The sequence below is a fragment of the Metopolophium dirhodum genome, chromosome 8, assembly GCF_019925205.1.
Source record: "Metopolophium dirhodum isolate CAU chromosome 8, ASM1992520v1, whole genome shotgun sequence".
Classification (NCBI taxonomy): domain Eukaryota; kingdom Metazoa; phylum Arthropoda; class Insecta; order Hemiptera; family Aphididae; genus Metopolophium; species Metopolophium dirhodum.
The window spans coordinates 25,123,600-25,267,778 of NC_083567.1; the positions used below are offsets into that span (position 1 = coordinate 25,123,600).

The 144,179-nt window shown below is 29.5% G+C and overlaps 4 protein-coding genes across 9 annotated transcripts; 1 reads left to right on the forward strand and 3 right to left on the reverse strand.

Annotated features, from left to right (window-relative positions):
* Window positions 1-1,040: 1,040 nt before the first annotated feature.
* Window positions 1,041-57,154, reverse strand: LOC132951244 (insulin-like growth factor 2 mRNA-binding protein 1). 4 transcript variants are annotated; one of them, XM_061023031.1, is made up of 12 exons: window positions 56,862-57,154; window positions 56,723-56,798; window positions 24,527-24,676; window positions 6,927-7,094; window positions 6,475-6,720; window positions 6,206-6,343; window positions 5,986-6,102; window positions 5,779-5,896; window positions 5,517-5,693; window positions 5,207-5,428; window positions 4,487-4,735; window positions 1,041-4,406 (listed from the first exon to the last, which is right to left on the reverse strand). In XM_061023031.1, the coding sequence occupies exons 1-12, from the start codon at window positions 57,037-57,039 to the stop codon at window positions 4,305-4,307; spliced, it is 1,941 nt and encodes a 646-aa protein (XP_060879014.1). In that variant the 5' UTR covers window positions 57,040-57,154; the 3' UTR covers window positions 1,041-4,304. The 4 variants fall into 4 exon arrangements, with proteins under 4 accessions (XP_060879014.1, XP_060879013.1, XP_060879015.1 ...); XM_061023030.1 differs by having other exon boundaries at window positions 5,779-5,914; window positions 56,862-57,152; XM_061023032.1 differs by lacking the exons at window positions 56,723-56,798; window positions 56,862-57,154 and adding an exon at window positions 26,228-26,684 and having other exon boundaries at window positions 5,779-5,914.
* A 193-nt stretch (window positions 57,155-57,347) lies between these two features.
* Window positions 57,348-61,091, forward strand: LOC132951245 (uncharacterized). Of its 2 annotated transcripts, none has more exons than XM_061023034.1 (8): window positions 57,348-57,688; window positions 57,755-57,865; window positions 58,326-58,512; window positions 58,580-58,743; window positions 58,860-59,055; window positions 59,134-59,270; window positions 59,342-59,584; window positions 60,702-61,091. In XM_061023034.1, exons 1-8 carry the CDS (start codon window positions 57,631-57,633, stop codon window positions 60,761-60,763), a joined length of 1,158 nt encoding a protein of 385 aa, XP_060879017.1. In that variant the 5' UTR covers window positions 57,348-57,630; the 3' UTR covers window positions 60,764-61,091. The 2 variants fall into 2 exon arrangements, with proteins under 2 accessions (XP_060879017.1, XP_060879018.1); XM_061023035.1 differs by having other exon boundaries at window positions 57,350-57,688; window positions 57,755-57,859; window positions 60,702-61,078.
* LOC132951246 (omega-amidase NIT2-like) lies at window positions 61,079-65,340 on the reverse strand. Its single transcript, XM_061023036.1, has 6 exons — window positions 65,012-65,340; window positions 64,790-64,936; window positions 63,097-63,281; window positions 62,442-62,610; window positions 62,139-62,372; window positions 61,079-62,079 (listed from the first exon to the last, which is right to left on the reverse strand). The coding sequence occupies exons 1-6, from the start codon at window positions 65,031-65,033 to the stop codon at window positions 61,994-61,996; spliced, it is 843 nt and encodes a 280-aa protein (XP_060879019.1). The 5' UTR covers window positions 65,034-65,340; the 3' UTR covers window positions 61,079-61,993.
* A 5,229-nt stretch (window positions 65,341-70,569) lies between these two features.
* LOC132950501 (ubiquitin-conjugating enzyme E2 Q2) lies at window positions 70,570-77,802 on the reverse strand. 2 transcript variants are annotated; one of them, XM_061022000.1, is made up of 8 exons: window positions 77,522-77,802; window positions 76,633-77,216; window positions 76,407-76,511; window positions 73,924-74,160; window positions 73,688-73,847; window positions 71,298-71,689; window positions 71,129-71,195; window positions 70,570-71,060 (listed from the first exon to the last, which is right to left on the reverse strand). In XM_061022000.1, exons 2-8 carry the CDS (start codon window positions 76,801-76,803, stop codon window positions 71,029-71,031), a joined length of 1,164 nt encoding a protein of 387 aa, XP_060877983.1. In that variant the 5' UTR covers window positions 76,804-77,216; window positions 77,522-77,802; the 3' UTR covers window positions 70,570-71,028. The 2 variants fall into 2 exon arrangements, with proteins under 2 accessions (XP_060877983.1, XP_060877984.1); XM_061022001.1 differs by having other exon boundaries at window positions 71,322-71,689; window positions 77,522-77,798.
* Window positions 77,803-144,179: the final 66,377 nt, after the last annotated feature.

Below are 144,179 nucleotides of genomic sequence, written 5' to 3' on the forward strand. Positions count from 1 at the left end.
AGCGTATTTAATCATTTTTAACGATATTAAAATATTTATGCCGGGTTGGAATAACAATCAATTACAAATCAATAATGAGCTGATGGTCCCGTAACTATGATTTAGTGGCCTATGATTCGTCCACTAAATTATATTGAACCATTAAACTATTTTATTTTTCATGCAACCCGGCATTAGGATTAATATATTAACCTTGTGTTTAAATACAATATAAAATAACATAACATAGATGTTTTATACAATAGAAATAGATTTAGAGCACGGTAATATATTTACAATAAGGTTGGTTTTTTGTACAACATAATAATAATGGTGATGATAATATGTTAATTGATCTAAATCATTTATTAATAAATAATTCTATGTTGATATTTATTGTAGAATTAAACGGCTTGATGAATTTTTTTAATATTTCATTCATTGGTTAGATCTGGATTTAAACTTTCGGCAATATATATATTTTATATATTATATGCAGTGATAATGGCCCAGTTGTCGAAGCCGAATTTATATTCATGATAATTAAAAAAAATTTAATAAATGTAATAATATAGATTTAAAAAAAAATTGAATATATTCAAATTGTCATTAAATTATCGAAATATGATTAATGGTTAGTTTTATTTAACAATTTTAGCATTTCCGACCACTAAAACACTGGTAAAACACTAATAAATACAATGAAAAATATTATTATCATCAAAGCATCACATGAAAATATGATCTTATTATAATCTTATTCATTAGTCAATTTTTTTCTTTACAAATGTGGCTACAGGGAAGGGTTATGTCACCCCTCCCACTAGGCTTATTTTTATCATATACAATATAGTATAATATAGCAAAAAAAGTATATCTCTATAAACTGTAATCTGTGCGACTGTGCCCCTCTTTTTAAAAAAGCTAAGCACGCCGATGAACAATCTATACGTAGGAACCATAAACATTAGAGAATGATAGGAACACAGTGAGAGAGAGAGAGAGAGAAATGGATCTAGGAACTTTGGAGAGCAAAAAGGTATAATAATTAGACAAACAAATATATATAATATATATATTATACATATACATACATACATATATACGATTATTTTATTTTTTAAATTTTTTATAACTAGAATAATTTAATTTTTTTCCCATGGTAGAAAAAGGAGACTGTAACACAGCGTTCACAAACACTGGACACTTATACACATATTAATAAAATGCACGTTTGTATACAAAACTAATTAACAGCGCGCGGAACGTCGTCAAAATTAAACAAGAACAAGATAACCGAATACATAATAATATCTCCGACACATATATATATAATAATAATAATTCATACAAAATGCAACGTACGTAAATAATTATCTTAGTCCTGACTGCATGCATACACAGATATTATAATTCTATTACAAACGATACATTGGATTCATTGGAAAAAAATGCACTCAACGGCTGATGGACAGATTGTAGAAAAAAAAACTGCATATCTTATCGCCTAACATCCCCCCCCAAAAATAAAAATATCAAAATAATATATACTCCTGTTGTGTCCGGGTGAGGCTGTCGTGGTTTTTTTCCCTGCGTTTTACTTAGCTCTTTCTCGGTCTTAATTTATTTTTTACTTTTAATTATATATATTTGTTATTTTTATTTAAATTTTTTTACAGTCGGCTTACCTACCAGTGGTGTTATGGAAATATAGTTTATAAATCATTATTTATATTTTAATTATTATTATTCGTTTATTTAATTTTTTTACTAACCCTTTCACCAAACTATTCTATGATAAGTTTTGAAATAAAAAATTTAATTTTTTTTAAGAAAAAAAATATAAAGCGTACAATAATTCTATAAATATTATAATGCTAATTTTTGTGTTATTTTATTTACGGCTTACGGGTGATCTAAATACATACATAAACATATCATATTTTTTATTTAAGTTTTGATTTTATCTAATGACTTGAACGCCTGAAAATGTGTTAGATATGAAGTTTATTCAGAACTTTATGCAACAACCGATTCCACATAAATCAACAAGTGTAATTTAAATTATACACTTTTTTGTTTTAAAGAGAAATAATTATGGTATTATTTTGTGTAAAAAGTACTACTTCTTCTATAAATTTAAATGAAAATCGACAAGTAAATAGGTAAATTATTATTAACCAATTGGGTATTCTTGTCATAAGCTTGTACTGTTTTTTTAAATATATATAATTCTAATAAAACAACAATTACAAGCTTTAAAATATAAATAGTAGACATAAATAAAAAAAATTTATATGCGTTCATGTCATAAATACAGTGATTATTTTGTCCAAGAAAAAAAAATTAAAGCCCAAAAATGAGATTAACTATAAAAATGAAGCACTCAAAGATATAATAATAAGAATAAATAATAAGAATAAAAACTAAAGACGAGCACAATAAAGTTATTTCATTATTATCTTGTAATATTGATTTTTGGTTAAATGTAAAATAAATGACGTTATTTTACCAATTTCAAATTGAAAAAAAATTAAATAATAAATGGTTTATAATATAGTTCTAAAATACACATAAATATTGAATAATCCAATTTTTTTTTTGTTTTTTGTTTTTTCTTCAAGTTGTAAAACATGTATAATTATTGTAAACAGGGATTGGTGGATATCCAGCAGTAGTAAATAAAAACCCCATTTACGTTATTTGTACAATTAATATAAAATGTATTATCATATCAATCAGCCGTTTTAATTTCAACTATAACTAATATAAATTTGTTGATATTATAAAATATAACAACATCGGTAATGGTTCAAGATACAAACGGCCGTCTGTACAGATTTAACTACTATTTCAAGTACAAAATGAATGTATAATTATAAATTTAAAACAAAAAAAATAGATACGGGAGGAAATGTGCCCACGAATCTACTAATACCTATCCTATAATAGTAATAATAATAATTAATTAACTTTCAATTATTCTGTATATTTAATATTTTTTTTGTTACATATTCAAATGCCCATGAAGTTGCGTTAATAATAATAATAATAATTAGTGTTTCACGACATTTTTATAACCGAAAAAAATGTTAAGTCAATAATTGTTTATAATTCCCCCAGTAACCGAGCTATGTTTAATGAATCTTTGGTTAAGCGCTTCGTAAAGCTTGGGGTTGCTTGGTCAGAGCGTTCTTGTTCTAAATATATATTATTAAATTTAAATATAACAATAAAACTGTATATTATAAACTATTGTGTAGTGTATAAATTACAAAAAAATATTCTATTGATGTGAATCACAATGTTTTAAGTCACAGACAGTTATTTTGAATTATAATTTTATAATTATATAATGCCCATAATAAATTGAGTATGTGTTGATTATTCAGTATGTAAGTCTAGAACAAGATGCTGGAGACAAAAATGTTAAATGTCAACAATATATATTTTTATATTATTATTTATAATTAAATATAGTATAACAATTATTTTATGGACTAGACCTCCTACTAGTCCATTTAGAAATGCTACTGTGGCATTGATTAATTTTTGTAAGTGGGGGATGGATGGATTATCGCTAAATTTGTAGCCAGGTCAATGTGTTAACCTAGTAAAAGAGCAAAAAAAAAAGTAATAATAGATTGCGTTTTATTTAAGTTGTTTTTATGGGAGAAGATGTTAATTAGAAATATCAAAAAAAAAAATGTTTAACTTTAGTTTTTAATTTTGAGGGGTGTTGTAGTTTGAAATTTTGTATCTCCATTTTCTATGCAACCCTCCTGGGAAGGGAGAGCTACATCCTACCATAGTTATTTTTTTTTTTTTATAAAATTTTTATAAATATATAAATATATATATAATATATACTTTTTAAATATAAAAAAAAATTAACAAAAAAAAATTAATAAATTAAAAATTAAATAACTTTTAACAATTTATCAAAAATAAATTTAAGGAAAAAAAAGGTATTTTTTTCAAAATTTTGTCTCCCTCTTTTTTTAATTAAAAAAAAAAAATCCCTAACTTAAATCATGTATAAAAAGAGCCGATTGTCAAAGGTAGATAGAGGCAAAAATCGTCTCCGTCTATACCCTAACAATCGTTTGTACTCTTGGTCACGCAATCAGTCACATCCCCTCCTTTGACCTATAAGGTCAACAGTAGCTCTTAATTTGTTGTGAGGAAAGACAGCCATTAGTTCCTGTAGCAAATAAACCGACAACAATAATGTATCATGCAAATATCATTATTTGTAATGTAGAAATCTTAAACGTCGGTGGAGGAGATATATTTGCCAGGAACTAATGGTAACTGTCATCAACTCACTGTTGTGGTGTTTCTGTGGGTCTGCTGTTGCGTTGTTGTGGACGTGGCACTGGATTTGCTCCAGATGCAACCATCGAACGGATTCTTCTTTGAGCCGACTAAGAATTCAAACATAAGCATATTAATTTTAATCATTTTTATTAAAAAAGCATTCAACATATAATTTTAAGTGACTTACTTGCGTAGCCAAAAAGTGACCAATAATGTGTACTGTGGTAGTATCTTCAGTGCCATCAGTTGATCCTTGTGTTGGCAGTTTAATTATGGATCCAGTTACTCTTTGCAATTCTCTAACATTAGATCCACCGCGACCAATTATGCGACCAACTTGGCTACTAGGCACCAATATTTCTACCGTCAATCTAACTTCTTCATTGTTTGGGACAAAACCTTCATCCCGTAACTTGTCAAATATCATACCTTGAGCCTGTATAAGAGCAACAATTAATTATTTAAATTTAAACGTAATAACTAAGGCATGGAAATTGATGACCCAAAATTAATTTAATTATGACATCATTAATAAAACAAATATAACCTCAAAATAAGTTTTATAAATGAAATGTTTACATTCAAAAATAAAATATGACAATAAAATAGTATGTACCTATAATATTATTTTTATAAAAAATTGTATAAATGTATAATTTTTAAGTTTAAAAAATACAAATATTATGTTAATTGAATAGTTTTTATATTTAGGTAATTAAAATTAATTTTATTTATAAAACTTGACATAACATAAATAATAAACAATAGAAAAAGTTGTGATTCTAAAAGATAAAGTTAGTTAAATGACCCACAATTACAAAAAAAGACTTAAAAATGTCTTAAAATGAATGAAAAAACATCAACTTTGAAGATATAGTAATTATGATAAAATCAATTTGTATTATACCTTCCACTGGGAATCAGCTGTACCAATAATTGTCACTTTTCGGCTAGCTTGTTGTGCGTTGTTCGCGTCACCTGCGTTACCTACTACTCCTTGTTTTTCATTTTCTGTAGATGCAACTTTAACTGATGCACCACTAAATCTTATCATACTACGGATATTAGAACCCTTAGTACCAATTATAGCACCAACGGCACTATTTGGTATGAACAAAAATGCTGTTTCCTAAAATTAAATAATATTTACATGAGTTAAACAAAGATAAATCAAGTGTTATACAATTTAATGTATTTATATAAATTTGTGTGTGTACCTGTACATCTGCAGCTAGAGCTGGGTTAATTGGCGGAATGGTAGAAGGGTACATGGGAGGATATGGTGCTGGTGCAAATTGTTGATAACTAGTTGGACCACCGCGGCCTGGATAAGTTATACCTGTTGCTGACATCATGGCCATTGGATGAAGTCCAGGGAACATAACAGTTTGAGGCTAAACAAAAGTACACAAATGTAAGGTCAGTAAATTCAACTATATTAGGTTCCATTTAAATAATAATTGTAGAGTAAATACTTACAGCCATCGATTGTAGATCATTTTCAAAACTCTGTCTGAGCTTTGCGCTAATTTGAGCCTCTGCTTTAGACATATTCTCTATTGAGCCTTTGACAGTAATTATCCTTTCGTAGTTGAAGCTGTTGATGTCATTTATGCTATAATTATTTTGAATTATTGATTACTATCTAATTTTTACAAACATGTTCATGTTTGTATTTTTACTTACCTAGATACAGTAATTTTCGTTTCAGTCTCAGACATAATTCTCTTGATCGTATTACCCTCCTTTCCGATTATTCTACCGATCAGATTATTATGAGCTAAGATCTTCAGTATCACATCGCTAAAAATATATAATTAAGAAATCCATACAGTAATTTTATGTAACACGTTATTTCTCAGATTTAATACAATGAATTAGTTAAATTTAATTTTAAAATTATTACCTTTTATTAGTGTTCGTAGCTTCTTGTTGCATGACTTCCAAAATTTTGCGACATGCGTTAGTGCAATTTTCTGGATTACCATAGATTGTTATAGCTTTTTCCAAGGACCCAACATTATCTTTTCTATGAACATCAACCCTATAACATAATTTATTATTTAGTATTGCAATTACCTAATTGAAAACAATAACAGATTAACTTAAGCAAAACTTTCTTTTTTTAATTGATAAAATAATAGGTACTATTAATAATAAAATAAATTATTTTACCTGGCTCTGGTCTGTTGTGTTATTTGTCTGATTGTAGAACCACCTCGGCCAATAATTGCGCCAACCATATCGCTGTGTACTAGTATACGTAACGGGAACTCTGTTTGTCTGTTTCCAATAGTAGGAGTAGCGCCAGGAGCTCCATAGGTTCTTTGTCTTATAGCACTACGATTTCTCCTTTCCATAGCTGGTTCAACTTTTATCTGGCAACCCTCAAGCTCTAAGCCTGGCAAATTGGCTAATGCACTATAAAATAAGATACATTTAATTAGTAAATGGCAAATGTACGTTTACGCATTGTACCAGATATGCATTTTACATTAGAAATTAGAATACCTAGTGATTAATTGTGCTATTCTATACAATTCCACAACCATCTCATAACGATTATGACATTGTATGGATCAATATATCATCAATACCAATATCAAAAATATAATTTATATGCTCACTTGTGTGCTTGTTCGGTGGATTCGAACGTAATCTGTATGACCTGTGTCGGTCCATCGCGTTGACTGAGCTTCTCGATGTCTTTGACTTGGCCAAACTGCAACAGTATCTGATCCAACTGTTCGAATCGAACGCCGCTGGGCACGTTGCTGATCACGATTTTGTTGGCGCTGTAACGAGAACGAAAACGAGACTGAAGATTATTGAGTGCCGGCGCGAGTAAATCGGAAGGTGGTGGTGGACCACGTGTGTCCGCTGAGGCGAATATCACGACGTGTTTTGCCATCGTGTCGAGGGTGCGGGAGGTTGACGGACAGCGGTGATGCGAAGACCATCGAACGTGTACCGAAAATAATGGTCGACATTGTTGCGAAACGACGTCCTCCTCCGCCGCCGCCGCCGCCGCTACCACGACGACTTGCCGCAGTACTATACACAGTAGTACAGTACACCTCCCTAATCAGTAATTCATCAGTCCGTCCCTACGCCGCAACGGTTTCTTTATCTACTACCGCCGTCCCGCATGACTCTGAGTCGCTGTGCATCCGTGTTACGCTTTTATTATTGTTTATTAATTACCATTGTTATTATTATCGTAATATCGTTCGTTAATCGTTATTCTTACTATATAGTACTACGTCGAATAATAATATGTTATGACAGTACTACGTACAACTGTACTATACTACAGTTCACAGTTGTAGTACTACAACTACTACTAGTACACTATTATATAATATTATTATTATTATTATTATACACACAACACACGGTTATCGTTGACGAGTGTATGATAATATTATTGATGTTATTATTTATTGTGTACAAAAACGACAGTAGAACGACAGCCGCGTGTGCGTGCATTCGATCGTGTTTTTTTTGTGTAGGTGTGCGTTACTGGCTTACTGTGTTAGCGTTATCGTCATTGGGTTTTCGATTTCGCAAACGTCGGCGCCCGGCGGTCCGAGAGAAGAGACGAAATACGATTTACAGGGCGGAGGGAGTGTAGGTGGCGGCGCCGCGAACGCCGTCCGACAGTGTTGCCACGTCGTCGCCGTCGCAGGCACCCGGCGTTTGCGGCCAGTTATAGTGTACACGTTGCCGGTGTTTTTTGTTTTTTTTTTATTTTCACATAACCAGCGCCGCGCCGGACCCGGATCCGCCGCGCTCGACAGTGTGACCGCCGAATGCCGATTCCGGAACGCTCCCGTTATCAATAAATTTGCTAAATTGTAAATTTTATTGCAATGCTGTAAGCTGTAACGTACGTCTTTCATTGTTAATGACATTATCGTGAATACAGTATAGGACATACAGTTAAATAAGTATATTGACAAGATTAACGAAACGAAAACCAACTGTCAAAGTATTTAATAGCCCCCTTCGAGCGGCGGACCGAATCGATCGACGAACGAAATAATATTATAATGTGGTTGTAGACAGCTGCTGCTGCTGCTAGGGCAGAGTACGATTTTGTTTGTACGGCGGCGGTGGAGTGTACCGTGTTTGCTAGCGGTATACTCAGTTTGTGGCAGCCCCGGTATGGCGGTATCGGATGTCGAATACCCTACCCCCCGACGACAACCACCATCCTTCCTTCCGTAGTACTGTCGGTTTACACACATTAGTGTGTGTGTGACGAGCGAGAGAAATATTGTACAATTTTGGCCTGACCAAATCGTGAGAGATTCGAACGGTCACCGCGAAAGACGATCCCCGAGTTTCATATTCGCACGTAATAATGCAATTATAGGGAGAATTCGACGATATCAACAAATTCACTATTCCAGCAAGACGGTATAAACCGCCCACAAATCGAAAAAAAAACTCGTTGGGCGATATTCTTTTTCCGGTACGCGACATAAATAATTGTAACGACAACTGACACACACACACACACACACACTCGAACGGGGCGTGGGAGGAACAACATTATTTTTAAACAACTGTGTTTCATAATTAATTGAACACCTTTCGACGATGACGCAGACGGTTCACTGCTCTAAATACTTGACGAGACGGACCGGTGGATAGAGAAAAAGAATCCTCGATGACGCAACGAGTAAATAAAAAATTACAATTTGTCGCGGCGCTGATGTAATACGAAGACTCTTCATACCGGTCGTTATCCTTAATAAGAGTAGATAGGTTAACATATTAGGGACTTCAAATGCCTTCGCGACCCAAGTTTGGTGAGGGCGTATAAGTACATTATTACAATAAAATCAGACTATCGACGACAACCTCAGTGAAAATTATTACAGTCGGATATATGTGGGTGTAGAGTTTTAAGTGTTTTTCACACCGCGCATGCAAAAACAAATACGAGACCGATAGTATAGAACTATAGAGCAAAACTGGAACGGAAGAAAAAATGTTTAAGCACCGGCTCCCCCCCCCCCCCCCCTCCGCCTCTCTTAAACGTTGCATACATAATATTATTTAAGATCAAATAGAAAATCTGATCAAAGCCATCGAAATTGTTTCTTAAATCGAATATAACAATGTCAGCAATATAAGTGTCGCGTGGTTAGGTTTTTTTGTATATGAATTCCCCTCGATCATTGAGGAAACGTGAGTGCGTTTAATTCAATCAACAAGAAATAATACAATCGTTCTATACGATGTCCGATGATTACATTGACCTTACATTGAAACATAATATATTTATGTTTTTCGAAAGAATTCTACGTACGTACGCGACTCATTCACCGACCTATCTATAGTTTAAACGACCGAGCACGGACATTAGGTTAGGTGTCCAACTGTCCAAATATATGAAACCTGTTAGATCAGCCTAACCATTTTGCATTTAATGAAAACAGTTATAGATTTTTTATAAAGCAATTTATGTTAGTATACCTACGTTAAAAAAGTTATCAGCTCAACATAAATTAAATATAATTCTAGTGGGGTATAAATCTGCACTAAATGGAACGACTTACCATAGCACCTATGGTATATAATATAAATAACATAATATTATACAGATAATGAAATCAAAACGATTATTAGCCCCATACTTAAGCATTTAAATAATTGCACCCCAACACACCAACCAATATGTAATTATACATATGTATAATATACTAATAACATTTAATTTTTAACTGAAAAATAAATTAATGATCCCTAAAAAAAATGAATAAGGAATTATTGTAACAGACAAGTGAAACGCAAAGTGACAATAATTTTCACCGTTTCGTCTGGCGAAAGAGTACATACCTTGTCAATACAATAAGAGAAAAAGTAAAAATTGTAATTCGCGCGCAGTTGTTTTTAATGTATGGCCAGGTATTCATGGCCAACACGTACATGGTATACGCATATTATAACATATATATCTATCAATATATCATAGTGAATGTTTTTAAAAGTCAGTATTTTTATATACTTTTGATATTACTTTTTAATTATTACTTCCGGCTGCCATCTTTACAGTGTTTTATTTTTAACTCATAATTGTATGTGAAGTAGTCATAAATAATTGTCGTAGCGGTCGTAATTAAGCAGATATAATACTATTTAAATACGAAAAAGGCGGCAAAAATATTATCGTTGTTGAGACGTTTTAACTTTTAAGGCATCGTTTGAAAAAAATCGAAGATACCTATAATCGAAATGATGATGAATAATAGATTAATTATCTATCGGTAGCGACAAAGAATTTACAAATGTGGTTTGACGATTTACTATGAATCTATATTGCAGGGGTGGCCACTAATCTCAATTTTAGGTGCTGCAAATTTATGAAGCTAATTCGAAGCGAGTAACATTGATAAAAGATGTTTATAAGATTAATTAATAAAATGATTTGTAAAATGAAGATATACCATTTTCATTTTATAACAAATGAAAGAACATTTATTTAACAATTATTTAACGTTTTTTATATATTTATTTATAGAAATAATTTAGAGCCGCACGAAACTGACTCAAGAGCCACATGCGGCTCGTGCAGAGCCTCGTTGTGGCCACCCCTGCTAAATTGTATATTAAATACAACTAGCTGATCCCGCTGGCACTTCGTTGCCCGTTAAATGTACCAATTCTATGACTCAAACTTTGTTCAATTCGTTATTTAATATTCGGTGTATGGTGTTCAAAATTTATCTTAACTTTTCTGTTGCCCGGAATAAAAATTCTGATTCGCAGCAGTATATTATCAGGTAGGTAATGTACCTGCGGTAGATCGGGGACCCCGTGCTGTTTGTACGTAAGTGTATGATTTAACTCTAAAGTATAAAAATTGTACCAAGTTTGTCATTTTTACTTAATTCCACCTACGGAGGATTAATATAATCAATTAATACAAAAGCCTAACGCAACCGTACTAAAATCCGATGAATAAAAAAAAAACAAATTTAACACTTTTTAAATTACCCTATCTTCTTCCCAGAGGTCTAATCTACACACAAACATTCATTTTTATCTATACTAATATATAAAATGATAGCGTTTGTTTGTATGTTCGGGATAAACTCCGAAACTACTGAACCAATTTCGAAAATTCTTTCACCAATACAAAGCCACATTCTTTGTGAGTGTCATAGGCTAATTTAAAAAGGGAAGTGATCACCCCCGGTAGGTGCTCAAACAGGAATTTTGAGATTTACGATAGAAATGTTTGTTTTTTAATAGTTGCTATGGGTTATATATATAGATACAAATAATTGTATAGACGTTGTTGTTATTTTTGTCCATGTCACCAGGTGTGCACTTAAGAGGCCATAACTCCGTAACTACTTATCCCACAGCATACAAACTTCCCAGAAACCATCTACATATCAATCCTAATATGCCCTGAAATTTTTATCGAAATCAGTTTGGTGGATCTTGAGTTATAAAATGTATTCAAAATGTACACTTATTTTTATATATATAGATTATAAGCCAAATACCACTCACTCACTCATTCATCGCTACATTTCAAAAATTACTAAACGTATGAACTTGAAAATTGGAATATAGGTTCATCTAATGATCTAGATTTTCTATAAGAAAGGATTTTCCGATCACATTTTAAGAAGGTGGACAAACAGGGATTACACTTCACGTCTCCGTTCAGCACTCGCCATCATCCTTTTAACTAAGGAATCCGGCACTATCCATCCACCCAATGGTATTATAAATTACAATATCATCATCTACTAGTGCCTATTTACTAAATGTCTCCCCGCTACCACTCGAGTCGAGTTTATATCTTAAAATACTAAAAAATAATCAAAACCTCGGTATCATAAAATCTATTATCTTGATCTAAAAAATTCTAAATATAGGTATATGCTATATTATTATATGTTTATTGGTATATAAGATTCTCATAGGCTAATTAATGTATCATTATTTATTAATTATTATACAATATTTCCGCGGTTATCTAGAGGCGTGATATATAATATCACACACCTACTTATGACGGTTTGATACGAGGTTTTATATTTTATAAGTACCTATACGACTATACGATGTAAACGAATTTCACCGCAGAACGCCGAGACCAGCAGTTTTTTATTTTCATAATTATTCTCAAAACACAAATCGGCACGCCGCTTTCGACACACATATTCATATTATTTCGTCAACAATAATAAAGCCCGGACGAATGTTACCCACTCCCCTTACCAACACAGAAGCCGTCGCCACGAGCTGTATATTCTTTCGAAATTGTTTCCGATTCTCCGATGATAACCGGTAACGTTGTCAGACAATTGGACCGGTTTACGCAGGTAACATAAAAACCTAGATCAAGTAGTAACAGGGCGCTGCGATGTCGACAAAATCCAATTTTTAATTGAAATTGAAAATTGAGGGACATACTGGGAAGCAGGCTATACTCGGGGAACTCGTACTCTCTCATCTTGGGACGAATTTGATGATTACTAACTAATAATTATATATTAATTAGTCATTATTTTAGTCACGTTCTTAAAAAGGTACCTAATAGTGTAATACCCTCGTTTTATCCGATCAACAAATGTTGACTTTTACAGTGTTATAGCCTCACTACGATTTAAAAGTTGGTAAATACATACTATACAACATTTCATAACCACTCGTTTACTGTATTATACAAGTTTAATAATTTATATTCATTTTTGCTCCACCGGAAAAAATTACTCTGATACACGCAGAGATCTAAGACATGTGGCACCAAAGATAATAGCTACTTTATAAATTACCAAAACAATTCACTTTCAATTGGTCAGTTGTTTAGACATTTTCTAGTTATAAATTATAATAGGTATTATATTCAATATTGACATTATATAAATATATAATATCATGTTATGGAAATGTTTATTTTCAATGAATAATATAAAATTTGTTTTCATATAATTTTAAAATGGCATCCTTCTATGATTAGCACCCGTTGCTCCATCACCACACGGACGTTATCCAATCGTGGAGGATTTGCTCCCGCAATATACAATAATAAGATACAAGTCGGCGTCGTATATTGGCGAACCGCGTGAAATTTCATCAGAAGATGTTAGGTATAATATTGCTATAGGCGTTCGGACCTATCACCTGGGGGTAAATATAAAATTATAGCTTTAATATGTTCGTATAACTATAAATAATAACTAATAAGTAATAAGTAATGTGTAATGTCAGAACGTGTAATATTAAATTCACAATATTGAATAATAATTCATAACCCATTCAACCCATTCCACGCACGACACATCTGAGAAATGCATACCTACCACCTAAATGGTACCTACCTACCTATAAATTTGTGAGTGCGTTTAATATGTTTTACAGGTACATTATTTTACTCTGATACATTATTCATTTTTCCGTTATGAAACAAAATTTTGCTGGAAACTGTCAAAATGAACCACGAATGTGCAAATTATTGAACGGCGGACGGTCTGTCGTATGTGATACATTTATTGTGTTATATGTTCGAACGCGTTAGAAATAAAACTTGATTGATTCAAATTTTATCTGAGACGAGTATAAAAAAAAAAATTCCCAATGAACATTTATGCGATTATTGCTGTACAATAAATATAAATAAAGTCCCCTGCATCCACTAAAAATATATTTATAACGAAAACCACCGCATAGACTATAATTAATAAACTATGATTGTAAATGACGTATGCTCGACTTATACGCATAATTGTTAATAATTAAAAAATACCTGAATATATTACGCTAAAAGCTTTCTTTTTCGATATTAGTGCTTACAAACAAATATTATTCTTTTTTTTTAATATGAATACCAATTCCGTTAACTTAATTTTATAATATAGTACTTAAGTCAAAGATAATGCGGCGAAGCCGAAAACATTTTGGAATAAGAATTATGATTTGAAATGTTTGTCATTGCCTTTATGGCTGTATACAATGTACGGGAGGAAGCGTACTTAAAATATACGCGCCGGTGAGTTCATAAGCCCATCGTAATATCGAATTTCAATAGCTCTTTAACTGTATATATAGCTTATTTATAAAAACCCTCGAAAGCTCTATTCAATAATAAACGCGCACGCCATATGCATATCGTTATGTAATTCAAGTATCTGTGCGTTTCTGACCAAAACGCAGTCATTAAAAACTTGCAGAAGTTACGCCCATAATGATTTAAGGCCAATAGTATTATTTTTTTAACTACGACAAAAATCAATATTTATTAGTTCATTACCAACATGCATAATGCCATAACGCCATATTATATATACCAATAATACATTTTCAGATGAGGTGGGTTTAGTTTAATCATAGTATCACCTTTACAAATATTGTCATCATGCAGAAACTGACATAAAAAACTATAAAGTTGTATACATTTAAATAAAAATATATAATTTTAAAAACACAACCACCTTATGCATAATAGAAATGGTAAACTTATGTTCATATATTTTTTTTATGAATATTAAATATTAATAACAATAGGTAATATATAGGTTTATAATTATTATACGATGTATCTAAGAACGAATCTTGAAAAAAATTAGGTTTTAAACCTATATTGTTGGGTTGCATGAACAATTTATTAATTTAATGTACCAATCATGGGCCACTAAATTATGTTTAAGGGACCTTTATCGCACTATTGATACGTTAAAATATGTTTAGTGATTGTAGATGACGTAACAAGGCAGAAGTATAATATATTTATATACAAGGTATAACAGAAAAAACTGATAGATGAAATTAATTATAATTAACTAACTATATTATGTAATATATTTTATTCTTGTATATTAGGTAACTAATTTAGATTTATCATAATGGTTAGGTTTAATAATAAGGTATTTACGTTAAAGCTTCATTATAATAAAATAAATAAATAAATTCAAGTTATTATAGATCAACAAAGTAATAATATGGTATTATTATTATTCATACATACATTTCGGAAAAATAGTTGTCTCACAAAATTATCATATAGGTTGCGACACAATAACAGGGATATTAAAGTGCAAATATCGTAAGTAACTATTATAAAATATCCTTATAGGTAGGTATATTTTACGTATATTTATTATAATAGTACGAGAAGACCTCAAAACCCTATAAAGTAGTACCTAAAATAGAAATACCGAATGTTTTCAAAACATAATATAGTATGGCTAGGTTAACTACAAAAATTACATATTGTGGGAACTGGTTTATTTGGATTTTGATAAATTTGTTAAATTAAATGCCAAGGGATATATTATAATATATTAAACCATGTATCAAGTTGGGCTATAGTATTATTATATTGAGAAACGAGGCAAACTAATAAGACATAAATGGGCGGGTCAAAATATGGGGGATATTGTAAGTCGACCTTGAAATCTAATAGGCGCTGGAAAGAATTTGTTTTGTAGTTTTGTACACATACCGCCAAGGGTCATTGCCTAGCATTCGGAATAAATATTGCCTACTCACGCACGCACAGGATATACATATTATAGAAAAAAACACTGTACTCGATAACGTCAGAAAACTCAAAATCCGCATGATTCAAAATAAAGTTTAGTGTTAATTTCGTATATAAATACATATGATAATATGTATTAATAATACAGCGACCGCGGATGTGAAGAACTCTTATATATTAATATACATCTTATTAAAACAAATAACTAATTGAAACGAGCAAAATTAAACAAGTTAAAAAATGAGGGAACATTTTTAAAACATCGCCGTGAAGGTTAACGATACAAAAAATGGTATTATGTAGGTAAATAGTTTTTCATAAAAACAGTAACTTGATAGTTGTTAAATATAATAAATATAACAAATATAATGCATGTATACTGCATACACCAGACACCTACACAAACAATTAAAACACTTCTATTTTTTACTTAATTTTACAAAAAGATAAGCTTTGTCTTCAGAAATAATGAATTGAAAACATTTTTAATACACACATTATCAAGGGAAACGTTTTTTACGAAAGTCTATTTATATATTATTTAACATATTATTAACACAAAGATTTTAAGTTTTTTTTAATTATTTAAATTACATAACCAGATCCATAAAATTGGCAATCAATACTAAATAAATAAAAATCGAAATTTTCAATTAAGGCAGTTTTATTAATACATATTAACGCCGTACAATGTACTTAATTGACACGTTCAGTGATAATAGTTCAATCTACATACACAATGGTATCACTTAAAACGATTGTAAAACAACTCGAGATATGAGTCACAAGTCTAGACATATTTTAGGTACTAATATGGTAATATCGTTTAATAGGAAATAAATTGCTTCAAAATGGTTTTAGAGCTATTTAAAAAGGATTTGTTTGATTTGTTTTCTTTCGTACAATCTACATTATTTTATCTACCTGTGCACTGTTTTTCATACGCTGTATTGCCTGTATTTCACGATATGTATATGCTATGAATAAGTTGCATCGCAGCTAATAATAGTATAGTTTATACTTTTATAGCAATCTTAGGTCAAAGTCATTGATATAATCAGTGGCGTAGCGAACTTTGGAAGCGAACAAATTATGTATGACCTACCCCACTATATATGATACTCATATGCTCAAATAGGAGGGTGGGGTAGAACCCAAAATAAAGTTCAAATACTGACCATGTATGTGGGCTTTATGAGGTTATGACCCACCACCACCCACCAGAAACCAGAAGCAATTGCTTCTGAAAAACATGATTTGCTACGCGAATATAACGATTTTAATATTCTATGTTATTTATAATACACATTATCTTAAAGTGTGTATGCATACATGTATGTGTGTGTGTGTGCGTAACTTAACACAGACAGACTATTTGTATTTTATAAATCTACACAATATTTAAATTATTTTGAAAATCCTTCATACAAAATTAATTTCAGCAGTTCCAAGCCACGCAGGACTAAATATATATTTACGTCTTATATTATGTATTTATGTATTAACTATTAAAATAATATAATTTTCAATAGAAGGTAATAATGTATAATATTATATTATGATTAAATTATAAGTTATAACAATTGGCATTAATTGGAAAATAGTTTGATTACAATGGTGGTTAAAAATAAGGATGTTGAAAAAGTTATTTGTTATTTACTCAACATTTATATAAGTAATGTTATTAAAGTATAAAGTATACTACAATATTATATTTTTAAAACAAGAATACTAAATACAATTAATTGAAATTGAAATACCCATATAAATATGTAGAGCGGTTTTAACTATTTTAATCAAAAATGTTCACAAAAATAAATATTTAATCAACATTATACAGTCTTATTCTGTACATTTAGTATACCTACTCAATTATTAATTAGATTTCGGTCACAACACTATTTTTTTATTATTTATTTTTTAATAAATATATTAAAATTAATGAGAGATACACATTTACGATGAATGGTGATTTATTATTTATTAATTATTATTAATGGAAACTTCCAGAAAAAATCAGTAAGTAATTCAAATAACATTGAGTAAAAATTTAATGAGTATTATGACATTTTGGTTACATGTAAATATAATAGGTCATCCGAACTTAATTTATTAAACTATTGCCTATTAGCATTGATTTACTTGACGGTAATCCATAACAAGATCTATTTTATCATGCGTACCATGTTTTGTGAGTGCATTATTTTTAATTTTAAATCGAATAACAGTACACTATAAATCATTTATCCTAACATAAGGAAATTTTCTATTATTTCATTTTTTTTTAAATAGTATACAAAAACATTTTTCAAAAATCGACTAGATATCGCTAAATAATATAATAATAATAAAACTGGTGCTTTATAGTTATCAATTGTACGTTGTAAGTATACTCGTCAACACGGGAATTCTGTTGGGCGAGCCAAAAGTTGGAGCTGTAGGTAACTATAATATTGTTTGTGAACAGACTACGACATGACAGGATCATAATTCATAAGTTTTCTCCAAGATATAATTAAAATTTTAAATAGTATTGCGTCATAATCGAAGAAATAATGAACGACGATACCTGCCATATACTTGTACATCATACTTATATCATATTTTAGAGGATTTCAACTTTAAAGCAGACGAGACAATATGAAAATATATTGTAATAATGCAAACTGAGAATAGAGTTTCTGCAATTAAAACCGTAACCAGACACAGATTGTTGACGCAAAAAGGACTGTTTTTACAACCAGCAGTAAATTCGACAAAACCCACGCCATTTTGATGTTTGCGAAACGCGGTGCAGTGAAAAATATCATCTGCATTCCGAACTCCCGCGAACATATAGTATAGTCATAATCATTAAAACCATGCGTAAAACTCTGAATAATACTATTGGACGTACCTACCTATAACTTAATTTATACCGGAATATCTAACTAGTACGGCTATACATTAAATATGTTATTGTTGTGCGTGAAACAAACAATAATAATAATATAATTTTAAAAATAATGAAACGCTTCAAGATTGAAAAAAATTTACGAACAAATTCTGTTTCGACGTGATCGTTGTACGTAAGTCATACGTATACAACTTAGAAAACTAGATTGTGACAAAACATCGCAGTATACACTATACATACATAATATATGGTTATCATAAATTAAAAACTGACACACAAAGCACGCAGCTACTCAGTACCTATATAACAGGCATATTTGTTTTGTAATTAGCATATATACTTTCTTATGTTCGAATGTCTACGTTTTTGGTTTTTAAAAAAGAAATGTTTTATTATAATCATAAAAATAAAACTAATAAAGGGATTATTCACTGACAAGACAACAAAGTATTGTAAAACTATAATAATATAAAAGACAAAAAATATATAAGATGTCAATACATTTTATTCAACAAATTGTACAGTAAATCCAAGAAAATAAAAAATAACATAAATATTACAAACAAAATTCAAGTAAAAGTTTAACGAAAAATTCAAATCTATGGGAGTGCAACGTATCTTTAACACACGGTTTAATCTTGAGATTTAATAAACTGTCAATAACACTTAGGTTGTCGTACATAAATCGATTAAATTTACTGGCCCATTCGCAAGTTTGGCGTTAATGGGACTGTCAAATATCTGAAACGTGTTAAACTCTATTGGATGTTTATGGAACCCACCTCAAAGATGTTTAAAATAAATAGGTCATATATTTAGATAATATTATAATAATATGTACCTACTATTCGCTATCGTTTTTGTAAATTTAAGACGTCGGGATTGAGAAATAACGCAATGTCAAAATATGTAAAACGTAATACATTTATAATATAGGCCAACAATACACAAGACAACAACGATAGTAAAAAGTGATCTGCATAAAAAAAAACCAACAAAGCTGGTTAAACTGTGGTATAGGTAAATATAAGTGACGAACGTGTATCACAGATAATATAGGTAGTATAGACACTAGACAGTATATAGCTTGGCGTATGATTACACGCATCGAACTATTATAATATTATATTATACTCAAATATATAAACTAGAAAAAATATTAAGCCTCAATAAATACACATATTATTATACAACTTATGGTGCGGAGGCGGTGGTTAGTATATACTAATATTATAATGATTAATGATAAATCATGAATACGATAAACGTGCGCGCGATGACTGTTTTGTAGCTATTGCTTGCGTGCGCGTGTAACGTACGTACGAAATTAATAATATTATATAATTTACGATATATCCCCTCGTAGCAGCGGCGGCGGCGGCGACCACCATATCAAAAACACCGGGCCGCGGCGGCGACGTCGTCCCACGCGCAAAAAATTACCTCCTCCCCCGCGTCACATTATTCGCTTACCCCTTTCACCGTACGCCCCCGCACTCACGCACACGCGCTGTCGACGCACACGAGCTATACGTACGCATATATAGTAGGCGGCGCGGGCACGTGATTGTCCAGCCGCCGGTCCATCCCGTACGCAGGATCCACACCCCCGCGCTGTACGGGTTATTATGGATAGAACGCGTGCCCCATTGTGCGCGGTTCGCATGCACACACGAGTTGAAATTATAGACGGAGAGATGATAAAAAAAACGCAAAATACGCGGGGGCCACCCGCATTACGTATATAATTATATTATGTAGGTATATATTATATGCGCGATATAATGAAATATAATATGCGAATCCGACCTCCAATCGACTCTTCTGCTACTGCAGTCTGAGTGTTTTTTTTTTTTTACTTCTATTTTTGTCCCCACGCGCTCGTCCCCCCCCCGCAATTTTTTTGTTATTTCATCTTTTACCCTTTTTTACTCTGTTTTACCGCGCGAAAGCGGGGTGGTACCTATATACGTACGATTCGTGAATATTTTTATATACACACGCACACAGCATTAACATGCACGATATATGCTCGATTCACCATAATATATTATATAGGTATCTAGATATACATATACCCTCCCTTCCTCCTGGATCGCGCGGAGAGGAGGTTAAAAGTTGACGAAGGGGTATGCCACCGCCATTGCAATGCTATCGATTAACGTGATGTATATAATACATATAAAATATATAAATATATATATTATATCATATATATATATACCTTGACGCACCTCCCCCCTAAACATCACCGTTGTGTGTGTACGTGACGCCGACTAGGTCGTTATATTAAACCGACCACCCCGATGACATTGTATTTTCTTGTTATTACTCAGGGTATCGTAAAATCATATTTTTATCACGCACTGGCGCACTGTACTTGGTATTGCCAAATCCAAATGTGTTTATTAAGTGCGATAAATGAACTAGAAAAGTGGTTCGGACTTGAGTAGGTTGTCGAGGCTACAACGACGGAGGAGGAAATACTGGCAGGATTCTTATGTGAACTGTTGTCTACCACTACGATTATCAATCGGAAATAATGCGACGAGGGGTAGATGGTAGGTACTATTTGCGTTCGTATAAAAACCAAGTTAGATGCGATAAGTGGCTATAGTATGGCATGAGGTTTGATATCAAGTGTCAACTCAATTCACAAATATAGGCAATAAATAATAATATAACGACCAGCGTTCGTAATGCAATTAAAAAATCCATAATAATGATGTTTAGAATGCAGGTTTCGTTGGGTTATTTGCGAGACACTATCAGTGACGTGATGAACGGGGTTTTATGATAACCTAGGCGCCATGGTGTAAATTTTTTTGGTGGGTGGGGTAATTGGATACATTATTTTTTACCAATAACAGAGTACAAATAATTAAATTATTTACAGTTACATAATAATTATACATATTATATATTATATTAAGGGGATAAATAGTGGGTAGGTATTGAAATGTATGTTGTGCATCATGGTTTATAAATATTCATCACGCCACTAGATACCATCATGGTTCCTCTATATGAATACATATATTAAGAATTGTTTAAAGGCAGTGTATTATATTTCCACCGATATATTCGTTTATCATTAATAAATCAAATTATACAGACAACCTTTTTATTCGAAATAGTAAATAATATTATATAGTAAGGACAAATAATACACAAATAAAGCTGAAATAATTTTACTCCTATACTTATACTATAATGATTAATGGCGTTATGAATGATTTAAATACAGTTGGCTAAAGAAAATTACTTAATTCTCTATAATTTTAGTATACCTACCTATAAGTTCATAATAGTCAACCATATAGCACATTTTCTTTTTGAATTTATGGATCGAATTAAACAATAATAAATTATATTAAAACATATTTTACTCGATGACAATATCAATTTATTAATTATTTTATATATACTCATAAGTCATTAGTCATTACTCATTACCATTGTGGATCAAATTGTATTGGACTATGATCACTATTGTATGCAACTGTACAAATTAATAATTGCATTTTCAGATCTTGAAATTAATATCACATTAAAAAAAATACATTAAGTCAAAGCATTAAAACACAATTACGAAAAATAAGAAATGATAGTATGGTAAATATTAATTACCGATCATATAGTTTTGAGAAATAATAATCGTTAAAAATGAATCTATTGTATTTTGTATATAAATAGTACTACAGATTAATATCTATATAATATGATATGATATTTTATGAGTTCTCTATACTTCAGAGTCTAAAGTACAATGCATTTAAGATTCAGAGCGGAGCGATGAATGTATTGATTTTACAATGATGTGTTTTTTTTTTTATTTATTAATTTTTTTTAGTCTGTGTCACGATAAGTATTCGAAATAATGCTTCGATTTTCAACTTAAGTATCTTGTTTAGTGGGAAAGTAAATTTAGTTGGTGCATTGGGGAGGTCAAAATTTTAAAATTCCTAGAAATTTTCAAAAGCGCCGAGAAAAACCAAAAAAAATAAGGAAAACCAGAAATTTTTACACAAAATCGGTTTTCGACAAAATCGATTTTGGTTTATGGTGTAACTCTAAAACAAATGACCGTAAATACATGAAATTTTCACTGATTGTTTAAATTCGCATTTTCTATTCACGATAAATAAATGTGGATAATCATAATAACAAATATTTTTTCATATACCTACCTAGCCAAGTAGCCAAGTTAAGTGATAATATTTTTACCCGAACCACTTATTTCAAAATCAATAATATTTGTAAATTGGTAAAATGTACCTATTTATTATATAATAGGTTTAAACAAAATAAAGAGACAAAAAATTGTTAATAACCAAAATACAGCCGAAAAAAAATAACGAACAATCCTGGAATCGTTTCTAAAAACGTGTATTGTTCGACATGCGGTACAAGGACGAACGCCAACAACAACAATATACGGATGATATTTGTTTAGAAATAAACGGCCAAAAAAATCAAAGATGAAAATTAAAAAAAAAAAAACGATTTCTAAGAAGACTTGCCAAGAATAAAAATTTAATACACCCCGCACCACCGCTTACAGCACGGACGCACTACCTACGAAGCTATGGTAGGTACACCGCATTCCTTGAAAAGTCACCAAAAAACAAACAGGTCACCACCACCCCGGAAACAAGTACTACAAACGACAGGGACACACGAGGGCTTGGCGCGGCAGCGACTCGATGCGTCCAGCGCACGCTTGGTATCGAATGCGGGGTTAAGTTAGGTATATTAATATAATGTACATTTAGTTTTCACGCACAACTTCGCAATAAACGTAAATAAGGGCCATTAAAGAGAACGGTCGGGCAGAAGACTATATAATTTTATATTTTTTACTGCCCACACTATTATAGTCGTGTGCATCATATCGCGTACACACGCAAATGTATAATATATAATGTATGCATAAAAAAAACTAAGAAAGTACAGCTGCAGCATTCCACCGCGTTTCATATATTACCCGCGTGTTATACATTATATATTATACCCGTTTCGAGCGCGTCAATTACGGTCGCGTTTCGAAAACGACTTCCGGTCATTGACCACCGCCGAAACGCGTATACCGCGTGCGAGTACGGTCAGCTCGGTACGCACGGGGAAACAGGTTGCCGAGAATCCCGCGATTCAGTTACGCGACGGAAATTTGCTGACACGCAATTTTTTTCATCTCGGGCGGTTTTTGTGGGATGTGTAGCGACCCAGAAGGGACTTGGTGGACGCGCGGAATTTTTAAGTACTCCACACCTGTCAGGCCGGCGTTGGTTGCAAGAGAAACGAAGTTAAGTCACGGCGCATTGAATTGTCCGGGCTCGCTAGTCGCTGGATCTTACTCCCCGTGTTTTGTCTGCACCCCAATTTCATATACAATTATTTCCGACGAGGAAAAAAACCGACGTGCCGCCGCCATGTTACGCGGGGCGACGAGAACCCTAGCTGTGAGTAAAAGCCTCATTCATTTGTCCATCACGAGCCACGCACACGCAGCGGCAGTCCCCCTCGTCGACTACTGTTGTTGCCGCCACCGGCAGGCCGCCATTGGTCTCGCCGCGATAGCGTCACGCGTGATAACCGCGGAGCAATTCCCGCTGCGGCGGCGACGAAATTATTTAAAAAATAAAACCGAATACTACTCGACATTCGAGGACGCGCGACTACTTCCATAGTACCTTATTACCTGTATGATATAAAGCAAATTGCCGCGCAAAGCTCGCGCGAAGTTGCATAATATGCGAAAAATGTATAATCGAAACTACAGTAGCAAAGGTTCAGATGTTTATAATATAATAGTTTACCTTTGGACGGCCGGCTGCCTCGGTTGGAATTGAGAACTCGGTTGGCCGAACGCGTAACCGTTGTAATCTTGAGTGTTACCCTGGTTGGCCTGCTGTTGACTCTGGTCCATGTCGTTCGGGGTCATAACTACGCAGTGCACCGGGTTCGAACTAAATACACATACAATGTTACACACAACGCAGCCAACAGTAAATTATCATAATATTTTATTACATATTCTACTAAACGCTACTACAGTATATTATTATCATTTATCACACACAACCTGCAGTACTAGTCTGTATACCACGATATTATAATATTACAGTGCATTAGTCCACGTGTCGCAGCGGCAATCGTCGTCACCGCCTCTCATCTCATGTGAGTTCGTTCGAGATCTCAACGACCGGAGTCGTAACAAGAGATGTATTATCATAGACACGAGTTTGGGCCGGTATAATAGACGTGTACCGCTGCAACCGTCTATGGTGTAACCGTATAAGACAACCTATGATATCCTACGTATGTATCGCATCGTTCTGGAAGAGATCGATTGTCAATTTTTACACGACTCTTCCGGGCCCGCTGACGGTACTTGTAGGCTATGTAGACGTATCGTCGTAGGAGGATTTTACCGCGAGCGTACTCCACGTACTTATATCGATCCCCGTTCGAACGCGGCGACGGCAGCGTCGACGACTAATATAAACGCCCGACCGCCCGCGCGCCTCGCCCTGCCGCCGACACATTACACGCGTACGATAAACTCGGCACGCCGCACACGCAGCCGGTCGTCGTCGTCGTCGCGCGTTTGCCCTTCTCCTCCGACGCGACGCGTCCTCTACACGCACGCACACACGAGGAATGTGCGGCGACGGCTCTCCTCTGTTGTAGCCGGTTAGAGAGTGTGCGTGTGTGTGTGTGTGTGTGTGTGTGTACATCGCGCATATTATAGTGCACGGCAAGAGGTGTACAAAATCGCATAGTATTATTATATTTACGCCATAGTGTCATCCAATATGCACGAGACGTTTGAAACGAGCGCGTAAAAGTGAATAATATTTTTACCTTACACGAGAGCCATAATAATAATAATAATGATATAGTATCGCGCGGCAGGTACGACGACGAGTCAGGGGTACGTTTTTTTTTTCTTCCCCCGACTTCACCTGCGAGCGAAGCGCGCCGTTCGCGAGGGGGTGGAGACGATCGGAATGTCTCGGCGGCGGTGAACGTCGTAAGCCACGTGTGGCAAATGTGACTTGTCGCGTGCGTAACGCGATAGAAACCCGCCACCGAGGGTATGGTACAATATTATCTAATATTATATCGAACGGGAGAAAAACGGACGACGACGACCTATAATATTAATTTTGGTTTTGCCATTTTCCTCCTATAATCCCAAAAAATATGTTTAAAAAAAAACGTCCAAGTGCGATGAAGGAAGATATAATTCTTTAGTACCGGACGTTAGCAGTGGTGTATGGACATATCAAGTATGTACCGCAGCGGCGGCGGAGTAAACGTTTTCGGAATCGATCAAAAGCGTTTACGCCGTCGACGCCAGCGAGTAAACAAAATAATAAAGATAAAAAAAACTACGTACTGTTGGCCGTGCAATATTTATACACGAAGGTATTAACTTAACATACACACAATCGAAGACGACGTCAACTATACGGTAGCGCAAAATAAAAATAATTAATCAGCTTTGTTTTTACTTTTTATTTGGTGAAAATATACGTTTTTATTCCAACTACGGCGGTGACGGAGTTTTACTGCTCGAAACACTGTTTATCACAAAACGCGCACAACGTCACTTAAATTAACGACGAAGAAACACTTATTTTCAAAATTTACAAATAGAAAAAAATAATATTTAATATGCAGTTCAGATATTATATTATTATACAATTAAATTATTACTACACTACTATTATTGTTGTTATTTTTAAGTTACGTTACTATATTATCGGGTAATGAACGAAAACCACTAAAACAACAGCTGACGGTACACAATAAATGTCAAAAATTTTGTTTCATTAAATAATTTATATTAATTATATTAAAATATAATAAATAAATGTACTTTTAATTTTATGATATTGTGATGGATTTTGGTCGGAGCGCACGGCGCAAAAACAACGTTACGGACGGACGGGCCGCGGTAGACAGAGAGGGAGAGAAAAAAAATACTTAAAACTCGTCCAAACTACTACATAATATATATATATAAAACGCAGTGTGGCCAACTACGGCGGTGTGTAGTCGGCCGCCGCGCCGCCGCCACCGCCGTCGACGTCGTATGATGTCCCGACCGTAAACGTGTTTTTTTCCTTCCTCTCTTCCTTCCAATGTATTTTTTTTCTCTATTTCATTTATTTTTTACTATGAAACTCACGCCATTCATTATCGGCGTATACTTTGAACGGGATAACATCGGACCATTTCGGGCACGTCGCACAAACTATGGCCCGATTGCGAACGGCGGCGCGGGGGTTTGATCAGCACAGATGCAATAATATGTAATATACCTATAATTATGGTATATTATTCTCGTAATAATATTATTATAATAATATGCACTTGTGTATTATAGTGTATACAAAATAATAATAATAATATGCGTGTACGACGTGTATACATATTATATAATATTTGTATATTTAATAGCTTCGTCGTGGTGTATACAATGTTTCCATAATAATAATTGTCGTTGATTTTTTTTTTAGGGGAGAGGGGTTCTTAAAAATTCAAATCAGGTGAGATAAGTAATTGTTTTCGTTCGATCGTCGGATATAAGTACAACGCAATAAAACATAATAATATAGTACGGTATTAGTTTATTTTAATACGATATCGTGTGTCGGTGAACGCCACGGCGAGGCAACGGGTTTCGCGTGCAGTATGTATTTGCAGAGCAAAACATTGCAGTTAAGTACTAGAGTTATACAATCGTCTATAAAACGGTGTTCCTCCACCGTGACATTTCTTTGACCTTCCACGCGCGCATTTGTTATTTATTTTTTTACGACACTGGTTTCTCGCAAAACGTCGGCGACAACGCTTTCCCTCTGAACATTTCTCTCGGAGAGTCATATTCCAGGCAATAAAATAAACGAACGCGAATTTATGCATATAAATAATAAATGGTTAATAAATGTATAGCCGTATAGGCCAATAGACCATAATTGTATATGTTTGTCGATAAATATAAGCGAATCGCCACCGCCAGTCACGTCCTATACGAACATAATATTGTAAAATCTGAAGAGTGCGTCAGCGATAGAAGCTGCAGGGCGCCGCGCCGGGCCGCATATGCAGGGACGGGTTATATTTAGAAACAGCGAATGATACGATTTTTTTAACGGTAAATATTACACTATATTTCTTAAGAATAGTCTCAAACCTGGATTTACCTGAGCTCTCCCTCCTCCCAAACAAAATAATAATAAATAAATAAAAACTCCATTAATCAGGTCAGAAGACGCACAAAGCAGGACGATTTAATGTATAATATTATATTATTGTATAGGTCTACAAAATGCGATAATCTCCACGGACACAAAATATAATGGATAGGTACATATTATATATGTATATACATACTATAAGAGTACGAAAATACGAAATAACCTACCTATAATATTGTATACCGGTGTACAGGACAAGGGCAAACGAGTAACGACAACGTTTGATATACATTATACATATAATATATAGTGATCTGGTGGGGATGGTGGTGGTGGTGGTGTTTGTGCGCAGAGTATAATAAATATTTTGTATATTTTGCAGGTCAGGATTTTCAAACTACCTGCAGGCTGCAGCAGAACGAGGCAAAAGACCTTGCGCCCGGATTACATCTACAGCGATATCAAAAATCAGACATCCCGTCAAACTTAGCGTTTTTATATTTTCTACCATATAATAATACTACAGTATGCAATAGGTACTATTATAATAAATAATAATAGTATATAATATGTGTTGTTGTTGTTGTTACACACTACAGAGGAAGTAGATTATATGTAGATAAATTCTCATTTTATCGTCGGAAATCACGATAAATGGGTTGTGTTGAGTACAAATATTTATAGTACTTCAGCACATGGACATGACCTCATTTGAAAAAGTATGAAAATAAATTCAAAACGAAGGCGGTTGAGTGTTGTTACTTAATAAGGTTATTAATAAATATTACATTGCACCGAATATGCCGATAATATACGTACATAACATACAGAGTTGTATATTATTTAGAGGAAAACAAATATTTTGAAAGAGGCGTTCTTCGCCTAAATGTTTTAAATTGAACAGGAATGCCATCTGTTTCCGGTGGAAAATTGTATATGTTTACGAGTAGGTTTACAAAACACAAGAATAATGCCAATTTCATACACAATTCAACGTACTAAATTTGTATGTCAATTAACCGCCAAACATAAGAATTAAAATAAGTATCTACATTGTACAATATACATAATACATTAACTACGTTCATAACGATATATATGTGTATACAGAAAATATTCGTAAAGAGGACAAATTAATTAAACTAAACACAAACGACATAAAAAAATTACATAACATATTTAGAGCGTATATTAGACATTTTTGGAAATACGGAAATTACCAACTAAGATTCTAATAACTTATCATTAAGGCAGCATTCGACCTATTGAAAAAAAACGTAATGTTGTATAGTATATATTAATTATGTAGGTGCTAGTGTGCTATACGCGTGCGCGTACACACACATGTACATATTATTTTGTAGTAAAGATGGGATGACACACAAGTCAAGTATTTTAATGAATATTCGTCATGTGTAGTGTATATATTATGTGTGCATATCATACATATAGATATTCGTCATATACAAATAATATTATATTCTCTTCTTGAGTCGTGTACAAACGTCATATAAACATGTACATTATATAGAAACGAGAATAGCCACTTAAAATGTATCACTTTATTCTTAAAACATCGATACACGTTACATATTATATGCAGGGTATTATTATTGTTAGTGTAGACGCCACCACCAGTCGGTATTATTTATTTATTAGCATTTAGATTTTAATGGAAAATTATAAATTAAAAAACACTAGATTCGTTATAAATTCATATAAGTCACATTCAAATCACAAGGGGGAAATATGAATGAAGTTAAGTTAGTTTTAGACTGTTTTAGACTGTTTTAAAAGTTATTTATAAGGTATTATACTCTTTTAATTTCCGTAGCCTTTTAGTGTAAAAAAATATGCTTTATTACATTATACGCAAATTTTAAAAGCACGGGTTAATAACATTTACCAACTATTGTGTTATTACGGTATACCTACCTAAGTTGTTTTCGAAAAAAACAGAATACGTTTTATCTGGTTTTGATCAAAACATTTTTGTTGAAAAGTTGTTTTTGAGTTAAATAAGACATCCTTATTAACATACATTATTATATTAACCTTAACATATTAGCAGTAATTTTGTAATTATTTTATTACAAAAGATTTAATAGAAATGATGAGCTAGGTACACTTTAAAAATCTACAAGTCGACGCATTTTTAGGCACTCGGTATCTATAGAGCAAGAGAGGGAGTGAAAATATTCGAACTTGTGACAAAAGGGCTCACGCCCGTAATGTATGCTAAAATAAAATAAAAAAACATATAAGGTGTTCTATAAACATATAGATTATTTTGATAAAACAATCTAAATAATCATGTAAATGTTTAGTGATGCACGTTAAAATAATTACTTTGTATAACAAATAATATGCGCGTAAGTACTGTATACATAATATAATATGTGTACGGTGTACCTATATTATGTATATATTACATGAGCACGCAGAAAGTTGCAATGAATTAATAATATAATGATATAAATAATATACGTAAATACAAAATGAAACTGCCATCGATTTGTGTTTAAAAAAAAAATAAAAACTGAATTGAAATTAAAATAAATTTATTCCCATTAAGTTTTGAATCGTTTATCATACGCACGCGCGCCGTTGCGTGCACCCTGCTCGAATCAACCCTCGTGGAATATACTCAAGTCATATATATATTTATATTTATTTATCTATATATCATATGCAAAGCACTCGTCATCGTACAACCCATCCGACGGATATGCACGGGGAATAAAATATATATATATTATATATATTGTGAATGATTGTGTGTGTGTGTGTGTGTGTGTGTATGCGAGTGTGAGTGTATACAGACGCGAAAAAAATGCCATATAATATAATACGGCCGGTAATGAAATCCGTTCCGTTCGCCATTTTGAGTGCGTATAATAATTGATGTTTTTTTTCATTCTTTTTATACGCGCACTGCACATTTCCACCGCGTGTACATTGTATGCAAACCGCATAATATATAGAAAATGGCGAATCTCAAATTAATTTTTATTAAAATCAGCATATATGTACTACATAATATTATAAAATACCATCTACTATAGAAGATAAACGTACAGAACATTACAGTAAATACAGTATACTGCATAAACACACTCACAATGGTGCGGCTGCCTACATCATTAAGTCATATAAAGATATAATATAATATTACCTATATGTACCCAATAATATATTATACATATAATATACTTTGTAGCGAATTAATACAAAAGTATATATAATATATACAGGGTGATTATCAAATCAATACTCATCTCTATTTTTTTCCATTAATAATTAAGAAATTAAAATTCTTATTTTTATAATTTGTAAGTACCTACCTATAGGTATATTATTTATGCTATACATTTTCATGCAACTTAATTAAGGAGTGTTCTGTGGCGATACAACTTTCTTATTAATAAATAGGAAGCACCTATTTTGTATTATTGATATGATTTTTTTTAAATGTGATGGATGTATATAAATTGAACTTCGAAGAAGTACAGTTTCTGGGTTACTGTTAGTTCTAGGGAGCACTTGATAATAAGTTTAGAGAATATGCATAGGGCTGGTACCAAATTGGTTCCCGAGCTCCAACCCCACATGCCGAATTGGTTCCCGTTTGGAAAAGGTGTTTTTTTGGGGTGTACCGAATTGGTTCCCGTTTGAAAAAGGTATTTTGTTGGGTTGGGCCGAATTGGTTCCCGTTTAATTACGCACATTTTCTTCAGGCTTGGTTAAAAATGTGCGTCAATGTGTGTTATAAAAAAAATGATATAATATATACAATTTTCAATCGTTGATTCGGAAGTCAATTATCACTAGGTGTAGGTAAAAAATAGGTACAAATAATAAAATATAATAAATACAAATGTTTAAAAACGCTGATTTGCAAATTTGAAGCAAACTTTCTGTAAATATTCAATTCGCGTAAACTTCCCATTGATGTACTCAGTCATACAATTTTCCAAGAATTTGTTATTTTTTTCTTGATTGCTAGTAAGTTTTCTAGCATTATTACTTCGAAATTTAATATAATTTAATGTCTGAATACTGTTTAAAGTCTCCATAAAATAAAATATATTAGGATGGGCACTTGTAAATTCTTTATTCAGCTTTGAATGGAACGATTCGCAACAATTTGTAGTTCTATCAATATTTTTGTCAAATCTAGCCCAAATTTTCGGTGGAAAGATACTATCTGTCATTATGTATGTATCATGAACGTAGTCAAAGAACTGATCCAATTTTGGGCAGCAAGGTTTTATGGCCATCAAATCATTATAAAAACAGTCTTCGACGTCTTCGGGTGATAATAAGGGCAGTCCAAAAAAGAGTTTCAGAAGTTGTCCGATTTCTGAAGCATTATCTTTAAATTCATTAGAGAGACCAAACTGTTGAATTTTTCTCCACCATGACTGACATAAATGGAATCTGCAACCTCTAACTGTAACTTGATGTAGCTGTGAAGTTATAGCATTATGGATAGCTGTTTCAAAATCAACGAAAACCGTGCCAGCTGTTAGATATTTTGCAACCTTATTGAATGCAAGTATGTAAGTGTCAATAGTCTTGTTCGGGAGTAGGCTGAATACGACAGGAACATAGCTATTCTGTACTTTGATAAAAATAGAAAATAATTGGTAAAATTGCTTGGGACAACTTTTGAATGTTCCATCGACAAATAACGTAGTGGCTTTCTTGAGTTGTTCCAAGTTCTGCGTGCATGTAAATGTAATTATATTGTTGACAGAACCATTGTCATAAATACATTTTTCTCCGAGATTAGCTATTAACGAATATTCACTGACACTTTTATGCAGTTCGTCAAGAATAGAAGGTAACTTGGGAATCGTTCTTAATTTAGCAGCATTCAAATTTTTACGGACTCTGTTAATATCATTTTGAAGTAGTGACTCACTATGACTGTTTGAAGCTATCTCTTTGCGTATAATTTTAGATGGTCGCTCTGTAATAAGTTCGTCACATTTTCTTTTTAGTGAATTTGTCAATTGTTGTCGCGCAAGTGTACCATCGTCTTCACATTCGTGGTTATGTGTTAATACCTCTTCACATAAACTATCTCCGTTCAATTTAACGTATGCTTTACATTTTCGTTTTGTACATATCCACCTCTGTATGTTATCTGCTAGGTTCTTTTGGAATCCAAACTTGTAATTGTCAATAATCAACAACTTAGTTCCCTTTTCACTAAACATAAACTCCATAATTACGAAAAATTAAAATTAAAAAATATAAATTCAAATACGAAATATAAATTAAAAATTTACACGATGTGTTATTCGAGGCTGTACAGTGCTCACTGCTCACCAACATTATTGTCATTCGTACATACGATATAGACGATGTACCATACACCGATAAAAGTACATATATCTCAATCGTTATCTTAATTGATCGGGAAATCACCGATAATTTGCTAAACTTCCAATACATAAATATATAGCCATCTTATTGTATATTATACTATATATTATAGAGTATAGCCATGTAGGTACATTTATATTTTATACTGTCTAATTTATATTTTGTACCAATTATTAAAAATTAAAAATTACCTGTACACAAACGGGAACCAATTCGGCTCAACCTAATAAAATACCTTTTTTGAACGGGAACCAATTCGGCTCAACTTAATGAAATACCTTTTTCAGACGGGAACCAACTCGGCCAAACGGGAACCAATTCGGTTACTCCCATGCATAGATCCTAGGGCTATATTATGATAATTTCTGAACTAAAGTAATGAACTCACATTTTATACATTTTGTAAATCCATTATTATAAGTATATTATTATCCTTAGTAAATACATAGTTTACTATCGCAGATGCGTCTTGTTCGAGTTTAAATTTAAATGCGTCAACATTTAGAAAAATATCATCAAATGAACATCTTGCAATAGCAAAGGATGTGCCCTTTTGAAAAAATTGTATTGACACAGGATACCTGAATGGTATAACAATATTTTAAAATACGAACTTTTAGTGTGTTTAAAAATTCCAAATAACAGAAAATTATTATTAAAGAATAAAATGGGTGAGTATGATAGGCAAATCATCACGTAGGTATATCGAGTATAATTGAGTTTATTTCCGATTATTGTAATTTATTTTTTAATTAAACAACTGTAAAATTACAGCGATTAGATAAAAACATATTTATCACACTGTTTACAGAACTATTTTAAAAACCGCGATCATATTTCAATCGTTAGTAATATTATAATACCATCGTTTTTAATCATTGTTATTATTATTAAAATATTTTATCGCATTTCCTCATTGCAACTTGCAATAACTATATATAAAAAATACTATTTAATTGGCTCATTACGACAATTTAAAATCTGGTATACGATATTTTCTTTTTATACAAACAAGCAGGTAAATGCAACAAAAAATATGGTTAAGAAAATCTCCAAATTCAGTTAATTGCCGTCAATAATTGTAATCAATAATAGGTATTATAAATATAATTCACAATTTCACAATTATTTTATCCTTAAATTTGTATGAAATACAAAAGTATATAGGTACACATTATTAATTTTAAAAAATAAAAAATTTTAGTGTCAGTAAATAAGTACCTAATTTAAAATTATTTATTGCAACAAATAATTGAACCATGACATTTATTATAGTTTCAGAATTAAAAAAAAATATATTTTTTAGGCCCTAATTAGGATATGATGGAGTTACCCAACTTTAAAATTCAGCATTAGATATTTATTTGTTATTTACATAATATAATAGTAGTGTTTAGAACAAATGCGGTATAAGAAATAACTAAAAATATATAATTTAATACGTAAAAAAGTATACATACGATAATACAGTTTAATATATAGTACTATATATAATATACATATAGTATATTCTGATTATCTATACACTGGCGTTTCCAATCGGCCTTAAATTATTTTAGACCTAAGTTTTTTACAGTTGAATGTGAAAAATTGTATATCGACTAAATATTTGTTCTCTGGAATTCCTAGGAGTTCCAACCCTATAGGCTATAAATACAACGAAAACAGCATAAAACAATTCACTATGTTCTCCAAATCAATGTACACTCCAAAAACAACCATAAACCAAGCAAGGACAAACATTTTGTAGGTAGCCTAGGTATAGGTATATAATATATTATAGTGGTTGGATATCAAATTATTTTTGTTACGTCGTCGTGATTCACGGTTATCAACTAAATTACAGAATACAGATTTTTGACTAATTTATCGAACATTAATATAGGTACTTATTTAAGCAGGTTGTAAATATTTGAATGTTTCGTTTACGTTATTGACATTAAACCGAATAAATTGTACACAAACGTGCCTCGCGCACGCAAAATACGCATACCTAATTATAATATTATTTTCGTCGGTAGGTATAAAAAATCGATCGTTATTCGTTAATATTAATATATAGGTAATCAAATTTTCAAATTTTCAGTTGTGCTTATTTTGTAGTGCGCATTATATATTATGGGTACCACCTCCTATTATATATCATAATATTCATCCACGCACGTATACGTATATACTATATAGTATTTCGATAATAATAACTATAACGCCAGTAAAATAGTAAATGTAACATCGAACGAGACGAGAATAATATACATTATATAGGTATATAATATTATATTATATTATATTATATTTGAACATCTGCAGGTCGGGCCCGTGTGAGAATATAAAAGACGAGATCGCTCAGGAATTATATACGTAAACGAACGGTTATACACAATATAGTATTTTATGTGAGTTATATAGGTATACACAAACACACACACACACACACACGATAAGGTACATAATATTATATTATTGTTGTATAGGTACATAATAATCTCAGCGGATAATGTGTAAAAAAAAACCGTTAAAAAAACTATATACCTATACACACGCGTCAAACACTGGATAGGTATCGCGGTCGTCTTCTTGGCGGGCGAAATGGCCGTTTGACACCGAAAAAACCGGGAAAGGCTCGTGCGTTTCGTCACACGTGGAAAGATACATAATAATAATATCTTCGCACTATATCACCGTCCGGTGTCTGCGCACGTACCCCTAATATTATTATTATGTACCCACAGCGATCACTGCTGCGATGCACGTGCAAAGAAAAAGAGCATGTGCTACATATTTCCGTTTAAAGGGAAGTGGGTGCCCCCCACACGATATCATCCCCGAGCGGAGCGTCCGGTACCGGTTCGGTATATTTATTTTTTTTCCGTTCCCGAAATCCAACCACCAGTTTTGTCATGTCCGTCGTGCGCTATATTATATTATTGCCACCCCCGCGATTGTCCTGCGCCCCTATATAAAGCCCCGCGCACACGTCATTTTATACATCGTCGTACAATATATAATGGCCAGGGATTTCCGCACGCCCGCGGTCCCCTCGAGTATACGCGGTCGGCACGTTCTCGGCCACCCCCGCCACGTCCCGTCCGGCTCGAGCCCGACCGGTCGGCTCGTACGTATACGTACACCGACGCCGCCGCCGCCCACGCACGTACCCGAGTGACGGGGACGGCGTGCGCGAACAATGCGGCAAAAATATAAAACACATTCGCGCCGGGACACAATGGCCGCACTGACTGCACACGCACATATTATTATTATTATTATAATACAAACGAGGACGGTGTTAAAATATAATAATAAATAATAATAATAATAATATATGCATAATATATAATATAATATTATTGTAATGATTAACCGCGAATTGGTGTGTATATATATGTTATATATACATCGTATAAATGGCGGCGCGCGCGGCCCAGAAGGGGTAAACCGGGGGCCGACAGTTTTTCGCGTTACAGAATATAAAATAAAATGGCGAACTCGCGGCGCCACGGTATACGCGCGAATACGGATTATTTTACTGGCAATAGGTGAATGTGACCCATATGGGTATTGGGTATGGGCATAAATGTGTAGTGTATGTATACATTTATACCTACAGCTGCAGGAGATCATATTATTATTGCAAGCAAAAGCGTGCAAACCTCACCGCTTAAACACAATGTATTGCATTGAATTAGGTACACATTGCCGTGGATCATCATAATATATATCAGACTGGGTTAGGTTCGAATGGGATCGAAGTGGTTTTCTCGACCGCCAAACTTTTTGAACGCCCGCGTTACACCAAACTGTAATTTACAGAATACGGCCGAGCCTTTAATAATAATATGATAATAAAATAATATGATTGGACGGTTATTTTATGTTATGCGTGACTGCATCAGTTTTGTGCGACTGCTACAACGGCGACAACAGCCCCGCGATATTTTCAAGTCGACGTCCCCCCACCGGTGGGAACGTTAAGCATTCTAAAAAGGTCGAAATTCACTTCTGTATCACATATGTATAAATAATATATTAATATCGTGTTGTGTCTACATTTTAACTAGGTTTGCTGTTGTCTGCACATAGATCACGAGTTATAATATGTAAATTTACGACGCTATTTTTTTCTCGACGATACAGACGACTATGCAACTTATATTTGAATGATATAGTGGTTACTGTATACGCTGTTAATATCATAATTTATGCCTTATAGGATTGCGTCTAGCGGTCGCACGCATAAATATCGAAGGAAATCGCGCGTAAAAATTGCGACGGACGTATGGACGACGACGAATGTTTTATTATGAGCGTTGCGGCTGTATATTATATTATACACGATAGTGAAACATAATAATATTCGTTGTAAGGACCGATGGTTTTGGCGCGGTAGGTCCTGTCATGGCTTTGCACCAGGAGCGGCTGAAACGAATCGACAAGGCCGGGGATGTTCCTTTATAATAAATAATAATAATATACTAATATAGTATAGATGGTTTGTTATTTAATTCCGCGGGAACTACCACATCGGTCGTTATGAAAGTGAATGGTTATCGTCATTCGTGTGTGTAAATTGTTCGAATTATCAATTTTTTTTTTATACATATAATATGTACTATATAGTACCTATATATTATTATACATGGCTACTAAGACCACATACACATACATTTGATGGATACGTAGCTATATATACTATCTAATCAGACGAGTATAATATAATGTATACCAGGCATTCTCCAACGCACCCCACTTCACATTAATAACATTAAACTATACTTCGAAATTCTTGATTAGGTACTTAAATCACGATTACGTTTGAACATTGTTAATACACCTATTATACACCCATAAAACGATCGATAGAAAACAATTTTAACACGAATCTTATACTACCTATAAATACCACCGATAAGTATACATGTTGAAACCAATATAAATCAGTAGCAAACTTACGAAAGTTTCTAAATTACGATCGCAATATTTGATTGAAAAAAAGCCGGGAAATAACTTAGGTATTGACAATACATCATGAAATATATTATAATATACCTATATTGTCAAACTACAGGTCCCACAGTGCATGGTAAATAACAGTCCCAACCATAACCTAGATATTGCACTTCACACATTATATTCTAGTTTCTATACGAGATAGTTGATGCAACTTGTAGCAAAACAACTTCTGAAAAAAAAATACCATTATTTTTCCATTTTCATTTGTTTCACGCGTGCAACAAGTCAATAAAACATTACCAGTCCTGTGTGCAACAAATATAACAAAGAAGAAAATAACTTTTGAAAGTCACTTGTATTTGGCTTAACTTATTTGATTTATTTTTCGAGAATATTGGCACTAGGGACACTCATATAAAATATCATCTTACATGCAGAAAATAAAAGATTAATATGGAATATCCACTGTAGATACACAGCAGTATAGATATAATATGATATTATGTGCACTACCCAAATAAAGCCGCAAATTAAACAATATGTATGATTATGATAATAGATTACTAGATTACAGCGAGTTATTATAGCCACAACTATCTGATAGGCTTTTTATTATATTTTAATTTTAAAGAGTTATGAGCGTATTTTAAATTTGTAAATTGTTTATATACATCTTAAAATACTCACAACTCGCTTTAAAATTAAAATATATAACAAAAAGCCTATAAGATGCCCTAGATAAATAATTTTACCTTCAAATTTAATAAGAAATTTAATTCACTCTAATTTTTTAACTAATAGAGATAAACGTGATGTGCTGAACATGAGCTATGCCGTACGCGTGTAAGACGGAGACGGTTATATGACATAAGCGCCAAGGTGCAAAAATGACATATCATTATGACGCCATAATTAATATTTTATATAAGTAGTTATTTAAAAATGTCAATCTTATAAAAAATCGTCAATAAATATAATATAAATTAATAAATTATTATTTTAAAAAATCAGTTGATTTTTTCGATCTTATAAAAAACTAAAAAGTGTCAATAAAAAATTGTTAAAATATAATATTACAGTTCTAAATTTAATATCTATTCTATTAACCATGGCACACAGGTTTCTAGGATTTTAGCGCTTTCATATTATGATATAACTTTTTTTCCTATTTCATTTTGGCGCTTATGTCTTCCACCGACGGAGACAACAAATTATGCGGGTGCGACGCGCGACGTCTTCGTAAACCTAATCTAAAGAAATTATATGATAACTAAAGAAAACTAAATAAGAGAAAAAATATATAATATATAAATTTGAATACCTGGCACTCAATTTGTTCTTAAAAGGTCTTATTAGGATTCAATTAGTATATGCACTATGCAGCCGTATATTTAGTATTATTGCATACAAAAATAGCATCATAGGTACCATTAAAATAATAATTTGTTACCTATCTAATATAATCTGACAAATTGTTTTTCATAATACCATTGATTATAAATACTACTATTTATAATCAATGTTAATACTAAGGATTACGACAAAAAACTTATCAATTTATAGTTTAATAGTTTATTTCAAAAGCCATAATATTACGATCACACATTACTTATAAAATTAAGTTCCAAGACACCTAAACTACTTGTAGTTAAATTTCTTAAAACTGTAACCGTAAATTGTTTAAACTGTATTATTTCCGTGCACCCGTTCTTAGAACTTTCCTTAAAATACTACATAGCATGTCAAAAAGATAATCTAACCACCTCAGAATATTTGTTACTATACATATAATAGCACGTCTCACTCAAATCAATAGAATAATATGTCCTTTATTAATTCCTCGAACAAAATTCAATTGAAATGGAGTTATACACTTACACACATGACTATACGAGTCAACATTTTGTAATTGCACACAACAAAATTAAATATGTATAATGACTAATACAATATGACAGCGATAAAATACTGGAAAATATGAATTAAATCAATATTACAATATTTTATCATATAAAATATAAACGAATGAAGCCTAATTAGATTTTTAATTAGGTACAATACAATAAGAAAATCATTCTATGAGAAATCGGGATAATATTCAACAATGTCGTAAAAATTTGAACTTCAACGGCTCATAATTTGAATCTACGCTCAACATTTTTATTTAATTTCCACTAGCATTAACTTATGCGAAACCTTGTGTTCAATTTTCAATTTTGTTGACCGAGCGAAAATGGTTTATTGAAATTAGTTAAATAAAAACTTATGAAAATCAAAATTCCTTATGCATACAAATAGCTCAAATAGAAAATTTAAATTTAAACATTCCGTGAAAATGTCATAATATACAGTTTTTTTAGAGTTACACCAAAAATCAAAATCGTCAAAAACTGACTTTGCGTAAGAATCCTCGTTTTTCCTTGATTTTTTTTATGTTTTTCCTGACACTTGAAATTCTTGGGAATTATTTGCTTTTGACCCACAAAGGTACCAACTAGATTCCTACCAGAAAAAATGCTGAAGTAGAAAATCGAAGTATTTTTACTCCCCAAAAGATGATGAAAGACACAAAAATTAAAATTAAATTGATAAAATTCATTGTAAAATCAATACATTCATCGCTCCACTCAGCATCTAAATCTCGTGGCAAGAAATCATAAAAGTATGAAGAATCATGAGAATCATGAGAATCATCATTAATATGATCAAATCATTTTGATCATATTAACCAATACAGATAGATTTGGTATGTTTTCTTATTCATATATATTTTCAATATAGTATGTACATTGTACATTCTACTTAATACATTTATATAAATATACCCTTTAAAATATACGATTTTGATTCTGAGAACCGCTTGCAGGAATAAAGAAAAGGAAACGATCATATATAAGGGTGGCAGTGTACCTAAAATGTATTGACGGCTGTGTTTCCTATATAGAATTATATACGAGCTGCAGTGTACCAAATAATAATAATAAAACGTACCTAAGGCGTATAAACTCAATATAGGTAGGTAGGAAGGAAACCATAAATGACAATGAAACGTTCGTGATTTATTCGATAGAAGAAAATAACTAGATTTTTTTCAATCAAATCGTTAACTTTTGATATCTTATATCCACATATACCCACACATATACCCACACTCCGATTTATATAATATATCACCGTAAATACGTAAACACGCGTAAATATGATAAATGATAATATACTATACATACAATTATATAGTAATTAATAATATAAAGAGTAAATATTTTTTTGTATAAATGCTCCCCTCATTTAACGAAATGGTCGTGATGTACGGTTATTATAACAGAATAAAGCACGTGTAAAAATAATAAGTGGCTCATACGTCAAAAGAATAAAATGAAAAAATTACTTGTGAAATTATATCATTTCATTTCATTTTTTTTTTTAGATAATATACGTGCACGCATGCCTCTAAACGCTGCTTTTAAATACAAAGACGAAGTAAATACAATAAAAATTCGACTGAAAAAGGGCAAGATTTCACAGACACGGAGTTTAAGAGGGACAATGACGAGAGGGATGTATTACTTTTATTATATTCTATGCGCGTGTGTGAGCGTACATGTCCCTTCTCCCGTCTCGTATTCGCTTGTATATTATATATATATATATATATATATATGTATATGTATATGTATATATAGTATATATACATTAGACATAACACAATAATATATAGTTTCAAAGAACGATCATCGGGGTTCATGTTGGTGTGTACCTATACTATATATATACATTATAAACGTACGACGGCGGCAGCAACGTCTGATGTAAAGATGACTGTTGGAAGTGCAATGGTTCCCAAAATACAAATTGTACATTGTAATTGTAAATTATTCGTCACCGTACTAATAAACAGCACTAAATAATTGTAATTATGGATTATAATGGGTAGCGGACGTACTATACCGCCTATATGATTTGACGAAGTCTGTGAGGAAAAATATGTAACATTTTTTGTATTTAGTTTACAAATTAAACCGTGAAGTTGATCTGACAATTGTCTGTTAATTTAACACTTTAGACTGATGTGTACGATGAAAGTTATTTCTTAACCTGAATTTACATTTACCTATTATAGGAACATAATATTATTATAATACATACATGCGTTTAACGAAATAATATAAAGTAATTAATATTATGGGTAAAGGTGTCGTAATTGAATTTACAGGAAATATGATTAAAATCGTTTTCGAGAAATGTATTAATACTCGTCGCGAATATTATAGCATATTGTAGGTAGTTATATATATATGTAAATATTACATTTTTGTCAACAAAAATTAACGTTTTCACTATAAATTATAGGTTAAAAAAAATTTTGCCCGATAAAATTGCAGAACATGACATTGCATGTGCTGATTTGTCAAATACGTAGTATATATCCACAGGACGATTTATCAAGTATGGTCACTGCATTTTTCTTCAATACTTAATGCAGTTCAAAATCTGAACTTGGGAATTTTTAAACATACTTCATTTTCTAACTCTTAAGAATTTTTGTAATACTTAAGAAGTGTCCTGTGGATATACAAACTTATTTATGTACCTACTAAGGATAATATAGATTTAAAAGGTAAATGATAATGGATTCGGAAGATATTAGGACAATAATAGGGGTTTGAAAATTGAAATAGTATTAATACTAATCTAACACATACAATTCGTAAAAATGGTCCAAGTATAATAAAAACTTGGTCTAATATTACATATATTATATATTTTTGTAAAGCCATCGTTTAGGACTATATAATATTATACCTATTATAAACATTTTAATAATTGAGAAACTACTTGTTCGAATTTTGAACTAGGTAAGGTACATCAACGTTTTCAAAAAATATATCGACTAATTAATTTACATTAAAGGGGGAAGGGATTCATTTGAAAAACAGAAATTGGTATCTCCACAGGACACTTTTTAAAATTAATTTTGAGTATCTACAAAAAATTTCAAAAATGTGATCTTTAAATATATTTAAAAACTACGAAAATCAGAATTTGAATAGAAAATGGTGTTGAGCATACTTCGTGAATCACCCTGTACCATACATGGCTCATAGACGTAAATAGTCCGAAATGTTTAAGGGGACTTAAGTTCTCTTAATATAATAGATAACCTACAAGAAACGTGGGGCGTAAGGTCGTTAAGACACGCCCACTAACTATAGTTAACAACATACAAATTACAAATACACAACAAATTATTATTTACATGACTTAATACATAATTTACATTCAAAATCTATTTTATACCTATTAGACAAACGAAGTAGTTGACAAACACACACGGTCATATTATTCTCTTAATATACGTTGAAAACAAAAAAAACAAAATTTTTTTATCGTATGTGTTCATATCAAATAATATATCAATTAATACTGTACCATAAAAACAAAATTTTAAATATTTATTTTGTTTGTTGGTCTTAGAGTAATTATTATTGTTGAATTTTAAAATTATAAAACAAATTATATTTACTTAGTACAGGGACTTAAAAAATACTTGAATTGAGAGAGAACTTAGCATAGTTTTGGGAAGTCTCAGTTCAGTCAGTTCCCCCAAGCCCCACCCTATTTATGCTTAGATGCGGCAATATATAATGTGTTATAATATGTCAAATAATTTCTTTTACCTTGTTAAAAAAAGATCGTTAACATACTAGTTTGGATTACCGTCCGAGTGTAAATTATATTTATAGTTTTTTTCTTTAAATAAGTACAAGCAAAAATATTAGGTGGGTCTTGGCCAATTTACTAAAAACATAATTTAAGGATGCACGGAGCATTCGTATTACCATTTATTTATAATTTTTAAAAACTGTCAACGCTTAACAAGTATAATATGTATACAATTTATATGAATATATAGATATTCACAAAATATGTAAACGAGTAGACGACGTAGTTATTTAAAAATGTTTAAATATTATATTAATTAAATTAAAAAATTGTACCTACTTGATTTTGTTTATATTATTATATTCTGCAATTATTCTATGGTAATAATATTATTCGTTGTAAAATTATTTAGTTTGAAAATCAATGAAATCAGTAAATTATATTATGTATTACTGAAACAATCATTAAATATATTTATAATTTATATAATATATGTAAATGGCAATCATATAACATGACAACTTGACACTATATAATACGCTTATATAGCGTTAAACGTGGAATATGAATCGATATCGTTTTGGTAGTTTATTATTCCATTACTTAAAATGTTTGATTTAATGGATCCTCGTTTAAAATATTGCTAATTATTGAAAATTTGGACATAAGTAATGTGCTTAATTAAGATAATGTACATTATCTAAACTACGTCGTAGTACTAACCGTACACGTAGACTTACCTACTACGTTATATTTGAATATTAAGTAGTTTATAAAATGCAAACATAATTTATTATAAAGAATATCGTAGTATTTTTCAAATTTATTGAACTCAATGAATATGATTATGTGTACCATCTAAACTTAATTTATGAGAGGAAGTACAAGACACGAGTTAATATGGTACCCATACCTATCATATTGCCACAGAATAATTTAAATTTATTTAATTAATTAATTATTTCGTTGTATTTAATTTACGCTGTAATATTAAGTTTTATGAGAATAGTTAGTATATATGTTTTGAATCTTCTTTGTTCTGTAGTTAAAACAGGTGTATACGAATTACGAATATTATGCCATACCTATACTATATTTAGTAAATTATTCAGTGAAGCATAGATAAAAGTAAGTAATTAATTTGATAACCAATAATTTACGTTATTCTAGCTCAACAGTCATAATAATAGTACTTATACAATACAACGATAAAACAAAATAAATGTAACAAACACGATTTGATGATTGAAATCTTTAGGCGTTTACTTTCTATATTTTTTTCATGCATACTTATGCATTACTGATATAGGAACTGTATACCTACATCTGCACTTTTAAAGCTTGGCGAGATAAAAACCAGAATTAAGTCTATATTTAAATTATGTATAGAAAATTCAAAAAATAAAAATCAAAGTTGATAGATGCTAGATAATTTGGAGCAATAATTGATGTGATTGGGTGGGATTTATATATTTATAAACAAAGTCCACATCATTAAACTTATACCCTGATTCTTGGGGTAATCGCTTGGAACTCAAGTCATTTTAAAAGCTATTTCACTTTTTTATCGGTAGCATAATATTGGTAAAACTACTGTATGTTCTTTAGAGTTTTTCTAAATTTGTCCAAGTTTACTCAGATTCCGGATGGATGAACTAAATTCTGGTATCCGGATATTTGTATAGGTTTTTGATTAACGTTAAAAATAATAGACCTAGGAATATAGTGTCTTCTCTGATATAAATCATGTACCTAATAATTTAACAAACAATATTGTGTATAACTACTTTTAATATTATCTAATTATTTAAACATATTTTATTACATCTATATATACACAATATGATATATATAGACTACATTTTCGGTAAGGAAATAGTAATTATTTAACTTTACCCTTTTAAAATATAACACGCATACTATTTTTAATGGCTAAATAATAATTATTGAATAATCAGTAGGTGTTTATTCATATAATATATTATTATGTGCGATAAAATCGTTTTAAAAATAATATTGCAATAAATCGAATGAATTCACTGATATAAAAAAATAAAAAAGATTTTTTAATTGCATTAGGTACGCTAATTAAATATTCATATTAGAATTAAAACCCATATTTAATACGAACAAAAAACGCGACCGTATTTGAAAAATATATTTATACAATAATATACCCAACTATATATCTAACATAATATAATGCTGTAAGTTGTACCTAACTCTCTAGTGTGTTGCGTGAATGAGAGGTTTATATAATTTGTTTTGTTATAAGTATATCGGGTAAAATAGAATAGGTATTATAAGTTAAGTACTAAAGTCTGAAATTTAATCAACAACATACGATATTCGGACATTAATTGGTAGGTAACATAATGTTGCTACGGTACTGTTCAGAACACGATAATATAGTATTCAACATAAATGTATACATTTATACAAAAATTGCGTCATTAAAAATCGCCAAAACTATATTAAATTTTTACATATAAATGTGAACAACCTAGTATAGGTATACATACTGAGAACGGAAAATGACGTTTTGTCGTTTTTTGCAACGTTTTATATAAAAATATGCGAACCACCGAGGAAAAACACCACTAACAGTCATACACACCGAGAAACAAAAGTTAATACGATGTTGCTACAGCACGCGGATGTTGTAGTATAGCACCTATATAGTTGTTAATCGAATTACAAAATATTATACTGAGCATATTTTTTTAAATCTCGAATGGAATTCATAAGCACACCGACGAGCTGCAGCAAGCTTACAGCAGACGCCAACTGTACGTGTATAAGATTTCTAGTCGAGGATAAAACAGAGTTTTATAACGCCACATAAACTTATAAATATACCTAATGTATAGTCATAAATTGGTGTATTTAAATCCCCAGACGAAACGTGTAAGTAGGTACGCGTGAGTATTTATACAAGAGATATGCCTATTTTAATAATAATAGTTAATTCCGTTATATGATATATACGTGGGTATTTATTTATAACACGTAAGAGGCACGGGGTCGAAATAGGAGGAAAGAAAAAAATAGGAAAAACGTATACAGGAAGGACACACGCACAAACACGACGGAGGAGGGTGAAAAACGACGTGTAATTTTATTATTATTATTTCCAATTTTTTTCCCCGTCGTCGTGTGTCCGCGACCGGTGTGTGCGTGCGCGCGTCCGATTGGGGTGCAGAAACAAGATGGCGGCGGGGCAGATGCGGATCGAGTCGCGCGGGGATTAAACGCGCGCGCCGTCCACCGAAGGGTTGCTGACGCCCAACCACTCCTCACCCCCCCCACCACAAAGCACACGACTCACCCCCTCGCACATCCGTCTCACACAAATACGCGACCCCCTACACACATGTACGCATACACGAACACACGCACACACAAATACTCGCACACATCGAATTCCATTGTCACGTTTGGCAACACAACAGACAGAAATATGATGCGCCGGCGTCGACCCTCTGCGCTTCACTCGTACAATATTGCAGTTAATGTGTGTATATAAAATAATAAAAATATCTATACACAGGTACTCATATGTATATACAATATAGGTACTTAAAAGTTACAACATTACGTACCTATTATAAAATAGTTAGTACGTAATATTATTACATGTAAAATGCAACTACTATTGGATAGGTGTACAGCGATATTTGAGGCGATATTACACCTATGTGGAAACAATACCTGCACCGGGATTTCTTCATCGCTCGTGGTCATTACTTCATTCGGAATAATTTAACATACATCACAAATAGGAATGTACCTCGAATGACCGACGAGCATCTATATTCTATATACTTCGCATTTTTGCATAGGTATAATGTATACAGAAAATATAGTATGTATATGAGTATTGAGCATATATGATTTGTATACACGTTTGTATGTTTCCCAATGCGGGGGTATGAGGAAAAAATACACCCGTAGACCCCAGCAGGCATATTTTTTTTAGATTTTACAAAATATAAGATACACGATGTCACTATATTAATTTATGTATAACTATTCCTAATATATATTGTATAATTATTATACATAAATATGTATATACAATAAACATTATACATATATAGTAGGTTATAGTATTTTAATCAATGACTGTACTCAAAATATTTCGTAGACATTTGAGGATATTTATATCGTGTACAATTTTACAAAATAACTTTAAAAACGATAATCAAAAATAAAAATAAAATATTATATGATAGTATAATGCACAGCGAAATATATGACAGATAAAATAATAGTTTTATAGAAAACAAGAAACAGTATTCTATACAAATATATATTTATAACTAAATCATAAATTAATGTTTGTTTGTTGGTTCGTTTTCAATAAAAGCTATACTTATATCGATAGTTTGCGTAGCTTCATTTCTCAACCAGTTTTCTAACCATTTTAGATTCTGAGCGAAGCGATGAATGTATTGATTTTACAATGATGTGTTTTTTTTTTTATTTTTTGTGTCTGTCATCGCCTTTTAGGACAGTAAAAGTGCTTAGATTTTCTTCAACACTAACTTTTCTGATAGGAAAGTGAATCTAGTTGGTACTTTAGTGGATCAAAAATAAAAATTTCTCAGTAGTTTTCAAACGCGACGTGAAAAACAAAAGAAAAATTAAGGATAAACGGGAATATTTATACGCAAAATCTGTTTTCGAGAAAATCAATTTTCGTTTTTGTTGCAACTCTAAAACAAATAACCGTAGGTACATGAAATTTTGACTGAATGTTTATATTAGCATTTTCTATACACCATAACATTTTCCAAATATTTTGACTTATCTTAAACTGTTTACAGACATTTTCAGTTTCCATTTTTTTTATTTTTTTTTTCTATAAATATCAATAAAATTGTATCTGTTGAGTAAAAAAGCTTGAACATTTAATAGAAGGCTCCTGGGTTATTGTTTCAAAGGCAGATAAAAAAAATTAAAAATCCTTAGTCACAGTTTTTATTTATAAGCATTTAAGGTTCAAATCTTGACAAAATACGGAAAAATCACGAAAATTAGCAAACTATTTTGAGTTGAGAATTCATAAAAATTTTTCTTTTTAAATCTAAGATTTGAAAATGTAATACAAGATTATCCATAAGTTTATCTACCTTTATCACACAAAAAAATGTCTACAAGAAAGTCAAATTAAATTTTTATGAGCATTTGAAATTCATATTTTTACAACATTTGATATTCACTCGATATCTCGCATATAACGATTTTCTTATTTCGTTGTAATTAAAAAACGTATGACTGTAGATAATTGAAAATTTCACTGAATGTTTGTATTAACATTTTCCATACACGATAAAATTTTGAAAATAATTTGACTCTTTTTGAGCTGTTTACGGACATTGTCAGTTTTCAATTTTTTTAGTTTTTTTTTCTATAAATATCAATAAAATTTTATTTGTTAGGTAAAAAAGCGTGAAAATTTAATATAAGGCTCCTGATATATCGTTCTAATAGCACTTGAAAAATATTAAAAATACATAGGCACAATTTTTTTTATAAGTATTTAAAGTTCAAATTTTGACAAAATTTATCAAATTTAAAATTTAATAATTATTTTGTACCTAGTTAAAAATTTATAAAATGTTCAACTTTTATAGCTAAGGATTGAAAATTGAAAACAAGGCTCCACGTAAATAGGTTATATATAAATTACTTTATTCACAATAATACCATCAAATATACTTGGTAATATCATAGGCTGACTGACCGTTTTCGCTCAGAATCGTTTTTCTTATACAATGATATTATATCATTGAATTCAAATTTAACACCATCCATTACAGTGACCCACTTTTAACCTACCGTACAGCAGAACGACATCCACTTACCCACCTTTTTCATTTTGTTTCCAAATTTATTTATTTATGTATAGGGTTGTCATTGGTTACAATCATAGACATATATAATAGAATAGACCAGGAATTAAGTAAGATATGTGAAGTTAACATGTCTTATTAGATCCATATAAATCTGCGGTCTTATCAAAGATTAATGTGAGGTTTTATCAAAGAGATTATAACTCAGCATAGGCATTTTAATGCATTACATAGTCCCTCGCATACATGTTGGCTTTAATGTATTATTAGACGTAACAGCTATCATTCCTGGTCTATTCTATTATATGTCCATGGTTACTATCACTTACAGATTACAAATAATAAAATAGTTATTATGATTTAACATTGAGTAATATCTATATCTATAATTATATATTATAAGAGGCAACGTGTATGGTAGAGGTTAATACACAAAAAAATTCTCGACAGATTTTTACAAAAAAATGATTGTGAATATTTCAACAGAAGCAAAATTAAAACGATAGAGAGATAATAGAAAGTATTGGCTAATATAATTATTGGTCCGGTTATATCTAAATAACGCATATAATGCATATCAAATTTTTGGACCAATAGGCGCCAAATTATGCATTAATATTATTTGGGTAACTGCAGGTATTATAAATAAAAGACATAGGAGTGTGCTCACGGAGAGGGTGTCTATCCCCTTTTGGTTAATTTTTGTCATATAAAATATATGATAAAGAAATGAAAGTATATTTACCACTATAACTATACGTGGTCTGAGAATAGTCAAATATGTTATATCCCTACTGCCTTTCAAAAAAGTTGAGCATGACACAGAAAAGACAAAGTTAATGGCAGAAGATAATAGAATCAAAAAATACTCGACCTAGTTTGACGATTCAATGACAGTTTAAATAATAGATTGAACCAGTTGTTTTAGGGTGGCTTACCCACCATTAATAATATATTACAATTATAACTACATATTCGTTTATTTTTGCTCTTAATAGGTACCTGGTACAGGCAGAAAAAACATTTTCGAAAAACACCGATTACATTGGTTACAGTACCTATATATGACAATTCTGCGGGAGGAAAATAAAGTAAATCGAATAAGGTAGTATTAATCAAAAGATTTTTAAGTAATTTGTCAATGTTTGTATATTAATATCATAACGATACAAATTTCATAAATCTGAAAATGACAAAAAAAAAATAATTTCAATTTGCAGTTAAGACTTATAAGTTGTCTTTTATCACTTATTGTTTACTGTATTGTCTGTATAATAACTAATAACGATATGAAATAGTAAAATATATATTTTGTTCCAAAAATGATGTTTTGTAACGACTTAAAGTTATATAAATTAATTAATTTCAAAAACATGTTTTCTGAAATAACGAGTGTCTTGCGTTAAATGAATCAACCCGTATATTATACTTATATAAACTGTACTAGGTATTGTTATATATTAATATAGGATTGACTGACATACCTAGTAAATCGTTGTATGCTTGACGCTTGTACGACAAATTATTTTTATATTTTTCAAAATAATTTTATAATAAGTACTTATTTTAACGTCGTTTTGCAGTTCTTTTTAAATATTATTGAAATAAAAAGGTTTCCAACGGTTTATAATTTTAACAATCCAATTTACATTAATCTTATTATCTACAAAAAGGAATCTAAAAGCTTTTTCATTATGTGACGTTTTTTTACCAAAATTATATTATAACTCAATTATCATCTTAAGTTAAGCTTAAAATAAAAAACAGAAAAATTGCGAATACTTTTTTACAAACAAATAGAATAAATATAAGTTACAAGAATATCTATAATTGCACAATGTATTGAATTATCCATAGGTGATAATATTATACAGAATCTAAAATTTGACTACTATGTTTCCCATGCTTAGGTAAATTGCCTAAATTTTTAAAACTGTACAATACTAAAACGAGAATGTAGGATCAACACCAAATATTTATGATAGGTATGTTAATTTAATAACCTCAACTATATAGTAGAACCACGAAAACATACAAAAACAGGCTTTAAAAAGAAACTCTTAATGTTTTCAACCTAATTTGGTAAATTTAATTCAGAATAGGTTTATATATAAATAAATATAAGAAATTAATTCCTTAATCACAGCCTCGCTTATTAAGCTTGTATAACGCACGACTAGAGATCCAAGTAACGTGCCGCATAAAAAAAGCACGCATATGACACACAATCATACCGCCTTTATATTTTAAAATATATGTTTTTATTGTTTCGTTTTACATGTAAAATACGCATATTTAATTAACTGTGCCTATTTGAGTTATCGAAAAAAAACTTAAAGCATATAAGTAGACAAATTTATATTCTGAGCGGGTCGAGGAATAATGTACCTATATTATATATGAGTTTTAGTGTTTTACAATGCGCTTTTTTTCATCTGATGACACTTAGTAATCTTGTAGAACAGAAATATTGTTTCAATCAACAAAATTAACAGTGCTTTATACAATGGAAAAAATAATTTTATTTCGATTTATGTTTATAACATTTGTGTTACTTAGACAAAAACCCTGAGATTTTAATATAGGTACAAGGTTCCTCAAATATTTTTCTTATAGCAATTTAAAAATATAAAAATCATATAGTTATAGGCACAATTTTTTTATTATTGACATTATTAAGTTCAGATTTTAAAGAAATTAGATAATCTTTAAAATAACAATTTCTTACAGCGAAAATATATTGATTATAGACTTAAAACTTTTCGCAATAAGGTAAGTTTATTATTACTTTTTATAGACAATTTAAATTTTCAAAATATTTATTTCCATATGCATCATATGCAATAAATGAATGTGTCACATGAAACATAGTTTAACATGTCTTATGTGACACATAAATTGACTATGCATACGAGCATTAGACTAATATTTCAACCAATTTATTACCGGTACATAGGCAACTAACTCAGAGGTTCCCAAACTTTTATGGCTCGCGGGACCCGTTTTCTCAGGGCGACTTTCCCAAAAGTCATATCATAACTAATCATAAAAATACAAAAAATAAATAAAAACCAGAAAAAATTGTAATTTATATATAATTTATACATTTTTATTTACATAATCATAATCGTAATCCGTATTTGTTTTCAAATTTATTTTTGGACCATATAAAATTCTACAGCAGCGCTGCAGCTGTTTTGAGAACTGCTGATTACTTCATTTATTGTATATTGGATATTTTGAAAAAAATTAGTTCAATCTGCCGTAATAATAAATTGCTTATTGTGACATAACTTATTGTATATTATTTTAAAATTTGTGGATAAATGGATATCCCAGAATCACATAATTCGATGTATCATCGAATTTGAGTTTAATACATAAATTACATACCTAGTGACTTGCTCAATGAAGAGGTACGTTTGAAACCTACTTTATATTAGAGCGTAAGTCCCCAATTTTAGATTCTGAGCAGTTTCAATGAATTTATTGGTTTTACGATGTGTTTAAAAAAAATCACTTTTTTATGAGTAAAAATGGTTGAATTTTCAACTTGGAGGGTGGTTTCTGATAGAAAATAAAATCTTATTGTACCTTGAGGATGCAAAGTAAAAAATTCCACAATAATAATCAGGAAAAACGATTATTTCGTTATTTGGTGGTAATTCAAACACGAATGACTGTAGTTATACTTGACATTTTTTCAAAATATTTAGTTATTTTATAGACATTATTTAGGCATTTGAAGTGTTGGAATTAAAATTATTTAAGTATAAATATTAATATAATTCTTAGTCTCTGTCAGAAGGCATGAACATTTAATAAAGATTTCTGATAAATTGTACGTGTAGCAATTTAAAAATATGGAAAATATATTTGAAAATTTTAATTAAAGATTATATATATTTTGGCAAAATAGGAGCATTTAAGTTTCCTTTAATCGTATTGTTGTATCAACAGTTTTGATTTCATATATTATGATCTACAATCTGAATAAATACAATGTTAATTTTTTCCTATACTGATTAAATAATTATAGACAATAACTGAAAGTCAAATTACTCTGATGGTCTATATTTTTAATAATATTGTTAAATTAATTATTTTAGCTAGTATAATTGCCTATACATAACCCCTTAAATGCAAGCGTATGATTTCCAAGGGTGTCGGAGCAAGCTTTTCAAATTTTCCGCGATTCCATAAAATTTGAAAATTATATTTTATATTTTAGTTATAATACTTATCCACTTATCTACTACCCAATGGGGTAGGTATTATATGGTGTATTATATCTACAAAATGTCTTTAAAGAAAAACTCGCACGCTTCATTGATATGTCAGATTTTGATTATTTTTTATATGAAAGATGAGAACTTTTTGCAGAGCAGGCCTGAATTTTTATTTTACTTTAAATAGTGCTAGGAAAAAACGTTTCAAAAATAACATATTGCACATTATTCAAATGCATATTTTAGTTTATATAAACAACATTTTAAAAATCAGACTAATCCAACTTGCAAAATGTTCTCATTTTAAATTTGAAAAAAAAATTAATAAAATCCAATTAATTTACAGGGCGTAAGAGTTTTTCCTAACTTAAATTTTTGTTCTAAAAACGCACTGGCTCCGACAACCCTAACAAGATAGCCAAGGGTGTCTACTGTTTAGTAACTAGTTATCTAGTTACATCCATGAAGTCGATTTCATATAATTAAACATATTATACCTACAATGTGAATTATTTTCTATTTATGAATTTATTTATGACTTGTATTGAATAATGTGCATGATAGATTTAGGGTTTACAATATAATATGAACCGGGCATGGCAGATACCTACGGGTGCCCAATCAAAAATTCTGCCAAACCCAACACACACGTGTTCCTTCCCCTACCGACACTAACAATCCACAAACAAACCACTACAGCTAATGGCCATAGTTGCCGAAGCTTAAGATCAATAAAAAAAAAAAATATATATAATATGGTTTTTATAATTGTTTTATCTTTTATGTGGAAAGCACATTTATTAGTCAGTAAAAAGGTAAAGCATGTAGCTTACCGACTGTGCACTCAGAAATTAAAGAAGATTTGTACATTTGTACCTATAAATAAATTTGAATTGTTTTTAATTATCTTTAATGTTTAGGCTTTAAAATAAAGTAAAGCAGTGTAAACTAAGCATCCTGTTAACCATTTTGACAATTTATTAGTGTTTATACATATCACCAACTTATATATGTATTATATGTATTATGTATGTATATTATTATATATGCCATCAACTTATGAGGACGTGATACCCACATGTGTTGTCTTCGTCTTACAAGTGCATAACATTTATAGTGCATTTACGCTCAGCAAAACACGTGTAGTTCTATTAATTTAAAATTTAAAGTAAATTGACCTCTTATGAAATTTTAAGGTAAGATTATTATTTAGACAACCTCATGAGCTTTTTATTATATTTTAATTTTTAAGCGAGTTATGAGTACTTTAAATGTACAAACAATTCACAATTTTAAAATACTCATAGCTCGCTTTAAAATTAAATTATAATGAAAAGCCTATGAGGTTGTGTAGATAATAATCTTACCTTAAGATTTTATAAGAGTCCAATCCACTCAATTTTTTAAACTAACGGAGCTATGTGTGTTTTGCTTCGCGTAGAATTTGCTATGTTACGCACTTGTAAGACGGAGACAACACATGCAGGTATCATGTCCTCTTTAAGTTTGTGTGGCTCACTGACATTTTCTACTACTTCACAGGTTTGATCTGAGCCTGATTAGCTGATGATTAGTTACGAAATCCATGTTCAAATATCAGTTAGATAAAACATTTTAAATTGGTTTCATAACTAAAAATCAAGGTTATACTTAAATCCACTGTAATATATAAATATACACTGACCTACACCATGTATGAAAATACTATTCGAATTTGAGATTTTAACTTTTTGTGCAGGTTATGGTATTGACATATTGAACAACTTATAATCCAAATAAAAGTAAAATAAAAATAAATTTGCAAAATAATGTGTAACTATTACCTGATCATATAAATTCAAAATTATATTGTTCATAAAAACAATTTAAGTCTCGAGTTTGATATAGAGACGTACTACTGAATTCAGAATTTTAATTTAATTATTAGTTAATTGTATTACACATTCATAAATTAATAAACATGTCACATAATTATGTTCAATGTTAGGTACTCAAAGTTTAAATTCTATTTCTACTTAACTATTAACGTTAAAAAAAGAATTAATAATATTTAATAGATTATAAAACATTTATTTAAGAATCAAGATAAAAGAAAATAATTTAATAAAATATTTGTGTTTATTATTGGATTATTTTAATTTTTTACATCTCAACTGAGATAATTTTACAATCCCAACAAAACTTCTGTGTATAATATTCATCTAGTACTTAATGAATTGATATTGTTGATTAATAGTATAAAATGTATTATTTAATATTCTTGCATAAGATTTTTTATCTGTCTCATTTATATTTATATAAGGCCAGATTTAGAATGCATTAACATAAAAACATTATTGTAGTTTTGAAATTTTGAAAATTAATAAAATTGTTTGGTTTTAGAGTAATAAAATTTTAGTTACATTATTACAGAATACACTAAATGTGCCATGTAATGATATAGGTAATTAAATAATTTTATTGCGATATATTACAAAGATAATTAAATGCTAATAATAGTCTGAATAAATCAACAATAGTTATTAAGGTTCAATATATTGAAAATATTAGATTATATTATGAATTTATAAAAGGGTGCTTAATATAATATCAACCATATCAGTTGATTATTGTGTGGATATTATTATCACTGTAATTATTATAATAATAGGTATTTATCTTTTATGATGACCACGCCTAATAAGTTTGGTAAAACTATGACTTACCTTGCTTTTTTCACCATTTGACTGTGCAAGCCATTGTAAGGTTCAACAGCAAGGGTTTGATCTTGGAGCGGCATACCTGTAAATTATTTAAAACAAAGTTACATTGGACTTGTTTTTTTTACTGATGCAAAATACTTACCGTTGAGTTGTGTCAGAGCATACTCGGCAGTGGACGGTTCCATAAAGTCAACCGTTGCACATGCTCCACCAGACTTAAACATTATAGTACCACAAGGCAAATTCTTACTGTTAATAATCTGTCTAAGAGAAGGTTCGTCTAAGCCACGAATGTTTCGAATGAACAGCAATTTACTCATGATGGATGAAAGGTTGTAAACTAAGTTTAGTATGAGAAATTTAATAAAGGTTTATAGGACGGAAAAACAAAAATGAATAAAAGAAAAATTAAACAAAAAAAAAAAAAAACACCAATAATACAATTTTTTAGAAAAAAAAATGAGATTAATGAAAATAATTTTTACAAGGATATCGAAACCGCTGATAAGAAAACGCAACGTTTTTCAAATATAACCTCAAATGTTAACACTTTCCCAGGAGCTGCAGCAGCTGGACGGTGTTAAGGCGAGTAATCACTGAAATTGAATAATATTATTATCATACGGGATAATATTACCAGAATACGTCATGTTTATATCTCTGTGGATAAAATGTAAAATTAAAAATATAAATATATAATATTCATGTTTAATAGCGATAACGCCACAGAATTCATTCTATGATAAGGCGAACGAAATATCTTCAGTGTTCATTTGATAACGCTAAAGAAAATTTTAAATTTTTTTGAGATTCCAATCTTTTTTTTAATTAAACTAAACGTCAAACTGTCTGCCGTTGGCTGATGTTAATATTCGGTTAATTAATAATTATCAGATTTATGAATCCACATTATGGAGACGACTTATTATTTGTGCAATGGAAATCTAGTTAAACGAGACCCTGAAATAGGTAAATTGGTTATATGTTATAATTCATGAACTGAAATAGCAAGTACATTTTTTCTTTAATTTTCAGATTCAAAAGATATATTTGTCATTGAAGGGCCATTTGAAACATATGAAAATAATACCATTCAAGATGAACCACTACAACTTGAAACTGATATTCTTGAAGAATCCCGTAATTGTATTAAATTATTATTATTTATTTAACACGTTAACTGCGGATCATATTTTAGTATACTTATTACTTGTTTTAACACTAAATAATTAATATAAAATTTTTAATACTTTTTTGAATATTTTAAAGAAACTACATCATTCCCATCAAAATAATTGATAATACATTTTAAAAATGTGTGTATTCATATTATATTAAACATTAAATTATTATGTATATACAATAAACATAGTTATAACTTACAACTTATAACAGACTCATGAGAGTTTACATGTAGCCTTCGGGTAGTACTTAAGTAGACTCGAAAGAGTTAACAGGTCATTAAAATCTGGAGAGTCTACAATCACCCTCCTAAAGTTATAATATAATTATATTATACTTATTCTAAACAACTAAAAATGTGTATTTTATTCAAATATCTCAGGTTGAGTTAGAAATGTAAAAATAATTATTGGTTTTTATACAGGTAAAAGAAATTGTCGAGAATGGAGTCAATATGAAACAAAGATTCTTCTGGATATGTATAGACGAAATATTACACAAGTAGGACCAATGAAAAAATTTAAAAGTAAAAGAGAAATGTTCAAATGTATAGCACAGACAATATCTACTAAATTAAATATCATCAGAAGTGCTCATCAATGTGAAAATAGGTATGTTAGTTATAAGAATTTTTTTTTAATGTATTGTGTTATGTATGGAAGAACTGAATTTATTTAGGTATAAGACGGTAGTTAATCAACGAAAAGTTGGATGTTCTATATTACAAAAGTCTAGATCAAATGTTGAAAAGAGATTCAATGAAGGGGATAGATTACAAAATGATGTTACAGCTTCTGTGTCAGCAGACCATGATTATAATGGACAGAACTCTAGAACTAATGGTAAATCGTATCAATAATATATATTTTTTTTTGGTTTGGTCATAATTGTGAACTTTCAAGAAATAATAATCTTACATATGCTCTAGAAATCATTAAGTAAATCATTAAATTGTTAGGTCAGTGTACGATGAAATCTATGAATGAATGGGGCGTTGATGATACTAAACTACTAATGGATTTGTACAAAAAGAATATTTCCAAAGTTGGACTCGAGAGAACATTCAGGACTAAATTAAAAATGTTTGAACATATTGCAAATTCCATAAACAATATACTAAATATTACTAGAACTGCTGAGCAATGTCTAAATAGGTATACTTAATATAATTATGTCATATGAGTTAGGAAATAATTGTAGTTAGTTAATTTAAAATAAAATATATGTTTAAGATATAAGACCATATTCAGAAGAAAAAATTTTAAACAGAATAGATTAAACAACGATAATATGTCCATGAATAACATAGTTATAGAAGATAATTTAAACAACAGTGATAATTCAAACTGTGATACACATTTTGTTGATAGTAAGTTAACTGCATCAATTAACAACTGTATTACATAAATTACATTAATGTTAATAATTTTTGATCCTCAGATTTATATGAAACTGAATTTAACACTCACGTTTATGATGGCAAAACATTAAGAAAGGTTGTTAAGCAGCCAAAGATAGTTCCTAAACCCAAGGAGCCTGATACTAGTCAGGACACATTGTTGACGAGGACTCTGAGAGAGATTGCCAACCAAAAGGAAAAGACATTATTGAAAATTGCAGCAAACCAAGAGCGTGCAGAAGAACGAAGGCATCAGGAAACGTTGACACTTATTCGACAACTCGGTAATATTTTATTATAAATATAAAACCTGGAAAAAAAATCTTTCAGGTATTAAATACTACAGATATTGTATAGTATTTATTTACAAAATATATTTGGTATATTGCAATATTGTACAGATTAGTATTCAAAAGTTGTCGGCAATACATTTTTGTTATGTTAATAAAATGGACTTTTGAGGATATCACATTCATATGTGTTACTATCTATTATCAAACTTAAATATAAAAACATAATCCCTGTTTATATGTGCGTCTTGCAATTTTTAAACGAGTTGTTAGAATCTTAAATATTGCAATATTTTACGTACTCACGTTTGAAAATTTAAATATCATTAAACCTTTAAAGTGTATGATAAACAGTGTTCGGACTTATAAAGAAATAGTTACAAGGTATCTGAACGTTCATCTTAAATAATTTTTTTCTAGTTTAAATAAATTCATCTAGATACATTTTTTTATTGATAAAAATCGTGAAATTGTACAAACCCATTTTAAATATTTATACAGATTCTCAAACCAAGTTTATGGTTTATAAATAATGTAAATATTTTTATTTATATCATTGTTATTATGTTCCTAGTGCCCAACTATAAAGTATACCTAAATTTAAAACCCATTTAAAAAGAATTGTATCTTTTTTTTCATCTAGATAAATATGAGTTAAGTTATCTTTTATATCTATCTAGATACATTTGAGTTCCATTATCTTTATCTTTATCTAGATAAAAAAATACTTATCTAATCCGAACACTGATAATAAGTCGATTGATTCTAATACAATACTAAACCTCACAACACAAAATTGGTTCTGTTGAGTGGCATCCTCAGACTGCATGTTAACACACTACACAGTTCACATTAAAAAAAAAATTATTATTATCATTCCTAAAAAATAAATTATTATTGGAAACTGAGTATAGTGTACAAGTAAAACGACAACTAAAAAGGCTTTTTTTCTGACTGCCATATTATATAGTGTGTATCATAAATATCTAACAATATTCACATAGAATTACTTTTGAATATGATCCTCATGATACACTCTGTATAAATAAAATTGCATAATATATTATTTGTTGACTGTATTAAATAATGTGTAATATTTATTATAATTTAGGTGAAACTATTGTTCGGTACATTGGAAATCAACAAGGTGATACATCTGAACAGCATTATTAAACAATGATATAATTTAAAGATTGTCTATTATTAGTTAACTACATATTTAGAACTTTGATATTTCGAAAAAAAGGTTGTGGCCTACACACGTTTAAATTTTTACATATAAAAACAAATAATAATTCAACATTTAATTATGAATATCGAGACTAGTATTTTATTCTTCAACAATTGTTAAAAATGTAGCTATGTTTTGATATCAACTAAAAATTAAACAATATAAACAGAATGTATTTAAAAAAATATTACTTAGTATAAAAATTGAAAAATAATATCAACCATTACTTAATGGACCGGCCTAAGTATTTACTATTATTTTTATTTTGTATAAAGTTACATTTTTGTAAATATTATTATTAAGAATTAATTTGTTATTTGTTAAGTTATGACATTTATGTCTTTATTGGTTCTAAAAAGACAAAAGTTTGATTTTATTTTTATATATTTATAAATTAAAAAAAGTATTTTGTTTTCCTAATTTGTCTTATTCTTTATTCAGTTTTTTATTTTATTATTCACTCAGGTAGGATAACTTTTATGGGACAATATTATTTTCTGCACACGTTTTACAATGCATTTATCAAAAAGTACTCAAGTTAAAAGTCTTTATTTTTTTTTAATAATTCTTAGGTATATAACAAACTCACTGTAATAAAAAAATACTTTTAATTGTTTTACTAATAGGTAATAGACAATTCCACAGTAAAAATAAAATATCTTAAACATTTATAAAAAATACCAAGCAAAATTAAATAGCATCGAAATAACTTTTTTCTTTCTAGACATTAATTAAGAATTAGTATTTATATTATCGTTTTTAACAAAACACTTATCAGCTTATTAACTTTAATTTCAAATTAAGTCCACAGAATAATATTAAGCAAATAAACATGTTATTTATTTATTATTTATTCAAAAAAAAAAAAAAAAAGAACAATAATATCTATTTTGTAATATTGCCTGAATGGCTTTATATAATATATTATAGGTATTTTTTTTTTTTTTAGTCTTAATCGACAATTACTTGAAATATTGATAATTCAAATTTAGATTTATTTTTCAAACTAAAGATATTTAAATTTTTCAATATATTAATTACATTTGATAAACATGTTATTTGAATTATATTAGTAATAATTGCAGTGCTTCAAATATTGACTTGGTTAGGTTCAAGTCATTAATATATATGGTTTTCATAAACAGATCAATATTAATTATTTATTTTATTTGTTATATCAAAATTGTGTCATATATGTCAGTTCTTCTCTGATATTCCGTGGGTATTTGCTGTCTTATGTTTTCTCGTACACCAAAGTCTACAACACATTAAATATTTTATGATTGAACAAGAACAATTAACACTATCTATATTTACCAAGATCTCTGTATAAATCCATATCCTTTTCAGAAGCTTCACCTAAAACTTTACCCCATGGATCCACAATCATTGAATGACCCCATGCTACATAACTGGAATCAGTAACTCTGGCTGGAGAAGCAACAGCTACAAATGCTTGATTTTCCATAGCTCTAAATCTAGTTAATAAATTCCAATGTAAAGGTCCAATCTCCGTACAAAATGCACCAGGGTATATTAACATATCACATCCTTAAAACCAAAATTGTTTATAATAATAGCTACCTTAATAAATATTTATAACTCAACAAAATAACAAACCTTGTTTTCGATATAATGCTGCCATCTCTGAAAATCTTATATCATAACAAATGCCTAGCCCAATCTTAAATTTTCCCAACTGAAACGTATTAAGTGTATTGCCCGCAGACATGGCATCAGATTCTTTGAAGCAAGTACTACCAGGTATGCTTACATCAAATAAATGCACCTATAAATGAGCCCATGTATAAGTTCTGTTGCTTTAATACTTTAATAGAATATTCAATATAGGTATATTGTGAGCGACAAATTCAAACGCAATAAGTGACATTTTTACTAACATTTATTATTTTAATGTAAGTATTTATTTTTATTTACAATACTGTTTTTTTAAATCTGATAATTTTTCTCTAATTTTTTAACAGTCAAATAAAAGTTCAAAAAAAGTTACATTTCAAGAGTCGACTTACACATTTTATTAGACCACTCACAAAAAATGATACTGTGATAGAATACTATAGTGTGTATCCATTAATGTATTATTTGAATACCACTACAGCCAATTTAATTACTAATAGTAATAACATATTAATTAACAAAATATTGATAAAATTATTTATTTTGGGAGTTCATTCTTTGTTGATGTCACCACAGTTTAATTGCACTACGAAGCTACCTACTTGAACTATGAAATCTTCTAAAACATAAATAGTACTTTTCTATGTTTGGCTATCAAATTTCCATCAGGATCCCAAACTGTACACGTGTTGTAAACTTTTTCATCACATATCTCTGGAATTGAACCACCAACAATGTACATTTGATTTAATTTAGCAGCTCGAGACAGAGCATTACATGTCTTGCCACCAGGAATAACTTCAGCATATTGTCTGAACAAGGCTGAAAGCAAATAGACTACCTATAGAGTTATTACTAGAAGTTTTATACTATTATTATTTTTAAGAGGAATGCTCGGGATGTTTCAACATTCTGCTTTTTTTTATCAAAATGTGGAAGTTAACATCATAGTTTGTCTTATGGATTATTTCATAACCACGGATCTATAAATTAATTAATATTTAATATTAACTAATTAATTAATTTTTATTATCTTTTTGAGTTTGTTATTATTTATGTCTATAATATTGTTAACCTTTCGGTTACACTTAACAAGTAAAAGACGCAATATTCATTAAACTCATTTATTCGTTACACTTATAATATTCGATACAATACATTTAATAAGACACGTTTCGACACATAGACGCATAAGGCGTACTTCTCGTCACACACTCTCGTACTACACTCTCTCTGCACTCCTCACTCGGCCGAACCTCACCACGGATGGCAGGGAGGGGGCCGCCGTCGTCGGCAGGACCGACCCGCCATTTAGAGGAGTTTACAATATTTATTATAATAGGTACCTACCTACAGTAATTAGTAATTACCTATGCCTTATATTTAATTTCTATTTTTTTTTTTGATTATTTATAAATTTTTTTAATATGATTTAAAAATGGGTATTAGAGCGTGTAGGGGCATAGTCCTCGCAACTCAATAACTTTTATTAAGTGATGGGGACACTCTTTTCCTACTTTAATTTTGCAAAGTCGAGCATTGTCTCTATCTATATGATTATTTAAGTAAAACTCGGTAGGCCACTGTAATTTTGGGCCGTTCAAGTCATGAGGGCCGCGCTGACTGAAAATAAGTTAAGAATTAAAAGTTGAAGAAATAAAGACTATACAATAAAAAAAACAATGCACGGAATAAGAACGTACCCAAGGGCCGCCAGTTTGTAAGTGGGCTGGTAAAGTATGAATAACTCGGTTGGCCGAATTTGTCCAATCCGGCCCTGAGGTTAGGTAATTACTCAAAATATTTTATAAATTGTTGCTATTAGCTAAGCTTTAAAAAATATAATAATAATATTCCTTATTTCCTTATAGATAGAAAAGTGGATTGATAATTTCATTTTAGTGATATTTTAGTAGATACAATGAACTAGGTAGAGGTAGGTATAAATTACTATTTATAATTATTTTAAAGTTAAAAATGTATACTTTTTTAAAAATAATTACTTTGAAAGCTGTATAATTATATATATAAATTTTAAACACAAGGTTATGAAATTATAAAATTAGTATAGTGACTGCATAAAACCATATTTTTGTAATATTTTTACTAATCAACATTTTAATGACTGTGTAGGTACAATAAAAATTATGAAAATGTTTTATGATAAATTCCCAATGATAAACATTTAAATCCAAATTGTACTTTGTAATTGTAGGTTGGTTATTTAATTTATTAGCATTGGTAACATGAATACATAACTAATTATAAACTTACATAATTTTAGGATAAAAAATATGGCTTATATTATTTTCTATGATTTAATATTATACCAGTGTCATATGGTGCGTTGAAACATTCGGGCAGTATGGCTAATGTGCAACCATTAATCTTTGCCATCTGTATTCTTTCCACCGCGATAGCCACATTAGTTGGTTTGTCGGCTGTAACAGTCAGTTGTAATATGGCAACTCGAAAACCTAATTTAAATAACATATACACATTATTTTATAAACAATTGTAAGTACAGAAATAATATTAGTCTTCAAAATTACCTGAATGAATTAAAAAAGTCATAATAGCATTGGTAAATAAGTAATAACTGTTGTAATGATATTTGTGGTCATTAAAACGTAAAGTGTACGCATATACCCTGTAGCAGACACCCTGGAAGCATTAAATTATTTTATCATAGACAAGTCATGACTGCAGTTAGGTAAACACAATATTATTATCAATTATTAATTATTATACATAACCCGTGTTTAAATGTTTTTAATTAAAATATGACCTCAATAATGGCTCAACTATATAGACCATAGTGGGAGATGTGCACATTTATAATATGTTAGTGGTGGGGTCCAAGGAAAACTATCTGATGAGATATTATAAAAAGTATAATATTGATGAACAAATACATATATTATGAAGATTAAGAGAGGCTTACTCAAAAACCGACTTGAATAAGTGCCCATCAACCGTATAAAATATAGATAATTTAAATAATCCCAACAATGTTATCACTGAACTAAATAATACCTATTAGTTCTCACTTTACAGTTAACGATGATGGGAATTGGGTACCTAAACGTTTATTTAAATTTAATAAACTTTTTTATTTAGGTACCTACTGTACTACTGTAGGTAAGTATAGGTTAATTTAGGTTTATTTTATTTTGTATAAATAGTTTTTTGTGTTTTAAAAGTTTATATTTTTTATAATGTTTTATATAATATATTAAAGGTCCTAGGTATTATTATGCCTGGTTGCACGAACAATCACTATACCTATATTCACTAAACATTTAATGAATCAATAGTGAGCTAATATAAGCTAATTGCCAGTAGTCGGTGGTCCCTAATACATGATTTATAGTAGTCAGTGGTAATAATGATTGATATATTAATCAATTTTTCATGCAACCTGGCATTATTATATCTTACAAGCAGCAGGTAATTTTATTCAAATGTCAAATAGGTACAATAATTATTTAGGAATAAATAAAACTAATAAAAGAAATCCGTGTGCATCAAGTTCTGCTGATACATTAGTTATCCATTCCAGTTTTTGGAATAATTTTTCTATTTTAAGCTACAGATAGATAACACCACATTTTGGAAATTGCATTACTATAATGTTCGTTTTATTTTTATTAAATAAATTTAATAACTAATAAATGAAACGTCTATGCTATGTGCTTAGTGCTTATGTATTATAGTATGTATAGCGTTATTTATGTAAGAAAATTACAGGCAAAGCCCTTGTTTATAAAATGAGTATTTAATGATATTACATTAGAAAATAATTTTAGATTATAAGAAATATTATAACATGTTATGTAACTTATATTAACTATCAAATTTACTTATTGTATTGTATATAAATATTACAGATTGTAAATACCTAGGTACTCTATTTTATTTAATAAAAAAAAAGATATTATTATAAAGTGAAGTATAGAATATAGAAATATAGGTACCTATGTAGTAAAAGTTTACAACAATAGTACATGCTCAACATTGTTGTTTAATTTCATGAACAGATACAAGAAAGGAGGATCCTCATTAGGGCAAGACTTTAACCACTTAATAGGTTCATTGCTCATGTAGTTGGTGATAGGAATTAAATTGGTCGAATGTGAAATTAAAAAGGGAACTCTCAACTCTGTCCTAGAGGCTAGAAGTGCACTGAGGAACTTTAAAACAAACTAAAAAGAAAATGACGGACAAATCCACTTTATTATTCAAGAGACTTTTAATGACATTGATGTATCCGTTAAACTTCTACGCTCAGTTAATGATGTTAAATTGAGTAAATCGTCACAGGGGAATACCTAATCATCTGGTTCACATGCAATCTGTAACGGGCTATAGCGAACCCCAAAAATCGTCCTTTACCCTTTCAAGCTGTAACGAGTCACCTGCAGTATGAGGATCCCATACAATCAGCACCATACTCGAATATTGGACGCACCAGTGCACAAAAAAAGTGCCTTAATAAACATTAATCCAGAACAGAAGTCCTTAGACAATCTCATTATAAACCCAAGGGTTCTAAAACCCTTATGATAATAATAATTAATAAGATATTATTATCCCTCCTAAATAGGTACCTACCATCATAGGCGAAATTTGAGGGGGGTCTAGGGGGGCTTAGCCCCTTTTAGTTTTATTTAAGCCTCCCTAAGTTTTTAAATATATTCATTCTTAAATCCACCGAATAAAAAAATTATGCGGGTCTGTATTGATTTTATAAATTTAGCCCCCCCCGCAAATCAACTGTCCAAATTGCGCCTATGCCTACCATAATATATAATATTAATTATATGAACCCTCAAAAATAGGTAATACGCCCAACTTGATTCGCTTCGTGGCTTCGTCTTCAATAATGAAATAAACCACATATACATTTATAAGAATCTTTTAAGAGTCTGCCATCAATGATAAACGGCCCAATGCGGTATATAAAAATAGGCAGCCACCTAGGGCTGCACCAATATAGGGGTGGAAAATTTCAAATGAATCCCCTTCCTCCTCAAAAATTAAAAATTATTAAATATTTTTTTATTAATTAACTATTAAATGGTAAATCAAATATTGAAAAAAAATTCAGTCTATACTGCGTATACGTCGTCATACCTACAACCGCACCTAACTATAGACATCTTCAATCTTTCATTGTTTCATCTTTCAAAATAGATAATGACTAGGATTTATTATATGCATTGACATTTTTTTTTGCAACTTCTGATTAGGTATCTACTGTTTTTGTATGAAATGTCCACGAAGTACGTCATGACGAATCAATAAGTGGTAGTTACTTTACTTTGCATATTTTGAATAAAATGCATATATTATATTATTATTGCATACCTACATGGACGTAAATAGGAGGGGGCTTAGGAGGCCTTAGCTCTCCCTGATCTATCTTAAGCCCTCCTTAAGATATTCTAATATATTGGTAATCGCTTAATTCTTTATTATAATACATTATGAACATAGAAATAATTATCTAACAAAATAGTTAATGAACATATTATAAACAAGCATCGTTTTACGAGAAGGAAAGAAGGATGCAATATTATAATATAATTAATTATATATTATGACTGTATACAACTGAATAAATGTATAGGTACAATAATTCAATAAATAAATTTACATTTAATTTGTCATAGTTTTGAATCGTATCATAAATAAAATTATGTGTATGTAATAATACTATAATAGTGGGTGGAAGACAAATCTCCGACTTTTGTTCTTGAAACCCTTTGGCTTTTGGGCTCAAGTCTTATGCATTTGAAAATCCTATTTACGTACATGCATACCTACGACCTACCTACTGGCTATTTGCATTTGCTTTTCAACAATAAAAACTTATAAATGCATGTTGTGTGGTATATTTTAGCCGTATTATTATATAATATATAGAAATAATATAAAAAAATATCGATAGGTAATAAAAATGATAAAGTATTTTTACTTTCAACTGATGCCCGCACCAAATATAGAGAAAACTATTTACTTTACTCTATTCCAAAATCCGAACAAGTTGGAAAAACTGCGCAGCCTCTGAACGATAGAACCGCTGTGATTGGCTGCAGCAGTCAGCCGCGCCGACCGCAGCCAATGAGACTGCACATGCGCAAACCGCGTCGCGTTTCAGTCGGGATTTTTTCCAAACTTATTCGGAAATTGGAATATCGAGTAAAACTTTTTTGTTTCCAAACATGATACCTACATAATATGTGACTTGTGCTGCATAGGGTGTGTAAAACAATAATGCTCAAATATCCTCAAATATCGATTGCACGATAAGTAATATAGTTGTGTTAAACAAATATTTTCAAGCTCCTATATAGTCTCGTGGATTGAAATTCCGAGAAATATTTCCTACCAATTGCCTCCACAGCATATATACTCATTAGTTATTACACTTACACGATGGAGAACTAATTGGCTAGACTACGCTGTATCATATTATGCTAATAATTTTTATTATACATATAAAACACTAGGTAATAAATACCTATTTTTGTCTTTGGAAGAAAACACTGCAGTCTATAAAATTTGAAAATAAGAAAATAAAAAATGATTTAGCTTATTTTAGCTTAATCACTCATCCTATTCAAAGACTCGAAGTCTCGAAAACTCATCACTTTCACTTGACAAAATTCTAAAAATTGTTAAAAACATCAATATCACACTATGCCAAAATTAAGGAACAACTGCTGAAAGTCAACAAAAATAATTCCATAACACATTTTAGAAAAAAAATCGAGGGATAAAATCTATGTTTATAATAGGTACATTACACTTATATGTGTTACTTTAAATGAAAGTTACATGGAACTAATCTGGATGAAGATTTTCTTCTGCAAAATTTGAAAACGCAAAAATTACATCATGTGATGTTGAACGTAGCTTCAGAAATTAATATATAAGAACTTACTTTCCATTAAACCTTTGTTTAAGAATTTTTTAGAAAAATATTGGTAAATGTGTTCCAGGCCAGTATACAATTATTTTTCTACAGGTTTATGAAAATACTATTTCTTCTACTATTCGTTCAGAAATTGGCGATTATTTTTTTCGGGTTAACGTATAAGTTTAAAGCTGTAACCACAAACCACAGCACTATTTACTGTGAAATAATGATTTAAAATATGGCACTTGAAAATGTACGGTTTACAAGGTGTTTAAATCTATTATTGTATCAAGTATAATAATATAATAATGTCATTGATCAAAAAATATAATCGACATTAATTGACAATTAAGCATAATAAACACATCATTATTTAATAAAATCAGACTTTAGCCATAACATAAGTAAACAACATAAGTTATCATTACTGCAAAGTCCATACATGTTAAATACTTTAGTCTATAACTATTAGTAGGAAAGTATAACCTGAGTAACAACTCACCAACATAAATAGGTACTATTTAAAAGTAGAAATAGAATTATAGGTATTCAATTTAACTAAATTATTTGTTAATAAAACAATATCATTATATTATATTACGCAAACTGTATTGAAAATAGTTACAGCTCATTCATAAACGGACTTATGTCCAAGTGATGCAGTCTCTTAATAATAAATATGTACAGATTATACTTTACAATTTTTTTAACATGCACACTGTACAACTCTCATAATAATATGGTGTTATAAACTTTAGACAAGATAAAATATCAAAGAAATAAATCCCCAAATTATAATATTGTTCCTAGGTACAGTACACATAAATTCTTACTATTTCTTCCGATTTCCGATAGAATTATACAAAATTGAATTAGGCTATACTTAACATTAGGTCTTACAAAAAAAAAAGTACTTTTTTTATTATGTTCTCTTTCTTTAATCTAGGAAGTAATACACAAATCATAAGGCCATTTATCATTCATATTAAACTAAATAAGCAGTATGGGAAGTTTTTATTTTTTTTTGAGCATTGCAACATAAAAATATATGTATATATAAATAGGTATTTTATATATTACAAATTGTATCATTTGTATATAATTATATATATATATATATTTTTTTTACAGTGGTGTTTTTAATAATATGACTATAGTAAAATAAGCAGATATCAACGCACAAAATTCCTTTAAACACATTTGATGTGTGTCATTTATTGATACTTAAAAAAACCGTAATTAGTAACATAAAAATTAATCACAATTTAATAAATACACAAAAAAAAAAAATTGAACTCTGAACTCATAAAATAATTTAAGAATCAGTATTAAAAAAAAATATATAATAATAACCCATGTATTTATGATTGACTTGTGTCAGTAAAATAATGTCACGGGTCAAATAGCCCAGCTGGCAGCCGGAACAGTATTCAAAAATTGGATAGAATTAGGTTACCAAATTGAAAAGTATAAAAGTTATATTTTCTAGAATTATACAAAGAAACTAAACAAAATAATAAAAGTAACGTAAATATTATACTGTAAACAAGTTAGACGTGTTTTTTTTTTTTTTTACAAATGAGACATGTACTTTATTAGGTTTTTTTATAGGAATGAAAAGTTTAGGTTGTGTTCGACTGTTATTTAACCATCTTCTTTAGGAGGAGTAAACCAACCTAAAAAAAAATTAAAACATTATAAATAATATATATATTATATACTACAAAACACAACGATTATTTACCATTTTTTTCATGTATTTGCACAAGAGATTTAAAAGATTGCTGTGCTCTGGCTAGAGAGTACTGACCCTAAAATTAAAATAATAATTATTAAATATGGTGGCTTTAAAAGCATCTATATTATTTAACTATATTTAACTAAGTATTAGTTTTAAATAGATTTCCACATACTACTGGATATGTTGCATGGGATACCTGGTTCATTGTTTTTGGAACACCAAACTGTATTCTTGCTTTTCCTTTAACCAAAGTAGCTGCAATTTGCATAATCACTGCTTCAACAGTGTATGCTGAGCTCCACCCTTGTTTGGTCAGCAATTCCATGCATATTGCACCCCCAACTAGGACATAACCACCTTGTATGATGGGATGAACTACACGCACAAACGGTGGCTCAAAGGGATATGTCTCTTTGAATGTAATATTTAATAGAACAAAGTCTTTTCCTTCTTTCTCCTTTAACTTTTGCAAATCATGATATAAAGAAGAATCTGGATCAACTGTCATCAATTTTATATTCCACTCATAGATGCTGTCGCAAACTAGTTCCACGCTATACATTCCTAAATAATTATAATTATTTATTATTTACAGACAACATATTTATTTTATAGTTAAAAATATATGATACGTCAATTTATAGTTTTTGTCCATCACAAGTCACAACTTATTGGTTCTAATGCATACAATTTAACATATTTTTAGGCTTAAATAATATTTATAATCTGTTAGTATGTACATCAAACAAAGTTTATATTACAAGCAGGTCATCGCCAGTGTTTAAAGTTCAGTTTTTACATTCATTTATTAAAATATGGCTGTTTGACTTGTCATAATGTACATATAATTTTACTTCATATATGGATAAGTAACTGTAAATAATATGTTTATCATTATTTAATTGAAACAATCAAAATAACTTAAATGTCAAATCTAATAATAAATAATCAGTCAAATATTATTGTGTCCTTTGGACTGGATTCTAGGACGATTAATGATCACTAAACTAAAGAACTAACGATCCCAAACTTAAAAAATGATTAAATTTCTTTATAAACAAAGATAAATCAAAAAAAATAACTGAAGCATAGAATTAGTATATTTTAAATCATATTAAATTTAGCACAAAGAGTGCAAATTGGCATAGTGACAAAACGACCAACATATTACATAATCTAAACTAGTATAAAAAGAAGAAAAATTGTTTGTTCAGGGTAATCTCTGGAACTACTTAACCAATTAAAATTTTTTTTTCACTATCCCTAGTTTATTTAGGCTATATTTATCTGAATAAGTGGCTCTTAACGTTTTTTATTGCAAATTTTAGAATTTTTTATAGAAATAACAATATTGTTTTTTCTATTATATGGTTGTGCTTTTGTTTACAAAAAAATAAAATAGTTATTATGATTGAATATAATTTTAGGCTTGTATTTTATATTTAGTCAAAATCATCAAAGTGACTGTATTAAAATTCTTTAATGAAGGTTAAGATGGGATAAATCGATGATAAATATAAATAATATGCCATATGGCAATAAATATTATTAATAATAATAATAATAACATAAATAATTTGGTATAACTTTGAATCTTTAGAGTTAGAAATTATTCACTTACGTACGTACCTCGTGGAGTCTGCAAAATAAAATAATAATATAATTTGACAATATACTGCTAGCATACTGACAAGCGAGTCTCACTGGGCGTGATAGCTATAATATAATATAATTGGATATGTCCTGACTGATTAACGTGAACAATGATAGCTTGGGGCTCATAATTTTCACGGTATTTCCTTACCACCATGTATGTGTACACTAAGAAAGCTTTTTCCAAAATTTGCATTTTAAAGTGGTGTTTGCGTTAGTATTTTGGGATTCAGATGATTAATGAAAATTTTTAAGTATTAGACACCATTACACAGAATATTAAATAACCAATTAAACAAAGTTTGAATCATATAATGTTGGCATTTTTAATTGGCAACAAAGTGCACTGGGTCAGCTAGTATATAATAATTTTAGCATAAATTTAATAAAACAAAAAAACCATATTTTCCCCATTTTCTACACCCAGAATTTTTTTTTTTATACAATAATTAATCAGTGAATTCAAAATTAATAGTGACTCAACGACTCAAGTGACTCAAAGTTATTCTAATAAACATAACAAACGGCATAAGTGAGTTCCGAGGGGTTTTATTACTAGTCGGTCTAAGCCGGTTCAGGTTAACACTAAGTTAAAGAGACCGAGAAAAAGTTTGAGGTAACGACAATTTCGAGTTAATTAAGTTCAACAGTATAAATATTCTTTGTATACATTTTAACGTTATTTTTTAATAATTATCTTGTTTTATATCAATGTTGTCGACAAAAGCATTCAACTCTCAATGATACAAAATACTACCTTAAATAAAAATACTTTATATCATGCCTAACAATTTAAACAAAACACAAATGCACAACTTAAGTTATATACTCGTGGGACAAAAATAAATTGATGCAACACTTTTTTTAAACAGATTACTTAATTTAATAGGTAATATAACTATTTATTACCTTTTTTGAAACTATCAGATCTGTATATATCTCTAAGCTCTTTCATAAGACGATCAGTAGCTTGGACAGATCCAGTTACAGCCCCTTTTAAGTAATCCTGACGTTGATTTTGACGTAATCTTTCTAAAGTTTCCAAGTGTTGAATTTCCATATCATCAACCTTGATTTCCCATAATCAAGATTAAAAAAATAAATAAAATAGAAAAAATGTATACAACACAATGTACACTACTGACTTGTTTTTTGGTAGATTCAGGGGTAGATTCTTCCATTTCAAGTTGAATATATTCTTCAACTTCTTCTTCGTCATCATCATCGTCATCTTCTTCATCTGTAAGTTTACTAGAGCAGGAGGTAGAGGTTGATGCCCCAGAACTAGAGGGCATTTGTATCAGTCTTTGTAACTCGGACGGTTCAGATAAACAATATGTACGGCACAGTTCACTAATCAATATTCCAACTTGGTTAATGACCTATGGCAAAAATTGCATTTTATGTTTGTATAAGATACTTTAAAAATTCTAAAATATACAGGGACATAATAATATGTAAATAAATATAAATAAAATATATTAAAATGGTCACCTATATAAAGTTATGTTTTACATTAAATAATTATTAGTGGTTGAACTCTATTATTATTAACATATTGAACAGTTAGAGCATCAAATTTATTTTAATTCACTATTGTTTTTTAAAAGTTATATCGTACATTTTTAAATGTTTGAATAAGATTCAAGTTTGCAAAAACCTAAATTTGATCCATCCTTAATTAATTATACTAGATATAATTTATAAATTGCCTTAATTTCATTCAACTGGTTTTTACTATTTTTATTTTTGGGTTAAGGGGGGATCGGTGGCGGACAGTTATTTTAGCCAAAACATACAAACCTTTATTCCATCATACTGAACGACCTAGTAATGCAATAATACTTTTTAAAACTGATTTGAATTTGTTATTATGTCTATTTGAAATCGGTCAGTCTACTTTTCTCAATTTAACCTCTCCAAAAACTATAAATTTAGTTAGAATATATTTTTTATTTTTAAACTTTGATTATTCGGTTTTTAAATCAGAAATCTTGATTTGGTCTGACCGAATTCTGAAAAATTATAGCATTATTAGGTCGATTGGTAGGATGGAACAATTTACATACAAATGAGCATAAATTGTTTACCATTCACGGATGCAACACTGTTCCGATGACGTGTGCATGTGCGTGCGGGAACGCTCTGCTAATTATTTTACACACACTAATGGTCACTTATTACACACATATATAGGATCCGCATAGGTACATGCAATTTTAAAATTGCCCAATTCAAACTCCTTAAAAACTATACAACACCGATCACCTTAACAATTTTAATTTTAATTCTGAGTCCTAAATGTACAAAAAAAAAGCATCTGAATTAAATTAAAAATAATAATAATGATTTTACTGGATAATGTACCAATATTTATAAGACTACGTGGTTTGAAAACATTTAACAGTTGGTACAGCTGCATCAACTATTCTTGTCAATTAGATATTAGAGAAAGTTTTATCAAAAATTGATGAAAATAAATGTAAAGACTACGTTTAAAAGCCAACTCTAGCTAACTTTAGGTAATGTAGACTAATATAAACTAAATAATTTTTTAATTTTTAACAAAATATTAACTTCATTATGTTAAATGTTTAATATCAGTTTATTTCAAAATAATATAGGTATATTTCTATATTTTCATTATGTAATATTATTAAGAACAATAAAACAATAGACACTTTTGCTTTTCTCTTTTTCCATAGGGGGTATTCATTCAAACAGATTTCAATAACTAAAAGAAGATAGATCTAAATATTGATTGTAATATTAGTTCATTGACAAATCTATAAAATATAAGATACTCAGTTCTTCAGTTTCATTTTAGTGTTCTTTATAATATATGTTATTACTTATTACTATATATGATTTGAATTATTTGAATATACTATACCTAAATGGTTTTTTTTTGTGATGTCATGTATAGGGGTTAGCAGGAAAACACCAAAACACTCAATTTATATACTTAATAAATTACTATATATATGCATACAAAAAACTAAAATAAAGTACTAATATATTTTGTAAGTAATGTAATTGTTTGAATATATTATTTTAAGTAAAAAATGTATAGGTAGGTAATACCAGGAAGATTGTAATTCATAACAAATAAGTTAGTACAAGCATTCTATTATTGTTCAACATTAATTATAAAAATAAATGGGTATTAAGTATTTATAGCACAAGAACAAATTATTTTCACCTGTTACTATAAAATATACTTAGTTGTTTTTGGTATTTTATATAAAAACATATGTTAGACTTGTGATGGTTGAAAATACTAGTCGTTGCTTAAGAATAAGTATTGCTTAAGCTATACTTATGACTCAAATGAGTTTCATAAACGAGACTTTGTCTTAAGTAAAGTAAAAGTATTACTTAAATTAAGGTTGATCGAGATCTACTTTAAGCATTGTTTTTAGTTATTATCACAATTTTTTTATTTTTAAATTATCAAAATCAGCTTAAACAAGTTTTTTTTAACAATCGACAATGAATACGGCTCTAGGTCTGGGAAGAATCAATAAATTAATATCTTAGTATATTTAAGAAATAAAAGAAGCGCATAGTATCATCTCTATCCACAAATAATATGCTGATTAAGTATTAGACAAGCAGGTGCACTCACGTGATTATTGAGTCCAGTAGTCTGACCTAGCTTTTCGATAGCATTGGTCACCTTACAGTCGTCGGTATCAGCAAACCAGACGGGTGGAGTGCCAGGATATGTCTCCTGTAAACAATTATTAGTGTATAAAAAAAAAAAAAAAACAAAGAATGAACAAGTACAATAAGTACCTATACTACATAACAGACAGACAAACGTGCATGACGTTTAGTTCGGGGATGCTTACCGTGATGTTACCGATGATCTCAAACTGTCGCCCGGTGGGGCCGACGAACTTGCATATTACCTCGTCGACGGTGGCCGCATGCACCTGGAACCGGTCGTGGTTCTTGGGGAACGTCGACTCGATCACTTTGATCTCCTGTTTCAACACGTTCAGGCAAGCCATTGTGAGCATCGACAACTACTGGTCGCGAGGATCACGACGATCTATTGACTGAATTAGGCGAGGGGCACCGCGGCCCGGAAGGCCGGACGGACGACGTGGTCGTGGACCATGTCAGGTTCGCGAAAGGGTCCGTTTACACGAGGGCGCACGTTGTCCGTAAGAAGTGGTTAGTGCGACGGAGATTGTAAACGGTGAACACAAATTACGATGGCGGCAATAATTATTATGATACTGTCCTAGCGGTCGTGTATCGGTTGGCGCGTGATGCGGCGGCGGCGGCGGTGACAGTGATGATGATACTTCAGCGACGACGACGACGACGACGAATGGACCGCGGACGACGTCAAACGTTGGAAACTTGGAAATACTGTGCACACGACCACGGCGTATGTCAGAGTATGTGTAACAACAGTCAACAATATCTGATATTTTATTAAACAAATAACAATATTATTAATATTACTATTATTATTATTACTATTACTATACTACTGTGGTGGTGGTGGTACGAGCTGCGGATGATAATAATAATATACTTTTTTTTAACGCGACCGTCTGTCCGGGAACGGAAAAAAAAAAAACCAAACAATAACAAAAATGAGAAAAACGTGGAGAAGAGATAAAGGAACGTAATATATTATTCGTGCGCGAGTATGGGTATGTATGAAGTATGTACTTCTATATATGTATATTATTATTGTAAGTGTGTGTGTGAGTGTATACGTACCGCCGCCGCGTATTATTATTATTGTCCTTTCGGGGAAAAATAATAAATATTCCGTTCGCGATCAGATGGAGTGATGGACAGCCGCTGCCGCGCGTACTGGTGCCTGGCGGACGGACTACGGCGGCGGTGACGACGGTGATTGGAGAATGGTGATGGTCTGGTACTAGTCTGGTAGAGCCGCGGTAGAGTCGTGTCGGTGAAGGCGGTGGTGGCGCCTTTGCGGTGGTTTTGGTTGAGGTTGTTGTCGTCGGTCGGTCGGTTGAGTTCGGCGCCCGGAGGTGGATGTAGACTGTAGTGGTACCACTCTAAACGAACCGTTTGGTTTGCCGGTAGAGAGCGCTACGAGACAGCCGCGTGCCTAACCATCGGGAAATGTGAACGGGGAACGGGCCAAGACGCCAAGAACGTCCAATTCCGCCGTCAGTTCTGTTTAAACAATTATTAATTCAACTGCAGCACTCGCAGCAGGCCGTCACACTGTCTCGGTATCTCTGCCTCGGCGACTCTGCCAAGTGCCCAGTACGGCCGCGGGACAATGTGTACCTCCAATAATAATAATAATAATAATAATAATTGCGTTTCACACCTGTATGGCCGTTGTACTGCACACCTGCCGCCGCTGTGGTGTTCGTTACTATTTTGCTTATTATTATTACCGTCTATTCCGTCCTCGATCGCGTGAAGTCTTCTTTCTTTTTTTGTTTACGTCGGGCGACCTCGGAGTTCGGACAATTGAGTGCCCACTCTCACGATACGACCGAATCAAATTACACAGCATGCTAGTTAGTAGTTTGAGTAGGCGATCTACCTGTATACATTATAACAGGTGCAACCTTTGAGTTTTATAATAGGGGTGCCAAAATTTAAGCAGTCCAATTTTTTTTGGTCATGCCACTTTTTTAAAAATAGTAAATACAAATACTGTTTATACTGGATAGTGGATACCCCCACCAACAACCGCCGGTACGCGACGTGCGTGCAGTGCCGTCAGTCCGCTGTGAACTATAATATACAGCCAGTTCCAATTAGCACCACTATAATATACGTGTTTACGTACAATTTATTTAAAATTGGTGTATACTTGTTGGACAGCTTTGATCGGCGACCGCCATGCAAGATCGAGTGCGAGAGTGGGAGAAATTGGGCTCGGGACGGCCGTCGGAGCATTCTAAATTTTAATCCAGGCCAATAAGACACAGAAAAAAATAGGGGAGCCAAAGTATACCCTGCTCCCCCCCCCCCCAAATGGCGCCCCTGATTATAAGGCACGTAGAAATATATTATACAGGTGATTCGCCAACATGCTCACGCCCTTTTCCTTCTTTAAAAGGCAGTTTTTAAAAATCTTATTTTTGGAATAATAATACTTAAAAGAGCGTATATTCTATATTTTCAAATTCTTGAGATTGTTTGTACTACTTGTGGAGTATCCCGAGAGTCACGTGATACAGCCCCCCGATTAGCCCTCCTGACTACGATTTAGCCCCCTCCAAAATATCCCTTTTAGATTTAATTATAAACCCCCTACGGCGATTTTAAGTAATTTAAATTAAATTTATTAATGGTTTTGTGTAGTTCAGTTTACTGTAGCCCCCTCTCTCCCAGAATTGTAACCATAGTTGCGCCTACATTAGGGTGACATTAGTCACTTGAACATTTTAGTAGGCAGTTAAAATGATTAGGTACTTACTTATGTATATTTTCCGGTATTAAAGAGAATCCAGGTACTTTGGTGGATCAAAAGTAAAAAACTCCCGGAATTTTTCAATAGCGTCGGGAAAAACTGAAATTTTTACGCAAAATACGTATTTTTTAAATTATTTATAGACAAGAAAATTTTGATTTACATTAGTATTTTTTAAAAATTATTGTCGATAAAAATTTTTTACTCGGTCTTTTTAATTAACTTGAAAATGTAATACAATAGGTTTATCTTAACTCTTAAGTTGTGAAAATTAAAAAAAAAATTTAAGCATGAATCCACTATAAATCATAAGTTCTGCGTGTACAACATTGCCATGACAAGTGATATTTTTTACCTGCAATTGTCCGAATTCAGTCGAATTTGAATTATTCTAGAAGTAGGTGAAATTGATAACGTGTTGGTTATAAATGTATATCATAATATGTTATAATTCTATATAGGTTATAGGTATTATATATTATATAGTAGTATAGTACCTATATACATTATACATTTATACATATATTTTTTGGGTAATAGTAGTTATCATGATTTACATATAATATTCGTCATAACCAGGCGCGGACTGGTAAAATAGGGCACGGGATGCTACACAATTTAAAGGGCAAATAACATAAATTGTTGGGGCGAATTTAATACATGTAGATTATTTATAAAATATTAATATATTTTATTTTGTTTTGAAAAAATATTGAATATACGTTAAACACGTAAATAAGTACCAAGTTACAAAAAACTTTCAATCAAAGTTGTACAATATTATAGATTACTAGTAATCGTAAGTTGGTAACAATCTGTTGTTCATTAGGTGTCTAGAGTCTTTAAATATATAATAAATAATATTAGGCAAATATATTTTAGGGCAAGGGATGCTGTAGCATCCCAGCATCCCAGCCAGTCCGCGCCTGGACCAGTTTGTATAGTTAAATTTGGCATGCGAACTATAATTGAAATAGAAAACCAGAATAGGTGCATTGCAGATGACAAAGATTTCTGTAAAAGAACATACGATTCATCAATATACCGTATAGGTACTGATAATACTGATAGTACTAGATAATCCTATAATATATAAGTTCTATGGATTTATCATAATAAACAATATATTTTATAATATCTATGGCAATCGTTAATTGTCGAAATTCGTCGGCGATGGTTAACAATTCTAATAATTTCAGCAAATACTATTGTATTATAAATATAATATATTGTATATTTTGATTTCAGTGAACAAAAAAACAATAAGCCACTAATATAAACAGACAGTTCGTTAAACCGTACATATTATAATATAAGTTTTAATAAAAACTCGCAAATTTCATTATGATCAGGTTATTTTCATAAAGTATTTCGATACTTTCAAGTTTCAGTTCATCGGAGTGAGATGATTAGATGGAGATGGATGAAGATGGCTGTTTCTTCGGCGATGGCGGCACTCTAGCTACGTTTCACCGGAAGAGTAGATGTTTACGAGTAAGTTTTTTTTATATTATTACCTACTATTTTACATTTACTTTTTAGACTTAAATCAGGGGTAAAATAGGAATTATTCTTGTTTTTTTAAATAATTTTTTCGAAAAATATATGTAACATGTATAGCTCATACAATTATGAATTTATAGTTAATAGAAATGCGGATGTTTATACTTCATAGATATTTTTTTATTGAAATCGTGTAAATAATTTGATTAAACAATCAGGTACCTACTCATCACTAGTATCAATTTTATTATATTACGTGTAAAATCACCGACACAAGGTGCAGACTGAATTAAAAAAATTAAAAACATAAAACAATGTTGTAGTAGAAGCTGGAAACTGTAGTTTTTATAATCCATATAATGTAACTATTAAATTTAATCATTGAATTATTATTCAGAGATAACTTTGGGATGAATGCCAAACGTATAAATGTAAATTAAATTAAAAATAATTAAAAAACATTTTGTGAAAGGAACAAGATTACTGCTAATATTTAAGTCTTCATTATTATTAACATATAAATACAAATAATAGATATTTTAATAGCTTTTTACTATTAACATTCAGTGTAAATATAGTTTCTGATCGACTTACCTATATGTAATAAAATAATTATTCATATCAAATAATCCTAACAATTTAATGCAAGGATTCTCATAAATTGATCTTACAGCAGCCTTAAAACACCAAAAATACATTTGTACATCATTTACAAAATTTTAGTTCCCTATTATGGTGTAGGTACTAATACAAACAATAAATTGCTATTCGAAAAAACAATTTCGTATACCTATTATTATTTACTAAATACCTACAACTAAACTAAACTAAAAAAAAACATATGATTACATATTATACTGAGTGCCTATAAAATAATATTATATATGAAAATTGAATCTTTATTACGAATACTTATCGTTTACACAGACCACCAAGACAAAATAATTAAAAATATTAAAAAATAAAGAACACATCATTGTAAAATTAATACAGTCATCGATCCGCTCAGAATCTAGAATTATGGACTCGGAGTTTTAGAAATCTAGTTGGTATTATAGTATTTGATGAATTTACTGTACCTCTAAAATCCAGTAATCACATTTTTATTTAATAATTCATAAAATACAATATGCTCTTAAAAAAAAAAAAATTATTGTGCTTCTGATATCTATTCACCACCTTAATCAATAATTAAATTGATAAACGAAAATAATAATTTAAATAATACCCATATCATATTATTATAATCAAAATTATAAACTATTTTGGTTTATTGTCATATCAAATTTCAATGAACAAATTGTTCCTTAACACGGAACTCTTTGATACAAAAAGTTGCATTATATTATATCCGTGGATTCATCATATTGATGTACCTAGTATAATATCTATCATTTATTTATTTATCTATGGCAAATCTCAGAGTCGTTGCAGAAGACACATTCGACTAAAAATTCTAAAATTTCAATAAGCAAAGAAGATATTCTAAGTTCTGGCTGTATTCTGGAGCGTTTCCTCATGGGCGTCGCAATTCACACACGTCACGGATTCCGCCGAAGGAGTCGATAATTAAAGTAAGTTTGTTTTTATATTCTTTTGGGGCTTGAATTTACTTTTAAGACTTAAAACAAATATTTAATGTCAGGAAAAATGTGCTATCCAAGTGTTGTAGGCGCATATTTTAGTTCTAGACTAGAAATGTATAAAATACGCGAGATATAAACGTCGTCGTCGTTTTTCCAGTCCCTGTTCGTAGAATAATTATAATTAATAGGTTCATACCTTTATAGGGTACTCAATATATATAAATATATAAATATTTTGGTTTAATTTATAGAAATATATGTTATGACTTATAACTGATAATAGTCATAAGATACAATTTTAATTAATAACTGGTATTTTTTTTTCCAAATCCAACGTTATAAGTTATAGGTAGCTGTTAATTTAGTGTCACATACTTAACTTCTATTGTTCACCTAATATCTATATTCTATATCATAGGGATTAGGGCCGTATAACCATGCACACATAAAAGTAATATTCACGGAATGGTCAACTGCTTAACCTGACGTGTGCGCACTTATGAATAACATACCTACTCATATACTCGTATAGGTATATAAATATACCTATATAAATAGTGTAATACTACATACACGAATGTGTTACCTATTATGTCCCTAAAAGTTCAATAGTTATTATTATATTTATTTATTTTTTACATATAGGTAGGTACATTACAAGACTAATTAAAATCACATTTATTTCTATTTTTTCGAACACAATGTTTCAAAAATTATTAATTAATATATAATTTGTTGGTATAGTATTAAATTAATTAATGAAATAAAACAAACACACCTACTATAATTATTAGTAATAATAATATATCTATTTAAAATTATTAAAATACAAAACGAACAAACGAAAAACGATTCTGAGCAAAGACATCGTTAACTAATAAATAATATTGAGATTAAAGTAATTTATTTTACTATTAGACATTAGCACCTAAAATAGTAGGCTAAAGTCATTTTTGCCCAAATAATAACATTTGAAAGTGTCATCGTGTCTATAAATTATAATAATATTAAATATACTCTAAAAATTTCATAAATCCGCGAATACTTACTATTTTTAAATTACAACAAAATAACTAAAATCGTTATTTTTGGTTTTAATATGTAATTTCGTCCAAATTTTCAACTTATAATATCTGTAAAAAGTAACTGTGTTTATAATAGATTATTTAGATTTTTCGGTTACAATATGAACCAGGAGCGGACTGGGCCGGCGGGATACTGGGAACTTTCCCGGTTGGCCGCTACTCAAAAATGATTTGTTATTGCTATATATTTATAATTATTATTAATATAGAAGATCGGTATAAATCGGTAGAAAATCGGTATAAATATTAATTATAAATATTTTTTATTTTCATACCATGACGCGTGTGTGAAAAATTGTTTATATTAAGTGTTTAAGATGTTAGATTTCGGTTCGGCTGATTGTGCACCTCTCTCACTCTTCAGCATCAATGCATCAGAAATTATTATTTATAATTAGGCCACGGATTTAAATATAAACTGCATTTTCTGAATTTTCTAAACATTGCTTTCCAAGCAAAGAATTCGTTTCATATATTATCAACGAATTGAAAAAATTAAATAAGAACATTTATATGGGTTGAAGTCAATATTATAAAAACTTATTGAAAAAAAATTAAATACAATTAAATAAAGGTAATTTTTTTAAATTATATTTCTATTTTTTTACGTACCCATTATGCTCGATACTATAACTTCGGTCTTCAGTTATAAAAACAACACTTGCCAATATGGAATTACTGTCGAAGTTTTTTATTTTAAAATATTAAATAGCATCTGATTGATTGATGTCCTATAATGAAACTCAAAATATAACGAATACACTACCTATACACCTATCTAAATTATATTTTATATTCGTTTAAATTGGACTTTTAATTTTTCTGGACATTTTATTAAGCTACGAATTTATTTAGTTATTTTGTTATTTAGGTAATACATATTAATTAATAGGTATTTCTTAAATTTTTTTATTATTTTATTTGAAACATTATTTTTAAATATTGGGATCAATAAAACTATTTTTATTCAATTACTATTTTATATCAATTAGAATTTGTTAATAAACCAAGTAATAAATGAATGGTTACCAAGTAAAAAAAACCGTTATCTATATTATAAATTTGAATTCAATTTACCGCATTTGCGTCTAGTAGAAACAAATAAATGTTTTTTTGAAGATAATGTAAAAATATCCATCATCCATCGGTTAGGACCATATATATATTTTCTATGATTAGGACGGTGAGGTTATAATTATAAATAATCTATGGCAAATGACAATCGTCTGAGACGAACAGCGATTCCAATACGTACTCACATATTTCGTTCCATTCTGGTTATTAAACTAGGTGCCTATTTTTATAAATGTCATTAATCTCAATACTTCCAGACTGAACTTTTGGATCGGAGATATGAAGACGCGCGCTGCATTTTCCTTGGCGGAGATGCACAGCTCTGACACTAGACAATATTATACACTCGAAGGGAACGCGTTTCGCCGGAAGAATAAATAATTACGTAAGTCTTGTCCTTCTATTCTGTTGAGGCGGTAGACCTAATGTAAATATTTATTGTCAGACAAACTTATATAACCGCTAGACGTATAGTAATTTTTAAAATCCAGTTTTTATAGGTGTGCAAAAATTATGAAAAATACCTTAAATTATAATACTTTGCCTACAACTGTTAATTTATTGTTATAGTAGAATAGTTTTTAAAATTTGAAATCAATGATTAGGCAATACTTTTATAAGTAGGAAGGTAGGTTTTTATACCTACCTAATAAAATAAGAAAATACATAATGATTAATGTTATTTAATATGATTTGTAAGTACATAGCAGATCATACCTAGAGAACACCTCAAACGTACGTTTTTTTGGGGGGGTTTTACGGGATATGCCTAAGGGAAATTTTCTTCAAATTTTCACATTTCACTATTTGATATTGTGATATTATTTGTGCCTAGGTTAAGTTTCTGTTTTAGAATCGATCGATAGGTTATCTATAGGTATATCACATTCTTTAATTTTAATTCTGGTAGTCGAGTATTGGACAAGTACCTACGTAATTTATAATTCGTATCGTAATTTAATTACTAAAAAAATATATTTTCCCCAACAGTGTCACCGGCAGGAGAATACATTATAGAATGTCTATAAACTTGTGGTCTAGTATATGGTTAAAATTGGCATGCGACCAACAACTGGGGGCTTGTTCTGGACAATTTAAATGATCTAATAAGGTTTATCTCATTATTTGAATTAAATCAATTTTTAACCGATTGTTGTGTTAATCAATTTTTTAATTTATTTCATTCAACACACTCGTCTCAGTTTTCTAGTACCTCTAGATTTCTCACAAAATTCATATCGATCATCTCACAGCTTTCATATTCAAAACCAAAAAAATATGTATTTTTATCTTATTTCAATCTTTTTCATCGAAATAAGTTTCAATTAGCGAGATGTAGAGAGAGATGGAGATGGAGCGAGATGTAGACGGATGAAGATAGCTGTTTCTTCGACGACAGCGTGTGCTGCAGTACAGCTAGGTTTCACTGGAAGAGTCGATGTTTATGCATAAGTTTGTTTTTATATTATTTTGGTCTTACATTTACTTTTTAGACTTGAATTAAATATTTATTGTCGCGGAAAATCTGTTAACTAAGTAACGTAGAAGCATATACGTTTACTACTGCCTACCAAAGGCGCAATGTATAATAATAATAAATTATACGCCAGTCCGAACAATCCAAACGCTGTCTTACTCGTAGTCGAGTTCTAGTTGATAACTGACTTGTGAATAAATGTAATTTTTGTTAGGTATAAAAATAAAACTAATAAATCCTTAAATACAACATTTAAAAATACAAACTCTGTGTAATAAAAATTAATATTAGGTATTTATTGGTAGGTTCATATAATATCTGTAGACTGTAACTAGGTCATTAGAATATTGTAGAACATTTTACTGCATAAGATGCGTGTTATTTCAGAAATGGTATTCGTTAGTGAACATTTTCAAACTGGGAATAATATATCATAAGCCGATTGAAATGTGTGAACGTTTCAGTGTTTCGAAGACTAAGTTTCGTAGCAGATTTCGATTCCGTCACGGGGTATGTATTTTCTTATTTCTCAGTAGATTTTTTTTTTATTATAGTTACCTAGGTACATCACATTCATTAATTTAAATTCTGGTAGTCGAGTATTGGACAAGTACCTACGTAACTTATAATTCGTATCGTAATTTAATTACTAAAGAAATATTATAATTTCCCCAACAGTGTCTAGGGCCACCGGCAGCAGAATGCATTATAGAATTCTATAAACTTGTGGTCTAGTATATAGTTAAAATTGGCATGCGACCAAAAACTAGGGGCTTGTTCTGGAAAATTTAAATGATCTAATAAGGTTCATCTCAGTAGGTTTTTTTTTATTATAGTTAATTGATCATGGGATGTATTGCCCGAAAATTTTCAATATTTGTATTGTAACTATACCGGTATAACACTATTCGGGCTATCAATAAAGTCGTGTTCAAAATTAGAAAATTGGTGAGGTATGATATTTTTTTAAGCAATTCTTTCGAGTAGGGAATTCGCTCAATGATATTTAAATATTTTCACCGATAATCAAGTACGATGACTTGTAGGTAACTAGAGACTGGGTGAATAGGAATTAGGTAGTGTGTAATTTGGCGAAGATAAGGAAATGGGTCAACAGGATTTCAGAATGTTTGGTGTATGAAAGGGAAAGATGAAAAATAAATGTAAGGTTAGGGTAGGTAAGTGGAGTGAGGGTAGCAGATATGAGAATAATAAGTAAGGTGTTAAGGTACAAAAGAGGATAGAATAAGAAATCAATTAATTAAGGGTAGTGTAGGGTAGTGTACATATTGTAGTGAAAACAAGAGAGAATAGGTTTAGGTGGTTCGGCCACTGTATGATAAGAGTTAGTGAGAGTGGCTATAGAAGTTAGTTAATTTAGGTGGGAAATGAGGGGCGAGAAGGCTGAAGAAGAGATGGATAGACAGAATACCGATCATATGGAGGTGTGGAATGAGAGTGGCTGAACCTGTATATAGCTGTGAGAGACGGGGGAAGAAAAAGTGTAAAGGTAGAATAGTTATGTTAACAATGCCGAATACGTAGGATAAGATCTTGAATTGCAAAGGCCACTAGCTTCAACTAACCATAGGTTTACCTAACTAACCTTCTTATGACTCATTAGTACACTTTGAATAAAAAGATCCTGAGTTGCTGCAGGTTGCCGAACTTGGTTGCCGTGTTTGATTATCAAGTTGATCCTCTGATTGTTGACACCATGGATAGTCCACGCCTATGTTAAATACATTTGAGGCCGCGTTCCCGGAGGGGAAGGCAATTGAGGCTCCTTTATATTGATAGTCGATACTCGATATGAGTATACTTTATTTGGCCTCAATTGTTCCCCTCGAAGGACGAAGACCGCTGATAAGACCATTATGTCCTATCCATATCTTTATTATCTATGATGGAGCCATACCCAGCTCACTCGTGTAAGTTGGGATGTCAGCGCACTATTTGTTTTCCATCTTTGACCCACGCGTAGCATACCAAATGTACGATTAAGAAAACACTAAAATGATTGTGCGTGGGTCGGAGAGAGAAATAAATGGTGCGCTAAAAATCTGACATCCTCTTAAGTGTTAAATATTTGCCTGCATGTATGCACTAAAAACAGGCAAATATATGCACTGAAATATTCAAAAATATTAAAAATAATAAAATATTCAAAAAAATACTGAATGAAAACGTTTTTATTAAAATTTTTTTAAATTAATAAATAATAATTCAAATTGGTTTACAAAAAAAATTCTTTATTTACACACTTGGTAGGTAGGTAACGGATGAACCGAAAATATAAAAACATTTTAAGAAAATAAGCATAAATACGAAGAAATCACGAAAACATGCAACTATATTAACTAACCAGAAAAAAACGCATATTGGTAACGGTGTTGTAATAATAGGGATCTCCCCAAAAAAATAAGTACTAATAGTTCAAACAAATCATAAAAGCCAACTGTAATAAATATTAATTTATGAAAAAGTATATTAAAAAGCATTATAATTATAAATGAAACAAAACTATCAACTATGGACCGTGACATAATATAGGTATTTCTATATTTTTAGCTCCATAATTTCTGTTAAAATATTAGGAAAATGTATTAAGTACCGTAAAAGTGCTAAATTTGAGTTATTACTTAAAATATTATATTCATAACAAATTATAATAGAAGGTTAGGTACTGTTATTCCACATACCTATATTATAGTTTAAATTAACTACAACATTCTAGTAGAGTCTGATAAAATTTGGTTCCACGACTTTGATCATACAAACTTAAAATACTAAACTATGGGTCTGAAATTTAGTTTATATAGATCTAAATAATCCAAAACATATAATATTGCTTCAAAATATAAAAATAAAGTGTCTTGTATTGTAGTAGGTAGGTAACTATCAAAAAAAAAACTAAAAAAAATCATACTTGAAATCTATGTATAATATACATATATTGTAATAAACGTTCAAATGTTTACTTAGTACATTATAAAAAATTAACTTAAGTTCATTATAATACATTATAACAGGTGTTCAAATAAACATTTCATACCACAAATTTTGTTAATTCACACAGTCTCTCTTAAATTTTAAATTTTTCTTCAAATTATCTACAAAACATAAATATTTAAAATTATCATTTATCTAAAAGAGATGTGCCGGGTCGCCACATTACTATATCGAGGGGCCATGGTGCAAGTGTCGTCCATAAATATCATAACATATATTATATTAGTTACAAACTCTTGAATTAAGAGTTATGTTTGAGAATTTAATTGATTTCCTAAAAGGAAATGCCTCAAGGTTGCCTTAGTAGATCGAGGGACCGTTGTTTAAGTGCCGTCCACCAATAAAGTACCGGGAAAAAACGAAGAATTCAAATATAGAAGGTACTTATATCATATAATTTTATCAAAGTATGATTGTGTTAGTCACAGTCTTGTAAATGATATTGTCTTATGTTTTCCCAATCTAATTATACAAAATACTGAAAATTAATGAAATCACAAATATTAGTACAATAGAGAGACTGTGCATTGATTTACAAATTTGTCTTAAATTTACTTTTTGCATAGATAATATGAAGGTGGGCTGGGCTCTTAATATCAGAGTATGGGGGACAGGTCTGGGATTTCATATTATCATTAATAGAGACTCGTTAATCGCTTTTATGTGCTTCAAGTTGTTTACACGAGTGAGCTGGGTATGGCTCCATCATAGATAATATAGATATAACATAATGGATAGGACATAATAGTATATGGTAATAGTCTTACCAGCGGTCTTCGAGGGGAACTAAGGTGTCAACAATCTAAAGATCAACTTGATAATCAATCACTTATAAGTTCGGCAACCTGCAACTCAAGAACTTTTTATTCAAAGTGTCCTAATGTAATTAGTCATAATAAGCTAGCTTGGTAAACCTAAGATTAGTTGAAGCTATGGTGATGATAGACGACTACAATCACTAGTCGAGAGCTTTGCGATGATGTTTTCCTACTAACTATAAAGGTATTCGATATTGTAAACATAACAATGAAAGAAAATATTTAAATATTATTAATTTGGTTATGTTAGGTTATAGGTTAGGATAGGACAGTAAATTAGACGTTAACTAATTATTATAGTTTTTAACACGGTCTTAAAGACTGTCAGCTAGAGTTGTACCAGTATAGTTATTAAAAACTTAAATACAGCCAACATTAAATAATGATTTTTTTAACACAACAAATTATAAAATGTATTTTAAAATATAACAAAATATAATTTTTTTAAGATTTTATAAGGTTTTCAATACTTATGAGCTTTTGTAAATAGAAAATGTATAAAATCAATAGTTTTGTGTTTTATTATCCTACTGTCAAAGAATTCTCAGGGTTTTCTTTCCACATTTTTTTACATTGTACTATATCTAATTTTTTTCCGCACATATTTACAAAGACTAAAACAGATATCTGACTATGTTTTTATTTGCGTTTAGACTTTATAGTTTGTTATTTAATATTGACTGTAGACCCAGCCAAACACAATATTATTTTAAATTAAACATTATTTTGTGTCCTTCATAAATTACAATCACATAATAGAGTCCGTGCAGGACCTTTTTCTGATTTAATTTTTTTGCATCCTTTATAAATTACATTCGTTTTTATACATTTTCTAATACATATATTACGGTGATACACCTCTGATCATAATAACTGTTCGTATTATTATAATGTAAACAATACCTAGTTTTTGGATTGTAGTTAATATGTATTGCAGTATTTAGCTTCCAGCGTATTCTTTTGTTTAGTGTTATTTCACACAGATTTCTCAAACAATTTTTTTTTCAATTCATTGAACTCTAGTAGATTTTTTTGTATAAATATTTTTCAAGATTAACCGGCTATACCTGGGAGTACGCTGAGTACCCGTGTACTCATAAAGCGTGTTCCTAAAGTCAAATTTTTTCCAAATTTTTTTTTTGTTTTCTAAAATCAATTTGCCTGCAGGCTCCAACACCTCCCTTCAATTTTTTTTTTAGTACTGTAACTCTAGTTGAATATTTTGTATTGACTTGAAAATTGATAACTTGGTGCCCCATGAATAATCATTCTTCAATGAACTAAATATTTTGAATAGTTTTTTCTAATTTTTTTTCCAAATTTAATTTTGTTTTCTAAAATGGATTTGCTTGCGGGTGCCAACACCTCCCTTCAATTTCTTTTTTAGTACTGTAACTCTAGCCAAATTTTTTAAACATTGACAATCTGTTACCCTTTGAATAATTCTTTAATGAACTAAATATTTTGAATAGTTGTTTCTGTTTAAGATTCTGGGCATTTTAGTTCGTACTATGTAATGTGTATTCATACGTTAAATTGTTTGTATTGACTTGAAAATTGATAACTTGGTGCCCCATGAATAATCATTCTTCAATGAACTAAATATTTTGAATAGTTTTTTCTGTTTAAGATTTGGTTAGGACATTTTAGTTTGAACTTCGTAATGTGTGTTTCTAATGTAAATTTTTTTCCAAATTTTTTTTTTGTTTTCTAAAATGCTTTTGCCTGCGGGCGCCAACACCCTCCTTCAATTTTTTTTTAGTTATGTGACTAGTTGAATTTTTTGTATAGGCTTTGTAATGTGTATTCCTACAATAATATTTTTTTTTGTTTTCTAAAATGCTTTTGCCTGCGGGGGCCAACACCCACTTTCAATTTTTATTTTTGTTATGTAACTCTAGTTGAATTTTTTGTATATACTTTTTGAACATTGATAACCTGGTGCACTTTGAATAATCCATCATTAATGAACTAAATATTTTGAATGGTTTTTTTCTGTTTAAGATTCTGGACATTTTAGTTTGATGTTTTTAATTTCAATTTTTTTTCGTTTTCCAAAATGCTTTTGCCCGCGGTCGCCAACACCCTCCTTCAATTTTTTTTTGTTATGTGACTAGTTGAATTTTTTGTATAGACTTTGAAATGTGTATTCCTACAATAAAATTTTTTTTTGTTTTCTAAACTGCATTTGCCTAAGGGCGACAACACCCTCCTTCAATTTTTTTTTTGTTATGTAACTCTAGTTGAATTTTTTGTATATACTTTGTAATGTGTAGGTATTCCTACAAAAATATTTTTTTTTAAATTTATTTTTGTTTTCTAAAATGCATTTGCTTGCGGGTGCCAACACCCTCTTTCAATTTTTATTATTGTTATGTAACTCTAGTTGAATTTTTGTATAGACTTTGTAATGTGTATTCCTACAATAATATTTTTTTTTGTTTTCTAAAATGCTTTTGCCTGCGGGAACCAACACCCTCTTTCAATTTTTATTTTTGTTATGTAACTCTAGTTGAATTTTTTGTATATACTTTTTGAACATTGATAACCTGGTGCACTTTGAATAATCCATCATTAATGAACTAAATATTTTGAATAGTTTTTTTGTGTTTAAGATTCTGGACATTTTAGTTTGAAGTTTTTAATTTCAATTTTTTTTTGTTTTCTAAAATGCTTTTGCCTGCGGGCGCCCACACCCACCTTCAATTTTTTTTTTGTTATGTGACTAGTTGAATTTTTTGTATAGACTTTGAAATGTGCATTCCTACAATAATATTTTTTTTTTAATTTTTTTTTGTTTTCTAAACTGCATTTGCCTGCGGGCGCCAACACCCTCCTTCAATTTGTTTTTTGTTATGTAACTCTAGTTGAATTTTTTGTATAGACTTTGTAATGCGTGTATTCCTACAAAAATATTTTTTTTTAAATTTTTTTTTGTTTTCTAAAATGCTTTTGCCTGCGGGCGCCCACACCCACCTTCAAATTTTTTTTTGTTATGTGACTAGTTGAATTTTTTGTATAGACTATTTGAACATTGATAACCTGGTGCACTTTGAATAATCCATCATTAATGAACTAAATATTTTGAATAATTTTTTTCTGTTTAAGATTCTGGACATTTAAGTTTGAAGTTTTTAATTTCAATTTTTTTTTGTTTTCTAAAATTCTTTTGCCTTTGGGCGCCAACACCCTCCTTCAATTTTTTTTTTTGTTATGTGACTAGTTGAATTTTTTGTATAGACTTTTTGAACATTGATAACCTGGTGCACTTTGAATAATCCATCATTAATGAACTAAATATTTTGAATAGTTTTTTTCTGTTTAAGATTCTGGACATTTTAGTTTGATGTTTTTAATTTCAATTTTTTTTCGTTTTCCAAAATGCTTTTGCCCGCGGTCGCCAACACCCTCCTTCAATTTTTTTTTGTTATGTGACTAGTTGAATTTTTTGTATAGACTTTGAAATGTGTATTCCTACAATAATATTTTTTTTTGTTTTCTAAACTGCATTTGCCTAAGGGCGACAACACCCTCCTTCAATTTTTTTTTTGTTATGTAACTCTAGATGAATTTTTTGTATAGACTTTGTAATGCGTGTATTCCTACAAAAATATTTTTTTTTAAATTTTTTTTTGTTTTCTAAAATGCTTTTGCCTGCGGGCGCCCACACCCACCTTCAAATTTTTTTTTGTTATGTGACTAGTTGAATTTTTTGTATAGACTTTTTGAACATTGATAACCTGGTGCACTTTGAATAATCCATCATTAATGAACTAAATATTTTGAATAGTTTTTTTCTGTTTAAGATTCTGGACATTTTAGTTTGATGTTTTTAATTTCAATTTTTTTTCGTTTTCCAAAATGCTTTTGCCCGCGGTCGCCAACACCCTCCTTCAATTTTTTTTTGTTATGTGACTAGTTGAATTTTTTGTATAGACTTTGAAATGTGTATTCCTACAATAATATTTTTTTTTGTTTTCTAAACTGCATTTGCCTAAGGGCGACAACACCCTCCTTCAATTTTTTTTTTGTTATGTAACTCTAGATGAATTTTTTGTATAGACTTTGTAATGCGTGTATTCCTACAAAAATATTTTTTTTTAAATTTTTTTTTGTTTTCTAAAATGCTTTTGCCTGCGGGCGCCCACACCCACCTTCAAATTTTTTTTTGTTATGTGACTAGTTGAATTTTTTGTATAGACTTTTTGAACATTGATAACCTGGTGCACTTTGAATAATCCATCATTAATGAACTAAATATTTTGAATAATTTTTTTCTGTTTAAGATTCTGGACATTTAAGTTTGAAGTTTTTAATTTCAATTTTTTTTTGTTTTCTAAAATTCTTTTACCTTTGGGCACCAACACCCTCCTTCAATTTTTTTTTTTGTAATGTGACTAGTTGAATTTTTTGTATAGACTTTTTGAACATTGATAACCTGGTGCACTTTGAATAATCCATCATTAATGAACTAAATATTTTGAATAGTTTTTTTCTGTTTAAGATTCTGGACATTTTAGTTTGAAGTTTTTAATTTCAATTTTTTTTTGTTTTCTAAAATTCTTTTGCCTTCGGGCGCCAACACCCTCCTTCAATTTTTTTTTAGTTATGTGACTAGTTGAATTTTTTGTATAGACTTTTTGAACATTGATAACCTGGTGCACTTTGAATAATCCATCATTAATGAACTAAATATTTTGAATAATTTTTTTCTGTTTAAGATTCTGGACATTTAAGTTTGAAGTTTTTAATTTCAATTTTTTTTTGTTTTCTAAAATTCTTTTGCCTTTGGGCGCCAACACCCTCCTTCAATTTTTTTTTTTGTTATGTGACTAGTTGAATTTTTTGTATAGACTTTGTAATGTGTAGGTATTCCTACAAAAATATTTTTTTTAAAATTTATTTTTGTTTTCTAAAATGCATTTGCTTGCGGGTGCCTACACCCTCTTTCAATTTTTATTATTGTTATGTAACTCTAGTTGAATTTTTTGTATAGACTTTGTAATGTGTATTCCTACAATAATATTTTTTTTTGTTTTCTAAAATGCTTTTGCCTGCGGGAGCCAACACCCTCTTTCAATTTTTATTTTTGTTATGTAACTCTAGTTGAATTTTTTGTATATACTTTTTGAACATTGATAACCTGGTGCACTTTGAATAATCCATCATTAATGAACTAAATATTTTGAATAGTTTTTTTCTGTTTAAGATTCTGGACATTTTAGTTTGAAGTTTTTAATTTCAATTTTTTTTTGTTTTCTAAAATTCTTTTGCCTTCGGGCGCCAACACCCTCCTTCAATTTTTTTTTAGTTATGTGACTAGTTGAATTTTTTGTATAGACTTTGTAATATGTATTCCTACAATAATATTTTTTTTTAAATTTTTTTTTGTTTTCTAAAATGCTTTTGCCTGCGGGCGCCCACACCCACCTTCAAATTTTTTTTTGTTATGTGACTAGTTGAATTTTTTGTATAGACTTTGAAATGTGCATTCCTACAATAATATTTTTTTTTAAATTTTTTTTTGTTTTCTAAACTGCATTTGCCTGCGGGGTCCAACACCCGCCTTCAATTTTTTTTTTGTTATGTAACTCTAGTTGAATTTTTTGTATAGACTTTGTAATGCGTGTATTCCTACAAAAATATTTTTTTTTAAATTTTTTTTTGTTTTCTAAAATGCTTTTGCCTGCGGGCGCTAACACCCTCTTTCAAATTTTTTTTTGTTATGTGACTAGTTGAATTTTTTGTATAGACTTTTTGAACATTGATAACCTGGTGCACTTTGAATAATCCATCATTAATGAACTAAATATTTTGAATAATTTTTTTCTGTTTAAGATTCTGGACATTTAAGTTTGAAGTTTTTAATTTCAATTTTTTTTTGTTTTCTAAAATTCTTTTGCCTTTGGGCGCCAACACCCTCCTTCAACTTTAGTTGAATTTTTTGTATATACTTTTTGAACATTGATAACCTGGTGCACTTTGATTAATCCATCGTTAATGAACTAAATATTTTGAATAGTTTTTTGCTGTCTAAGATTCTGGACATTTTAGTTTGAAGTTTTTAATTTCAATTTTTTTTTATTTTCTAAAATTCTTTTGCCTTCGGGCGCCAACACCCTCCTTCAATTTTTTTTTTTGTTATGTGACTAGTTGAATTTTTTGTATAGACTTTGTAATGTGTTATCCTACAATAATATTTTTTTTTAAATTTTATTTTGTTTTCTAAAATGCTTTTGCCTGCGGGCGCTAACACCCTCTTTCAAATTTTTTTTTGTTATGTAACTCTAGTTGAATTTTTTGTATATACTTTTTGAACATTGATAACCTGGTTCACTTTGAATAATCCATCATTAATGAACTAAATATTTTGAATAGTTTTTTTCTGTTTAAGATTCTGGACATTTTAGTTTGAAGTTTTTAATTTCAATTTTTTTTTGTTTTCTAAAATTCTTTTGCCTTTGGGCGCCAACACCCTCCTTCAATTTTTTTTTTTTGTTATGTGACTAGTTGAATTTTTTGTATAGACTTTGTAATGTGTATTCCTACAATAATATTTTTTTTTGTTTTCTAAAATGCTTTTGCCTGCGGGCGCCAACACCCTCTTTCAATTTTTATTTTTGTTATGTAACTCTAGTTGAATTTTTTGTATATACTTTTTGAACATTGATAACCTGGTGCACTTTGAATAATCCATCATTAATGAACTAAATATTTTGAATGGTTTTTTTCTGTTTAAGATTCTGGACATTTTAGTTTGATGTTTTTAATTTCAATTTTTTTTCGTTTTCCAAAATGCTTTTGCCTGCGGTCGCCAACACCCTCCTTCAATTTTTTTTTGTTATGTGACTAGTTGAATTTTTTGTATAGACTTTGAAATGTGTATTCCTACAATAATATTTTTTTTTGTTTTCTAAACTGCATTTGCCTAAGGGCGACAACACCCTCCTTCAATTTTTTTTTTGTTATGTAACTCTAGTTGAATTTTTTGTATAGACTTTGAAACGTGTATTCCTACAATAATATTTTTTTTTAAATTTTTTTTTGTTTTCTAAAATGCTTTTGCCTGCGGGCGCCCACACCCACCTTCAATTTTTTTTTTTGTTATGTAACTCTAGTTGAATTTTTTGTATAGACTTTGTAATGCGTGTATTCCTACAAAAATATTTTTTTTTAAATTTTTTTTTGTTTTCTAAAATGCTTTTGCCTGCGGGCGCCCACACCCACCTTCAAATTTTTTTTTGTTATGTGACTAGTTGAATTTTTTGTATAGACTTTTTGAACATTGATAACCTGGTGCACTTTGAATAATCCATCATTAATGAACTAAATATTTTGAATAATTTTTTTCTGTTTAAGATTCTGGACATTTAAGTTTGAAGTTTTTAATTTCAATTTTTTTTTGTTTTCTAAAATTCTTTTGCCTTTGGGCGCCAACACCCTCCTTCAACTTTAGTTGAATTTTTTGTATATACTTTTTGAACATTGATAACCTGGTGCACTTTGATTAATCCATCGTTAATGAACTAAATATTTTGAATAGTTTTTTGCTGTCTAAGATTCTGGACATTTTAGTTTGAAGTTTTTAATTTCAATTTTTTTTTATTTTCTAAAATTCTTTTGCCTTCGGGCGCCAACACCCTCCTTCAATTTTTTTTTTTGTTATGTGACTAGTTGAATTTTTTGTATAGACTTTGTAATGTGTTATCCTACAATAATATTTTTTTTTTAATTTATTTTTGTTTTCTAAACTGCATTTACCTGCGGGCGCCAACACCCTTCTTCATTTTTTTTTTTGTTATGTGACTAGTTGAATTTTTTGTATAGACTTTGAAATGTGTATTCCTACAATAATATTTTTTTTTTTAATTTTTTTTTGTTTTCTAAACTGCATTTGCTTGCGGGTGCCAACAGCCTCTTTCAATTTTTATTTTTGTTATGTAACTTTAGTTGAATTTTTTGTATATACTTTTTGAACATTGATAACCTGGTGCACTTTGATTAATCCATCGTTAATGAACTAAATATTTTGAATAGTTTTTTTCTGTTTAAGATTCTGGAAATTTTAGTTTGAAGTTTTTAATTTCAATTTTTTTTTGTTTTCTAAAATTCTTTTGCCTTCGGGCGCCAACACCCTCCTTCAATTTTTTTTTTTGTTATGTGACAAGTTGAATTTTTTGTATAGACTTTGTAATGTGTATTCCTACAATAATATTTTTTTTTGTTTTCTAAAATGCTTTTGCCTGCGGGGGCCAACACCCTCTTTCAATTTTTATTTTTGTTATGTAACTCTAGTTGAATTTTTCGTATATACTTTTTGAACATTGATAACCTGGTGCACTTTGAATAATCCATCATTAATGAACTAAATATTTTGAATAGTTTTTTTCTGTTTAAGATTCTGGACATTTTAGTTTGAAGTTTTTAATTTCAATTTTTTTTTGTTTTCTAAAATTCTTTTGCCTTCGGGTGCCAACACCCTCCTTCAATTTTTTTTTAGTTATGTGACTATTTGAATTTTTTGTATAGACTATGAAATGTGCATTCCTACAAAAATATTTTTTTTTAAATTTTTTTTTGTTTTCTAAAATGCTTTTGCCTGCGGCCGCCCATACCCACCTTCAAATTTTTTTTTGTTATGTGACTAGTTGAATTTTTTGTATAGACTTTTTGAACATTGATAACCTGGTGCACTTTGAATAATCCATCATTAATGAACTAAATATTTTGAATAATTTTTTTCTGTTTAAGATTCTGGACATTTAAGTTTGAAGTTTTTAATTTCAATTTTTTTTTGTTTTCTAAAATTCCTTTGCCTTTGGGCGCCAACACCCTCCTTCAATTTTTTTTTTTGTTATGTGACTAGTTGAATTTTTTGTATAGACTTTTTGAACATTGATAACCTGGTGCACTTTGAATAATCCATCATTAATGAACTAAATATTTTGAATAGTTTTTTTCCGTTTAAGATTCTGGACATTTTAGTTTGAAGTTTTTAATTTCAATTTTTTTTTGTTTTCTAAAATTCTTTTGCCTTTGGGCGCCAACACCCTCCTTCAATTTTTTTTTTTTGTTATGTGACTAGTTGAATTTTTTGTATAGACTTTGTAATGTGTATTCCTACAATAATATTTTTTTTTGTTTTCTAAAATGCTTTTGCCTGCGGGCGCCAACACCCTCTTTCAATTTTTATTTTTGTTATGTAACTCTAGTTGAATTTTTTGTATATACTTTTTGAACATTGATAACCTGGTGCACTTTGAATAATCCATCATTAATGAACTAAATATTTTGAATGGTTTTTTTCTGTTTAAGATTCTGGACATTTTAGTTTGATGTTTTTAATTTCAATTTTTTTTCGTTTTCCAAAATGCTTTTGCCTGCGGTCGCCAACACCCTCCTTCAATTTTTTTTTGTTATGTGACTAGTTGAATTTTTTGTATAGACTTTGAAATGTGTATTCCTACAATAATATTTTTTTTTGTTTTCTAAACTGCATTTGCCTAAGGGCGACAACACCCTCCTTCAATTTTTTTTTTGTTATGTAACTCTAGTTGAATTTTTTGTATAGACTTTGAAACGTGTATTCCTACAATAATATTTTTTTTTAAATTTTTTTTTGTTTTCTAAAATGCTTTTGCCTGCGGGCGCCCACACCCACCTTCAATTTTTTTTTTGTTATGTAACTCTAGTTGAATTTTTTGTATAGACTTTGTAATGCGTGTATTCCTACAAAAATATTTTTTTTTAAATTTTTTTTTGTTTTCTAAAATGCTTTTGCCTGCGGGCGCCCACACCCACCTTCAAATTTTTTTTTGTTATGTGACTAGTTGAATTTTTTGTATAGACTTTTTGAACATTGATAACCTGGTGCACTTTGAATAATCCATCATTAATGAACTAAATATTTTGAATAATTTTTTTCTGTTTAAGATTCTGGACATTTAAGTTTGAAGTTTTTAATTTCAATTTTTTTTTGTTTTCTAAAATTCTTTTGCCTTTGGGCGCCAACACCCTCCTTCAACTTTAGTTGAATTTTTTGTATATACTTTTTGAACATTGATAACCTGGTGCACTTTGATTAATCCATCGTTAATGAACTAAATATTTTGAATAGTTTTTTGCTGTCTAAGATTCTGGACATTTTAGTTTGAAGTTTTTAATTTCAATTTTTTTTTATTTTCTAAAATTCTTTTGCCTTCGGGCGCCAACACCCTCCTTCAATTTTTTTTTTTGTTATGTGACTAGTTGAATTTTTTGTATAGACTTTGTAATGTGTTATCCTACAATAATATTTTTTTTTAAATTTTTTTTTGTTTTCTAAAATGCTTTTGCCTGCGGGCGCTAACACCCTTCTTCATTTTTTTTTTTTTGTTATGTGACTAGTTGAATTTTTTGTATAGACTTTGAAATGTGTATTCCTACAATAATATTTTTTTTTTTAATTTTTTTTTGTTTTCTAAACTGCATTTGCTTGCGGGTGCCAACAGCCTCTTTCAATTTTTTTTTTTGTTATGTAACTCTAGTTGAATTTTTTGTATAGACTTTGTAATGCGTGTATTCCTACAAAAATATTTTTTTTTAAATTTTTTTTTGTTTTCTAAAATGCTTTTGCCTGCGGCCGCCCATACCCACCTTCAAATTTTTTTTTGTTATGTGACTAGTTGAATTTTTTGTATAGACTTTTTGAACATTGATAACCTGGTGCACTTTGAATAATCCATCATTAATGAACTAAATATTTTGAATAATTTTTTTCTGTTTAAGATTCTGGACATTTAAGTTTGAAGTTTTTAATTTCAATTTTTTTTTGTTTTCTAAAATTCCTTTGCCTTTGGGCGCCAACACCCTCCTTCAATTTTTTTTTTTGTTATGTGACTAGTTGAATTTTTTGTATAGACTTTTTGAACATTGATAACCTGGTGCACTTTGAATAATCCATCATTAATGAACTAAATATTTTGAATAGTTTTTTTCTGTTTAAGATTCTGGACATTTTAGTTTGAAGTTTTTAATTTCAATTTTTTTTTGTTTTCTAAAATTCTTTTGCCTTTGGGCGCCAACACCCTCCTTCAATTTTTTTTTTTTGTTATGTGACTAGTTGAATTTTTTGTATAGACTTTGTAATGTGTATTCCTACAATAATATTTTTTTTTGTTTTCTAAAATGCTTTTGCCTGCGGGCGCCAACACCCTCTTTCAATTTTTATTTTTGTTATGTAACTCTAGTTGAATTTTTTGTATAGACTTTGTAATGCGTGTATTCCTACAAAAATATTTTTTTTTAAATTTTTTTTTGTTTTCTAAAATGCTTTTGCCTGCGGGCGCCCACACCCACCTTCAAATTTTTTTTTGTTATGTGACTAGTTGAATTTTTTGTATAGACTTTTTGAACATTGATAACCTGGTGCACTTTGAATAATCCATCATTAATGAACTAAATATTTTGAATAATTTTTTTCTGTTTAAGATTCTGGACATTTAAGTTTGAAGTTTTTAATTTCAATTTTTTTTTGTTTTCTAAAATTCTTTTGCCTTTGGGCGCCAACACCCTCCTTCAACTTTAGTTGAATTTTTTGTATATACTTTTTGAACATTGATAACCTGGTGCACTTTGATTAATCCATCGTTAATGAACTAAATATTTTGAATAGTTTTTTGCTGTCTAAGATTCTGGACATTTTAGTTTGAAGTTTTTAATTTCAATTTTTTTTTATTTTCTAAAATTCTTTTGCCTTCGGGCGCCAACACCCTCCTTCAATTTTTTTTTTTGTTATGTGACTAGTTGAATTTTTTGTATAGACTTTGTAATGTGTTATCCTACAATAATATTTTTTTTTAAATTTTTTTTTGTTTTCTAAAATGCTTTTGCCTGCGGGCGCTAACACCCTTCTTCATTTTTTTTTTTTGTTATGTGACTAGTTGAATTTTTTGTATAGACTTTGAAATGTGTATTCCTACAATAATATTTTTTTTTTTAATTTTTTTTTGTTTTCTAAACTGCATTTGCTTGCGGGTGCCAACAGCCTCTTTCAATTTTTATTTTTGTTATGTAACTTTAGTTGAATTTTTTGTATATACTTTTTGAACATTGATAACCTGGTGCACTTTGATTAATCCATCGTTAATGAACTAAATATTTTGAATAGTTTTTTTCTGTTTAAGATTCTGGACATTTTAGTTTGAAGTTTTTAATTTCAATTTTTTTTTGTTTTCTAAAATTCTTTTGCCTTCGGGCGCCAACACCCTCCTTCAATTTTTTTTTTTGTTATGTGACAAGTTGAATTTTTTGTATAGACTTTGTAATGTGTATTCCTACAATAATATTTTTTTTTGTTTTCTAAAATGCTTTTGCCTGCGGGGGCCAACACCCTCTTTCAAATTTTTTTTTGTTATGTAACTCTAGTTGAATTTTTTGTATATACTTTTTGAACATTGATAACCTGGTTCACTTTGAATAATCCATCATTAATGAACTAAATATTTTGAATAGTTTTTTTCTGTTTAAGATTCTGGACATTTTAGTTTGAAGTTTTTAATTTCAATTTTTTTTTGTTTTCTTAAATGCATTTGCCTGCGGGCGCTAACACCCTCTTTCAATTTTTTTTTTGTTATGTAACTCTAGTTGAATTTTTTGTATAGACTTTGAAACGTGTATTCCTACAATAATATTTTTTTTTTAATTTTTTTTTGTTTTCTAAACTGCATTTGCCTGCGGGCGCCAACACCCTCCTTCAATTTTTTTTTTGTTATGTAACTCTAGTTGAATTTTTTGTATAGACTTTGTAATGCGTGTATTCCTACAAAAATATTTTTTTTTAAATTTTTTTTTGTTTTCTAAAATGCTTTTGCCTGCGGGCGCCCACACCCACCTTCAAATTTTTTTTTGTTATGTGACTAGTTGAATTTTTTGTATAGACTTTGTAATGCGTGTATTCCTACAAAATATTTTTTTTTAAATTTTTTTTTGTTATCTAAAATGCTTTTGCCTGCGGGCGCTAACACCCTCTTTCAAATTTTTTTTTTGTTATGTAACTCTAGTTGAATTTTTTGTATATACTTTTTGAACATTGATAACCTGGTGCACTTTGAATAATCCATCATTAATGAACTAAATATTTTGAATAGTTTTTTCTGTTTAAGATTCTGGACATTTAAGTTTGAAGTTTTTAATTTCAATTTTTTTTTATTTTCTAAAATTCTTTTGCCTTCGGGCGCCAACACCCTCCTTCAATTTTTTTTTTTGTTATGTGACTAGTTGAATTTTTTGTATAGACTTTGTAATGTGTTATCCTACAATAATATTTTTTTTTAAATTTTTTTTTGTTTTCTAAAATGCTTTTGCCTGCGGGCGCTAACACCCTCTTTCAAATTTTTTTTTGTTATGTAACTCTAGTTGAATTTTTTGTATATACTTTTTGAACATTGATAACCTGGTTCACTTTGAATAATCCATCATTAATGAACTAAATATTTTGAATAGTTTTTTTCTGTTTAAGATTCTGGACATTTTAGTTTGAAGTTTTTAATTTCAATTTTTTTTTGTTTTCTAAAATTCTTTTGCCTTCGGGTGCCAACACCCTCCTTCAATTTTTTTTTAGTTATGTGACTAGTTGAATTTTTTGTATAGACTATGAAATGTGCATTCCTACAATAATATTTTTTTTAAAATTTTTTTTTGTTTTCTAAACTGCATTTACCTGCAGGCGCCAACACCCTCCTTCAATTTTTTTTTTTGTTATGTGACTAGTTGAATTTTTTGTATAGACTTTGAAATGTGCATTCCTACAATAATATTTTTTTTTTAATTTTTTTTTGTTTTCTAAACTGCATTTGCCTGCGGGCGCCAACACCCTCCTTCAATTTTTTTTTTGTTATGTAACTCTAGTTGAATTTTTTGTATAGACTTTGTAATGCGTGTATTCCTACAAAAATATTTTTTTTTAAATTTTTTTTTGTTTTCTAAAATGCTTTTGCCTGCGGGCGCCCACACCCACCTTCAAATTTTTTTTTGTTATGTGACTAGTTGAATTTTTTGTATAGACTTTGTAATGCGTGTATTCCTACAAAATATTTTTTTTTAAATTTTTTTTTGTTTTCTAAAATGCTTTTGCCTGCGGGCGCTAACACCCTCTTTCAAATTTTTTTTTGTTATGTAACTCTAGTTGAATTTTTTGTATATACTTTTTGAACATTGATAACCTGGTGCACTTTGAATAATCCATCATTAATGAACTAAATATTTTGAATAGTTTTTTTCTGTTTAAGATTCTGGACATTTAAGTTTGAAGTTTATAATTTCAATTTTTTTTTATTTTCTAAAATTCTTTTGCCTTCGGGCGCCAACACCCTCCTTCAATTTTTTTTTTTGTTATGTGACTAGTTGAATTTTTTGTATAGACTTTGTAATGTGTTATCCTACAATAATATTTTTTTTTAAATTTTTTTTTGTTTTCTAAAATGCTTTTGCCTGCGGGCGCTAACACCCTCTTTCAAATTTTTTTTTGTTATGTAACTCTAGTTGAATTTTTTGTATATACTTTTTGAACATTGATAACCTGGTTCACTTTGAATAATCCATCATTAATGAACTAAATATTTTGAATAGTTTTTTTCTGTTTAAGATTCTGGACATTTTAGTTTGAAGTTTTTAATTTCAATTTTTTTTTGTTTTCTAAAATTCTTTTGCCTTCGGGTGCCAACACCCTCCTTCAATTTTTTTTTAGTTATGTGACTAGTTGAATTTTTTGTATAGACTATGAAATGTGCATTCCTACAATAATATTTTTTTTAAAATTTTTTTTTGTTTTCTAAACTGCATTTACCTGCAGGCGCCAACACCCTCCTTCAATTTTTTTTTTTGTTATGTGACTAGTTGAATTTTTTGTATAGACTTTGAAACGTGTATTCCTACAATAATATTTTTTTTTAAATTTTTTTTTGTTTTCTAAAATGCATTTGCCTGCGGGCGCCAACACCCTCCTTCAATTTTTTTTTTGTTATGTAACTCTAGTTGAATTTTTTGTATAGACTTTGTAATGCGTGTATTCCTACAAAAATATTTTTTTTTAAATTTTTTTTTGTTTTCTAAAATGCTTTTGCCTGCGGGCGCCCACACCCACCTTCAAATTTTTTTTTGTTATGTGACTAGTTGAATTTTTTGTATAGACTTTGTAATGCGTGTATTCCTACAAAATATTTTTTTTTAAATTTTTTTTTGTTTTCTAAAATGCTTTTGCCTGCGGGCGCTAACACCCTCTTTCAAATTTTTTTTTGTTATGTAACTCTAGTTGAATTTTTTGTATATACTTTTTGAACATTGATAACCTGGTGCACTTTGAATAATCCATCATTAATGAACTAAATATTTTGAATAGTTTTTTTCTGTTTAAGATTCTGGACATTTAAGTTTGAAGTTTATAATTTCAATTTTTTTTTATTTTCTAAAATTCTTTTGCCTTCGGGCGCCAACACCCTCCTTCAATTTTTTTTTTTGTTATGTGACTAGTTGAATTTTTTGTATAGACTTTGTAATGTGTTATCCTACAATAATATTTTTTTTTAAATTTTTTTTTGTTTTCTAAAATGCTTTTGCCTGCGGGCGCTAACACCCTCTTTCAAATTTTTTTTTGTTATGTAACTCTAGTTGAATTTTTTGTATATACTTTTTGAACATTGATAACCTGGTTCACTTTGAATAATCCATCATTAATGAACTAAATATTTTGAATAGTTTTTTTCTGTTTAAGATTCTGGACATTTTAGTTTGAAGTTTTTAATTTCAATTTTTTTTTGTTTTCTAAAATTCTTTTGCCTTCGGGTGCCAACACCCTCCTTCAATTTTTTTTTAGTTATGTGACTAGTTGAATTTTTTGTATAGACTATGAAATGTGCATTCCTACAATAATATTTTTTTTAAAATTTTTTTTTGTTTTCTAAACTGCATTTACCTGCAGGCGCCAACACCCTCCTTCAATTTTTTTTTTTGTTATGTGACTAGTTGAATTTTTTGTATAGACTTTGAAACGTGTATTCCTACAATAATATTTTTTTTTAAATTTTTTTTTGTTTTCTAAAATGCATTTGCCTGCGGGCGCCAACACCCTCCTTCAATTTTTTTTTTGTTATGTAACTCTAGTTGAATTTTTTGTATAGACTTTGTAATGCGTGTATTCCTACAAAAATATTTTTTTTTAAATTTTTTTTTGTTTTCTAAAATGCTTTTGCCTGCGGGCGCCCACACCCACCTTCAAATTTTTTTTTGTTATGTGACTAATTGAATTTTTTGTATAGACTTTTTGAACATTGATAACCTGGTGCACTTTGATTAATCCATCGTTAATGAACTAAATATTTTGAATAGTTTTTTTCTGTCTAAGATTCTGGACATTTTAGTTTGAAGTTTTTAATTTCAATTTTTTTTTATTTTCTAAAATTCTTTTGCCTTCGGGCGCCAACACCCTCCTTCAATTTTTTTTTTTGTTATGTGACTAGTTGAATTTTTGTATAGACTTTGTAATGTGTATTCCTACAATAATATTTTTTTTTTGTTTTCTAAAATGCTTTTGCCTGTGGGGGCCAACACCCTCTTTCAATTTTTATTTTTGTTATGTAACTCTAGTTGAATTTTTCGTATATACTTTTTGAACATTGATAACCTGGTGCACTTTGAATAATCCATCATTAATGAACTAAATATTTTGAATAGTTTTTTTCTGTTTAAGATTCTGGACATTTTAGTTTGAAGTTTTTAATTTCAATTTTTTTTTGTTTTCTAAAATTCTTTTGCCTTCGGGTGCCAACACCCTCCTTCAATTTTTTTTTAGTTATGTGACTATTTGAATTTTTTGTATAGACTATGAAATGTGCATTCCTACAATAATATTTTTTTTTAAATTTTTTTTTGTTTTCTAAACTGCATTTACCTGCAGGCGCCAACACCCTCCTTCAATTTTTTTTTTTTGTTATGTGACTAGTTGAATTTTTTGTATAGACTTTGTAATGCGTGTATTCCTACAAAAATATTTTTTTTTTAATTTTTTTTTGTTTTCTAAAATGCTTTTGCCTGCGGGCGCCCACACCCACCTTCAAATTTTTTTTTGTTATGTGACTAGTTGAATTTTTTGTATAGACTTTTTGAACATTGATAACCTGGTGCACTTTGAATAATCCATCATTAATGAACTAAATATTTTGAATAATTTTTTTCTGTTTAAGATTCTGGACATTTAAGTTTGAAGTTTTTAATTTCAATTTTTTTTTGTTTTCTAAAATTCTTTTGCCTTTGGGCGCCAACACCCTCCTTCAATTTTTTTTTTTGTTATGTGACTAGTTGAATTTTTTGTATAGACTTTGAAATGTGCATTCCTACAATAATATTTTTTTTAAAATTTTTTTTTGTTTTCTAAAATGCTTTTGCCTGCGGGCGCCCACACCCACCTTCAATTTTTTTTTTGTTATGTGACTAGTTGAATTTTTTGTATAGACTTTGAAATGTGCATTCCTACAATAATATTTTTTTTTTAATTTTTTTTTGTTTTCTAAACTGCATTTGCCTGCGGGCGCCAACACCCTCCTTCAATTTTTTTTTTGTTATGTAACTCTAGTTGAATTTTTTGTATATACTTTTTGAACATTGATAACCTGGTTCACTTTGAATAATCCATCATTAATGAACTAAATATTTTGAATAGTTTTTTTCTGTTTAAGATTCTGGACATTTTAGTTTGAAGTTTTTAATTTCAATTTTTTTTTGTTTTCTAAAATTCTTTTGCCTTCGGGTGCCAACACCCTCCTTCAATTTTTTTTTAGTTATGTGACTAGTTGAATTTTTTGTATAGACTATGAAATGTGCATTCCTACAATAATATTTTTTTTAAAATTTTTTTTTGTTTTCTAAACTGCATTTACCTGCAGGCGCCAACACCCTCCTTCAATTTTTTTTTTTGTTATGTGACTAGTTGAATTTTTTGTATAGACTTTGAAACGTGTATTCCTACAATAATATTTTTTTTTAAATTTTTTTTTGTTTTCTAAAATGCATTTGCCTGCGGGCGCCAACACCCTCCTTCAATTTTTTTTTTGTTATGTAACTCTAGTTGAATTTTTTGTATAGACTTTGTAATGCGTGTATTCCTACAAAAATATTTTTTTTTTAATTTTTTTTTGTTTTCTAAAATGCTTTTGCCTGCGGGCGCCCACACCCACCTTCAAATTTTTTTTTGTTATGTGACTAGTTGAATTTTTTGTATAGACTTTTTGAACATTGATAACCTGGTGCACTTTGAATAATCCATCATTAATGAACTAAATATTTTGAATAATTTTTTTCTGTTTAAGATTCTGGACATTTAAGTTTGAAGTTTTTAATTTCAATTTTTTTTTGTTTTCTAAAATTCTTTTGCCTTTGGGCGCCAACACCCTCCTTCAATTTTTTTTTTTGTTATGTGACTAGTTGAATTTTTTGTATAGACTTTGAAATGTGCATTCCTACAATAATATTTTTTTTAAAATTTTTTTTTGTTTTCTAAAATGCTTTTGCCTGCGGGCGCCCACACCCACCTTCAATTTTTTTTTTGTTATGTGACTAGTTGAATTTTTTGTATAGACTTTGAAATGTGCATTCCTACAATAATATTTTTTTTTTAATTTTTTTTTGTTTTCTAAACTGCATTTGCCTGCGGGCGCCAACACCCTCCTTCAATTTTTTTTTTGTTATGTAACTCTAGTTGAATTTTTTGTATAGACTTTGTAATGCGTGTATTCCTACAAAAATATTTTTTTTTAAATTTTTTTTTGTTTTCTAAAATGCTTTTGCCTGCGGGCGCCCACACCCACCTTCAAATTTTTTTTTGTTATGTGACTAGTTGAATTTTTTGTATAGACTTTGTAATGCGTGTATTCCTACAAAATATTTTTTTTTAAATTTTTTTTTGTTTTCTAAAATGCTTTTGCCTGCGGGCGCTAACACCCTCTTTCAAATTTTTTTTTGTTATGTAACTCTAGTTGAATTTTTTGTATATACTTTTTGAACATTGATAACCTGGTGCACTTTGAATAATCCATCATTAATGAACTAAATATTTTGAATAGTTTTTTTCTGTTTAAGATTCTGGACATTTAAGTTTGAAGTTTATAATTTCAATTTTTTTTTATTTTCTAAAATTCTTTTGCCTTCGGGCGCCAACACCCTCCTTCAATTTTTTTTTTTGTTATGTGACTAGTTGAATTTTTTGTATAGACTTTGTAATGTGTTATCCTACAATAATATTTTTTTTTAAATTTTTTTTTGTTTTCTAAAATGCTTTTGCCTGCGGGCGCTAACACCCTCTTTCAAATTTTTTTTTGTTATGTAACTCTAGTTGAATTTTTTGTATATACTTTTTGAACATTGATAACCTGGTTCACTTTGAATAATCCATCATTAATGAACTAAATATTTTGAATAGTTTTTTTCTGTTTAAGATTCTGGACATTTTAGTTTGAAGTTTTTAATTTCAATTTTTTTTTGTTTTCTAAAATTCTTTTGCCTTCGGGTGCCAACACCCTCCTTCAATTTTTTTTTAGTTATGTGACTAGTTGAATTTTTTGTATAGACTATGAAATGTGCATTCCTACAATAATATTTTTTTTAAAATTTTTTTTTGTTTTCTAAACTGCATTTACCTGCAGGCGCCAACACCCTCCTTCAATTTTTTTTTTTGTTATGTGACTAGTTGAATTTTTTGTATAGACTTTGAAACGTGTATTCCTACAATAATATTTTTTTTTAAATTTTTTTTTGTTTTCTAAAATGCATTTGCCTGCGGGCGCCAACACCCTCCTTCAATTTTTTTTTTGTTATGTAACTCTAGTTGAATTTTTTGTATAGACTTTGTAATGCGTGTATTTCTACAAAAATATTTTTTTTTAAATTTTTTTTTGTTTTCTAAAATGCTTTTGCCTGCGGGCGCCCACACCCACCTTCAAATTTTTTTTTGTTATGTGACTAGTTGAATTTTTTGTATAGACTTTTTGAACATTGATAACCTGGTGCACTTTGATTAATCCATCGTTAATGAACTAAATATTTTGAATAGTTTTTTTCTGTCTAAGATTCTGGACATTTTAGTTTGAAGTTTTTAATTTCAATTTTTTTTTATTTTCTAAAATTCTTTTGCCTTCGGGCGCCAACACCCTCCTTCAATTTTTTTTTTTGTTATGTGACTAGTTGAATTTTTGTATAGACTTTGTAATGTGTATTCCTACAATAATATTTTTTTTTGTTTTCTAAAATGCTTTTGCCTGTGGGGGCCAACACCCTCTTTCAATTTTTATTTTTGTTATGTAACTCTAGTTGAATTTTTCGTATATACTTTTTGAACATTGATAACCTGGTGCACTTTGAATAATCCATCATTAATGAACTAAATATTTTGAATAGTTTTTTTCTGTTTAAGATTCTGGACATTTTAGTTTGAAGTTTTTAATTTCAATTTTTTTTTGTTTTCTAAAATTCTTTTGCCTTCGGGTGCCAACACCCTCCTTCAATTTTTTTTTAGTTATGTGACTATTTGAATTTTTTGTATAGACTATGAAACGTGTATTCCTACAATAATATTTTTTTTTAAATTTTTTTTTGTTTTCTAAAATGCATTTGCCTGCGGGCGCCAACACCCTCCTTCAATTTTTTTTTTGTTATGTAACTCTAGTTGAATTTTTTGTATAGACTTTGTAATGCGTGTATTCCTACAAAAATATTTTTTTTTTAATTTTTTTTTGTTTTCTAAAATGCTTTTGCCTGCGGGCGCCCACACCCACCTTCAAATTTTTTTTTGTTATGTGACTAGTTGAATTTTTTGTATAGACTTTTTGAACATTGATAACCTGGTGCACTTTGAATAATCCATCATTAATGAACTAAATATTTTGAATAATTTTTTTCTGTTTAAGATTCTGGACATTTAAGTTTGAAGTTTTTAATTTCAATTTTTTTTTGTTTTCTAAAATTCTTTTGCCTTTGGGCGCCAACACCCTCCTTCAATTTTTTTTTTTGTTATGTGACTAGTTGAATTTTTTGTATAGACTTTGAAATGTGCATTCCTACAATAATATTTTTTTTTAAATTTTTTTTTGTTTTCTAAAATGCTTTTGCCTGCGGGCGCCCACACCCACCTTCAATTTTTTTTTTGTTATGTGACTAGTTGAATTTTTTGTATAGACTTTGAAATGTGCATTCCTACAATAATATTTTTTTTTTAATTTTTTTTTGTTTTCTAAACTGCATTTGCCTGCGGGCGCCAACACCCTCCTTCAATTTTTTTTTTGTTATGTAACTCTAGTTGAATTTTTTGTATAGACTTTGTAATGCGTGTATTCCTACAAAAATATTTTTTTTTAAATTTTTTTTTGTTTTCTAAAATGCTTTTGCCTGCGGGCGCCCACACCCACCTTCAAATTTTTTTTTGTTATGTGACTAGTTGAATTTTTTGTATAGACTTTGGAATGCGTGTATTCCTACAAAATATTTTTTTTTAAATTTTTTTTTGTTTTCTAAAATGCTTTTGCCTGCGGGCGCTAACACCCTCTTTCAAATTTTTTTTTGTTATGTAACTCTAGTTGAATTTTTTGTATATACTTTTTGAACATTGATAACCTGGTGCACTTTGAATAATCCATCATTAATGAACTAAATATTTTGAATGGTTTTTTTCTGTTTAAGATTCTGGACATTTTAGTTTGATGTTTTTAATTTCAATTTTTTTTCGTTTTCCAAAATGCTTTTGCCTGCGGTCGCCAACACCCTCCTTCAATTTTTTTTTGTTATGTGACTAGTTGAATTTTTTGTATAGACTTTGAAATGTGCATTCCTACAATAATATTTTTTTTTAAATTTTTTTTTGTTTTCTAAAATGCTTTTGCCTGCGGGCGCCCACACCCACCTTCAATTTTTTTTTTTGTTATGTGACTAGTTGAATTTTTTGTATAGACTTTGAAATGTGCATTCCTACAATAATATTTTTTTTTTAATTTTTTTTTTGTTTTCTAAACTGCATTTGCCTGCGGGCGCCAACACCCTCCTTCAATTTTTTTTTTGTTATGTAACTCTAGTTGAATTTTTTGTATAGACTTTGTAATGCGTGTATTCCTACAAAAATATTTTTTTTTAAATTTTTTTTTGTTTTCTAAAATGCTTTTGCCTGCGGGCGCCCACACCCACCTTCAAATTTTTTTTTGTTATGTGACTAGTTGAATTTTTTGTATAGACTTTGTAATGCGTGTATTCCTACAAAATATTTTTTTTTAAATTTTTTTTTGTTTTCTAAAATGCTTTTGCTTGCGGGCGCTAACACCCTCTTTCAAATTTTTTTTTGTTATGTAACTCTAGTTGAATTTTTTGTATATACTTTTTGAACATTGATAACCTGGTGCACTTTGAATAATCCATCATTAATGAACTAAATATTTTGAATGGTTTTTTTCTGTTTAAGATTCTGGACATTTTAGTTTGATGTTTTTAATTTCAATTTTTTTTCGTTTTCCAAAATGCTTTTGCCTGCGGTCGCCAACACCCTCCTTCAATTTTTTTTTGTTATGTGACTAGTTGAATTTTTTGTATAGACTTTGAAATGTGTATTCCTACAATAATATTTTTTTTTGTTTTCTAAACTGCATTTGCCTAAGGGCGACAACACCCTCCTTCAATTTTTTTTTTGTTATGTAACTCTAGTTGAATTTTTTGTATAGACTTTGAAACGTGTATTCCTACAATAATATTTTTTTTAAAATTTTTTTTTGTTTTCTAAAATGCTTTTGCCTGCGGGCGCCCACACCCACCTTCAATTTTTTTTTTGTTATGTGACTAGTTGAATTTTTTGTATAGACTTTGAAATGTGCATTCCTACAATAATATTTTTTTTTTAATTTTTTTTTGTTTTCTAAACTGCATTTGCCTGCGGGCGCAAACACCCTCCTTCAATTTTTTTTTTTGTTATGTAACTCTAGTTGAATTTTTTGTATAGACTTTGTAATGCGTGTATTCCTACAAAATATTTTTTTTTAAATTTTTTTTTGTTTTCTAAAATGCTTTTGCCTGCGGGCGCTAACACCCTCTTTCAAATTTTTTTTTGTTATGTAACTCTAGTTGAATTTTTTGTATATACTTTTTGAACATTGATAACCTGGTGCACTTTGAATAATCCATCATTAATGAACTAAATATTTTGAATGGTTTTTTTCTGTTTAAGATTCTGGACATTTTAGTTTGATGTTTTTAATTTCAATTTTTTTTCGTTTTCCAAAATGCTTTTGCCTGCGGTCGCCAACACCCTCCTTCAATTTTTTTTTGTTATGTGACTAGTTGAATTTTTTGTATAGACTTTGAAATGTGTATTCCTACAATAATATTTTTTTTTGTTTTCTAAACTGCATTTGCCTAAGGGCGACAACACCCTCCTTCAATTTTTTTTTTGTTATGTAACTCTAGTTGAATTTTTTGTATAGACTTTGAAACGTGTATTCCTACAATAATATTTTTTTTAAAATTTTTTTTTGTTTTCTAAAATGCTTTTGCCTGCGGGCGCCCACACCCACCTTCAATTTTTTTTTTGTTATGTGACTAGTTGAATTTTTTGTATAGACTTTGAAATGTGCATTCCTACAATAATATTTTTTTTTTAATTTTTTTTTGTTTTCTAAACTGCATTTGCCTGCGGGCGCCAACACCCTCCTTCAATTTTTTTTTTGTTATGTAACTCTAGTTGAATTTTTTGTATAGACTTTGTAATGCGTGTATTCCTACAAAAATATTTTTTTTTAAATTTTTTTTTGTTTTCTAAAATGCTTTTGCCTGCGGGCGCCCACACCCACCTTCAAATTTTTTTTTGTTATGTGACTAGTTGAATTTTTTGTATAGACTTTGTAATGCGTGTATTCCTACAAAATATTTTTTTTTAAATTTTTTTTTGTTTTCTAAAATGCTTTTGCCTGCGGGCGCTAACACCCTCTTTCAAATTTTTTTTTTGTTATGTAACTCTAGTTGAATTTTTTGTATATACTTTTTGAACATTGATAACCTGGTGCACTTTGAATAATCCATCATTAATGAACTAAATATTTTGAATGGTTTTTTTCTGTTTAAGATTCTGGACATTTTAGTTTGATGTTTTTAATTTCAATTTTTTTTCGTTTTCCAAAATGCTTTTGCCTGCGGTCGCCAACACCCTCCTTCAATTTTTTTTTGTTATGTGACTAGTTGAATTTTTTGTATAGACTTTGAAATGTGTATTCCTACAATAATATTTTTTTTTGTTTTCTAAACTGCATTTGCCTAAGGGCGACAACACCCTCCTTCAATTTTTTTTTTGTTATGTAACTCTAGTTGAATTTTTTGTATAGACTTTGAAATGTGTATTCCTACAATAATATTTTTTTTTGTTTTCTAAACTGCATTTGCCTAAGGGCGACAACACCCTCCTTCAATTTTTTTTTTGTTATGTAACTCTAGTTGAATTTTTTGTATAGACTTTGAAACGTGTATTCCTACAATAATATTTTTTTTAAAATTTTTTTTTGTTTTCTAAAATGCTTTTGCCTGCGGGCGCCCACACCCACCTTCAATTTTTTTTTTGTTATGTGACTAGTTGAATTTTTTGTATAGACTTTGAAATGTGCATTCCTACAATAATATTTTTTTTTTAATTTTTTTTTGTTTTCTAAACTGCATTTGCCTGCGGGCGCCAACACCCTCCTTCAATTTTTTTTTTGTTATGTAACTCTAGTTGAATTTTTTGTATAGACTTTGTAATGCGTGTATTCCTACAAAAATATTTTTTTTTAAATTTTTTTTTGTTTTCTAAAATGCTTTTGCCTGCGGGCGCCCACACCCACCTTCAAATTTTTTTTTGTTATGTGACTAGTTGAATTTTTTTGTATAGACTTTGTAATGCGTGTATTCCTACAAAATATTTTTTTTTAAATTTTTTTTTGTTTTCTAAAATGCTTTTGCCTGCGGGCGCTAACACCCTCTTTCAAATTTTTTTTTGTTATGTAACTCTAGTTGAATTTTTTGTATATACTTTTTGAACATTGATAACCTGGTGCACTTTGAATAATCCATCATTAATGAACTAAATATTTTGAATGGTTTTTTTCTGTTTAAGATTCTGGACATTTTAGTTTGATGTTTTTAATTTCAATTTTTTTTCGTTTTCCAAAATGCTTTTGCCTGCGGTCGCCAACACCCTCCTTCAATTTTTTTTTGTTATGTGACTAGTTGAATTTTTTGTATAGACTTTGAAATGTGTATTCCTACAATAATATTTTTTTTTGTTTTCTAAACTGCATTTGCCTAAGGGCGACAACACCCTCCTTCAATTTTTTTTTTGTTATGTAACTCTAGTTGAATTTTTTGTATAGACTTTGAAACGTGTATTCCTACAATAATATTTTTTTTAAAATTTTTTTTTGTTTTCTAAAATGCTTTTGCCTGCGGGCGCCCACACCCACCTTCAATTTTTTTTTTTGTTATGTGACTAGTTGAATTTTTTGTATAGACTTTGAAATGTGCATTCCTACAATAATATTTTTTTTTTAATTTTTTTTTGTTTTCTAAACTGCATTTGCCTGCGGGCGCCAACACCCTCCTTCAATTTTTTTTTTGTTATGTAACTCTAGTTGAATTTTTTGTATAGACTTTGTAATGCGTGTATTCCTACAAAAATATTTTTTTTTAAATTTTTTTTTGTTTTCTAAAATGCTTTTGCCTGCGGGCGCCCACACCCACCTTCAAATTTTTTTTTGTTATGTGACTAGTTGAATTTTTTGTATAGACTTTGTAATGCGTGTATTCCTACAAAATATTTTTTTTTAAATTTTTTTTTGTTTTCTAAAATTCTTTTGCCTTTGGGCGCCAACACCCTCCTTCAATTTTTTTTTTTTGTTATGTGACTAGTTGAATTTTTTGTATAGACTTTGTAATGTGTATTCCTACAATAATATTTTTTTTTTGTTTTCTAAAATGCTTTTGCCTGCGGGCGCCAACACCCTCTTTCAATTTTTATTTTTGTTATGTAACTCTAGTTGAATTTTTTGTATATTCTTTTTGAACATTGATAACCTGGTGCACTTTGAATAATCCATCATTAATGAACTAAATATTTTGAATGGTTTTTTTCTGTTTAAGATTCTGGACATTTTAGTTTGATGTTTTTAATTTCAATTTTTTTTCGTTTTCCAAAATGCTTTTGCCTGCGGTCGCCAACACCCTCCTTCAATTTTTTTTTGTTATGTGACTAGTTGAATTTTTTGTATAGACTTTGAAATGTGTATTCCTACAATAATATTTTTTTTTGTTTTCTAAACTGCATTTGCCTAAGGGCGACAACACCCTCCTTCAATTTTTTTTTTTGTTATGTAACTCTAGTTGAATTTTTTGTATAGACTTTGAAACGTGTATTCCTACAATAATATTTTTTTTAAAATTTTTTTTTGTTTTCTAAAATGCTTTTGCCTGCAGGCGCCCACACCCACCTTCAAATTTTTTTTTGTTATGTGACTAGTTGAATTTTTTGTATAGACTTTTTGAACATTGATAACCTGGTGCACTTTGAATAATCCATCATTAATGAACTAAATATTTTGAATAATTTTTTTCTGTTTAAGATTCTGGACATTTAAGTTTGAAGTTTTTAATTTCAATTTTTTTTTGTTTTCTAAAATTCTTTTGCCTTTGGGCGCCAACACCCTCCTTCAATTTTTTTTTTTGTTATGTGACTAGTTGAATTTTTTGTATAGACTTTGAAATGTGCATTCCTACAATAATATTTTTTTTAAAATTTTTTTTTGTTTTCTAAAATGCTTTTGCCTGCGGGCGCCCACACCCACCTTCAATTTTTTTTTTGTTATGTGACTAGTTGAATTTTTTGTATAGACTTTGAAATGTGCATTCCTACAATAATATTTTTTTTTAATTTTTTTTTGTTTTCTAAACTGCATTTGCCTGCGGGCGCCAACACCCTCCTTCAATTTTTTTTTTTGTTATGTAACTCTAGTTGAATTTTTCGTATAGACTTTGTAATGCGTGTATTCCTACAAAAATATTTTTTTTTAAATTTTTTTTTGTTTTCTAAAATGCTTTTGCCTGCGGGCGCCCACACCCACCTTCAAATTTTTTTTTGTTATGTGACTAGTTGAATTTTTTGTATAGACTTTTTGAACATTGATAACCTGGTGCACTTTGAATAATCCATCATTAATGAACTAAATATTTTGAATAATTTTTTTCTGTTTAAGATTCTGGACATTTAAGTTTGAAGTTTTTAATTTCAATTTTTTTTTGTTTTCTAAAATTCTTTTGCCTTTGGGCGCCAACACCCTCCTTCAATTTTTTTTTTTGTTATGTGACTAGTTGAATTTTTTGTATAGACTTTGAAATGTGCATTCCTACAATAATATTTTTTTTAAAATTTTTTTTTGTTTTCTAAAATGCTTTTGCCTGCGGGCGCCCACACCCACCTTCAATTTTTTTTTTGTTATGTAACTAGTTGAATTTTTTGTATAGACTTTGAAATGTGCATTCCTACAATAATATTTTTTTTTTAATTTTTTTTTTGTTTTCTAAACTGCATTTGCCTGCGGGCGCCAACACCCTCCTTCAATTTTTTTTTTGTTATGTAACTCTAGTTGAATTTTTTGTATAGACTTTGTAATGCGTGTATTCCTACAAAAATATTTTTTTTTAAATTTTTTTTTTGTTTTCTAAAATGCTTTTGCCTGCGGGCGCCCACACCCACCTTCAAATTTTTTTTTGTTATGTGACTAGTTGAATTTTTTGTATAGACTTTGTAATGCGTGTATTCCTACAAAATATTTTTTTTTAAATTTTTTTTTGTTTTCTAAAATGCTTTTGCCTGCGGGCGCTAACACCCTCTTTCAAATTTTTTTTTTGTTATGTAACTCTAGTTGAATTTTTTGTATATACTTTTTGAACATTGATAACCTGGTGCACTTTGAATAATCCATCATTAATGAACTAAATATTTTGAATGGTTTTTTTCTGTTTAAGATTCTGGACATTTTAGTTTGATGTTTTTAATTTCAATTTTTTTTCGTTTTCCAAAATGCTTTTGCCTGCGGTCGCCAACACCCTCCTTCAATTTTTTTTTGTTATGTGACTAGTTGAATTTTTTGTATAGACTTTGAAATGTGCATTCCTACAATAATATTTTTTTTAAAATTTTTTTTTTGTTTTCTAAACTGCATTTGCCTGCGGGCGCCAACACCCTCCTTCAATTTTTTTTTTGTTATGTAACTCTAGTTGAATTTTTTGTATAGACTTTGTAATGCGTGTATTCCTACAAAAATATTTTTTTTTAAATTTTTTTTTGTTTTCTAAAATGCTTTTGCCTGCGGGCGCCCACACCCACCTTCAAATTTTTTTTTGTTATGTGACTAGTTGAATTTTTTGTATAGACTTTGTAATGCGTGTATTCCTACAAAATATTTTTTTTTAAATTTTTTTTTGTTTTCTAAAATGCTTTTGCCTGCGGGCGCTAACACCCTCTTTCAAATTTTTTTTTGTTATGTAACTCTAGTTGAATTTTTTGTATATACTTTTTGAACATTGATAACCTGGTGCACTTTGAATAATCCATCATTAATGAACTAAATATTTTGAATGGTTTTTTTCTGTTTAAGATTCTGGACATTTTAGTTTGATGTTTTTAATTTCAATTTTTTTTCGTTTTCCAAAATGCTTTTGCCTGCGGTCGCCAACACCCTCCTTCAATTTTTTTTTGTTATGTGACTAGTTGAATTTTTTGTATAGACTTTGAAATGTGTATTCCTACAATAATATTTTTTTTTGTTTTCTAAACTGCATTTGCCTAAGGGCGACAACACCCTCCTTCAATTTTTATTTTGTTATGTAACTCTAGTTGAATTTTTTGTATAGACTTTGAAACGTGTATTCCTACAATAATATTTTTTTTAAAATTTTTTTTTGTTTTCTAAAATGCTTTTGCCTGCGGGCGCCCACACCCACCTTCAATTTTTTTTTTGTTATGTGACTAGTTGAATTTTTTGTATAGACTTTGAAATGTGCATTCCTACAATAATATTTTTTTTTTAATTTTTTTTTGTTTTCTAAACTGCATTTGCCTGCGGGCGCCAACACCCTCCTTCAATTTTTTTTTTTTGTTATGTGACTAGTTGAATTTTTTGTATAGACTTTGTAATGTGTATTCCTACAATAATATTTTTTTTTGTTTTCTAAAATGCTTTTGCCTGCGGGCGCCCACACCCACCTTCAAATTTTTTTTTGTTATGTGACTAGTTGAATTTTTTGTATAGACTTTGTAATGCGTGTATTCCTACAAAATATTTTTTTTTAAATTTTTTTTTGTTTTCTAAAATTCTTTTGCCTTTGGGCGCCAACACCCTCCTTCAATTTTTTTTTTTTTGTTATGTGACTAGTTGAATTTTTTGTATAGACTTTGTAATGTGTATTCCTACAATAATATTTTTTTTTGTTTTCTAAAATGCTTTTGCCTGCGGGCGCCAACACCCTCTTTCAATTTTTATTTTTGTTATGTAACTCTAGTTGAATTTTTTGTATATACTTTTTGAACATTGATAACCTGGTGCACTTTGAATAATCCATCATTAATGAACTAAATATTTTGAATGGTTTTTTTCTGTTTAAGATTCTGGACATTTTAGTTTGATGTTTTTAATTTCAATTTTTTTTCGTTTTCCAAAATGCTTTTGCCTGCGGTCGCCAACACCCTCCTTCAATTTTTTTTTGTTATGTGACTAGTTGAATTTTTTGTATAGACTTTGAAATGTGTATTCCTACAATAATATTTTTTTTTGTTTTCTAAACTGCATTTGCCTAAGGGCGACAACACCCTTCTTCAATTTTTTTTTTGTTATGTAACTCTAGTTGAATTTTTTGTATAGACTTTGAAACGTGTATTCCTACAATAATATTTTTTTTAAAATTTTTTTTTGTTTTCTAAAATGCTTTTGCCTGCAGGCGCCCACACCCACCTTCAATTTTTTTTTTGTTATGTGACTAGTTGAATTTTTTGTATAGACTTTGAAATGTGCATTCCTACAATAATATTTTTTTTTTAATTTTTTTTTGTTTTCTAAACTGCATTTGCCTGCGGGCGCCAACACCCTCCTTCAATTTTTTTTTGTTATGTAACTCTAGTTGAATTTTTTGTATAGACTTTGTAATGCGTGTATTCCTACAAAAATATTTTTTTTTAAATTTTTTTTTGTTTTCTAAAATGCTTTTGCCTGCGGGCGCCCACACCCACCTTCAAATTTTTTTTTGTTATGTGACTAGTTGAATTTTTTGTATAGACTTTGTAATGCGTGTATTCCTACAAAATATTTTTTTTTAAATTTTTTTTTGTTTTCTAAAATTCTTTTGCCTTTGGGCGCCAACACCCTCCTTCAATTTTTTTTTTTGTTATGTGACTAGTTGAATTTTTTGTATAGACTTTGTAATGTGTATTCCTACAATAATATTTTTTTTTGTTTTCTAAAATGCTTTTGCCTGCGGGCGCCAACACCCTCTTTCAATTTTTATTTTTGTTATGTAACTCTAGTTGAATTTTTTGTATATACTTTTTGAACATTGATAACCTGGTGCACTTTGAATAATCCATCATTAATGAACTAAATATTTTGAATGGTTTTTTTCTGTTTAAGATTCTGGACATTTTAGTTTGATGTTTTTAATTTCAATTTTTTTTCGTTTTCCAAAATGCTTTTGCCTGCGGTCGCCAACACCCTCCTTCAATTTTTTTTTGTTATGTGACTAGTTGAATTTTTTGTATAGACTTTGAAATGTGTATTCCTACAATAATATTTTTTTTTGTTTTCTAAACTGCATTTGCCTAAGGGCGACAACACCCTTCTTCAATTTTTTTTTTGTTATGTAACTCTAGTTGAATTTTTTGTATAGACTTTGAAACGTGTATTCCTACAATAATATTTTTTTTAAAATTTTTTTTTGTTTTCTAAAATGCTTTTGCCTGCAGGCGCCCACACCCACCTTCAATTTTTTTTTTGTTATGTGACTAGTTGAATTTTTTGTATAGACTTTGAAATGTGCATTCCTACAATAATATTTTTTTTTAATTTTTTTTTGTTTTCTAAACTGCATTTGCCTGCGGGCGCCAACACCCTCCTTCAATTTTTTTTTGTTATGTAACTCTAGTTGAATTTTTTGTATAGACTTTGTAATGCGTGTATTCCTACAAAAATATTTTTTTTTAAATTTTTTTTTGTTTTCTAAAATGCTTTTGCCTGCGGGCGCCCACACCCACCTTCAAATTTTTTTTTGTTATGTGACTAGTTGAATTTTTTGTATAGACTTTGTAATGCGTGTATTCCTACAAAATATTTTTTTTTTAATTTTTTTTTGTTTTCTAAAATTCTTTTGCCTTTGGGCGCCAACACCCTCCTTTAATTTTTTATTTTAGTAATGTGACTCTAGTTGAATTTTGTATTGACTTGAAAATTGATGATATCTTGGTGCCCTATGAATAATCATTCTTTAATGAAATAAATATTTTAAATAGTTTTTTCTGTTTAAGATTCTGGGCATTGTAGTTTGTACTTTGTAATATGTCATCATAAAGTTAAATTTATTCAGAATTTTTTTTTGGTTTCCTAAAATGCATTTGCCTGCGGGCGCCAACACCCTCCTTCAATTTTTTTTTTGTTATGTGACTAGTTGAATTTTTTGTATAGACTTTGAAACGTGTATTCCTACAATAATATTTTTTTTTAAATTTTTTTTTGTTTTCTAAAATGCATTTGCCTGCGGGCGCCAACACCCTCCTTCAATTTTTTTTTTGTTATGTAACTCTAGTTGAATTTTTTGTATAGACTTTGTAATGCGTGTATTCCTACAAAAATATTTTTTTTTAAATTTTTTTTTTGTTTTCTAAAATGCTTTTGCCTGCGGGCGCCCACACCCACCTTCAAATTTTTTTTTGTTATGTGACTAGTTGAATTTTTTGTATAGACTTTTTGAACATTGATAACCTGGTGCACTTTGAATAATCCATCATTAATGAACTAAATATTTTGAATAATTTTTTTCTGTTTAAGATTCTGGACATTTAAGTTTGAAGTTTTTAATTTCAATTTTTTTTTGTTTTCTAAAATTCTTTTGCCTTTGGGCGCCAACACCCTCCTTCAATTTTTTTTTTTGTTATGTGACTAGTTGAATTTTTTGTATAGACTTTTTGAACATTGATAACCTGGTGCACTTTGAATAATCCATCATTAATGAACTAAATATTTTGAAGAGTTTTTTTCTGTTTAAGATTCTGGACATTTTAGTTTGAAGTTTTTAATTTCAATTTTTTTTTGTTTTCTAAAATTCTTTTGCCTTTGGGCGCCAACACCCTCCTTCAATTTTTTTTTTTTGTTATGTGACTAGTTGAATTTTTTGTATAGACTTTGTAATGTGTATTCCTACAATAATATTTTTTTTTGTTTTCTAAAATGCTTTTGCCTGCGGGCGCCAACACCCTCTTTCAATTTTTATTTTTGTTATGTAACTCTAGTTGAATTTTTTGTATATACTTTTTGAACATTGATAACCTGGTGCACTTTGAATAATCCATCATTAATGAACTAAATATTTTGAATGGTTTTTTTCTGTTTAAGATTCTGGACATTTTAGTTTGATGTTTTTAATTTCAATTTTTTTTCGTTTTCCAAAATGCTTTTGCCTGCGGGCGCCCACACCCACCTTCAATTTTTTTTTTGTTATGTGACTAGTTGAATTTTTTGTATAGACTTTGAAATGTGCATTCCTACAATAATATTTTTTTTAAAATTTTTTTTTGTTTTCTAAAATGCTTTTGCCTGCGGGCGCCCACACCCACCTTCAATTTTTTTTTTGTTATGTGACTAGTTGAATTTTTTGTATAGACTTTGAAATGTGCATTCCTACAATAATATTTTTTTTTTAATTTTTTTTTGTTTTCTAAACTGCATTTGCCTGCGGGCGCCAACACCCTCCTTCAATTTTTTTTTTGTTATGTAACTCTAGTTGAATTTTTTGTATAGACTTTGTAATGCGTGTATTCCTACAATAATATTTTTTTTAAAATTTTTTTTTGTTTTCTAAAATGCTTTTGCCTGCAGGCGCCCACACCCACCTTCAATTTTTTTTTTGTTATGTGACTAGTTGAATTTTTTGTATAGACTTTGAAATGTGCATTCCTACAATAATATTTTTTTTTTAATTTTTTTTTGTTTTCTAAACTGCATTTGCCTGCGGGCGCCAACACCCTCCTTCAATTTTTTTTTGTTATGTAACTCTAGTTGAATTTTTGGTATAGACTTTGTAATGCGTGTATTCCTACAAAAATATTTTTTTTTAAATTTTTTTTTGTTTTCTAAAATGCTTTTGCCTGCGGGCGCCCACACCCACCTTCAAATTTTTTTTTGTTATGTGACTAGTTGAATTTTTTGTATAGACTTTGTAATGCGTGTATTCCTACAAAATATTTTTTTTTAAATTTTTTTTTGTTTTCTAAAATTCTTTTGCCTTTGGGCGCCAACACCCTCCTTTAATTTTTTATTTTAGTAATGTGACTCTAGTTGAATTTTGTATTGACTTGAAAATTGATGATATCTTGGTGCCCTATGAATAATCATTCTTTAATGAAATAAATATTTTAAATAGTTTTTTCTGTTTAAGATTCTGGGCATTGTAGTTTGTACTTTGTAATATGTCATCATAAAGTTAAATTTATTCAGAATTTTTTTTTGGTTTCCTAAAATGCATTTGCCTGCGGGCGCCAACACCCTCCTTCAATTTTTTTTTTTGTTATGTGACTAGTTGAATTTTTTGTATAGACTTTGAAACGTGTATTCCTACAATAATATTTTTTTTTAAATTTTTTTTTGTTTTCTAAAATGCATTTGCCTGCGGGCGCCAACACCCTCCTTCAATTTTTTTTTTGTTATGTAACTCTAGTTGAATTTTTTGTATAGACTTTGTAATGCGTGTATTCCTACAAAAATATTTTTTTTTAAATTTTTTTTTGTTTTCTAAAATGCTTTTGCCTGCGGGCGCCCACACCCACCTTCAAATTTTTTTTTGTTATGTGACTAGTTGAATTTTTTGTATAGACTTTTTGAACATTGATAACCTGGTGCACTTTGAATAATCCATCATTAATGAACTAAATATTTTGAATAATTTTTTTCTGTTTAAGATTCTGGACATTTAAGTTTGAAGTTTTTAATTTCAATTTTTTTTTGTTTTCTAAAATTCTTTTGCCTTTGGGCGCCAACACCCTCCTTCAATTTTTTTTTTTGTTATGTGACTAGTTGAATTTTTTGTATAGACTTTTTGAACATTGATAACCTGGTGCACTTTGAATAATCCATCATTAATGAACTAAATATTTTGAATAGTTTTTTTCTGTTTAAGATTCTGGACATTTTAGTTTGAAGTTTTTAATTTCAATTTTTTTTTGTTTTCTAAAATTCTTTTGCCTTTGGGCGCCAACACCCTCCTTCAATTTTTTTTTTTTGTTATGTGACTAGTTGAATTTTTTGTATAGACTTTGTAATGTGTATTCCTACAATAATATTTTTTTTTGTTTTCTAAAATGCTTTTGCCTGCGGGCGCCAACACCCTCTATCAATTTTTATTTTTATTATGTAACTCTAGTTGAATTTTTTGTATATACATTTTGAACATTGATAACCTGGTGCACTTTGAATAATCCATCATTAATGAACTAAATATTTTGAATGGTTTTTTTCTGTTTAAGATTCTGGACATTTTAGTTTGATGTTTTTAATTTCAATTTTTTTTCGTTTTCCAAAATGCTTTTGCCTGCGGTCGCCAACACCCTCCTTCAATTTTTTTTTGTTATGTGACTAGTTGAATTTTTTGTATAGACTTTGAAATGTGTATTCCTACAATAATATTTTTTTTTGTTTTCTAAACTGCATTTGCCTTTGGGCGCCAACACCCTCCTTCAATTTTTTTTTTTTGTTATGTGACTAGTTGAATTTTTTGTATAGACTTTGTAATGTGTATTCCTACAATAATATTTTTTTTTTGTTTTCTAAAATGCTTTTGCCTGCGGGCGCCAACACCCTCTTTCAATTTTTATTTTTGTTATGTAACTCTAGTTGAATTTTTTGTATATACTTTTTGAACATTGATAACCTGGTGCACTTTGAATAATCCATCATTAATGAACTAAATATTTTGAATGGTTTTTTTCTGTTTAAGATTCTGGACATTTTAGTTTGATGTTTTTAATTTCAATTTTTTTTCGTTTTCCAAAATGCTTTTGCCTGCGGGCGCCCACACCCACCTTCAATTTTTTTTTTGTTATGTGACTAGTTGAATTTTTTGTATAGACTTTGAAATGTGCATTCCTACAATAATATTTTTTTTAAAATTTTTTTTTGTTTTCTAAAATGCTTTTGCCTGCGGGCGCCCACACCCACCTTCAATTTTTTTTTTGTTATGTGACTAGTTGAATTTTTTGTATAGACTTTGAAATGTGCATTCCTACAATAATATTTTTTTTTTAATTTTTTTTTGTTTTCTAAACTGCATTTGCCTGCGGGCGCCAACACCCTCCTTCAATTTTTTTTTTGTTATGTAACTCTAGTTGAATTTTTTGTATAGACTTTGTAATGCGTGTATTCCTACAATAATATTTTTTTTAAAATTTTTTTTTGTTTTCTAAAATGCTTTTGCCTGCAGGCGCCCACACCCACCTTCAATTTTTTTTTTGTTATGTGACTAGTTGAATTTTTTGTATAGACTTTGAAATGTGCATTCCTACAATAATATTTTTTTTTTAATTTTTTTTTGTTTTCTAAACTGCATTTGCCTGCGGGCGCCAACACCCTCCTTCAATTTTTTTTTGTTATGTAACTCTAGTTGAATTTTTGGTATAGACTTTGTAATGCGTGTATTCCTACAAAAATATTTTTTTTTAAATTTTTTTTTGTTTTCTAAAATGCTTTTGCCTGCGGGCGCCCACACCCACCTTCAAATTTTTTTTTGTTATGTGACTAGTTGAATTTTTTGTATAGACTTTGTAATGCGTGTATTCCTACAAAATATTTTTTTTTAAATTTTTTTTTGTTTTCTAAAATTCTTTTGCCTTTGGGCGCCAACACCCTCCTTTAATTTTTTATTTTAGTAATGTGACTCTAGTTGAATTTTGTATTGACTTGAAAATTGATGATATCTTGGTGCCCTATGAATAATCATTCTTTAATGAAATAAATATTTTAAATAGTTTTTTCTGTTTAAGATTCTGGGCATTGTAGTTTGTACTTTGTAATATGTCATCATAAAGTTAAATTTATTCAGAATTTTTTTTTGGTTTCCTAAAATGCATTTGCCTGCGGGCGCCAACACCCTCCTTCAATTTTTTTTTTGTTATGTGACTAGTTGAATTTTTTGTATAGACTTTGAAACGTGTATTCCTACAATAATATTTTTTTTTAAATTTTTTTTTGTTTTCTAAAATGCATTTGCCTGCGGGCGCCAACACCCTCCTTCAATTTTTTTTTTGTTATGTAACTCTAGTTGAATTTTTTGTATAGACTTTGTAATGCGTGTATTCCTACAAAAATATTTTTTTTTAAATTTTTTTTTGTTTTCTAAAATGCTTTTGCCTGCGGGCGCCCACACCCACCTTCAAATTTTTTTTTGTTATGTGACTAGTTGAATTTTTTGTATAGACTTTTTGAACATTGATAACCTGGTGCACTTTGAATAATCCATCATTAATGAACTAAATATTTTGAATAATTTTTTTCTGTTTAAGATTCTGGACATTTAAGTTTGAAGTTTTTAATTTCAATTTTTTTTTGTTTTCTAAAATTCTTTTGCCTTTGGGCGCCAACACCCTCCTTCAATTTTTTTTTTTGTTATGTGACTAGTTGAATTTTTTGTATAGACTTTTTGAACATTGATAACCTGGTGCACTTTGAATAATCCATCATTAATGAACTAAATATTTTGAATAGTTTTTTTCTGTTTAAGATTCTGGACATTTTAGTTTGAAGTTTTTAATTTCAATTTTTTTTTGTTTTCTAAAATTCTTTTGCCTTTGGGCGCCAACACCCTCCTTCAATTTTTTTTTTTTGTTATGTGACTAGTTGAATTTTTTGTATAGACTTTGTAATGTGTATTCCTACAATAATATTTTTTTTTGTTTTCTAAAATGCTTTTGCCTGCGGGCGCCAACACCCTCTATCAATTTTTATTTTTATTATGTAACTCTAGTTGAATTTTTTGTATATACATTTTGAACATTGATAACCTGGTGCACTTTGAATAATCCATCATTAATGAACTAAATATTTTGAATGGTTTTTTTCTGTTTAAGATTCTGGACATTTTAGTTTGATGTTTTTAATTTCAATTTTTTTTCGTTTTCCAAAATGCTTTTGCCTGCGGTCGCCAACACCCTCCTTCAATTTTTTTTTGTTATGTGACTAGTTGAATTTTTTGTATAGACTTTGAAATGTGTATTCCTACAATAATATTTTTTTTTGTTTTCTAAACTGCATTTGCCTAAGGGCGACAACACCCTCCTTCAATTTTTTTTTTGTTATGTAACTCTAGTTGAATTTTTTGTATAGACTTTGAAACGTGTATTCCTACAATAATATTTTTTTTAAAATTTTTTTTTGTTTTCTAAAATGCTTTTGCCTGCGGGCGCCCACACCCACCTTCAATTTTTTTTTTGTTATGTGACTAGTTGAATTTTTTGTATAGACTTTGAAATGTGCATTCCTACAATAATATTTTTTTTTTAATTTTTTTTTTGTTTTCTAAACTGCATTTGCCTGCGGGCGCCAACACCCTCCTTCAATTTTTTTTTGTTATGTAACTCTAGTTGAATTTTTTGTATAGACTTTGTAATGCGTGTATTCCTACAAAAATATTTTTTTTTAAATTTTTTTTTGTTTTCTAAAATGCTTTTGCCTGCGGGCGCCCACACCCACCTTCAATTTTTTTTTTTGTTATGTGACTAGTTGAATTTTTTGTATAGACTTTGTAATGTGTTATCCTACAATAATATTTTTTTTTAAATTTTTTTTTGTTTTCTAAAATGCTTTTGCCTGCGGGCGCCCACACCCACCTTCAATTTTTTTTTTGTTATGTGACTAGTTGAATTTTTTGTATAGACTTTGAAATGTGTATTCCTACAATAATATTTTTTTTTAAAATTTTTTTTTGTTTTCTAAACTGCATTTGCTTGCGGGTGCCAACAGCCTCTTTCAATTTTTATTTTTGTTATGTAACTTTAGTTGAATTTTTTGTATATACTTTTTGAACATTGATAACCTGGTGCACTTTGATTAATCCATCGTTAATGAACTAAATATTTTGAATAGTTTTTTTCTGTTTAAGATTCTGGACATTTTAGTTTGAAGTTTTTAATTTCAATTTTTTTTGTTTTCTAAAATTCTTTTGCCTTCGGGCGCCAACACCCTCCTTCAATTTTTTTTTTTGTTATGTGACAAGTTGAATTTTTTGTATAGACTTTGTAATGCGTGTATTCCTACAAAAATATTTTTTTTTAAATTTTTTTTTGTTTTCTAAAATGCTTTTGCCTGCGGGCGCCAACACCCTCTATCAATTTTTATTTTTATTATGTAACTCTAGTTGAATTTTTTGTATATACATTTTGAACATTGATAACCTGGTGCACTTTGAATAATCCATCATTAATGAACTAAATATTTTGAATGGTTTTTTTCTGTTTAAGATTCTGGACATTTTAGTTTGATGTTTTTAATTTCAATTTTTTTTCGTTTTCCAAAATGCTTTTGCCTGCGGTCGCCAACACCCTCCTTCAATTTTTTTTTGTTATGTGACTAGTTGAATTTTTTGTATAGACTTTGAAATGTGTATTCCTACAATAATATTTTTTTTTGTTTTCTAAACTGCATTTGCCTAAGGGCGACAACACCCTCCTTCAATTTTTTTTTTGTTATGTAACTCTTGTTGAATTTTTTGTATAGACTTTGAAACGTGTATTCCTACAATAATATTTTTTTTAAAATTTTTTTTTGTTTTCTAAAATGCTTTTGCCTGCGGGCGCCCACACCCACCTTCAATTTTTTTTTTGTTATGTGACTAGTTGAATTTTTTGTATAGACTTTGAAATGTGCATTCCTACAATAATATTTTTTTTTTAATTTTTTTTTGTTTTCTAAACTGCATTTGCCTGCGGGCGCCAACACCCTCCTTCAATTTTTTTTTTGTTATGTAACTCTAGTTGAATTTTTTGTATAGACTTTGTAATGCGTGTATTCCTACAAAAATATTTTTTTTTAAATTTTTTTTTGTTTTCTAAAATGCTTTTGCCTGCGGGCGCCCACACCCACCTTCAAATTTTTTTTTGTTATGTGACTAGTTGAATTTTTTGTATAGACTTTGTAATGCGTGTATTCCTACAAAATATTTTTTTTTAAATTTTTTTTTGTTTTCTAAAATTCTTTTGCCTTTGGGCGCCAACACCCTCCTTCAATTTTTTTTTTTTGTTATGTGACTAGTTGAATTTTTTGTATAGACTTTGTAATGTGTATTCCTACAATAATATTTTTTTTTGTTTTCTAAAATGCTTTTGCCTGCGGGCGCCAACACCCTCTTTCAATTTTTATTTTTGTTATGTAACTCTAGTTGAATTTTTTGTATATACTTTTTGAACATTGATAACCTGGTGCACTTTGAATAATCCATCATTAATGAACTAAATATTTTGAATGGTTTTTTTCTGTTTAAGATTCTGGACATTTTAGTTTGATGTTTTTAATTTTAATTTTTTTTCGTTTTCCAAAATGCTTTTGCCTGCGGTCGCCAACACCCTCCTTCAATTTTTTTTTGTTATGTGACTAGTTGAATTTTTTGTATAGACTTTGAAATGTGTATTCCTACAATAATATTTTTTTTTGTTTTCTAAACTGCATTTGCCTAAGGGCGACAACACCCTCCTTCAATTTTTTTTTTGTTATGTAACTCTAGTTGAATTTTTTGTATAGACTTTGAAACGTGTATTCCTACAATAATATTTTTTTTAAAATTTTTTTTTGTTTTCTAAAATGCTTTTGCCTGCGGGCGCCCACACCCACCTTCAATTTTTTTTTTGTTATGTGACTAGTTGAATTTTTTGTATAGACTTTGAAATGTGCATTCCTACAATAATATTTTTTTTTTAATTTTTTTTTGTTTTCTAAACTGCATTTGCCTGCGGGCGCCAACACCCTCCTTCAATTTTTTTTTGTTATGTAACTCTAGTTGAATTTTTTGTATAGACTTTGTAATGCGTGTATTCCTACAAAAATATTTTTTTTTAAATTTTTTTTTGTTTTCTAAAATGCTTTTGCCTGCGGGCGCCCACACCCACCTTCAATTTTTTTTTTTGTTATGTGACTAGTTGAATTTTTTGTATAGACTTTGTAATGTGTTATCCTACAATAATATTTTTTTTTAAATTTTTTTTTGTTTTCCTAAATGCTTTTGCCTGCGGGCGCCCACACCCACCTTCAATTTTTTTTTTGTTATGTGACTAGTTGAATTTTTTGTATAGACTTTGAAATGTGTATTCCTACAATAATATTTTTTTTTTAAATTTTTTTTTGTTTTCTAAACTGCATTTGCTTGCGGGTGCCAACAGCCTCTTTCAATTTTTATTTTTGTTATGTAACTTTAGTTGAATTTTTTGTATATACTTTTTGAACATTGATAACCTGGTGCACTTTGATTAATCCATCGTTATTGAACTAAATATTTTGAATAGTTTTTTTCTGTTTAAGATTCTGGACATTTTAGTTTGAAGTTTTTAATTTCAATTTTTTTTGTTTTCTAAAATTCTTTTGCCTTCGGGCGCCAACACCCTCCTTCAATTTTTTTTTTTGTTATGTGACAAGTTGAATTTTTTGTATAGACTTTGTAATGTGTATTCCTACAATAATATTTTTTTTTGTTTTCTAAAATGCTTTTGCCTGCGGGGGCCAACACCCTCTTTCAATTTTTATTTTTGTTATGTAACTCTAGTTGAATTTTTTGTATATACTTTTTGAACATTGATAACCTGGTGCACTTTGAATAATCCATCATTAATGAACTAAATATTTTGAATAGTTTTTTTCTGTTTAAGATTCTGGACATTTTAGTTTGAAGTTTTTAATTTCAATTTTTTTTTGTTTTCTAAAATTCTTTTGCCTTCGGGTGCCAACACCCTCCTTCAATTTTTTTTTAGTTATGTGACTAGTTGAATTTTTTGTATAGACTATGAAATGTGCATTCCTACAATAATATTTTTTTTAAAATTTTTTTTTGTTTTCTAAACTGCATTTACCTGCAGGCGCCAACACCCTCCTTCAATTTTTTTTTTGTTATGTAACTCTAGTTGAATTTTTTGTATAGACTTTGTAATGCGTGTATTCCTACAAAAATATTTTTTTTTAAATTTTTTTTTGTTTTCTAAAATGCTTTTGCCTGCGGGCGCCCACACCCACCTTCAAATTTTTTTTTGTTATGTGACTAGTTGAATTTTTTGTATAGACTTTTTGAACATTGATAACCTGGTGCACTTTGATTAATCCATCGTTAATGAACTAAATATTTTGAATAGTTTTTTTCTGTCTAAGATTCTGGACATTTTAGTTTGAAGTTTTTAATTTCAATTTTTTTTTATTTTCTAAAATTCTTTTGCCTTCGGGCGCCAACACCCTCCTTCAATTTTTTTTTTTTGTTATGTGACTAGTTGAATTTTTGTATAGACTTTGTAATGTGTTATCCTACAATAATATTTTTTTTAAAATTTTTTTTTGTTTTCTTAAATGCTTTTGCCTGCGGGCGCTAACACCCTCTTTCAAATTTTTTTTTGTTATGTAACTCTAGTTGAATTTTTTGTATATACTTTTTGAACATTGATAACCTGGTTCACTTTGAATAATCCATCATTAATGAACTAAATATTTTGAATAGTTTTTTTCTGTTTAAGATTCTGGACATTTTAGTTTGAAGTTTTTAATTTCAATTTTTTTTTGTTTTCTTAAATGCATTTGCCTGCGGGCGCTAACACCCTCTTTCAATTTTTTTTTTGTTATGTAACTCTAGTTGAATTTTTTGTATAGACTTTGTATTGTGTATTCCTACAACAATATTTTTTTTTTAATTTATTTTTGTTTTCTAAACTGCATTTACCTGCGGGCGCCAACACCCTTCTTCATTTTTTTTTTTGTTATGTGACTAGTTGAATTTTTTGTATAGACTTTGAAATGTGTATTCCTACAATAATATTTTTTTTTTTAATTTTTTTTTGTTTTCTAAACTGCATTTGCTTGCTGGTGCCAACAGCCTCTTTCAATTTTTATTTTTGTTATGTAACTTTAGTTGAATTTTTTGTATATACTTTTTGAACATTGATAACCTGGTGCACTTTGATTAATCCATCGTTAATGAACTAAATATTTTGAATAGTTTTTTTCTGTTTAAGATTCTGGACATTTTAGTTTGAAGTTTTTAATTTCAATTTTTTTTTGTTTTCTAAAATTCTTTTGCCTTCGGGCGCCAACACCCTCCTTCAATTTTTTTTTTTTTTATGTGACAAGTTGAATTTTTTGTATAGACTTTGTAATGTGTATTCCTACAATAATATTTTTTTTTGTTTTCTAAAATGCTTTTGCCTGCGGGGGCCAACACCCTCTTTCAATTTTTATTTTTGTTATGTAACTCTAGTTGAATTTTTTGTATATACTTTTTGAACATTGATAACCTGGTGCACTTTGAATAATCCATCATTAATGAACTAAATATTTTGAATAGTTTTTTTCTGTTTAAGATTCTGGACATTTTAGTTTGAAGTTTTTAATTTCAATTTTTTTTTGTTTTCTAAAAGTCTTTTGCCTTCGGGTGTCAACACCCTCCTTCAATTTTTTTTTAGTTATGTGACTAGTTGAATTTTTTGTATAGACTATGAAATGTGCATTCCTACAATAATATTTTTTTTAAAATTTTTTTTTGTTTTCTAAACTGCATTTACCTGCAGGCGCCAACACCCTCCTTCAATTTTTTTTTTGTTATGTGACTAGTTGAATTTTTTGTATAGACTTTGTAATGTGTATTCCTACAATAATATTTTTTTTTGTTTTCTAAAATGCATTTACCTGCAGGCGCCAACACCCTCCTTCAATTTTTTTTTTTGTTATGTGACTAGTTGAATTTTTTGTATAGACTTTGAAACGTGTATTCCTACAATAATATTTTTTTTTAAATTTTTTTTTGTTTTCTAAACTGCATTTGCCTGCGGGCGCCAACACCTTCCTTCAATTTTTTTTTTAGTTATGTTTATGTATTATGCATACAGCAGTATTATTATTATTATTATGAACCTTTTACATAAAAACATAAATAATACACAAATACTGCCAAATATGTTTGGGTAGTTATTTATTATTTTGTAAGATATCATTAAGATTAACGATCATTTAGATAATCTTTACATTTGTAATTAGTAATTACCGAATAAACCTTGAACAAATTACCTAATAAAAAAAATTATTTATACATGCATTTTTTTTTGTCATTCAGTACAACATTGAAGTATTAATAATAAAAAAGGTGAACTGGTGGATATCGCTCTGCTGTACAGTAGGTTACAAGTGGATCACTGTATAATGGATGGGATTAAATTTGAATTCAATGATATAATATCATTGTGTAAGAAAAACGATTCTGAGTGGAGACGGTATGTCAGTCTAGGTTTAAGACATTATATAGGTACTTATCTATAGTATTAAAAAAAATAATTGACCTATAATAAATTCCAAATTAATCATATCACAATATCCATTAGGTTATTAACGCGTTATACATCAACAAAAAACCGTGATACTATCATAGATATAATATATTAGTATACTTTAGAAGTTTCAAGTACCCACGAATAATATTATACAATCTCAACAAAATAACCGAAAAAATATTCTAAGTTTTTTCTTAACTCAAAATAATTTGCTAATTTTCGTGATTTTTCATTATTTTGTCAATTTTTGAACTTTAAATGCTTAACCACCAACAATATTCACTTTCTAATCGAACAAGATACTGAAGTTGAAAATCGAAGCATTATTTCGACTACTTATTGTGTACATAGACAAAAAAAAACACATCATTTTAAAATCAATACATTTATCGTTCCACTCAGAATCTAAAAACTAAATTATCAGTTTGTTTTATCTTATTTTTCTATTTTACAATTTACTCATTTACCTGCAGGCGCCAACACCCTCCTTCAATTTTTTTTTTGTTATGTAACTCTAGTTGAATTTTTTGTATAGACTTTGTAATGCGTGTATTCCTACAAAAATATTTTTTTTTAAATTTTTTTTTGTTTTCTAAAATGCTTTTGCCTGCGGGCGCCCACACCCACCTTCAAATTTTTTTTTGTTATGTGACTAGTTGAATTTTTTGTATAGACTTTTTGAACATTGATAACCTGGTGCACTTTGATTAATCCATCGTTAATGAACTAAATATTTTGAATAGTTTTTTTCTGTCTAAGATTCTGGACATTTTAGTTTGAAGTTTTTAATTTCAATTTTTTTTTATTTTCTAAAATTCTTTTGCCTTCGGGCGCCAACACCCTCCTTCAATTTTTTTTTTTGTTATGTGACTAGTTGAATTTTTGTATAGACTTTGAAACGTGTATTCCTACAATAATATTTTTTTTAAAATTTTTTTTTGTTTTCTAAAATGCTTTTGCCTGCGGGCGCCCACACCCACCTTCAATTTTTTTTTTGTTATGTGACTAGTTGAATTTTTTGTATAGACTTTGAAATGTGCATTCCTACAATAATATTTTTTTTTTAATTTTTTTTTGTTTTCTAAACTGCATTTGCCTGCGGGCGCCAACACCCTCCTTCAATTTTTTTTTGTTATGTAACTCTAGTTGAATTTTTTGTATAGACTTTGTAATGCGTGTATTCCTACAAAAATATTTTTTTTTAAATTTTTTTTTGTTTTCTAAAATGCTTTTGCCTGCGGGCGCCCACACCCACCTTCAATTTTTTTTTTTGTTATGTGACTAGTTGAATTTTTTGTATAGACTTTGTAATGTGTTATCCTACAATAATATTTTTTTTTAAATTTTTTTTTGTTTTCTAAAATGCTTTTGCCTGCGGGCGCCCACACCCACCTTCAATTTTTTTTTTGTTATGTGACTAGTTGAATTTTTTGTATAGACTTTGAAATGTGTATTCCTACAATAATATTTTTTTTTTAAATTTTTTTTTGTTTTCTAAACTGCATTTGCTTGCGGGTGCCAACAGCCTCTTTCAATTTTTATTTTTGTTATGTAACTTTAGTTGAATTTTTTGTATATACTTTTTGAACATTGATAACCTGGTGCACTTTGAATAATCCATCATTAATGAACTAAATATTTTGAATAGTTTTTTTCTGTTTAAGATTCTGGACATTTTAGTTTGAAGTTTTTAATTTCAATTTTTTTTTGTTTTCTAAAATTCTTTTGCCTTCGGGTGCCAACACCCTCCTTCAATTTTTTTTTAGTTATGTGACTAGTTGAATTTTTTGTATAGACTATGAAATGTGCATTCCTACAATAATATTTTTTTTAAAATTTTTTTTTGTTTTCTAAACTGCATTTACCTGCGGGCGCCAACACCCTCCTTCAATTTTTTTTTTGTTTTAAATTGATGATATCTTGGTGCCCTATGAATAATCATTCTTTAATGAAATAAATATTTTAAATAGTTTTTTCTGTTTAAGATTCTGGGCATTGTAGTTTGTACTTTGTAATATGTCATCATAAAGTTAAATTTATTCAGAATTTTTTTTTGGTTTCCTAAAATGCATTTGCCTGCGGGCGCCAACACCCTCCTTCAATTTTTTTTTTGTTATGTGACTAGTTGAATTTTTTGTATAGACTTTGAAACGTGTATTCCTACAATAATATTTTTTTTTAAATTTTTTTTTGTTTTCTAAAATGCATTTGCCTGCGGGCGCCAACACCCTCCTTCAATTTTTTTTTTGTTATGTAACTCTAGTTGAATTTTTTGTATAGACTTTGTAATGCGTGTATTCCTACAAAAATATTTTTTTTTAAATTTTTTTTTGTTTTCTAAAATGCTTTTGCCTGCGGGCGCCCACACCCACCTTCAAATTTTTTTTTGTTATGTGACTAGTTGAATTTTTTGTATAGACTTTTTGAACATTGATAACCTGGTGCACTTTGAATAATCCATCATTAATGAACTAAATATTTTGAATAATTTTTTTCTGTTTAAGATTCTGGACATTTAAGTTTGAAGTTTTTAATTTCAATTTTTTTTTGTTTTCTAAAATTCTTTTGCCTTTGGGCGCCAACACCCTCCTTCAATTTTTTTTTTTGTTATGTGACTAGTTGAATTTTTTGTATAGACTTTTTGAACATTGATAACCTGGTGCACTTTGAATAATCCATCATTAATGAACTAAATATTTTGAATAGTTTTTTTCTGTTTAAGATTCTGGACATTTTAGTTTGAAGTTTTTAATTTCAATTTTTTTTGTTTTCTAAAATTCTTTTGCCTTTGGGCGCCAACACCCTCCTTCAATTTTTTTTTTTTGTTATGTGACTAGTTGAATTTTTTGTATAGACTTTGTAATGTGTATTCCTACAATAATATTTTTTTTTGTTTTCTAAAATGCTTTTGCCTGCGGGCGCCAACACCCTCTATCAATTTTTATTTTTATTATGTAACTCTAGTTGAATTTTTTGTATATACATTTTGAACATTGATAACCTGGTGCACTTTGAATAATCCATCATTAATGAACTAAATATTTTGAATGGTTTTTTTTCTGTTTAAGATTCTGGACATTTTAGTTTGATGTTTTTAATTTCAATTTTTTTTCGTTTTCCAAAATGCTTTTGCCTGCGGTCGCCAACACCCTCCTTCAATTTTTTTTTGTTATGTGACTAGTTGAATTTTTTGTATAGACTTTGAAATGTGTATTCCTACAATAATATTTTTTTTTGTTTTCTAAACTGCATTTGCCTTTGGGCGCCAACACCCTCCTTCAATTTTTTTTTTTTGTTATGTGACTAGTTGAATTTTTTGTATAGACTTTGTAATGTGTATTCCTACAATAATATTTTTTTTTGTTTTCTAAAATGCTTTTGCCTGCGGGCGCCAACACCCTCTTTCAATTTTTATTTTTGTTATGTAACTCTAGTTGAATTTTTTGTATATACTTTTTGAACATTGATAACCTGGTGCACTTTGAATAATCCATCATTAATGAACTAAATATTTTGAATGGTTTTTTTCTGTTTAAGATTCTGGACATTTTAGTTTGATGTTTTTAATTTCAATTTTTTTTCGTTTTCCAAAATGCTTTTGCCTGCGGGCGCCCACACCCACCTTCAATTTTTTTTTTGTTATGTGACTAGTTGAATTTTTTGTATAGACTTTGAAATGTGCATTCCTACAATAATATTTTTTTTAAAATTTTTTTTTGTTTTCTAAAATGCTTTTGCCTGCGGGCGCCCACACCCACCTTCAATTTTTTTTTTGTTATGTGACTAGTTGAATTTTTTGTATAGACTTTGAAATGTGCATTCCTACAATAATATTTTTTTTTTAATTTTTTTTTGTTTTCTAAACTGCATTTGCCTGCGGGCGCCAACACCCTCCTTCAATTTTTTTTTTGTTATGTAACTCTAGTTGAATTTTTTGTATAGACTTTGTAATGCGTGTATTCCTACAATAATATTTTTTTTAAAATTTTTTTTTGTTTTCTAAAATGCTTTTGCCTGCAGGCGCCCACACCCACCTTCAATTTTTTTTTTGTTATGTGACTAGTTGAATTTTTTGTATAGACTTTGAAATGTGCATTCCTACAATAATATTTTTTTTTTAATTTTTTTTTGTTTTCTAAACTGCATTTGCCTGCGGGCGCCAACACCCTCCTTCAATTTTTTTTTGTTATGTAACTCTAGTTGAATTTTTGGTATAGACTTTGTAATGCGTGTATTCCTACAAAAATATTTTTTTTTAAATTTTTTTTTGTTTTCTAAAATGCTTTTGCCTGCGGGCGCCCACACCCACCTTCAAATTTTTTTTTGTTATGTGACTAGTTGAATTTTTTGTATAGACTTTGTAATGCGTGTATTCCTACAAAATATTTTTTTTTAAATTTTTTTTTGTTTTCTAAAATTCTTTTGCCTTTGGGCGCCAACACCCTCCTTTAATTTTTTATTTTAGTAATGTGACTCTAGTTGAATTTTGTATTGACTTGAAAATTGATGATATCTTGGTGCCCTATGAATAATCATTCTTTAATGAAATAAATATTTTAAATAGTTTTTTCTGTTTAAGATTCTGGGCATTGTAGTTTGTACTTTGTAATATGTCATCATAAAGTTAAATTTATTCAGAATTTTTTTTTGGTTTCCTAAAATGCATTTGCCTGCGGGCGCCAACACCCTCCTTCAATTTTTTTTTTGTTATGTGACTAGTTGAATTTTTTGTATAGACTTTGAAACGTGTATTCCTACAATAATATTTTTTTTTAAATTTTTTTTTGTTTTCTAAAATGCATTTGCCTGCGGGCGCCAACACCCTCCTTCAATTTTTTTTTTGTTATGTAACTCTAGTTGAATTTTTTGTATAGACTTTGTAATGCGTGTATTCCTACAAAAATATTTTTTTTTAAATTTTTTTTTGTTTTCTAAAATGCTTTTGCCTGCGGGCGCCCACACCCACCTTCAAATTTTTTTTTGTTATGTGACTAGTTGAATTTTTTGTATAGACTTTTTGAACATTGATAACCTGGTGCACTTTGAATAATCCATCATTAATGAACTAAATATTTTGAATAATTTTTTTCTGTTTAAGATTCTGGACATTTAAGTTTGAAGTTTTTAATTTCAATTTTTTTTTGTTTTCTAAAATTCTTTTGCCTTTGGGCGCCAACACCCTCCTTCAATTTTTTTTTTTGTTATGTGACTAGTTGAATTTTTTGTATAGACTTTTTGAACATTGATAACCTGGTGCACTTTGAATAATCCATCATTAATGAACTAAATATTTTGAATAGTTTTTTTCTGTTTAAGATTCTGGACATTTTAGTTTGAAGTTTTTAATTTCAATTTTTTTTTGTTTTCTAAAATTCTTTTGCCTTTGGGCGCCAACACCCTCCTTCAATTTTTTTTTTTTGTTATGTGACTAGTTGAATTTTTTGTATAGACTTTGTAATGTGTATTCCTACAATAATATTTTTTTTTGTTTTCTAAAATGCTTTTGCCTGCGGGCGCCAACACCCTCTATCAATTTTTATTTTTATTATGTAACTCTAGTTGAATTTTTTGTATATACATTTTGAACATTGATAACCTGGTGCACTTTGAATAATCCATCATTAATGAACTAAATATTTTGAATGGTTTTTTTCTGTTTAAGATTCTGGACATTTTAGTTTGATGTTTTTAATTTCAATTTTTTTTCGTTTTCCAAAATGCTTTTGCCTGCGGTCGCCAACACCCTCCTTCAATTTTTTTTTGTTATGTGACTAGTTGAATTTTTTGTATAGACTTTGAAATGTGTATTCCTACAATAATATTTTTTTTTGTTTTCTAAACTGCATTTGCCTAAGGGCGACAACACCCTCCTTCAATTTTTTTTTTGTTATGTAACTCTAGTTGAATTTTTTGTATAGACTTTGAAACGTGTATTCCTACAATAATATTTTTTTTAAAATTTTTTTTTGTTTTCTAAAATGCTTTTGCCTGCGGGCGCCCACACCCACCTTCAATTTTTTTTTTGTTATGTGACTAGTTGAATTTTTTGTATAGACTTTGAAATGTGCATTCCTACAATAATATTTTTTTTTTAATTTTTTTTTGTTTTCTAAACTGCATTTGCCTGCGGGCGCCAACACCCTCCTTCAATTTTTTTTTGTTATGTAACTCTAGTTGAATTTTTTGTATAGACTTTGTAATGCGTGTATTCCTACAAAAATATTTTTTTTTAAATTTTTTTTTGTTTTCTAAAATGCTTTTGCCTGCGGGCGCCCACACCCACCTTCAATTTTTTTTTTTGTTATGTGACTAGTTGAATTTTTTGTATAGACTTTGTAATGTGTTATCCTACAATAATATTTTTTTTTAAATTTTTTTTTGTTTTCTAAAATGCTTTTGCCTGCGGGCGCCCACACCCACCTTCAATTTTTTTTTTGTTATGTGACTAGTTGAATTTTTTGTATAGACTTTGAAATGTGTATTCCTACAATAATATTTTTTTTTAAAATTTTTTTTTGTTTTCTAAACTGCATTTGCTTGCGGGTGCCAACAGCCTCTTTCAATTTTTATTTTTGTTATGTAACTTTAGTTGAATTTTTTGTATATACTTTTTGAACATTGATAACCTGGTGCACTTTGATTAATCCATCGTTAATGAACTAAATATTTTGAATAGTTTTTTTCTGTTTAAGATTCTGGACATTTTAGTTTGAAGTTTTTAATTTCAATTTTTTTTGTTTTCTAAAATTCTTTTGCCTTCGGGCGCCAACACCCTCCTTCAATTTTTTTTTTTGTTATGTGACAAGTTGAATTTTTTGTATAGACTTTGTAATGCGTGTATTCCTACAAAAATATTTTTTTTTAAATTTTTTTTTGTTTTCTAAAATGCTTTTGCCTGCGGGCGCCAACACCCTCTATCAATTTTTATTTTTATTATGTAACTCTAGTTGAATTTTTTGTATATACATTTTGAACATTGATAACCTGGTGCACTTTGAATAATCCATCATTAATGAACTAAATATTTTGAATGGTTTTTTTCTGTTTAAGATTCTGGACATTTTAGTTTGATGTTTTTAATTTCAATTTTTTTTCGTTTTCCAAAATGCTTTTGCCTGCGGTCGCCAACACCCTCCTTCAATTTTTTTTTGTTATGTGACTAGTTGAATTTTTTGTATAGACTTTGAAATGTGTATTCCTACAATAATATTTTTTTTTGTTTTCTAAACTGCATTTGCCTAAGGGCGACAACACCCTCCTTCAATTTTTTTTTTGTTATGTAACTCTTGTTGAATTTTTTGTATAGACTTTGAAACGTGTATTCCTACAATAATATTTTTTTTAAAATTTTTTTTTGTTTTCTAAAATGCTTTTGCCTGCGGGCGCCCACACCCACCTTCAATTTTTTTTTTGTTATGTGACTAGTTGAATTTTTTGTATAGACTTTGAAATGTGCATTCCTACAATAATATTTTTTTTTTTATTTTTTTTTGTTTTCTAAACTGCATTTGCCTGCGGGCGCCAACACCCTCCTTCAATTTTTTTTTTGTTATGTAACTCTAGTTGAATTTTTTGTATAGACTTTGTAATGCGTGTATTCCTACAAAAATATTTTTTTTTAAATTTTTTTTTGTTTTCTAAAATGCTTTTGCCTGCGGGCGCCCACACCCACCTTCAAATTTTTTTTTGTTATGTGACTAGTTGAATTTTTTGTATAGACTTTGTAATGCGTGTATTCCTACAAAATATTTTTTTTTAAATTTTTTTTTGTTTTCTAAAATTCTTTTGCCTTTGGGCGCCAACACCCTCCTTCAATTTTTTTTTTTTGTTATGTGACTAGTTGAATTTTTTGTATAGACTTTGTAATGTGTATTCCTACAATAATATTTTTTTTTGTTTTCTAAAATGCTTTTGCCTGCGGGCGCCAACACCCTCTTTCAATTTTTATTTTTGTTATGTAACTCTAGTTGAATTTTTTGTATATACTTTTTGAACATTGATAACCTGGTGCACTTTGAATAATCCATCATTAATGAACTAAATATTTTGAATGGTTTTTTTCTGTTTAAGATTCTGGACATTTTAGTTTGATGTTTTTAATTTTAATTTTTTTTCGTTTTCCAAAATGCTTTTGCCTGCGGTCGCCAACACCCTCCTTCAATTTTTTTTTGTTATGTGACTAGTTGAATTTTTTGTATAGACTTTGAAATGTGTATTCCTACAATAATATTTTTTTTTGTTTTCTAAACTGCATTTGCCTAAGGGCGACAACACCCTCCTTCAATTTTTTTTTTGTTATGTAACTCTAGTTGAATTTTTTGTATAGACTTTGAAACGTGTATTCCTACAATAATATTTTTATTAAAATTTTTTTTTGTTTTCTAAAATGCTTTTGCCTGCGGGCGCCCACACCCACCTTCAATTTTTTTTTTGTTATGTGACTAGTTGAATTTTTTGTATAGACTTTGAAATGTGCATTCCTACAATAATATTTTTTTTTTAATTTTTTTTTGTTTTCTAAACTGCATTTGCCTGCGGGCGCCAACACCCTCCTTCAATTTTTTTTTGTTATGTAACTCTAGTTGAATTTTTTGTATAGACTTTGTAATGCGTGTATTCCTACAAAAATATTTTTTTTTAAATTTTTTTTTGTTTTCTAAAATGCTTTTGCCTGCGGGCGCCCACACCCACCTTCAATTTTTTTTTTTGTTATGTGACTAGTTGAATTTTTTGTATAGACTTTGTAATGTGTTATCCTACAATAATATTTTTTTTTAAATTTTTTTTTGTTTTCCTAAATGCTTTTGCCTGCGGGCGCCCACACCCACCTTCAATTTTTTTTTTGTTATGTGACTAGTTGAATTTTTTGTATAGACTTTGAAATGTGTATTCCTACAATAATATTTTTTTTTTAAATTTTTTTTTGTTTTCTAAACTGCATTTGCTTGCGGGTGCCAACAGCCTCTTTCAATTTTTATTTTTGTTATGTAACTTTAGTTGAATTTTTTGTATATACTTTTTGAACATTGATAACCTGGTGCACTTTGATTAATCCATCGTTATTGAACTAAATATTTTGAATAGTTTTTTTCTGTTTAAGATTCTGGACATTTTAGTTTGAAGTTTTTAATTTCAATTTTTTTTGTTTTCTAAAATTCTTTTGCCTTCGGGCGCCAACACCCTCCTTCAATTTTTTTTTTTGTTATGTGACAAGTTGAATTTTTTGTATAGACTTTGTAATGTGTATTCCTACAATAATATTTTTTTTTGTTTTCTAAAATGCTTTTGCCTGCGGGGGCCAACACCCTCTTTCAATTTTTATTTTTGTTATGTAACTCTAGTTGAATTTTTTGTATATACTTTTTGAACATTGATAACCTGGTGCACTTTGAATAATCCATCATTAATGAACTAAATATTTTGAATAGTTTTTTTCTGTTTAAGATTCTGGACATTTTAGTTTGAAGTTTTTAATTTCAATTTTTTTTTGTTTTCTAAAATTCTTTTGCCTTCGGGTGCCAACACCCTCCTTCAATTTTTTTTTAGTTATGTGACTAGTTGAATTTTTTGTATAGACTATGAAATGTGCATTCCTACAATAATATTTTTTTTAAAATTTTTTTTTGTTTTCTAAACTGCATTTACCTGCAGGCGCCAACACCCTCCTTCAATTTTTTTTTTGTTATGTAACTCTAGTTGAATTTTTTGTATAGACTTTGTAATGCGTGTATTCCTACAAAAATATTTTTTTTTAAATTTTTTTTTGTTTTCTAAAATGCTTTTGCCTGCGGGCGCCCACACCCACCTTCAAATTTTTTTTTGTTATGTGACTAGTTGAATTTTTTGTATAGACTTTTTGAACATTGATAACCTGGTGCACTTTGATTAATCCATCGTTAATGAACTAAATATTTTGAATAGTTTTTTTCTGTCTAAGATTCTGGACATTTTAGTTTGAAGTTTTTAATTTCAATTTTTTTTTATTTTCTAAAATTCTTTTGCCTTCGGGCGCCAACACCCTCCTTCAATTTTTTTTTTTGTTATGTGACTAGTTGAATTTTTGTATAGACTTTGTAATGTGTTATCCTACAATAATATTTTTTTTAAAATTTTTTTTTGTTTTCTTAAATGCTTTTGCCTGCGGGCGCTAACACCCTCTTTCAAATTTTTTTTTGTTATGTAACTCTAGTTGAATTTTTTGTATATACTTTTTGAACATTGATAACCTGGTTCACTTTGAATAATCCATCATTAATGAACTAAATATTTTGAATAGTTTTTTTCTGTTTAAGATTCTGGACATTTTAGTTTGAAGTTTTTAATTTCAATTTTTTTTTGTTTTCTTAAATGCATTTGCCTGCGGGCGCTAACACCCTCTTTCAATTTTTTTTTTGTTATGTAACTCTAGTTGAATTTTTTGTATAGACTTTGTATTGTGTATTCCTACAACAATATTTTTTTTTTAATTTATTTTTGTTTTCTAAACTGCATTTACCTGCGGGCGCCAACACCCTTCTTCATTTTTTTTTTTGTTATGTGACTAGTTGAATTTTTTGTATAGACTTTGAAATGTGTATTCCTACAATAATAT

What these genes read in the sequence shown, in the direction of transcription:
- LOC132951246 (XM_061023036.1), bottom strand. Translation starts at nt 65,033, where the DNA reads ATGACTTTTTTAATTCATTCAG. An exon ending in GACTTTTTTAATTCATTCAG is followed by an intron (nt 64,937 to 65,011) that starts GTAATTTTGAAG and finishes TATTTAAATTAG; the next exon opens with GTTTTCGAGTTGCCATATTA. An exon ending in TGATAGCCAAACATAGAAAA is followed by an intron (nt 62,611 to 63,096) that starts GTACTATTTATG and finishes GCTCATTTATAG; the next exon opens with GTGCATTTATTTGATGTAAG.
- LOC132951244 (XM_061023030.1), bottom strand. Translation starts at nt 57,039, where the DNA reads ATGAGTAAATTGCTGTTCATTCGAAACATTCGTGGCTTAGACGAACCT. An exon ending in ACACAACAGACCAGAGCCAG is followed by an intron (nt 6,344 to 6,474) that starts GTAAAATAATTT and finishes ATTATGTTATAG; the next exon opens with GGTTGATGTTCATAGAAAAG. An exon ending in GTCACTTTTTGGCTACGCAA is followed by an intron (nt 4,407 to 4,486) that starts GTAAGTCACTTA and finishes TTGAATTCTTAG; the next exon opens with TCGGCTCAAAGAAGAATCCG.
- LOC132950501 (XM_061022000.1), bottom strand. Translation starts at nt 76,803, where the DNA reads ATGCTCACAATGGCTTGCCTGAACGTGTTGAAACAGGAGATCAAAGTG. An exon ending in AGATCATCGGTAACATCACG is followed by an intron (nt 76,512 to 76,632) that starts GTAAGCATCCCC and finishes AATTGTTTACAG; the next exon opens with GAGACATATCCTGGCACTCC. An exon ending in GCAAATACATGAAAAAAATG is followed by an intron (nt 71,061 to 71,128) that starts GTAAATAATCGT and finishes ATTTTTTTTTAG; the next exon opens with GTTGGTTTACTCCTCCTAAA.
- LOC132951245 (XM_061023034.1), top strand. Translation starts at nt 57,631, where the DNA reads ATGGAGACGACTTATTATTTGTGCAATGGAAATCTAGTTAAACGAGAC. An exon ending in TAAACGAGACCCTGAAATAG is followed by an intron (nt 57,689 to 57,754) that starts GTAAATTGGTTA and finishes TTTAATTTTCAG; the next exon opens with ATTCAAAAGATATATTTGTC. An exon ending in TGATACACATTTTGTTGATA is followed by an intron (nt 59,271 to 59,341) that starts GTAAGTTAACTG and finishes TTTGATCCTCAG; the next exon opens with ATTTATATGAAACTGAATTT.